Raw genomic sequence first — 144,179 nt, forward strand, 5'->3', positions numbered from 1 at the left:
TTGAAGGGAAGTGAAACGATGTAATCTTGTAAATTGGTTCATACTATTAAAACACAAGTCTCTTTATAAATTTTAAACTTGATTAATATAAATGTATTGCAGCTACTGTGCAATCGGAGATATAAGTTTAAATTGAAATTGGCCAAACTTTGTGATCAAATATTATGTGTATTCTATTTGCCTTTTTTTATATCTTTTTACTTTTGAACATAGTTATTGTTCTAATCTAACGGTCGTTCATACATACAAAAGTCTCTTGAGTCTTGATCTTCATCTTCTTTTAGATCTTTCCACTACAAAATAGTTGAGATTTAGCAACACTTGAAAACTATTACTAAATCAAGAAAAATGTTACTAATTAAATTTAGTAACATTTGAACAATTGTCAGGTAAAGCCTTGTTACTAAAGAGTTTTAGTTACATTTTAGAGTATTATTTGTAACATTCAAAAAGTGTCGCAAAATGTTACATTATTGTAACACTTTTTTTATCATCAGTAACAATAAAAAAATGATACATTTATCATTTTTGAGAATTTGTAAAAAGTGTTGCAAAATTGTCTAGCATAAAAATTGTGAATCAACCAAATTTGTCTTTCCTTTGATTTCATTTCATATTTGAATTAACCAATTTTAGAAGATCAAACTTCATTCAAATTTGAAACTCAAAATATGTTACAAACGTTTGAAACATTATTTCATAATGGAAATGAACTATGCAACACAACTTCAAGTACATACTAAGTAGTGCACATCTATGACCCCGCTAATTTTGTTCCTTCTTATTATGTTTTCATTTTTGCACTAAGTAGTGCACATCCATAGCCCCACTAAATTCTCAAGCATGCCATTGTTTAGCCTCCTAAGCTTTCATCACCACAACTTGACCACAAGGTTTTTTACTTTTTAAGAACCTGCAACAAATTTGAAAAATTATACAACTCAGCTCCATGGATATAACATGTATAAACCATAGAAAAAACCATAGATTTCAGCTTATTAAGCCAAAACCCAATAAAACTAGTAAAGAGACACAGGATAAAAACTAGAAATCCTCCTGAGCCTATAACCAGAAAATGCCACTTCTGATAGGAGCCCAAATCAGACCCTGCTACTAACTATCAATAAACATGCTGAAACATAGACAAACTTGTACTGATATCAATAACATCTAACCTCAGACAAACATACAATGGCAAAACAAAATATTATTGAACCAAAAAATCAAAATAATACTCAAAACTGAGCAACAGAAAAGAACACTCCAAAACCTAAGAATCCTTCAACCATTATAACAACAAACAGAAAGACATATCCCAGAGACTACCTAGTCTGAGATCAATAACCTCAGACTATTCAATTCCATATTGCATTGTATATTAAATTCCATAATACATATGAAGCAAGCACACACATAGATCAGAAAGTTGAATTACCTTCTGTTTTTTTTTTTCTTCCTATTGAACCATCAAGCAAGAGTTTCTCACTTCTCTGAATATACCATGCATTAAGCTTTAAGTTTCGTGGATATATGTATTTGAAAGTTGTGTGTCCAACCATAGCAGATGTGTCTTCTGATGTTTGATTTGTCATTTGAACTTCAAATGCAACAACCTGAAGATAGTAAAACACCAAGCTGACCACGTCAAGAAAAACAGATAGTTGGTCAGAAAAATGTTGACCAGAGCCATTTATACAGGAGTAGAATTCTAAACCATTTTAAAAATCATAAATGAACAAAATCACTATCGATTTCATCATCTTAATATATATACTTTTTGTTGAAATAAAATATTCATCTATACGGTAATTATCCAGAACCAGAACAAGGTAAAGCACTATGTTGAAAGACAAATTTCACATTTCATCAACCAAACAATCCAGATCCAAAAAAACAAAAAAAAAAAAAAACTAGGTTGAAACGGATCAAAACCACTAACAAAATCACAAAACGCCGAAAAACACATAAGCATTCAAAGTGGAAATTTAAAATGAAAGCAAAAGAGGGAAAGAAAAGTGGTACTAATATTTCACTATGTTCTAGAACATCTTGCAATTGGACCATGTTTAAAGATGGAAACAGAAAAGTGGTACTAATAACAAATAGAGTATGTTCACCTTGGTTTACAACTGTCTCCAAGCCAAGAAGTAGAATAAGCTCTGCAGGCCAATAACAAATAGAATCATAATGTGCTCGTTCGAAGAAGTAGACAACAGTACAAACTCAATGACAGCATCCTTAACTTGTTCTCAGCCTATGTTTGCATGTGCATTTGCATTATCTTAATTCTTCCTACCTGAATTGAAAGCTAGTTACAAAATACTATACAAACATAATACACCAAACATAGTAAGGGTTGTTTTCGTACTAGATCACCATGCACAAACAGTGTATGACTTTAAGTCACCAATACTCTTGATTAGAAGTTCACAAAAATGTAAAATATCTAACCTGTGAGAGCAGCATTCAGCAAGAGAACGCCCTGAAATTAAGTTAAAGTTGTAGTCAGAGAATATTTTTTGAAAAACAAAATCTACTACTTAAAGTCAAATGTTAAACCATCTGCACAAATTAGTGAATAACAGAAAAGGAAACATAAAATAAATGCGTTCACAAATGCGTTCCCTACCCCTGTATGCTCTAATTGCGAATGACTAGTCTGAAATCCGTCATTTTAGTATATTTTGTTATGGATTCTTGTTTACAAAAAATTGAGAGGCCATTCAAAGAAATCACTCTTTTTGCATAAAATAAATATTTTTAAGAATGAAATGTTTGGACAAGATTCTTTAAAGAATGATCACAATATCAAAATAACCAATTTCTATAGAAGCTTTAATCAATGGTTACCTGCAGAGCCCATTTTTCAAGATTGTCATGACGTAGAATCTTATAGCCAATATCATCCTTAACCTCCTTAAGTACATTCTTCAAAATGGATGGAAATCTGACTCCCTTGGGAGCCGAGAATGATAGCCCCATTGCTTCACCAGGTCCAGAATAAGGTTCCTAAAAGAACCAAAATCAAAATCAGTGAACTAAAAGAAAGAGAGTGAAAACTGAAATTCAAACAGAAATCCACAAACCTGGCCAAGGATCACAGCCTTAACAGAATGAAAAGGAGTAGTGTTAAAAGCATTGAAAATCAAATGCGGAGGAGGATATACAGAATCTTTGAAAGAAAAATACTCATTTCCGACGAACATGCAAAGAGCAGGGGCGTAAGGTTTCTGAAATTCACCAAGTAAAGCTTCCAAACTGAAATTCATAGAATTCTAACGCTGCATCTTCTTAAATGTTCACTATCATAGAGCAATTTTTTTGTTTAATCTTTTCTATTTCTTATGGCTAAGATATAGAAAACCACAGATAAATAGATCATACTGTACCGCTTTGTACTTGTTAGACCCACTAAGAAATTTTTCTGTTTCGGATTTATCTGCTTCTTCAGAACTCTTTCTCACATCAAACTGCAGAAAACTATTGGTTGGTTAATGGCTAAAGCTCTATATAACTACTATTTGGAACAAAATTATGAAATAACTTGCTCAATAGTTGAAATTTAATTCATAGTAACTTTTTTTTTTTTGTCAATGTGGAACATCGTGAGAAATTGAAGCACAATAAAAATCTAAAAAAAAAAAAAATGATATCATACCATGGAGTTTTCATTGCAAAACTTATCATAACTCTGGCTTCTTATACTTGTCTTATTGTTGTCAGTCAAGTCATTTCTCTTAATCAAATTCTTTCCTTACATTGTTAGATAGTTGGTTATAGCATTATTTGTTCCCATCCTCTCGACTCTCTCTGTGGTTTAGTGTGTCTGTGAGTTTGTGTGATATGTTAACTGATATCCGTTGATAAACCCGATAACCTATGACTAAGTTTGAACCGGGTTTATTTAAGATGAAATTGAGTTGGTCCAAAATATATGTACCAATATGTTTTAAGGGAATTTCTGGATATCGCGAGAGATTATGATGCGAAGATTTCACCACCGTATATATGCCAAATATTATTCTTAAATGATACACACGACACGACTTTCCTTGTTTTCCGGTTTGGATGACATTGAGTTGGTTATAAACCTTTACGGGGGAGCAGTTTGGGATAAAGTGTATCGGGACAAATAGCAATGCTCATTTTACTCTATTCATTTGACTATGAATTATTGAATAGATGAGATCAATGTTTATATGACTGCAAATGTGAATGTGTTACCTATGTTTGTCACTTTGTTGATACAATTTGCATAATTTTAACACAATTGTAATCGTATCTCATATAAGTTATATCATCAAAATGTTATAAGATATAATCATTACTCAGAAGGTTATAAAACATAGTCATGACTCAAAACCAATTCAAAAGGTATATAACATAGGTTTTCATTTACATAAACATTCATCAATCAAAAGGTATAAAAGAATACAAGGTTCTAAATTACATTGTGCCTATATATGAGCTGGTTGAAGATTGTTTCTTCTGTGAGCATGCTGCCTCCTAGATGTTGAATGTGCACCAAGTTGTGAATTGTTTTCCATTGTTTGAATCTGAGAAGCAGCAGATTGTGAAGTTGTTGCGGGTTGTTGTGTCTGAGATCCATAAAGTCAACTTCAAGATCCTAAGAACTTATCAACCTTAGCATTTGCTGTTCTTGACAAGAATTTCATGCAAATAGGTGGCTGCACTCCAGCAAGAGCAAGAAAAAAGCTAGGAAGTGACCAAATTCCATCTCCACAAATCAAACCGGACGCAACAGCTGATCCAAATGCATCAGCCTTAGCCCTATCAACCTTCTGCCAAATAAACAATATCAAGCTTCCAACACACATATCAATAGCAAAGTAGCTTCCAATGTAAAATGGTATAGCCATAGCCATAGGAACAGGAATAAAGTTGACGTATTTCTTTTCGGCCCAGTCGCGAACAGCATTAATAATCATGGCACCAATAAAAAACACGATGCAAAGTACGAGGCAGTTTTTGGGCAAAGCCGAGAATCCGTTCACACCTAGGATTGCAATGTTTCGATAAACAAGTGCGTACGGTGCAGGGTATGCTGTACCAGGTTGACCAAGAGTACCGAAAGCATTGTAGAATATCCAGAAAACACACGGCGATATAACACACCCCATGGCAGTTCCAATAACTTGGCTGACAAACATTGATTTCGGAGAAGCCAATGTCATGTAACCTGTTTTGAAGTCTTGCATGAGATCAGAAGCTGTTGAAACAATGTTCATCATGACACCACATGCTGCTAGACCGGCTAGGACACCACCGTTAGCTTCACCTGCCCAAGCACCAATAGCAAAGATGGCTAATTTTCCGTAAGTCCCTGCAAGGGACCAATCCGTTAGTCCACAACCATAGGCATTGCAAAAGGCTAGTGCAGGTGCAATGATGTAAATGCAAATGACGTGATACCACTTTAGCTGGTGGAAAATGTGGGGGATAGTAATGGTTGAGATTATTGCAATTATGACATAGCCTGCGATTGCGAACCATGATGGGATTTGATCTTTGAGGAACATCTCGGTTCGGCGCTTGTTGTCGAATGAAATTGTAGGTGGGAGAGGAGCATTTGGATCATCAGGTTGTGCTCTCTTATCTTTTTTCTTCCATTGTTTATACAAACCTAAAAGAGTTGTGCCAAGAACTTTCACAAAGTTGTATAGACCATCACCAAGGATCATTGCTATGGCTATGAAAACCTGTGATTTAAAAATAATACAATTAGAAAACTGCCAAAAGAATACATTATCAACCAGTCACATTCAAAAAGATCTATTGCATCAGAGTATGTCCAAATTCCAGTTTTGTACTTGTTTCAATCCAATTAACTGTATTTTAAGTTGATATCCATTGATAAACTACTATTTTTCTATACCAATTCCAAAGTATACTTACAAAAAGTGGAGTATTGTCAAAAATGTAGATTTTCGCCAACAATTTAAATAAATAAAAAATTGAAATGTAGAAAGACAACTTACTTTGTAAGCTTGAAGACCATGAAAGCTGCTTTGTTTGAGATCAGCAGGGAACCAATCTCCTTTTTTAGCACCAATGAGAGGCCACATGACACCCCATGAAAGAATTCCACCAATCAACAGCGAAATATTGATTATATATGGACATATCATCCCAACCCCCACATAGGTTGCAGAAAAATCAAAGTAGAACATGTTATGTACATTAAATAATAAAGGTTAGCTAAAAGAAAAGGAACTAAAATACATATTATTAATCTATTTTATCACATCAATATTATCTAAATAAGTTGGCAACTCATCATGCTATCACCATAATTAACATAGAGGTTTCAGTTTCGATCAGCTTTTATATTGTGTAGTTTATAATCCAAGTCACGTACTTGTGTTTATAGGCTTCCAGACCAAATGTGGGGAAGTTTGCAAATCCACAAGCATCACCAGCAGTGAAAAACCATTGGAAGAAACCCCACAAGAAGCTAAAGGAGAAGAACTTTCCAAGTGCTTGTACTTGCTTCTTTGCTAGTTTGGCACCTTCAGATGTATGGAAACTGTTGATTAGATGAGCTGTTGCGGTACCACTTGGATATGTCAATTTGAAGTCAACAATCATAATCTACAACAAGGAAACATTAAATTAAAACTAAATGTTTGGAGTCATTCCCATCCCATGTTTTAAAACTTGATTCAAATATCGCTGCAACGAGGTATCCACACTGCAAGAAAATTGACTTTTATTGACAGCGTAAAACCGTAGGTACATGTCATTTTCCGTAGGTATAGCACCAAAATACCTACACCTACTTATTACAAAAAAAAAAAAACACTTATGAATCTAGTCCAAGGCAACAACACCACTAGAGAATGCATAACATGGGACTCATATATACAAGGACACACATGCAGTTTCCCAGTGTCCTAGATTATGTTGGTGTGTGTCATGTCCAGTGGAAGGAAGTGTTTGGGCTTAATAGAGAATACACATAACCCAACTTGTATCAACCCAGTGATATTAATTTAATTAAGTCACATTCAAACAATTTAACTTGTAATTATTGACAAGTTAACATGCAAAGTTCTAGAATAGTTGGGTAACCTAGGGTTCTCCAGAATCTCATAGAAACAAAATTAACACAACACAACTCATATAATCTGCAATTCAAATTAACATAACACAACTAATAGATTCAAATTAACACAACAATTATTAAAATGAAGCAATAATCAAAATCTGAAGCAAAATTATTCAGAACCTTTTTTTTGGGGAAATTATTCAGAACCTTTTGTTTTTTTATTTTTATGTCTATAGCTACGTCAATGCATTTTCGGTGGGTATATCTTTTCAATACCTACGGTTTCAGTAGCTGTCACTATAAACCTCCGTAGGTATATGGCAGTTTTCTTGTAGAAAGTCATTAGTCAATTTTTTAAACTTGTAGAAAGTCATTAGTCAATTTTTTAAATATAGTTCATTCATAGAAAAGATATATGTCATGCAATGCAAGCAAATACTTCCTCCGTTCCTGTTTAACCGTCTTTTTGGTATTTTAATGGTACAATTTGTCAATTATACCCTTTGTCAATTACTCTTATTTTTTCAATAAAACTAATTAATGTTATCTATTTGGAAAACTAAAGTTTGTTTTTTTAAACAATTTGTTTTTTTTTTATTTTTTAAGAAAAAAACAGTTTTTTTTCTTGTTATCTTTAAATTTAAACAAAATTTTGTTACAAACAATGGTTCCAAGAACTGTTAAAAATCTATAAATAATATGAGTAACAAATTTTACAAATTTCAATTGCAAAGTAAAAGAACCATGAAAGATTCCATAAATTTTTAAAAGGAAGAAAAAGTAGAAGATTCATTGGAACTGCTGATGAGAGATGAAGAGGGAGAAATAGTTGAAAACTCATTTCATAAGATACAAGAACAAGAGCAAGATGACAATGAAGAAGAAGAAGTTGGAATCATTTTTATATTGACTTAAAATAATTATAAAAATGTGCACAATATTTAGAAAATTGATACTTGTTTGTTACGAGAGAAAGAGCGCGCAAAAAAAAAAGGAATTTGTTGGAGAAAAAGATAATAACTGACAATTGTTTGTTACGAGAGAAATATAACTAAATTTATTGGAAAGATAAAGTGTGTGCAAAATAATAGGAATTTATTGGTGGATTAAAATGAGGGTATAATAGAAGAAACTGTGCAAAAATACACATTGCTATTTTGGAGTTAATTTTCTAAAAAAAACATTTAAAAAGGAACGGAGGGAGTATATCAATGCAAAATTCAAATAATTAAAAAGGCCTATATTCTAGTGTTGAAGGTTACATTTTATTAAGGTAGGTGTAATAAGTTAGTGTACCTTTCGGAGTGGAACCACTGAAAAGAGACCAAGAAAGCTAACAACAAATAAAAATGCAATCATCCATCCTAAACCAAGACTCTTAACATCATTGGCAGTGTCAAATTCTGGAATTTGTTTTGCAATAGTTGGACTCATTCCAAACAAGTTGCTACAAAATCCACCTACACAAACAATAAGATTTATCAACGACAAACAAAGACACTGTATCAGAACTGCATTTAACTATTAGAGCATAAACTTGTTCACAAAACTATTAGGGCATATAATATTTATTCAACTCAGAGTCAAGTATTAAATTGAAGTAAAGTAACATCTACAACTAGGTAAGAATAACTACCGCTGAATGCAATTCCACTAGCGGCAACAACACAAGTCTGAATAACAGTATTCTCTTGTCTGGTAAAAGGTTGATTAAGCCAACCAGCTTTCTCAAGCAACTTGGTCCATGTCTTTACAAAGAAAAACCCTAACAAAGAAAAACCCTAACAACCCAGCAGAAACATTCAACGAAGGCATAATCCCAGTTGTGAGATTCAACTTCATCACGATGAACGTGAACATCACCGACAACATGAGACTCACAAATATTGCCCTAACGGTAACCTGTTTCTGCCACATTGGAACAGATGTTCCTTCAAACCCTTTTTCCACAGAAATCTCCTCACGTTGTTCATCTTTCGACACCGGCGCAACTGCGGAGGTGTCGTGACTTTCGATGTCGTAGGGTTCTCGAGACATTCTTTGACGATGAAAATATGAAAGAAAACAATGTGTTGTATTTTGATATTGTTGATGTTAAGGATGTTGAGCTGTGGAGAGTTGGAGTGGTTTATAGAGAAGGATTTGCTGACATGCAAAGAGTGAATTAATTTTGTGTGCTTGACTTGTATTACTGGTGTGTATATATATACACGATGCTAACATATCTTTAGATTGGTATTTCTGTTAAGAAAATCATGCTTAGTAGTATTCTGAAAGTTTGTTTCTTTAAATCTATCGGGAGTACTATAACAAACTATATTTTATCAACAAAAAAAAAAAACAACTAACTATATGTTTTAGTTTCCCTCAAAAAAAAATGTATGTTTTTTGTCCGTCTTTAGCGTAATAAAAAAAGTGGAAAGACATATGTGCCCGTCTTTTTGGTAGTTGGTGTAATGAAAAAACCATACCAAAGCCCCTATTCCTTTTTCCCTTTATTACTAGAGTCACATCCATCTGTTTTTTGTCTTTCTAATATGTATAAATTATGAATAGTCGTTTTTATAAAACTTTGATTTTGATAGAAACTATATGTGAGAGTACTTTTCCATCTTTTCATAATTCAAATATATATTATTTTAAATCAACTTTTGCATTTATTTGATGCTAACTTTTGGGGTAAAAATCTCAAATTCAAATTTTAAACTACACTATTATGCATATATCATTCAAGACTCTTTTATTCTCTCATAATTCTCTCCTTTCAATTTTCCTCATTTTACTCTAACTTTTTCTTATCTACATTTTTTTATCTTCTATGTTTTTCTAATATCAATTTTTTCTTCTCTATTTTACGTGAAAAATGTTATATTTTAAATAAAGAATCACACGGGTAGGGTAAGGAAATGAAATTATTTTCCTCTTACAAAGTTATGAGGATGAAGATCAAGCTTATAATTTTCTTTGTTCATTTGCCTTCATTATTTTTCCATTCATATCAACTTTAACAAATTGTAAATCTTATTTTTTTAGCCTTTTAAAGAATGTGGATTCTACGTCAAGCATATCAAACAAAATTAATATTTTGCTCTTCTATAATTTTACAATAAATATTAACTTTCAATTTTGCATTAATTTTTGTTTTTTTTAAATTATTTATAAAATATAATCATCAAAATTTAGAAATGAGAGAAGAAAATTTAGGGGAATGGGAGAAGAAAAAAAAAACTTGTCTTCTTTTTTATAGAGAAATAATGAATATATATATATATATATATATATATATATATATATATATAATAGGCATCAATAAAAGTAGAATATAAATGAAATAATTAAAAAAGTCCTAAACAAGGTAACATTCAACAACTAATTGTTAGGCTTGATAAATGAGACGTAAACAATTATTTTGTGTGTCTATATTCTTTGTTTGGGGTGTACAACAACAACAACAAAAACACCTTTATATTTATAAAGGTCGTGTACAAAGCTATTGAAACAGAAAAAAGATGACTATTATCACAGAGAGAGAGGAAAAAGAAACATGTATGATTGGTTTAAGATTTAGTGAGAAATGTAACAGCCCGATTTTTCGCTAGATTTATTTTATTATTTATTTATGTGTGTTGTGTGTGCTATTATGTGATTATTTGCATCTGTGTGTATTTTTGGTTGGGAATTGTAGAATTCGGTGTAGAAGGGTATTTTAGTCATTTTGGACTTAGGGGCATTTTGGTCATTTTGAGAGTAGGGGTAATTTTGTAATTTTGGATGAGAATTATTTTAGTGCTTAGTAAGAGTATTATTTTACCATGTTACTAGAGAGAGTGTAGTAATCATTTTATTTACCGGTAAGTGACCGTTAGTGTTGTAATTTACCGTTAAGTGAGTAGTGACATTTTGGGTGTTAGAATAGAAATGGGTTAGGCCCATTAAGATTTGAGAGATAAGCCCAATTGAATAGAGCACATATATAAACTCTAGATGTTGGTGGAAATTAGGTTTCACAACATTTCACATTTCATCTCATTTGGGAAGAGAAGAGATAGAAGCTTGAGAGTAGAACAAGATCAAGGGCTAGAGCTAGAGGAGGGGATTCATCATCTAGGAGCTAAATTGAGGCTTGAATTAAAGATTCTTGGTGTTAGAGGTAAGGGGGTTAGGCTTTAATCATAATCATTTAGTTTAATTCTACCCTAATTCTTTGCATAATTGTGGTTAAGTGCTTAATTTGATTTTGGTTGTAGAATTTCGTGCTTAATTTTGTTGACATGATTATATGCATGAATTGAATGTTAATTGTGTTGTTGTTGTTGAATTTGTATGTCAAAATGGGTAGATATGAACATGATATGTTTTTGTATGAAATTGATGATGAATGGAGTTGTGGTTGTTGAATTGTTGATGAATTCATGTTCAAATGTTGTTGTTGTTGTTTTAACATGTGTTGTTGATGAATTGATGCAATGGGTATCATTGAAATGATGAATTATGATGAGATTTTTTGTTGTTGTTCAAATTGGTGAAGTTTGTGTTAAGTTGTTCATGTGAAGGACCCAAATGAAATTTTGATATATGAGGTTGTTGACTGAGTTTTTGATGTTTTTGGATGAATGGGAATTGGTAGAATTTCTGTTTTCATATTGTGATTGTGTTAGTCGAGTTGTTTGGGAGAAAACGGGTTTTTCGTGTGAAATGTCGGTGTTTAAGCGGTTTTGCAAAGAAAATGATTATGTGAGGTTTGGGAGAAATGATTTTGGGATGGTTGAAACTTGAATTTATCTGTATATTATGATAGAGCTAAGTGTCAGGAGCGTATAGGCGAAAACGGCATCGAAAACGGAGTAACGGTTTGATTTTTATGGTCGAAAACGTGAAGGTTAAAAAAATCTGCTACTGTTCAGAAGCGCTACTGTTCAGAAGCATCGTTCAGAAGCGCTACTGTTCAGAAGCGAACCAGTTCAGAAGCGAACCAGTTCAGAAGCGAACCAGTTCAGAAGCGATTCTGATCAGAAGCTGACCCAGATCGGAAGCTGATCCTGATCAGAAGCTGATCCAGATCAGAAGCCAGCATTCCTGTTCTGTGTTCTTGCGTCTTTTTCTCACATTTCTGTTTTGATTTGGCTTTTGACGTAAACATGAAAGTTGTAGATAATTTTGTTAGCTTTCCAGAGGCTTTGGTTTGACTTGCAAATGATTTTTGGTTTGTGAGTTATGAGGAAAATACTCCAAGGTGGTCTTAGGAAAATTTTACGAAAAATCCGCATAACTATTTCTAAGTCGACCCAAACCTTATGGATTGCTTCTAAACTTCGAAACTTGAGTTTTATGAGTTCAATAAAGGTGTTTAATGGTATTTAAACTATGATGTGGTGAATCTAACTTGTTTTGATTTGAAAATGGAAATTTTTGTGAAAAGTGATAAAGGGAGACGAACTTTGTGATTTTTATGAATTCATCGTTTTTGGCCGATGAAATGCTTATGTAATCTCTACTGCACATATGTGTGACTTGAGAGGATACATGGCATAGGCTATTGAACTCGTTTACTTGGTTTTGGCTTAGGTGCTCAATTATTTTCATTGTTGTGAATTTTGAGAGACGAACTTGACTAAAGATGACTTTTGTGAATCAATTGATTGTGAATCCTTTATGGAGAGTTATTATATGTTGATTTATGTGGAGATGAGTGATGATGTGTATGTGTGACAACTATATGTTGATTGAATTGTGGATGTTGTTGGTGATTGTATATTTGTCAAGTGGTGGTGAATTGTTGTCGATGCATATATACTAATTGAATGGTGATGAACATATTTATGTTATGTTGTTTGTTGAACATGTTAAATGTTGATTGTTGGTGGTGAGTTTATACATGCTAGTTTTGATGTGATTAGTGATGAATGCGTGTATATACATATAGCCGTTGATCATAGCCGTTGATTATAGCCGTTGATTATAGCCGTTGAATTGTTGTGAACGTATGCATTGTGGATTGAGTCATATGTTCATGCATCATATGTCGTGTCGGATGTTATATCCATATTGCCGTTGACCGGATACTTGTATCCATATTGCCGTTGATTATAGCCGTTGATAATGATGTTTTTGTTGCATCATAAGGTGACGACCTTGGAGGAGTTTGGTACCACATGCATCTAGAAGAGTCTAGAGCATTATATGCATTTGAATAATTGATGAGTTGTGTCATAATTGAATATATGACTTGGTGAATTTGTGCATTGGTGAAATTTGGTGAATGTTGTGATTGTGAGGATTGGTGTATATGTACATTGGTGGATTTGTTGATGGTTGTGAATAATTGAATTATGCTCTATTTGCATGTCTTATTTGTTTGTGCTTATACACTTGGTGAATCTATTTGATGATAATTAATTTGATAATAATGAAGAAGTGAGAGTTGTATATGTATATGCATATGATGTGGTGATTTCCTTGATGATGATGATTACTTGCTTTTAATTTTGAAATGATGAACTGTAGTTGTTGAGTTAAGTATGCTAAGTGAAGAATGAGGTGATTAATCCTTTCATTGATTGTTATTGATAAATGATGAGCTTGTGTCGATGTCTTGATTTGAGATTGAATATGTCTGTTATGCTATGATAGCTTGAGATGCAAGTAATGGGGGATGTTAATCATATGATGCTAGTATTCTAGGAGGGGTGGTTATGTATATGTGATATGTATAAATTCTTGAATACCATGTTTTTATATGTGGATTATGATTAATGTAATACTTACCCCCAGTGGTTTCGACCGCCTACCTGTCTGTATGGATGGGTAGACGTTGTGCAGGACTAGACGCTTGGTGAGTTTGCTTGTTGGATGTTTGGACGACGGAAGCTTTCTCCGTTGTCGTGTCTGTGTCGTAGTATCTAGGCTCTGATTAGGCTTAGTGTCTATTTGTTGTTTTTGGATTCTGTTGCTAATGTCCACTTGTCGGACTCGGAGTATTTTCATATGAGGATATATTTGACCATGGCATGTATATGTTGAAGTTTATGATTTGAATTCCGCTGTGACCGTTGAAGTATTATATATATGCATGATGTTAGTTGGTTTTATTTGAGACGTAGCATCTATTTCTTGAATATTTGTTATATTCGCGTGTTTTATCGCTTTAATAGAAATAGGGTGTTACAAGTTGGTATCAGAGCCTGGTTAGTCTTGTCTAGACTAGTAGATTAGTGTTTTTTGAATTACCCTGTTAGTATGCGAATGGTAATGAGTTACCTTCGGTACTTGTTCTTGTGTTGTTGTGCTGTTGTTCTTATCTGTTGGTTGGTCTTGTCCAGACCAAAACCCGTTGATTTTCCTGTTTGTATGCGACATGTACGGAAGTACTGTCGGTACTTGTTGTGTTGTTTCGTTCTTTTAGGTGGGTTTGAGCGTAGTGGGGGAGTAGCAGGTTGTTTCAGGTTTGTTGGGTCTTGCAAGGGAAGGTATCTTTGGCTGCGGAGGCTCAGTTGGTTGTGGTTTGTGTTAAGGTTCATGTTGATTTTGAGTTGGATCTTGTGTGTCTTCCGTTGAAGCATATGGACGTTATTTTTGGTATGGATTGGATGTTGACTTTTGGTGTTAACATTAATTGTTTGACCAAGAGTGTAACGTTTTCTAAGTCGGTAGCTGAGGAAGGTAGAAGGTTCTTGACCGCGGAGCAAGTGAAGAAGTCTTTGGATGGTGAAGCTTGTGTATTCATGATGTTTGCTTCCTTGAAGGAGAGTAGTGAGAAAGGAGTTGGTGATTTGCCGGTAGTGCAAGAGTTTCCAGAAGTTTTTCCGGACGACATTACCGAGTTACCGCCGGAGAGGGAAGTTGAGTTTGCAATTGACTTGGTACCGGGAACGAGTCCTATTTCGATTGCGCCGTATCGGATGTCTGCATTAGAGTTGGGTGAGTTGAAGAAGCAGTTGGAAGAGTTACTTGAGAAGCAGTTTATCAGGCCAAGCGTTTCGCCGTGGGGAGCTCCTGTGTTGTTGGTTAAGAAGAAAGACGGAAGCATGAGGTTGTGTGTGGATTATCGGCAGTTGAACAAGGTGACAATCAAGAATCGGTATCCGCTTCCGAGAATTGATGACTTGATGGATCAGTTGGTTGGTGCGAAAGTGTTCAACAAAATTGATTTGAGATCAGGATATCATCAGATTAGAGTGAAGGCGGAAGATATATCCAAAACTGCGTTCAGAACGAGGTATGGACACTATGAGTATTCTGTGATGCCATTTGGAGTATCTAATGCGCCAGGTGTCTTCATGGAGTACATGAATAGAATATTTCATCCTTTTCTGGATCGTTTTGTGGTGGTGTTTATAGATGATATTTTGGTGTATTCTAAGTCCGAAGAAGAGCATGCCGAGCATTTGAGGATGGTGTTGGGAGTTTTGAAGGAGAATAAGTTGTTTGCTAAGTTGTCAAAGTGTGAGTTTTGGTTGCGGGAAGTGAGTTTCCTTGGTCATGTGATTTCTAAAGGTGGCATTGCGGTGGATCCGTCGAAGGTTGATGCAGTGTTGCAATGGGAATCACCTAAGTCTGTTTTTGAAGTTAGAAGCTTTCTTGGATTGGCAGGTTATTATCGGAGGTTCATTGAAGGATTCTCTAAGTTGGCGTTGCCATTGACGCAGTTGACTCGGAAAGGACAAGCTTATGTTTGGGATGCTAAGTGTGAGAAGAGTTTCCAAGAGTTGAAGAAGAGGTTGACATCGGCTCCGGTGTTGATTTTGCCGAATCCTAAGGAATCGTTTGTTGTGTATTGTGATGCTTCTAAGATGGGTCTTGGTGGTGTGCTTATGCAGAATCGTCAGGTGGTGGCTTATGCTTCAAGGCAGTTGAAAGTGCATGAGAGTAATTATCCGACTCACGATTTGGAATTAGCAGCCGTGGTGTATGTGTTAAAGATTTGGAGGCATTATCTGTATGGTTCTAAGTTTGAAGTGTTCAGTGATCATAAGAGTCTGAAGTATTTGTTTGACCAGAAGGAGTTGAATATGAGGCAGAGGAGATGGTTGGAGTATCTTAAAGATTTTGATTTCCAGTTGAGCTATCATCCTGGAAAGGCCAATGTTGTTGCTGATGCTTTGAGTAGGAAGTCGTTGCATATGTCTGCTTTGATGGTAAAAGAGTTGGAGTTGATTGAGCAGTTCCGAGATTTGAGTTTGGTTAGTGAATTGACACCGGATGGTGTGAGGTTGGGAATGTTGAAGTTGACAAGTAATATTCTGGAGGAGATCAAGAATGGTCAAAAGGAAGATTTGGAACTTGTTGATCGAGTGGTGTTGGTTAATCAAGGTAAGGGTGGAGACTTCAGGTTGGATGAGAACGGTGTTTTGATGTTTCGTGATCGTGTCTGTGTACCAAGTGTCCTTGAGCTTAAGAGACAGATTTTGGAAGAAGGTCACAGAAGTAGTTTGAGTATTCATCCAGGAGCGACTAAGATGTATTAGGATTTGAAGAGGTTGTTTTGGTGGCCTGGAATGAAGAAAGAGATCGCAGAGTTTGTGTATGCTTGTTTGGGTTGTCAGAAGTCTAAGATTGAACATCAGAAACCGTCGGGTTTGATGCAACCGTTGTTTGTGCCAGAGTGGAAGTGGGATAGTATATCAATGGACTTTGTTGGAGCGTTGCCGAAGACTGTTAAGGGTTTTGATTCTATTTGGGTGATCGTTGATCGGTTGACGAAGTCGGCACATTTTGTTCCTATTAAGACCGGTATGTCTGTGGCTAAGTTGGCTGAGGTCTACATTGAGCAGATTGTTAGATTGCACGGTGTTCCTTCTAGTATTGTGTCGGATCGGGATCCGAGGTTCACTTCTAAGTTTTGGGAGAGTTTGCAAGATGCTTTGGGAACTAAGTTGAGGTTGAGTTCTGCGTATCATCCCCAGACTGATGGTCAGACGGAGAGGACTATTCAGAGTTTGGAAGATTTGTTGAGAGCTTGTGTGTTGGAGCAAGGTGTCAGTTGGATTGAATGTTTACCGTTGATTGAGTTCACTTACAACAACAGTTTTCATTCTAGTATCGGAATGGCACCGTTTGAGGCTTTGTATGGTCGGAGGTGTAGAACTCCTTTGTGTTGGTATGAGTCAGGAGAGAGTGTTTTGTTGGGACCGGAAGTTGTGCAAGAGACGACTGAGAAGGTTAAGATGATTCAAGAGAAGATGAGAGCGTCTCAGAGTAGGCAGAAGAGTTATCATGATAAGAGGAGGAAGGATATTGAGTTTCAGGTTGGTGATCATGTGTTTTTGAGAGTGAATCCTGTAACCGGTGTTGGTCGTGCCTTGAAGTGTCGGAAGTTGACTCCTCGTTTTGTTGGACCGTTTGAGATTATTGAGAAGGTTGGGGTTGTAGCGTATCGGATTGCGTTACCGCCATCATTGTCGAATCTTCATGATGTGTTTCATGTATCTCAATTGAGGAAGTATGTGTATGATGCGTCTCATGTGATTCAAGTGGATGATTTGGAAGTAAGGGATAATTTGACCGTTGAGACTTGGCCGGTTAGGATTGAAGATCGTGAAGCGAAGCGTTTGCGTGGCAAGGAGGTCGTTTTGGTTAAAGTGATTTGGGTTGGACCAACCGGTGAGAGTGCCACTTGGGAATCGGAGAATAGGATGAGGGTTGCGTACCCGGAGTTGTTTCCTTCAGGTAATTTTCGAGGGCGAAAATTCTTTTTAGTGGGGGAGAGTTGTAACAGCCCGATTTTTCGCTAGATTTATTTTATTATTTATTTATGTGTGTTGTGTGTGCTATTATGTGATTATTTGCATCTGTGTGTATTTTTGGTTGGGAATTGTAGAATTCGGTGTAGAAGGGTATTTTAGTCATTTTGGACTTAGGGGCATTTTGGTCATTTTGAGAGTAGGGGTAATTTTGTAATTTTGGATGAGAATTATTTTAGTGCTTAGTAAGAGTATTATTTTACCATGTTACTAGAGAGAGTGTAGTAATCATTTTATTTACCGGTAAGTGACCGTTAGTGTTGTAATTTACCGTTAAGTGAGTAGTGACATTTTGGGTGTTAGAATAGAAATGGGTTAGGCCCATTAAGATTTGAGAGATAAGCCCAATTGAATAGAGCACATATATAAACTCTAGATGTTGGTGGAAATTAGGTTTCACAACATTTCACATTTCATCTCATTTGGGAAGAGAAGAGATAGAAGCTTGAGAGTAGAACAAGATCAAGGGCTAGAGCTAGAGGAGGGGATTCATCATCTAGGAGCTAAATTGAGGCTTGAATTAAAGATTCTTGGTGTTAGAGGTAAGGGGGTTAGGCTTTAATCATAATCATTTAGTTTAATTCTACCCTAATTCTTTGCATAATTGTGGTTAAGTGCTTAATTTGATTTTGGTTGTAGAATTTCGTGCTTAATTTTGTTGACATGATTATATGCATGAATTGAATGTTAATTGTGTTGTTGTTGTTGAATTTGTATGTCAAAATGGGTAGATATGAACATGATATGTTTTTGTATGAAATTGATGATGAATGGAGTTGTGGTTGTTGAATTGTTGATGAATTCATGTTCAAATGTTGTTGTTGTTGTTTTAACATGTGTTGTTGATGAATTGATGCAATGGGTATCATTGAAATGATGAATTATGATGAGATTTTTTGTTGTTGTTCAAATTGGTGAAGTTTGTGTTAAGTTGTTCATGTGAAGGACCCAAATGAAATTTTGATATATGAGGTTGTTGACTGAGTTTTTGATGTTTTTGGATGAATGGGAATTGGTAGAATTTCTGTTTTCATATTGTGATTGTGTTAGTCGAGTTGTTTGGGAGAAAACGGGTTTTTCGTGTGAAATGTCGGTGTTTAAGCGGTTTTGCAAAGAAAATGATTATGTGAGGTTTGGGAGAAATGATTTTGGGATGGTTGAAACTTGAATTTATCTGTATATTATGATAGAGCTAAGTGTCAGGAGCGTATAGGCGAAAACGGCATCGAAAACGGAGTAACGGTTTGATTTTTATGGTCGAAAACGTGAAGGTTAAAAAAATCTGCTACTGTTCAGAAGCGCTACTGTTCAGAAGCATCGTTCAGAAGCGCTACTGTTCAGAAGCGAACCAGTTCAGAAGCGAACCAGTTCAGAAGCGAACCAGTTCAGAAGCGATTCTGATCAGAAGCTGACCCAGATCGGAAGCTGATCCTGATCAGAAGCTGATCCAGATCAGAAGCCAGCATTCCTGTTCTGTGTTCTTGCGTCTTTTTCTCACATTTCTGTTTTGATTTGGCTTTTGACGTAAACATGAAAGTTGTAGATAATTTTGTTAGCTTTCCAGAGGCTTTGGTTTGACTTGCAAATGATTTTTGGTTTGTGAGTTATGAGGAAAATACTCCAAGGTGGTCTTAGGAAAATTTTACGAAAAATCCGCATAACTATTTCTAAGTCGACCCAAACCTTATGGATTGCTTCTAAACTTCGAAACTTGAGTTTTATGAGTTCAATAAAGGTGTTTAATGGTATTTAAACTATGATGTGGTGAATCTAACTTGTTTTGATTTGAAAATGGAAATTTTTGTGAAAAGTGATAAAGGGAGACGAACTTTGTGATTTTTATGAATTCATCGTTTTTGGCCGATGAAATGCTTATGTAATCTCTACTGCACATATGTGTGACTTGAGAGGATACATGGCATAGGCTATTGAACTCGTTTACTTGGTTTTGGCTTAGGTGCTCAATTATTTTCATTGTTGTGAATTTTGAGAGACGAACTTGACTAAAGATGACTTTTGTGAATCAATTGATTGTGAATCCTTTATGGAGAGTTATTATATGTTGATTTATGTGGAGATGAGTGATGATGTGTATGTGTGACAACTATATGTTGATTGAATTGTGGATGTTGTTGGTGATTGTATATTTGTCAAGTGGTGGTGAATTGTTGTCGATGCATATATACTAATTGAATGGTGATGAACATATTTATGTTATGTTGTTTGTTGAACATGTTAAATGTTGATTGTTGGTGGTGAGTTTATACATGCTAGTTTTGATGTGATTAGTGATGAATGCGTGTATATACATATAGCCGTTGATCATAGCCGTTGATTATAGCCGTTGATTATAGCCGTTGAATTGTTGTGAACGTATGCATTGTGGATTGAGTCATATGTTCATGCATCATATGTCGTGTCGGATGTTATATCCATATTGCCGTTGACCGGATACTTGTATCCATATTGCCGTTGATTATAGCCGTTGATAATGATGTTTTTGTTGCATCATAAGGTGACGACCTTGGAGGAGTTTGGTACCACATGCATCTAGAAGAGTCTAGAGCATTATATGCATTTGAATAATTGATGAGTTGTGTCATAATTGAATATATGACTTGGTGAATTTGTGCATTGGTGAAATTTGGTGAATGTTGTGATTGTGAGGATTGGTGTATATGTACATTGGTGGATTTGTTGATGGTTGTGAATAATTGAATTATGCTCTATTTTCATGTCTTATTTGTTTGTGCTTATACACTTGGTGAATCTATTTGATGATAATTAATTTGATAATAATGAAGAAGTGAGAGTTGTATATGTATATGCATATGATGTGGTGATTTCCTTGATGATGATGATTACTTGCTTTTAATTTTGAAATGATGAACTGTAGTTGTTGAGTTAAGTATGCTAAGTGAAGAATGAGGTGATTAATCCTTTCATTGATTGTTATTGATAAATGATGAGCTTGTGTCGATGTCTTGATTTGAGATTGAATATGTCTGTTATGCTATGATAGCTTGAGATGCAAGTAATGGGGGATGTTAATCATATGATGCTAGTATTCTAGGAGGGGTGGTTATGTATATGTGATATGTATAAATTCTTGAATACCATGTTTTTATATGTGGATTATGATTAATGTAATACTTACCCCCAGTGGTTTCGACCGCCTACCTGTCTGTATGGATGGGTAGACGTTGTGCAGGACTAGACGCTTGGTGAGTTTGCTTGTTGGATGTTTGGACGACGGAAGCTTTCTCCGTTGTCGTGTCTGTGTCGTAGTATCTAGGCTCTGATTAGGCTTAGTGTCTATTTGTTGTTTTTGGATTCTGTTGCTAATGTCCACTTGTCGGACTCGGAGTATTTTCATATGAGGATATATTTGACCATGGCATGTATATGTTGAAGTTTATGATTTGAATTCCGCTGTGACCGTTGAAGTATTATATATATGCATGATGTTAGTTGGTTTTATTTGAGACGTAGCATCTATTTCTTGAATATTTGTTATATTCGCGTGTTTTATCGCTTTAATAGAAATAGGGTGTTACAAGAAAAGTCTTCATAAATAATTGAGAACAAAATATCCAAAGAAAATCAATCAAACTCAAGAAAGGAGATGACAAAAAAATATCCAAAATAATAGAAATGGTTCCAAATAAATTTACATCATCAAAATTGTTGTAAAACTATAAAAATCTTTACAAATTGTGAGAACAACAAAAGGGAGTTGACGTAAAGATCTTCAAAAGATATAAATTTCAAATAAAGTTGAGATCCAAAATCAAAACATTGATTTATTGTTGTTGTTGTTGCTGCTTCATGTGAGAGGGAAGAGGAAGTAACACGATTTGTTGCATAGATTGTAAATAAAAAATTTCCAAAAAAGAGATTATGTACGCATGCAACAAGAGAATAAATCAGTTTCTTATTCAACATGGTTTCCAAAAATGCACAGTTGAATATGGTATGTGTGTTCTGGATCTGAGTGATACTGATATTACTTTGATATGCTTATACCTTGATAAATATAATTATTGGAAGCAACAAAAATGAGATTGAGAAATTCAAAAGAACAAAGCATTCTGAATGTGAAATGACTTACATAGGGAAAATTTCTTACTTTCTGGGACACTTATGCACCAGCAATTATATATTTGTGAGTTGCTTGAAAAATTTGACATGATTGATTGCAATACAGTAAAAAATCCATTAGAAACAAATGCAAAGCTTGATGAGTGCAACACGTAAGAGAAAGTTAAGCTACTATGTTCAAGCAAATTGTTGGAAAAGACATGGCATATGTTTTGCAATAATTAAGTATCATAAACAGATACATGAATGATCCTAGGAAGTCAAAAGAAGAAAAACTCTAGCTAACATGTTATTCTGATTCAGATTGGTGTAGAGATAGAAGTGAAAAGAGAAGCACTTTTGGCTATGTTTTCAAGTTCAACAATGATGTAATCTCCTGGTGCACCAATAAGAAACCAGTTGCAACCTTATCCTCTTGTAAAGCAAAGTATATTGCTGGTACATTTGTTTCTTGTCAAGCTGTTTGCGTTTGGCTTGATTCATTGATAAAAGAATTGAAGTGTGAAGTTCAGAAACCCCTAAAGCTGAAAATTTATAACAAGTCAGCTATCAATCTTACAAAGAATCCGATTGCACATGGTAGAAGCAAGCATATAGAGACTAGATTCTACTTCATCAGAGAGCTAGTGATGACTGATGGATTTACCAAGGCATTGAAGCTATACATATTTATTTATTTGTGGGACAAGTTATGTCTCATAAGCATGCATGATTACGGATTAAAGGGGGTGTATAAGATGATTAATCCATACCATGATTGTAGTTAGGTACAAAAACAGTCTTGGACTATGGTTAGTTAGTTTCTAATAACTTGTACCACAAGTCAAGTGTATTTAATAAGTTGTAATGTTCGCTTTTAACCAATCAATGAGAAATCTTTTTTAGGATGAGAGAGAATCTAGAGAGAGAAAGTGAGAGGGGAAAAGGGTCAAGTGGGGCAACAAGGGTTAACCAAAGAGATGGAAAGAACGTTCAGTCTAAGAAACGTACATCCTTCCACTATCTGGACAGCACCACTACTTCTTATTTCTTCACAAACTTTTCTGATGAGGTCAAAACTACGGCCCTGTGGACTCTGTTTGCTAGATTTGGAAATGTGGGTGAAGTTTTCATCCCCAACAAGCTCAACAAAAGTGGGAGAAGATTCGGTTTTGTCAAATTTAAAGATGTGAAGGATCCAGTGGCGTTAGAAGATAGGTTGGCTGAGATGAGGTGTGGTGGACGGTGTTTGAAAGTCAATCTGGCTCGGTTCAATAGAGATTCTCAGGCGGTGCCGGAGGTGAGCAGACCAGAGAGAAGGGCGGTGGTGACGAGCTCGGTGGTGGATAAAGATATTTCCTTCAAACAGGCTTTGGGTGCGGTGGCTAGGAGAGATGTTGATGGAGGAGAAGCGGTTCAGGAGTTGGTGGTGTATCCGGGAGAGGAGGCGCTACATCTTCTGGAGGGTTGCTGTGTTGGATATCTTCACTACCCGAGGGAGGCGGAATTGGTTCAAACCAGTTTTTTCATGCAGGGCTTTAAGGGAGTGAAAGTGTTCAGTATGGGAGATAATATGGTGTTGTTGAACTGTAATATGGAAGGAGGTATGGAGGCGGTCAGAAGCAGGAAGAAGGAGTGGTGGGATGCAAATTTTGCGTCAGTGAAACCTTGGTCTCCTCAGTTGGTGGGCAAGAAGAGAAGAGTGTGGGTTAAGCTCTGGGGAGTTCTGTAACGCCTGTCTTAACTATTTAATTAATTTGATGAAGTTTAGAATATATTTATAAATATATGCTTATATGATTTATGATTTGAGTAATTTATATGATTTATGATTTGAGTAAGTTATATGATTTATGAATGAATTATGTGGAGTATTTGATGTTGTGAAGTTGTTATGTTGGTGTGACTTATTTTATTATTAAATAAAATAAGATATTAGAAATAAAATAAAAATATTAGAAGTTGGGCTGTGAGGTGGAAAGAGTAAGTTTATAGGTGAGATGAGTAATAAGGGTAAATAAATAATACAGACATAAGTGGGAAACGTTTTTACGTGAAACGCTTTTGGAGAAAAGACAGAAGAGGAGAACCAGAGGGAGAGGCTATCGATTCTGCAATTACAAGGTAAGGGTGAGACTAATTTTCAATATTATTAAGGGTATAATTCTATAGGATGAATTTAGCATGATTAGATTAAGTTTTGGTGAGAATTGGGAATTAGGTTTAAGACCGAATTTGATGATTGATTCATGAAAAGATGTTAGGTTGATGTTAAATTAGTGTACAGAACTTAGATACACCATAAGATGATAATTAGATGTTGAATTGAGGATAGAATTAGGAGATTAAGTGAAAAGTTGGAATTTTTAGGTTTCTGGCCGTACTGACATTCATCGCTCGCACCTGCGAGCAAGAACACTCGCAACTGCGAGCTAGAACTCAGAACTCGCAACTGCGAGCAACACAACTCGCAACTGCGAGTGACCTGTGAGCTCGCAACTGCGAGCAGAATAACTCGCCACTGCGAGTAGATACGTAGGAACCCAGAATGCACACTTTGCTCGCCATTGCGAGTGAAGTTACTCGCCACTGCGAGTTAGGCTGTTAGTTGCCCAAAATTGTCCCGATGCGATCCTTTCGCACGTGTAGTCTTGAGATGACCTTAGAAGTAAGTTAGAGAGCTGTTTAGGATGCTTTCATAAGCTCCAGAAGTCTGTTATGGTGACTGAAATTAGAAGTGTTACTACATGAATACTATAATGATGTTTTGTGCTATTTATATTGATGTAATTAATTCTTTATGTGAACGTTAACACATTCCAGTGTTGTTAATTGTTGTATGTTGCTGCTGTTTTCTGTTGTCGACTGTAGTGTCTTGAGGTTGCATGAGTCGGTCTATGTTGTTGGAATTTAAGAAGTTGTCCATGATTATGAGTCGTATGAGTTGTACACGTCATTGCCTAAGTTGTTGGAAGTCGAGTTCATTGCATACTCATTAAAGTTGGGGGCTTTAGGCCCGGCAGCCTTTGTGCTCATTAAAGTTGGGGGCTTTAGGCCCGGCAGCCTTTGTGCTCACTAAAGTTGGGGGCTTTAGGCCCGGCAGCCTTTGTGCTCATTAAAGTTGGGGGCTTTAGGCCCGGCAGCCTTTGTGCTCACACGTTGAAGAGCCTATTATGCTCATTTGTTGTTGATTGGTACCACATGCATTTGCATATCAAGAAGTTTCAAGATGAGTCGTGTTGTTAAGTTGTTGTTGAGTTGATAGAGTTGCATGGTCAAGGATGAGTTGTGTCGTCAAGTTGAGTGTTAAGTTGATTATGATTTGTGGTGAAAATCAGTAATGGTAATGATGATTGTATTTGCTATGTAATGAGAAATATGCTAATTGTTAATTGTTGATATGTTATTAATGTTTAAGTTGTTAAATGCATTTTATTGGATTATATGCTTAATGTATTGATTATGAAATCTCACCCCTTCTGCGTATATGTTGCCTCGACCGTGGGTAATGTGCAGGTAATAAAGATTAGAGGCGTTCATGAGTGGACTCTCAGTTGGTGTCTAGGTGCTCTGATACGTAACGGGATGGGGGATTGCTTTTACTTCTATTCCTTACGTGTCTCTTTTATGAACTAATTTATGAGATTTTCCAATAAGGCCTGCGTGCCAAGACTCTTAGATGTTGAACTATTTTCCGCTGCAGTAGTTTAAGATTTTTCATGATGTTGAATTTGAAGGATAATTATGATTATCCATTTTATGATTTAAAAGAAGTATGTGACATTCCGTTGTGATCAAAATACTCTGATTTTAAATGAAATTTTTATGTTGGGAAAACGGGGTGTTACAATTGGTATCAGAGCAGGTCGGTCCGTCCGGCCAAGTAGTTGAGTCGCGTTGTGTCGTTTTACAGTTTTGTACTGTATTTAAGTTGTACTTATTGTTGATTGTTATGTAGAGAACCAATACCTGGTATGAACTGGTTGGAGTACAACCATGTTCATATTAATTGTTTAGTAAGTCGGTGTACTTTTCCTCCGCCGAAGAAGAAAGTGGAGCAGAATTTTTGTCTACTAAGCAGCTGAAGCAATTAGAACGCGATGGGATCTTGATGTTTTCCTTGATGGCATCCTTATCTTTGGAGAATCAAGCAGTGATTGATAAGTTGCAGGTGGTGTGTGATTTTCCTGAAGTTTTCCCTGATGAAATCCCTGATGTACCACCGGAAAGAGAAGTTGAATTTTCTATTGACCTTGTTCCGGGAACGAATCCTGTGTCTATGACACCTTACCATATGTCAGCTTCTGAGTTGGCTGAGTTGAAGAAACAGTTGGAGGATTTGCTAGATAAGAAGTTCATAAGACCAAGTGTTTCACCTTGGGGAGCGCCGGTATTGTTGGTTAAGAAGAAAGATGGAAGTATGAGGTTGTGCATTGATTACCGACAACTGAATAAAGTAACTATAAAGAATAGATATCCACTTCCTAGAATTGATGATTTGATGGACCAGCTGGTGGGTGCACGTGTGTTCAGCAAGATTGATTTAAGGTCGGGTTATCATCAGATTAAAGTAAAAGATGAAGATATGCAGAAGACGGCCTTTAGGACGCGATATGGTCATTATGAATATAAGGTGATGCCTTTTGGTGTGAGTAACGCGCCTGGCGTGTTTATGGAGTATATGAATCGCATTTTCCATGCATTTTTGGATCGCTTTGTAGTTGTGTTCATCGATGATATTTTGATTTACTCTAAGACAGAAGAAGAACATGCGGAACATTTGAAAATCGTTTTGCAAGTGCTGAAAGAGAAGAAGTTGTATGCTAAATTGTGTAAGTGTGAATTCTGGTTGAACGAGGTAAGTTTTCTGGGCCATGTTATTTCTGGTAGTGGTATTGCAGTCGATCCATCCAAAGTTGAAGCAGTATCACAATGGGAGACTCCTAGGTCAGTTACAGAGATTAGAAGCTTTTTGGGTTTGGCAGGATACTATCGAAGATTTATAGAAGGATTTTCTAAGTTGGCACTTCCGTTAACACAGTTGACGTGTAAAGGTAAAACCTTTGTGTGGGATGTTCATTGTGAGAACAGTTTTAATGAATTGAAGAAGCGTTTGACGACGGCTCCAGTTTTGATTTTGCCAAAACCTGATGAACCTTTTGCAGTGTATTGTGATGCGTCCAAATTGGGCTTAGGCGGTGTACTTATGCAAGATGGTAAAGTTGTTGCTTATGCATCAAGACAGTTGAGATCTCATGAACGAAACTATCCTACTCATGACCTTGAGTTAGCTGCAGTCGTATTTGTCCTTAAGATTTGGAGACATTACTTGTATGGTTCGAGATTTGAGGTGTTTAGTGATCACAAGAGCTTGAAGTATTTGTTTGATCAGAAAGAATTGAATATGCGACAGCGGCGGTGGCTCGAATTGTTGAAGGATTATGACTTTAGTTTGAATTACCATCCGGGTAAAGCTAATGTTGTTGCGGATGCCTTAAGTAGGAAGAGTTTACATATGTCTGCTATGATGGTGAAGGAATTTGAACTACTTGAACAGTTTAGAGATATGAGCTTAGTTTGTGAAATGTCGTCTCGGAGCGTTAAGTTAGGAATGCTGAAAATTGATAACGATTTCTTGAAAAGTATTAGAGATGCACAGAAGGTTGATGTTAAGTTTGTGGACTTGTTGGTTGCTAGTAATCAAACTGAAGATGGTGACTTTAAAGTCGATGATCAAGGTGTGTTGAGGTTCCGAGGTAGGATTTGTATTCCAGACAATGATGAGATAAAAAGGATGATTCTGGAAGAGAGTCATAGGAGTAGCTTGAGCATTCATCCGGGAGCTACAAAGATGTATCATGATTTAAAGAAGCTGTTTTGGTGGTCTGGATTGAAACGTGATGTAGCACAATTTGTGTACTCTTGTCTGATTTGTCAGAAGTCGAAGGTAGAGCATCAGAAACCTGCAGGATTGATGACACCGTTAGATGTACCAGAATGGAAATGGGATAGTATATCCATGGATTTTGTGACAAGTTTGCCGAATACTCCTAAGGGAAATGACGCTATTTGGGTGATTGTTGATAGATTGACGAAGTCGGCACATTTCCTTCCGATTAATATTAGTTTTCCTGTGGCTCAGTTGGCAGAGATTTATATTCGAGACATAGTGAAATTGCATGGTGTTCCTTCAAGCATCGTGTCAGATAGAGATCCAAGATTTACTTCTAGATTTTGGAAGAGTTTGCAAGAGGCTTTAGGCTCTAAGTTGAGATTGAGTTCGGCTTATCATCCTCAAACAGATGGTCAGTCGGAAAGAACGATTCAGTCACTCGAAGACTTGTTGAGAGTATGTGTGCTTGAGCAAGGTGGAGCTTGGGATAGTCATCTTCCGTTGATAGAGTTCACTTATAACAACAGCTATCATTCCAGTATTGGGATGGCACCTTTCGAGGCTTTGTATGGTCGGAGGTGTAGGACTCCGTTGTGTTGGTTTGAGACAGGTGAAAGTGTGGTTCTAGGACCAGAAATTGTTCAACAGACTACTGAGAAGGTGAAAATGATTCAAGAGAAGATGAAAGCGTCGCAGAGTCGACAGAAGAGTTACCATGATAAGCGTAAGAAAGACCTTGAGTTTCAAGAGGGAGACCATGTGTTCTTGAGAGTTACTCCAACGACCGGGGTTGGCCGTGCATTGAAGTCAAAGAAGTTGACTCCAAAGTTTATTGGTCCTTATCAGATATCAGAGAGAATTGGCACGGTGGCATACAGACTTGGCTTACCACCGCATTTATCAAATTTGCATGATGTGTTCCATGTGTCGCAATTGAGGAAGTATGTTCCAGACCCGTCCCATGTGATTCAGAGTGATGATGTGCAAGTTAGAGACAACCTTACGGTAGAGACCTTACCCTTGAGGATTGATGATCGCAAGATGAAGACGTTGAGAGGCAAGGATATTCCTCTAGTGAGAGTTGTTTGGAGTGGAACCACTGGTGAAAGCCTGACATGGGAGCTAGAGAGTAAGATGATGGGGTCTTATCCAGAGTTGTTTTCTTGAGGTAAATTTTCGAGGACGAAAATTCTATAAGTTGGGGAGAGTTGTAACGCCCGTCTTAACTATTTAATTAATTTGATGAAGTTTAGAATATATTTATAAATATATGCTTATATGATTTATGATTTGAGTAATTTATATGATTTATGATTTGAGTAAGTTATATGATTTATGAATGAATTATGTGGAGTATTTGATGTTGTGAAGTTGTTATGTTGGTGTGACTTATTTTATTATTAAATAAAATAAGATATTAGAAATAAAATAAAAATATTAGAAGTTGGGCTGTGAGGTGGAAAGAGTAAGTTTATAGGTGAGATGAGTAATAAGGGTAAATAAATAATACAGACATAAGTGGGAAACGTTTTTACGTGAAACGCTTTTGGAGAAAAGTCAGAAGAGGAGAACCAGAGGGAGAGGCTATCGATTCTGCAATTACAAGGTAAGGGTGAGACTAATTTTCAATATTATTAAGGGTATAATTCTATAGGATGAATTTAGCATGATTAGATTAAGTTTTGGTGAGAATTGGGAATTAGGTTTAAGACCGAATTTGATGATTGATTCATGAAAAGATGTTAGGTTGATGTTAAATTAGTGTACAGAACTTAGATACACCATAAGATGATAATTAGATGTTGAATTGAGGATAGAATTAGGAGATTAAGTGAAAAGTTGGAATTTTTAGGTTTCTGGCCGTACTGACATTCATCGCTCGCACCTGCGAGCAAGAACACTCGCAACTGCGAGCTAGAACTCAGAACTCGCAACTGCGAGCAACACAATTCGCAACTGCGAGTGACCTGTGAGCTCGCAACTGCGAGCAGAATAACTCGCCACTGCGAGTAGATACGTAGGAACCCAGAATGCACACTTTGCTCGCCATTGCGAGTGAAGTTACTCGCCACTGCGAGTTAGGCTGTTAGTTGCCCAAAATTGTCCCGATGCGATCCTTTCGCACGTGTAGTCTTGAGATGACCTTAGAAGTAAGTTAGAGAGCTGTTTAGGATGCTTTCATAAGCTCCAGAAGTCTGTTATGGTGACTGAAATTAGAAGTGTTACTACATGAATACTATAATGATGTTTTGTGCTATTTATATTGATGTAATTAATTCTTTATGTGAACGTTAACACATTCCAGTGTTGTTAATTGTTGTATGTTGCTGTTGTTTTCTGTTGTCGACTGTAGTGTCTTGAGGTTGCATGAGTCGGTCTATGTTGTTGGAATTTAAGAAGTTGTCCATGATTATGAGTCGTATGAGTTGTACACGTCATTGCCTAAGTTGTTGGAAGTCGAGTTCATTGCATACTCATTAAAGTTGGGGGCTTTAGGCCCGGCAGCCTTTGTGCTCATTAAAGTTGGGGGCTTTAGGCCCGGCAGCCTTTGTGCTCATTAAAGTTGGGGGCTTTAGGCCCGGCAGCCTTTGTGGTCATTAAAGTTGGGGGCTTTAGGCCCGGCAGCCTTTGTGCTCACACGTTGAAGAGCCTATTATGCTCATTTGTTGTTGATTGGTACCACATGCATTTGCATATCAAGAAGTTTCAAGATGAGTCGTGTTGTTAAGTTGTTGTTGAGTTGATAGAGTTGCATGGTCAAGGATGAGTTGTGTCGTCAAGTTGAGTGTTAAGTTGATTATGATTTGTGGTGAAAATCAGTAATGGTAATGATGATTGTATTTGCTATGTAATGAGAAATATGCTAATTGTTAATTGTTGATATGTTATTAATGTTTAAGTTGTTAAATGCATTTTATTGGATTATATGCTTAATGTATTGATTATGAAATCTCACCCCTTCTGCGTATATGTTGCCTCGACCGTGGGTAATGTGCAGGTAATAAAGATTAGAGGCGTTCATGAGTGGACTCTCAGTTGGTGTCTAGGTGCTCTGATACGTAACGGGATGGGGGATTGCTTTTACTTCTATTCCTTACGTGTCTCTATTATGAACTAATTTATGAGATTTTCCAATAAGGCCTGCGTGCCAAGACTCTTAGATGTTGAACTATTTTCCGCTGCAGTAGTTTAAGATTTTTCATGATGTTGAATTTGAAGGATAATTATGATTATCCATTTTATGATTTAAAAGAAGTATGTGACATTCCGTTGTGATCAAAATACTCTGATTTTAAATGAAATTTTTATGTTGGGAAAACGGGGTGTTACAAGTTCCTCTTCATGTTTGGGAGGAAAAGTGTTTCAAGCAGTTGGGGAATTTCTTGGGGGAGTTTGTTGATTTTGATGTGGCAACTGCTGAGAGGAAAAAGTTTGACGTTGCTAGGCTACTGATTTCTACAGATCAGTTTGCTTTTATCAATAGGAAAATCTGTCTGAATGTTATGGGAGGGAAGTTTGAGGTGTGGGTGGTGGAGGATTCTTCTCAGTCATATGGAGAGTTGTTGGAGGAAGAAGGGGTGTCGGAGGAGTCGGAGTTTAGGGGGGAAGAGGAGGCCTTGAGGCTGATCAGGTCGGAGGAAGGTAGAGGAGTACCGGAGGCTGGGTTTTCTTCCGGCGAAGATGACTCAGAAAACGATTCAGTAGATGGCCCTGAGGAGACTGGTGTAGGTGGGGTCCGCAAGAGTGAGGTGTCGATAGATGAGTGGGGGAGAAGAGGCCCTATTCTGTGTAGCCTTTTTGGTGTACAGGCTTGTGATGGTACTTTGGGGGATACAAGTGAAAAGTCTCCAGTACATGAGGTACAGCTGGCAAGGCTTGTAGAGGAAGTCTCTAATGTTGGAGTAGAGGTGCATAAGGTACAGGAGGCAGGTGAGGGTCCTCTGATTAACGCTAAAAGTGGGGCAGGCTATGTGGATTTTGAAATTGACATTGGGTTAGAGAAAATTTCCCATGACCCTGTCCCGCCTTGCCTAGACCCGAGAACCGAGCCTGAACCCAACTTGGCTTTGGTTCAAAACCCGGTTTGTTTGTCCAATGGGCCTGTTTTGTTTCGGCCTTTGGATGGTGGCAGCAGTTTTACTAAGCAGTCTGTACAAGAGAGAGGGGAGGCGGGTTTAGCTATCTCAAAAGGTAATATCATTCACAAGAAGCCGAAAAAGGGTGCTTTAGCGAAGGGTGCAGCTAGGTGTGTTTCTATGAAGGATATAGCATCCAAAGGAGGGAAACAGCGTGGTAAAGGAGGGGAAGAGGAAGGGAAGCAAAAGAAGAATAAAGGGAAGGCGGAGGCAGAGAATCTAGGGGAACCGTTGGTGGAAAGCACTACTTCTATGGGGTCCGGAGTAAATGTTTTGTTTGATGAAGATGGTACGGTGGTTCCGGAAACACCAATTACCTTGATGGGAGATATTCTAAGAAAAAAGGGGGAAGCGGAGCATTTATTAAAGGTGGCTAAAGATGATGGAATTACGTCCACTTTGGCGGATGGTAGAGTGGTGGATAGATTGGTGGTGTCGGAAGATATCGATGTGGCAAATAGAGTTGCTAGGGAGAGGATTGAAGGTAATTTATGATAGTGTTGTCTTTCAATGCTAGAGGGTTGGGGGGTGTGTTGAAGTGTAAGAAGATTAAGGAATTGGTGATAGGTCAAAAAGTTGATTTTTTGGCGATTCAAGAAACTAAAATGGAGATGATCTCGATTATGGTGTGCCGTAAGTTATGGGGTAATGATGATTTTGATTGGGTGTTCCTTCCTTCGGAGGGAAATAGTGGTGGTATTTTATCGATGTGGCGTAAATCCATGTCTAAGCTCAATTTTACTTTTGTGGGTGAGGGCCTTGTGGGTGTGTGTTTGGATTGGGGCCCGTTGATGAAAAGGTGTGTGGTGGTGAATGTTTATTCACGTTGCGATTTGTTGGGCAAACAACGGTTGTGGGAGAAACTTGAGTTGGTTAGGAGCTCTTTGAATGTTGGTGCTTGGTGTTTTATTGGTGATTTTAATTCGGTACTTCACACGGAAGAAAGAAGGGGGGTTAATGTGGTCACTAGTGTGGAAAATAGAAGAGAGATTGATCTTTTTAAAGAGGCGGTGGATTCTCTAGAGGTGGAAGATGTGAATCTTGTGGGGAGGAAGTACACGTGGTATAACTCTAATGGAATTGCTATGAGTAGAATTGATAGGGCGTTCATTTCGGAAGAATGGGGGGAGCTTTGGGGAAATGTGTTATTGTGGGCACTTCCTAGAGATGTCTCCGACCATTGTCCGTTGGTGTTAAAAGGTGATGTTGTCGATTGGGGACCTAAACCATTTCGGTTTAATAATCATTGGTTAGATAACCGGAAGTTTAAGGGGGTGGTGGAAGAGGCGTGGAGGAGGTTTGAGGGAATAGGGTGGATGGGTTTTGTGTTAAAATCTAAGTTGAAAGGGTTGAAGGAGGTTATTAAGGAGTGGAATAGGTTGGAGTATGGGAATGTGGATAGGCGCCTTTCTTTGTTAAGGGTGGATATTGAGGACCTCGATAGAAAAAGTGAACAAGGTTTGTTGTCTAACGAAGAGGTGGAGGAAAGAAAGCTCAAGTTTGGGGAACTTTGGAAGTTATGGAAAAGTAAAGAGTCTTTACTCTTCCAAAGGTCTAGATCGAAATGGCTTAAAGAGGGTGATGCGAATTCGAAATTCTTTCATTGTTGTGTCAAGAGTAGAGCTCATCGGAATGGGATTAATGCGTTGAAGGTGGGTAATGATTGGGTGTGGGGAGTGGATGACGTGAGGAGGGTGGTTGTTGACTACTTTAAATTGCAAGTGGCGAGTAATGAGTGGGAAAGACCGAAGTTGGATGGGGTGACTTTTGATACTATTTCCGAGGCGGATAATGTCTCACTTGTGGCTCCCTTTTCTATGGAAGAAATTGAGTTGGTGGTGAAGATGAGTGATGGTAATAAGAGCCCGGGGCCGGATGGGTTCAACTTTGCCTTTTTTAAGCAATTTTGGTATCTTATCAAGAATGAGGTAAGGATCTTTTTTGACCAATTCCATGGTAATGAAGTTCTTCCGCGGTGTCTCTTGTCGTATTTTGTTACTCTTATTCCTAAGGTGAAATGTCCTTTATCACTTAAAGAATACCGTCCGATATCTTTGTTGGGAAGTTGTTATAAGATTCTTGCTAAGGTGTTGGCCGGAAGGCTCTCTAAGGTAATGAACTCGGTTATATCCAAGTCTCAATCGGCTTTCTTAAAAGGTAGACATTTGGAGGATGGGGTGATGATCATTAATGAAGTGGTTGAAGAGGCTAGGTTGAGGAAACGGGAGTGTTTAATTCTTAAGGTGGATTTTGAGAAAGCCTATGATTCGGTAGAGTGGAGTTTCTTGGAGTATATGCTTCGGAGGACGGGTTTTGGGGGTAAGTGGATTGCTTGGATGAAGGCGTGTGTGTGTGGGGGAAGTATGTCGATTTTAGTGAATGGAAGTCCTACCGAAGAAATAGATATCAAAAGGGGTTTAAAGCAAGGTGACCCGTTGGCTCCTTTCCTTTTTCTTTTGGTAGCGGAAGGTTTTAGTGGGCTTATGGAAAATGCGGTAAACCGGAGTCTCTTCAAGGGGTTTGAGGTCAAGAGGGGAGGCACCGTTATTTCCCATCTTCAATTCGCGGATGATACCTTGTGTATTGGCGAAGCCTCGATTGAGAATCTTTGGACCCTTAAGGCTTTGTTAAGGGGGTTTGAGATGGTGTCGGGCCTAAAGGTGAATTTTCATAAGAGTTGCCTTATTGGTGTGAATATTTCGCCGGAGTTTCTAGGGATGGCATCTTCCTTTCTCAATTGTAAAGTGGGTACGGTTCCTTTTATGTACTTGGGTTTACCGGTGGGTGCCAATGCGAGGAAGTTGTCAACTTGGGAGCCGGTCTTGGAGCGGATTAGTGCTAAGCTTAATTCTTGGGGGAATAAATATATTAGTTTAGGAGGTCGCATTGTCCTTTTAAACTCGGTGCTTAATTCGATTCCTATTTTTTACCTTTCTTTTTTGAAGATGCCGGTCAAGGTGATTAAAAAGGTGGAAAGTATTCAAAGAAGATTCCTTTGGGGAGGTATTGGGGGTAGTAAGAAGATTTGTTGGGTAAAGTGGAGGAATGTTTGTCTACCTAGAGGTAAAGGAGGGCTTGGAGTGAGAGACATTAAAACGGTTAATATTAGTCTACTTGCTAAATGGAGATGGCGGCTCCTTGACGTTCAACCGGCATTGTGGAAAGAGGTTGTTGAGGATAAATATGGGCCTATGGTGAGTCTTAGAAGTAGGTTGGTGGGGGAGGTTTGGCCGACCTATGCTTCACGTTGGTGGAAGGACTTAATGGAGTTGGAGGCCCAAGGGGATCGGTGGTTTAATAAGGAGTTGTTGAGAATGGTGGGTGATGGATCAAATACATTTTTTTGGAAGGATCCATGGGTGTCCAATGTTACTTTAATGGAGGCTTATCCGCGGCTTTTTTCTTTAGCTAATTCTCAAGATGGGTCGGGGAGAGATTTCCTAGATAGTAACTTAGAGGGGGGAAGGTGGAGGTTTGATTGGCGGAGGGATTTGTTTGAGTGGGAAAAGGAGCTCTTAAGCTCGCTTGTCTTGCGGTTGGATAGGGTTGCGAGGGGGAATGGTGCGGATTCTTGGGTGTGGAAACCGGATAAGGATGGTATGTTTTCGGTTAAGTCATGTTTTTTACTTCTTCAGAAGCATAGTATTCCGGTGGGAGATTGGTCTTTGGAGGAGGAGGCGATGTTCCGGGAGATTTGGAGGAGTAAGGCGCCGGGAAAGGTGTTGGCTTTCTCGTGGTCCTTGTTACTTGATAGGATTCCGACTAAGGTTAATCTTGCTAAGAAAGGCCTCATGGGGACGGATGTGTCTAAGCGGTGTGTTTTTTGTGAGCGTGTTGATGAATCGGCGGCACACCTTTTCCTTCATTGTGATGTTATTTCTAAAGTTTGGCGGGAGTTGATGAGGTGGTTGAATTTTAACTTTATCACCCCACCGAATCTTTTCATTCATGCTTTTTGTTGGTCTAGAGAGGTGAGTCGCAAGATTTTTAGAAGAGGGGTTTGGTTGATTTGGCACGCGGCGATTTGGGTAGTTTGGAAGTCTAGAAACAATCGCATTTTTAATAATAAGATGATAGAGGTTGAGGAGATGGTGGAACAAGTAAAGGTGTTATCTTGGCAATGGAGTATGTCGCGATTGAATATAGCCACGTGCTTGTTCTATGAATGGTGTTGGAACCCTCGCTATTGTCTCGGTGGCTGACCTGGGCTGGTTTTTTGGTGGTGTGTTGGGCGTTGTTTTGTTGCTGGTTGGGGGATCCGGGCTGATGGTTTTGGGGCTGTTTGTTCTCTGTTTCTGTTTCGGCCGTCATTCCTGTGGGTTTGGAGGTGTGAATGGGGCAGCAGCTTTGGTTTTCTGTGGTTCTTGCTATCTGTGGACCTGCCTAATGTGTTTGGGGCTTGCTGTAGCGGGTGGGCAGTAGCTGGTGCAGCTGTGTTTTTTTTCTGCTTTGGTTTTGGCTGGGTCTTGTTTTGTGGTTGCAGTCCTCTTTCGTGGTGGGTTGGGTTTACTTTGTTGGTGGCAGCAGTTCCTTTTCTCGGGGGCTGTTTTATCTGTTGTTTGAGGCCTAGGTGGTGAGGCTGTTATATGCATGTCGCCTTGTAGCATGTATATTTCCGCATCATTATTTGGTGTGTTTGTGTTGGTTCTTTTTTGGGGGTTTTAAGGGGTTTTTGTTCGAGCCGGTAATTTGTAATGGCAACCGATTTCCCCTTGTTTTTTTTCCTCCCTAGCTTGTTAGTGCATCTCGCACGGGCTTATGGCTTAATAAATTTTTGCCGTTTCAAAAAAAAAAAAAAAACCAATCAATGAGAAATTGAATTATACTATACTTTTTCTTCTCTCGAAACTCTTCATTCTCTATTATTTATTCTATTCTTTCAAGCAAGCATTCATTCATTTGATTGCTTGCAAAGCAAGAAATCTATTCTTGTGCTAATACTAATTGTATTCAAAAGAAAGAAAGAAAGAAAGAAAGAAAGAAAGAAAGAAAGAAATGCAAATCCAACACTAGAAAACCATAAACAAAGCATCCTCCTAGAATCCTTTGAAAATTCCATCTTGGTTTTTTCCTAGTTTTTTTAATCACCAAAAACTAATTTCATTCTCAATTTCGGTACTCCATCAAACCTAGATTTGTTATGTTCACTTCATTAGCTTAAGCAAAGCACAAATTTTTCCGGACATAACCTCAATTTTTTTCACTCCAATTATGTATTTCACGGCATGACCTAAAGAACAACACTAGCCTGAGAGGCAATCAAGGCTCGGTCTTCATAGTATATTTGCAGAAGCTAAATCTCTACGATATAGATGAAACAAAGGTGAGTGATGAAATTTGACTACTATAGTCTGATGCAAGGGTTTTGATTAGCGATGTTTTTACTCTTGATAGGGTTTCAGTTGGGGATTTTGATTTTTCTTTTGCAGATATTTTAAGTTTATTGAAAATGATTTTGATTTGTTTGGGTTAATGAAGGTATTTTTTTTTACTTAATTTTTGTTTTTTTTTAATTTCTTGATTTATATTTGAAGACGATGAAGATTAATAGAGTTGTTTGTTTTGGATAGAAAAAAAAATTAGCATGTAAAAAGAATTGTCCATCTACACTACAAGAAAGCTCTCGAATTCCAAGGCACAAAACTCCTTGGAAATCATCAATATCTCCTCGGAATACCAATATTTTCCGAGGAACACATGTCCTGGAAAAATAGTTGGTTGCAATCCTATTACCGAGGAACTTTCCGAGGAACTTTTGTTTCCGAGGAAAAATGTCATTGGAATAATGATTTGACAGCTGCATTCCAGACTGACACATCTGAAAAGTTGTCACTGAAGTGACTAGCATTTCCGAGGAACTTTGTCCTCGGAATGTATTTAATTTTATAAAAAAAAAATTAAATTATTTTTTTGGTTACCAAAACTTTTGAATTTCAAATTTTTAAAAGACAGCCAATATTATTTTCAAATTTCAAAAAAGCGCTAATTTTATTTTCAAATTTCAAACAACATAATTTCAAATAACTCAACACTCAATCAACTTAATTTTACTAATTTTTCACACAGAAAAAAAAAAAAAACTAAATTTTCACTACTTTCACACTTGCAGGAACTTATTGTTCAGTTTTTCACAAATTTTGCATCAATTCCACAATACATAAAAATAAAAACATGATTAAACACTAAAAAGTTGAGGTTATTCTAGATTGAATACAATACAACATAGATAATGCACAAAATTGAACATAATTGGAACTAAATCAAAGAAGTTTGTAACAACAACATAGATAATGAACAAAATGGAAGAAGTGTTGACACCAATACATAATGAACAATGGAGATTATGTTTTTTTTACAACATATTATATATATGAAAAGAGCTTCCACAAAGATAGTAGGTAAAGAATACACATGGCTTTGATTCGATTGTAAACCCAAAACAGAGAAATGATTTTTCATTTTCAATGAGAAAATAATGAACAAACTTCAAAACACTACCATAATGATAAAGATGTAACAAAAATAAGGAGTTTCAATCTTAAATAACACTTGGCCTAAACTAAATTACAAAGGCTTATATTCAGTGCTTGCAATATAAAGTATCAAAATTTAATGAGTGGTGTTTTCGCAGATTGAACTCTACTTTTTTTGTTTTCGGTCCTGGAAACTTTCTCAGCAGACTTTCGGCCAGCAAAACAACACAGATCGAGCCTCCCCTAAAGAACAAAAACACAAACAAAACATGCGATTCTTGTTACCATGAAATCAAATAGGGAAAAATGGAATTTTGGGGAAAAGGGTTTTGTGGGTTCAGCAAAAAATCAAAAACGAAAATGGAAAATGTTAACTCACCTTGATTCTTTTTAGCTTCTATTGAAGGATTTAAGAAGAAAAAGATAAATGAAAAATTTCAATTGCTCAAAAATGGAGGTTTTGTGAGGTATGGGTGAGAGAGAGCATGGTGCGCAGTTGAGAGAGAAGATGGAGCACATGTTCAGTTTTTTCTTTCTTTTTCTTTCTAAGTTTCAATATTGTAAACTATGCAATATGCTATATAAAATCCTTGTTTAATACATTACAACGCTCATACACGCTTTGAAAAGAATTTAATAATGACAACATGTTTTCCGAGGAACATTTTCCTCGGTATTTAACTTGGAAAAGCGCGCCCCACTGATTTTGCAGGAGCGAGGAGCAGAGATTCTGACTTGTACATACCGAGGAAAAAGTTCCTCGGAAATCCTTAATTTTAGCGAGAAACCATTATTCCTCGGAAATTTTTGGTCGGAATACACAAGCTTTCTTGTAGTGCTAGACACTGCCACATCATTAGTGGTCAATGCCACATAGGCCAAGTAGACTCCAAAATGGGGTGGGGGACCAAAACTCATAAAAAATCACAATTGGGGGACCAAAATGTTAGTTCTTATAAATTGAGAGGATTAAAACTTTATTTTTTGGAAAATAAGGTGACCGAAATTGCACATAAGTCAATTTAATTTGTTATTTTTTTGTCAAAATGCACATTTCAAGAAATTGAAGCACAATTAAAATACAATGGAGTTTTCATCGCCAAACTTATCATAACTCTGGCTTCTTATACTTGTCTTATTGTTGTCAATCAAGTTAACTAATTCTCTTTATCAATTTTTTACCTTTCCTCTCAACTCTCTATTGTTTAATGTGGTTGTGAGTGTGTGTGATATTCCCCACTGATATCAAGTTAATGAACCTGATAACCTATGAGTAAGTTTGAATCATGTTTATTTAAGAGATGAAATTGAGTTGGTCCAAAATACATGTAACAATATTTTATTTTATTTTTGGTTTCAAGTGTCACAATACTCCCTCCGTTCCTTTTTAAGTGTCTTTTTAGAAAATTAACACAAAATAATAATGTGTATTTTTGCACATTTTCTTCCTACTATACCCTTATTTTAATCCACCAATAAACTCCTATTTTTTTGCACACACTTTATTTTTCCAATAAATTTAATATGTTATCTTTCCCTCATAACAAACAATTGTCAGTTATTATACCCTTATTATCTTTTTCTTCAACAAATTCTTATTATTATGTGCACTCTCTCATATTATAAATTTTACCTCTCTCAAATCTGTTCTTTTACTTTGCACTTGAAATTTTTAATAATTGTTACTCATCTTATTTATAGAATTTTAACTCTTCTTAGAATCATTGATTGTAACAAAATTTTGTTTAAATTTGAAGATAACAAGAAACAAACTTTGTTTTAAAAAAAAAAAAACAAACAAACTTTGTTTACAAAAATAAAACTTTAGTTTTTCAGATAGATAGCATTAATTAGTTTTATTGAAAAAGATAAGAGTAATTGACAAAGGGTATAATTGACAAATTGTACCCTTAAAATACCAAAAAGACAGTTAAATAGGAACAAAAATTTCACCGTAAAAAGACATTTAAAAAGGAACAGAGTGAGTATTTTTTAATGACTCTGCTACTACTAAAAATAAAATAGATTTAGTAATTAAATTTAAAAGATATATAATTAGTGTTATATATAAAATTGGCACATATAGTAAAAAAAAATTGAAAAGTTTCTGCACAAGTGGCATTTAGGGCTTTGATGTGGCAAATTTGACTCAGCAACATAAAAGGAAGCTTGATCTCCTTCATTTCATCCCAAAAATTAGAGTTTCTGGAACTTTATTGAATTGATGAGATCAATGTTTATATGACTATGAATTTGAATGTGTTACCTATGTTTTGTTTTTCACTTTGTTGATACAATTTGCATAATTTTAACACAATTGTAATCGTATCTCATAGAATGTATATCATCAAAACGTTAGTATAAGATATAATCATTACTCAAAAGGTTGAGACCAATTCAAAAGGTATATAATATAACATAGGTTCTTATTTATTTACATAAACATTCATCAAAAGGTAATTCGAAAGATATAAAAGAATACTAGCTAGGTTCTAAATTATATTGTGCCTATGAGCAAGTTGAAGCTTTTTTCTTCTGTGCAGCAGATGGCTGTGAAATGGTTTTAGCTTGTTTCCTCTGAACTGTTGAATGTATGTGAATTGTTTTCCATTGTTTGAATCAGAGAAGCAACAGATTGTGAAGTGGTTGCAGGTTGTTGTGTCTGAGATCCAATAAGTCAACTTCAAGATCCTAAGAACTTATCAACCTTAGCATTTGCTGCTCTTGACAAGAATTTCATGCAAATAGGTGGCTGCACTCCAGCAAGAGCAAGAAAAGATCTAGGAAGTGACCAAATTCCATCTCCACATATCAAACCGGACGCAACAGCTGATCCAAATGCATCAGCCTTAACCCTATCAACCTTCTGCCAAATAAACAATATCAAGCTTCCAACACACATATCAATAGCAAAGTAGCTTCCAATGTAAAATGGTATAGCCATAGCCATAGGAACAGGAATATAGTTGGCGTATTTCTTTCCGACATAGTCGCGAACACCATTAATAATCATGGCACCGGCGAAAAACTCGCCGCAAAGTATGATGCAGTTTTTCGGCAGAGCTGAGAATCCGTCCACACCTAGTATAGCCATGTTTCGATAAACGAGGGCGTTAGGTGCAGGGTATGGTGAACCAGGTTGAACAAGAGTACCGAAAGCGTTGTAGAATAGCCAGAAAACACATGGCGATATAACACATCCCATAGCAATTCCAATAACTTGGCTCACAAACATGGATTTCGGCGAAGCCATTGTCATGTAACCTGTTTTGAAGTCTTGCATAAGATCAGAAGCTGTTGCAACAATGTTCATCATGACACCACGTGCTGCTAAACCGGCTAGGACACCGCCGTTAGACGCACCTGCCCAAGCACCAATAGCGAAGATGGCTAATTTTCCGTAAGTCGATGCAAGGGACCAATCCGTTAGTCCACAACCATAGGCATTGCAAAAGGCTAGTGCAGGTGCTATGATGTAAATGCAAATGATGTAATACCACTTTAGCTGGTGGAAAATGAAGGGGATGGTAATGGTTGAGTTATTGCAATTGTGACATAGCCTGCAATTGCGAACCATGAGGGGATTTGATCTTTGAGGAACATCTCGGTTCTGCGCTTGTCGTCGAATGAAAGTGTAGGGGAGAGAGGAGCATTTGGATCATCGGATTTTGCTCTTGTGTCTTTTTTCTTCCATAATTGTTTATACAAACCTATAAGAGTTGTGCCAAGAACTTTCCCAAAGTTGTATAGACCATCACCAAGAATCATTGCTATGCCTATGAAAACCTGTAGTTTAGAGAGAATACAATTAGAAAACTACCAATAGAATACATTATCAACCGGTCACATTGAAAAAGATCTATTGCATCATAGTATTTCCAAATTCCAGTTTTGTACTTGTTTCAATCCAATTTACTGTGTTTTAAGTTGATATTCGTTGAGAAACTACTATTTTTCTATATCAATTCCAAAGTATACTTACAAAAAAGTGGAGTGTTGTCAAAAAAAAGTAGATTTTCTCCTACAATTTAAATAAATAAAAAATTGAAATGTAGAAAGAAATCTTACTTTGTAACCTTGAAGACCATGTAAGCTGCTTTGTTTGAGATCAGCAGGGAACCAATCTCCTTTTTTAGCACCAATGAGAGGCCACATGACACCCCATGAAAGAATTCCACCGATCAACAACGAAATATTGATTATATATGGACATATCATCCCAACCCCCACATAGGTTGCAGAAAAATCAAAGTAGAACCTGTTATGTACATTAAATAATAAATGTTAGCTAAAAGAAAAGGAACTAAAATACATATTAATCTATTTTATCACAGCAATATTATCTAAAAAAGTTACAAACTCATCATGCTATGTTATCACCATAATTGAGAACATAGAGGTTTCAGTTTCGGTCGGCTTTTAAGTAAGAGAGTTAATTCCATTTTAAATTCTTTCATTAATTAATAAAATAAAGGCAAGTCACGTACTTGTTTTGATGGGCTTCCAGACCAAATGTGGGGAAGTTTGCAAATCCACAATCATCACTAGCACTGAAAAACCATTGGAAGAAACCCCACAAAAAGCTAAAGGAGAAGAACTTTCCAAGTGCTTTTACTTGCTTCTTTGCTAGTTTGGCACCTTCTGATGTATGGAAACTGTTGATAAGATGAGCTGTTGCGGTACCACTTGGATATGTCAGTTTGAAGTCAACAATCATAATCTGCAACAAGGAAACATCAAATTAAAACTAAATGGCAATAACTAAAAGAGCTTTGAGTCATTCCCATCCCACGTTTTAAAAATCGATTCAAACATCGCAGCAGCGACGTTTCCAAGTCATGTTCAATTGTTTTAAATTGATTGAACAAGGACGGGTTAAATTGATTTTATTAAGGTATGACAAAGTATTGATTATTTGATAGTACTGTACCTTTCGGAGTGGAACCACTGAAAAGAGACCAAGAAAGCTAACAACAAATAGAAATGCAATCATCCATCCTAAACCAAGACTCTTAACATCATTGGCAGTGCCAGCTTGTTTTGCAATATTTGGACTCATTCCAAACAAGTAGCTACCAAACCCACCTGCACAAGCAAGCAAATCAAGTAAAAGATTTGTCAACAACAAATAAGGTCATTGTATCATATCACTGCAATTAATTAACTATTAGAGCATAAACTTGTTCTAAAAACTATTAGGGCATAAAATATTTATTCAACTCAGAGTCAAGTATTAAACTGAAGTGGTTAGAATAGTTACCGCTGAATGCAATTCCACGCTAGCAGCGACAACACAAGTCTGAATAACAGTATTCTCCTGTCTGGTAAAAGGCTGATTAAGCCAACCAGCTTTCTCAAGCAACTTGGTCCATGTCTTCACAAAGAAAATTCCTAACAACGCAGCAGAAACATTCAACGAAGGAATAATCCCAGTTGTGAGATTCAACTTCATCACGATGAACGTGAACATCACCGACAACATGAGACTCACAAATATTGCCCTAACCGTAACCTGTTTCTGCCACGTAGGAACAGATGTTCCTTCAAACCCTTTTTCCACATAGATCTCCTCAAGTTGTTCATCACTCAACACCGGTGCAACCGCAGCCATGCCGTGGCTTTCGACGTCATAGGGTTCTCGAGACATTCTTTGAAGATGAAAAAATGAAAGAAAACTGTGTGTTGTATTTTGACATGGTTAATGTAAAGGATGTTGAGCTGTGGGGAGTTGGATTGGTTTCTAGAGAACGATTTGCTAACATGCAAAAGAGTGAATTAAGTTTGTGTGCTTGACTTGTGATATTACTGGTGTATATATATATATTTATATATATAAATATATATACACGATGATAACATATCTTTAGATTGGTATTTCTGTTAAGAAAATCATGCTTAGTAGTATTCTGAAAGTTTGTTTCTTTAAATCCATCGGGAGTACTATAACAAACTATCTTTTGTCAACAAAAAACAAAAAAACAACTAACTATATCTTTTAGTTGCACTTTTTTGTTACGTTATTTTTTTTTTATTTTAAATTTAAATATCATAAAACAAATCAACTAATTAAATCAAAGAAAAAAATATAATTTCTATAATAATGTATTTATTCTACAATCTGCCTATAACAATAAATAAATAAAGGAAATAGAAAGAAAAAAAAAATGGGCTAATTTTTTCATTATATTTTAAAATTAAGTATGGACTTGCGTCTACATTTCGAGTTTAACATTCAAGTAACACAAAAGCATTTCATGAGAGACGTATAATCAGTGGAGTTGGTGTTCCCAGTCTGTAGTGGACAGACAGTTTTCCAAGGTAAGTCTAGCACAACGACAAGAGGAGTCCTGTGTTAGCCTTAACTAGGAATTCTCATCGGTCTTGTATGGGAATAAATTCTGGGGTTACTCCACTCGATTTTATTTCGTGAAATAAACTCAGACAATATTGATTATTCAACGGTAACTTTCTAACATAAATATGAAAGATATTTTGAGTATGATTATGTATAAGAATATGATTATGATTATGATAGTATTCAGATAGCGATTCTAGTTTTTTTTTCCCCGGTCGCTCAGTTTTGTAAATAAGAACAATATAAACCCTAAATGGATTGAGTCTAGAAACAGATGACGATCATAGGTTCCCTGAGACTGCCTACAACCTAGGATAGGTGGAACTCGCTGAGACATCTTGTCTCACCCCAATCCCTTTTATTTTTATTTCGGATCCACATGTGGCTCGCATGCAAGGCAGTTCGTGATGAAGTAAGCAGAAGAAGTTGGATAATTATGTTACTTGTCATGTATGAATTTTGTTAACGTAAGTGGGACTTTGTTGGATGCTTGAAACAAGTAATTTGTAAAAATTGTTCAAAAGAATTTTTTTAATTATTTTAATTTTAATGTGTCCAGTGCCAAGTTTAACGCATATGCTAAATATCCAAGATAAATTTAGTATGGTGTTACGGGATTGATCAAAATATGTTTATAGAAAATATGTTATGATAAGTCGTGTCCTTCAAGGCTCCCGATTATGTTGGATGGGATTTCTCCGAGAGGAGAATCTACACGACGATAAGACGAGTTCCAAGCTCCAGGCTGATCTGATAGGATTTTTGTTGGATTATGTATGGGAATATTTTGGGACTGGTCACCCCAATCATTCTGTAAAATCTACTCAAATAAATTGTGTGTTGCACCCTAACTGTATGTGTGTGTATATGTGTGTGTCTATATATATATATATATATATATATATATATATATTATCAAATTTGATCATAAGAATGTTACTTTGTTGGTGTCATATAAAGAAAATAGCCCATTTTGACTCTTTTGGGATGGCTTCTTCTCTTTCCCAAATTACTCTCAACATTAAATACAAATAGCACATATAACAAATAGATAGTAAATTCAAATATTTAAAAAAAAACTGTAACAAACTCAATCTTTATTGTCAACGATATATCAATTTTTTTCCTTATCATTTATCCTTTAAAAAGATAATTTATAGGAGTGAATTCAAAATAAAAAAATGTAACCAACACAATATGAATGTATGTCCAGTTTTTTCTTGCTTTAAAAAGTGTAACAAACAAGATCGAGTATATCTATATTGTATATAAATAAAATATAAGATTTTGTGCTGACTTTTTAATTATCTCAATTATACCCTAAAACAACTTTTTATATAATAATTATGGTTGTTAATGTCATTAAAAAGGATAAAAATTTAGGTTATATATTTTTTTTATATTGTTTGTGTTATTGAAATAGTTTAACAAGGTTAGTTTGGATTGTTATAATTTGAAAGCAAAAATCATTTATATTTATACTTTTTATCAAAATCAAAATTTTATAGAAAAATAACGTTCATAATTTTCAAACTTTAGCGTAATAAAAAAAGTGGAAAGACATACATGACCATCTTTTTGGTAGTTGGTATAATGGAAAAACCATACCAAAGCCCCTATTCCTCTTTCCCTTTATTACAAGAGTCACATCGATCTGTTTTTTGTCTTTCTAATTTGTATAAATTACGAATAGTAGTTTTTATAAAACTTTGATTTTGATACAAACTATATGTGAGAGTACTTTTCCATCTTTTCATAATTCAAATGTATATTATTTTTAATATATATTTGGGATCCTTGTCCGACATGTGATGGGTACTGGAAAGTATTTGGGATTACCTTCGATGATTGGTAGAGATAAGAGATCAGTTTTTTCGTTTATCAAGGATCGTATCTGGAAACGAATAAATGTGTGGATGGGACGAGCATTATCGAAGGCGGGTAAGGAAGTAATGATCAAATCTGTGTTACAATCTATTCCTTCATACATAATGAGTATTTATCTTCTGTCGAATTCAGTTATAGATGATATTGAGAAGATGATCAATGCGTTTTGGTGGGGAGGTAGGAGTAACAATCGTGGGATTAAATGGATGGCATGGGAACGTGTGGCATGCCCCAAAGAATTTGGTGGTATGGGGTTTAGGAATTTCAAAGCTTTTAATCTCGCCATGGTAGCTAAACAAGGATGGAGTTTTCTGTCTAAACCTGAATCTCTGGTTGCTAGAGTTTTTAAATCGAGGTATTTTCCCCGTTCATCATTTTTATCTGCTAAACTCGGTTATAACCCGAGCTTTGCTTGGCGGAGTATTTGGAATTCGCGTCAGTTACTTTTATATGGATGTAGATGGACAATAGGAAATGGGCAGCAGGTTAGCGTGATGAATGATCCATGGGTTCGAGGTGCCCAGGGAAGCTGTATTTAATCCCCACAAAGTCAAGGTGTTCATAGTTTGAGTGTGTCTGATTTGATAGCTACCGATGAACGGGTTTGGGATATTAATAAGATTGAATCTTTGTTTCCAGATGATATGATGCAGGATATTCTCGACACACCACTATTTGCAGAAGTTCAAAATGATAAAATAGCGTGGATAATGGAAAGAAATGGGAGGTATACCGTTAAGACTGGTTATAAACTAGCTATGATGGAGTTGCTACATACTGATCGATTCCATGTTGAAGGAGAATGGCATAGAATCTGGAAGGTGAATTCCTCTTATAAAGCTCGTAATCTGTTATGGAGGATTTGTAGAGAGTGTGTTCCGACGCGCCTTCGATTACAATCACGGCATGTACAATGTGAGATGATATGTCCCTAGTGTGAAACGGTTGTTGAGGATGATTGGCATGCTTTTGTGGGTTGTACGGTGGCGCGTGAGAGCTGGTATTGGGCAGGGCTTGCGACTGTACTGCAAGCGCGAGTTAGAACTGTGAGCAGTTTGGCAGACTTTGTTTTTGATATATGTCGTTCAGAAAGTCGAGACATTGCTGGTCGGGTGGCTTTACTTCTTTGGCAAATTTGGGCTGCACGTAATGATGTCATTTGGAATGACGTTCATCATACATCAACAAGCATTGGGAGGACAGCACTAGATGCATGGCAGCAATGGCAAGATGTTCATAAACAGCCTTCACCACTGGTTGTACAACACGAGCAGAGTAGAGTGCAAGGTAACAATTCAGTTTGGGAGAAACCGAGCGAGACGTGGTTGAAGTGCAATGTAGATGCCGCGTTCCATGATCATAACCATATTACATCTTTTGCGTGTTGTGTTAGAGACTCCCGTGAGTAATTTATTCGGGCTAAAACAAAATGGAAGCGGGCAAATATGACAGTTTTGGAGGGGGAGGCATTAGCCTTACTCGAGGCCCTTCACTTTGCTGATGCGAACAGATGGGACCGGGTTGTGTTCGAGTCCGACTCATCTACTCTAGTGCAAGCTTTATCTTCTCCGGGCCATGGTGATTCGGAATTCTATGCTATTGTTTCTAGTATTATTTATCAGTTATCTTTACATTCCAACTTCGAGGTGAAGTTTGTTAGGAGACAAGCGAACATGATTGCTCATAGCTTAGCTAGGGCGGCCTGTTCTTGGGCTAGTCACCGTATTTTTTATTCTTATCCTTCTTGTATTGAACATTGGTTGATTAATGATAATAGTTAACTTTGTTTCTGTCAAAAAAAAAATATATATATATATATATATATTATTTTAAATCAACTTTTGCATTTATTTGATGCTGACTTTTGCGGCAAAAATCTCAAATTCAAATTTTAAATTACACTATTATGTATATATCATTCAAGACACTTTTATTCTCTCATAGTTCTCTCCTTTCAATTTTCCTCATTTTACTCTAACGTTTTCTTATCTACATATTTAGATCTTCTATGTTTTTCTAATATCAATTGTTTCTTCTCTGTTTTACGTGAAAAATGTTATATTTTAAGTAAAGAATCACACGGGTAGGGTAAGGAAATGAAATTATTTTCCTCTTACAAAGGTATGAGGATGAAGATCAAGCTTATATTGTTCTTTGTTCATTTGCCTTCATTACTTTTCCATTAATATCAACTTTAACAAATTGTAAATCTTATTTTTTAGCCTTTTAAAGAATGTGGATTCTACGTTAAGCATATCAAACAACATTCATATTTTGCTCTTCCATAATTTTACAATAAATATTAATTACTTTTAATTTTTCATTAATTTTTGTTTTTTTAAAATTATTTATAAAATATAATCATCAAAATTTAGAAATGGGAAAAGAAAATTTAGGGGAATCGGAGAAGAAAAAAAACTTGTCTTCTTTTTTATAGAGAAAATAATGAATATATGTAATATAGGCATCTATAAAAGTAGAATATAAATGAAATAATGAAAAAAGTCATAAACAAGGTAACATTCAACAACTAATTGTTAGGCTTGATAAATGAGACGTAAACAATTATTTTGTGTGTCTTTATTCTTTGTTTGGGGTGTACAACAACAACAACCACAAAAACACCTTTACATTTATAAAGGGAGCTATGCTATTTTTCCCGACAAAAGACATCCCAAATTTATCCCAAATTATTTCCAGCCTTTGGATTGTCCGCTGCACACAAATCATGGGTGCTATGGTATTAAAAAGTGTAGCAGGTGTATTAAGGAAATCCTATCGTGATGCGTGTCGGGATAAACTTTGTCGCGATAAGTACTGTTTCCCTTATAAAGGTCGTGTACAAAGCTATTGAAACAGAAAAAAAAGATGACTATTATCACATAGAGAGAGGAAAAAAGAAACATGTATGATTGGTTTAAGTTTTAGTGAGAAAAGTCTTCATAAATAATTGAGAACAAAATATCCAAAGAAAATCAATCAAACTCAAGAAAGGAGATGACAAAAAAATATCCAAAATAATAGAAATGGTTCCAAATAAATTTACATCATCAAAATTGTTGTAAAACTATAAAAATCTTTACAAATTGTGAGAACAACAAAAGGGAGTTGACGTAAAGATCTTCAAAAGATATAAATTTCAAATAAAGTTGAGATCCAAAATCAAAACATTGATTTATTGTTGTTGTTGTTGCTGCTTCATGTGAGAGGGAAGAGGAAGTAACACGATTTGTTGCATAGATTGTAAATAAAAAATTTCCAAAAAAGAGATTATGTACGCATGCAACAAGAGAATAAATCAGTTTCTTATTCAACATGGTTTCCAAAAATGCACAGTTGAATATGGTATGTGTGTTCTGGATCTGAGTGATACTGATATTACTTTGATATGCTTGTACCTTGATAAATATAATTATTGGAAGCAACAAAAATGAGATTGAGAAATTCAAAAGAACAAAGCATTCTGAATGTGAAATGACTTACATAGGGAAAATTTCTTACTTTCTGGGACACTTATGCACCAGCAATTATATATTTGTGAGTTGCTTGAAAAATTTGACATGATTGATTGCAATACAGTAAAAAATCCATTAGAAACAAATGCAAAGCTTGATGAGTGCAAAAGTTAAGCTACTATGTTCAAGCAAATTGTTGGAAAAGACATGGCATATGTTTTGCAATAAGTATCATAAACAGATACATGAATGGTGTAGAGATAGAAGTGAAAAGAGAAGCACTTCTGGCTATGTTTTCAAGTTCAACAATGATGTAATCTCCTGGTGCACCAATAAGAAACCAGTTGCAACCTTATCCTCTTGTAAAGCAAAGTATATTGCTGGTACATTTGTTTCTTGTCAAGCTGTTTGGCTTGATTCATTGATAAAAGAATTGAAGTGTGAAGTTCAGAAACCCCTAAAGCTGAAAATTTATAACAAGTCAGCTATCAATCTTACAAAGAATCCTATTGCACATGGTAGAAGCAAAGCAAGAAATCTATTCTTGTGCTAATACTAATTGTATTCAAAAGAAAGAAAGAAAGAAAGAAAGAAAGAAAGAAAGAAAGAAAGAAATGCAAATCCAACACTAGAGAACCATAAACAAAGCATCCTCCTAGAATCCTTTGAAAATTCCATCTTGTTTTTTTCCTAGTTTTTTTAATCACCAAAAAATAATTTCATTCTCAATTTCGGTACTCCATCATACCTAGATTTTTTATGTTCACTTCATTAGCTTAAGCAAAGCACAAATTTTTTCCGGACATAACCTCAATTTTTTTCACTCCAACTATGTATTTCACGGCATGACCTAAAGGACAACACTAGCCTGAGAGGCAATCAAGGCTCGGTCTTCATAGTATATTTGCGGAAGCTAAATCTCTACGATATAGATGAAACAAAGTTGAGTGATGAAATTTGACTACTATAGTGTGATGCAAGGGTTTTGATTAGCGATGTTTTTACTCTTGATAGGGTTTCAGTTGGGGATTTTGATTTTTCTTTTGCAGATATTTTAAGTTTATTGAAAATGATTTTGATTTGTTTGGGTTAATGAAGGTATTTTTTTTTACTTAATTTTTGTTTTTTTTTTAATTTCTTGATTTATATTTGAAGACGATGAAGATTAATAGAGTTGTTTGTTTTGGATAGAAAAAAAAAATTAGCATGTAAAAAGAATTGTCCATCTAGACACTGGCACATCATTAGTGGTCAATGCCACATAGGCCAAGTAGACTCCAAAATGGGGTGGGGGACCAAAACTCATAAAAAATCACTAGGGGTGGGCAAAAATAACCAAAACCCAATTCGAACCGGTTAACCGAACCGAACCATATCAAAATTAACTGAACCATTTAACCAATTCTCGAACCGAACCATTATTTTGATAACAATTCACTAACCGAACTGAACCGTTAGTAACCACAATTATCCGAACCGAACCGAACCATTAACCATATCTATTTTAAAAATAGTTTATTTTAAAAAACAGCTTATTCAAAACAATTTGTTTTATGAAAACAACTTATTTTAAAAAAAAAACTTATTCAAAACAACTTATTTTAAAAAATAGCTTATTCAAAACAACTTATTTTATGAAACAACTTATTTTCTGAAAACAGCTTATTTTAAAAAAAAAAGCTTATCCAAAACTGTTTATTCCAAACAGCTTATTCAAAGCAACTTATTTTTTAAAAAAAAAGCTTATTCAAAACAACTTATTTTAAAAAACAGCTTATTTTATGCAAACAGATTATTTTAAAAAACAGCTTATTTTAAAAATAGCTTATTCAAAACAGCTTATTTTATGTCACAAGGCTGACTGATAGCCTAATTCTGAAATTTGTTATCTGCACGAGTAAAATCATGGTGCGGAATTCTTATCAGTGTTTAATTTTGTATTAATAGTTTTTGGGCTTAATACATCCCCAGGTCCCTTAACTTATTTTTTCTTCTCACTTCAGTCCCTTAACTATTAAACGTTTCAATTTGGTCCTTTATCTTCGTTTTCTTCATCGATTTGGTCCAATTTTATTAATTTTAAATCCCTAAAAAAGAAGACCGTTGGATCAAGCAAGTTCATCATATCTTACCGTGTACCACCAACACCTAAGTATCTGAAATTTAATTTTTAAAAATAATATAAATCCATTTATATTAATTTAGAAATAAAATATCTAAAAAATTGTAAAATTAATTTTCAAAATAAAAAAAATTCTAAAAAATTGGAAAATTAATTTTCAAAAATAAAAAAATTCTAAAAAATCTAAAAAATTGCAAAATTAATTTTAAAAAATAAAAAATTCTAAAAAATTTGTCAAAAAAGAAACACCTCCACCACGTTCCTCTTTATTTCCTTCTTTTACTCCTCTCTCTCCCGTGAAACATAACCAAAACCACCATAGAGAGAAGTTTTCTTTCTCTCCACCATTGTAGCCACTGTGCTACCCCTTCCAGAGGCTGTAGAGCTGCCATCCGAGGTCGTATGACCAAACCAAAACCACCATTAAATTCCTCTCTTCGTCCTCTTCAAAAACCACCCATTTATTTTCTAGATCTGTGAAATTTCAAAAACCCCAATCATCACCTTCTCTCTTGTTTTCGGCCACCGCGAGCTGCCATCGGAAAAACTAATCATCATCTTCTTCCTCTTAAAATCCTCATCAAAACCCCTATATTTATTTTGCGGCTTAAGCAGTTTTGTTGGCGACCACCGCACCGGAGTTCACCTCCACCGTGCCGGAAAAGTGTGTGAAAGAAGAAGTGAACGCAGAGGAAAACGAAAATTAACAACGCAGAGGGGTTCTCTGATTTCAGCAACACGGAGAGAGAGAGCAAAGTGAACGCAGAGGAAGGATTATCCGATTTGGGGGAGAGTGTGGATTGAGTTTGAACAACAATCTTTAGTGAACAAGAATTGAGGGTTGCAGTAGGAAACAATTCTTTCAATTTGTGGCAATTAGTTCTCTGACATAAATGGATTAATGAGGGTTTGGGGAAGATGAAAGCCTGAAATGTTTATGGGTTTTTCTACACTAATGTTGTGTTTGGATCTACGAAATATTATGTATGGAGATTGAATTCTTTTAAATGATTATGATTTTCTTTTTCCTGGGTATGATTGATTGATGAAGATGTATGAAGAAAATGGTGAAGAAGAGGAAGCAGGATGATGAAGAAAGAAAAACGTGAGAGACAAAAAGAGTTTTTTTTTTTTTTTTTTTTTTGAAAATGAGAAAATGGATTTTTTAGAATTTTTTTTATTTTTGAAAATTAATTTTCCAATTTTTTCAAATTTTTTAGAATTTTTTTATTTTTGAAAATTAATTTTATAATTTTTTAGATTTTTTTATTTTTAAATTAATATAAATGGATTTATATTATTTTTAAAAATTAAATTTCAGATACTTAGGTGTTGGTGGTACACGGTAAGATATGATGAACTTGCTTGATCCAACGGTCTTCTTTTTTAGGGATTTAAAATTAATAAAATTGGACCAAATCGATGAAAAAAACGAAGATAAAGGACCAAATTGAAACGTTTAATAGTTAAGGGACTGAAGTGAGAAGAAAAAATAAGTTAAAGGACCTGGGGATGTATTAAGCCTAGTTTTTGGAAACAAAGAAAGATTAATGGAATAGTCAGTACTGCAGTGAGGTAGAATGATTGCCATGACACCCTCACAACCACATTATTTTCCCTAACCAAGTTATTTTCCTACTTGCCATTCCCTTAGTTTCATTCATGCATTTGTTGTATTTCAAATAGTAAACCAACCAAGTATTGCAATCTACAACAAGGTTAAATAGGCTCTGATGGCCAAATAAAAAGGAATCAAATCATAATGTTTCGAATACCTTACAATTAAATTTAAAAGGGACAAAAAAGCACAATTAAATTTGCAAAAGGATAAAAAAAAAAAACATTTCGGTTCAAAATTTTGATTTTGGTTTGGTTCGGTTCGGTTAATAGATAAGCAAACGGTTAACCGAACCATAACTTTGGTTCAGTTCAGTAGTTCCAAACCTTAAACGGTTCGGTTCGGTTATTCCGAACCATTTCCACACTTTGGTTCGGTTCGGTTAATATGGTTAACCGAACCATGCCCACAGCCCTAAAAATCACAATTGGGGGACCAAAATGTTAGTTCTTATAAATTGAGAGGATTAAAACTTTATTTTTTGGAAAATAAGGTGACCAAAATTGCACATAAATCAATTTAATTTGTTATTTTTTTGTCAATCTGCACATTTCAAGAAATTGAAGCACAATTAAAATACAATGGAGTTTTCATCGCCAAACTTATCATAACTCTGGCTTCTTATACTTGTCTTATTGTTGTCAATCAAGTTAACTAATTCTCTTTATCAAATTTTTACCTTTCCTCTCAACTCTCTATTGTTTAATGTGGTTGTGAGTGTGTGTGATATGCCCCACTGATATCAAGTTAATGAACCTGATAACCTATGAGTAAGTTTGAATCATGTTTATTTAAGAGATGAAATTGAGTTGGTCCAAAATACATGTAACAATATATTATTTTATTTTTGGTTTCAAGTGTAACAATACTCCCTCCGTTCCTTTTTAAGTGTCTTTTTAGAAAATTATCACAAAATAATAATGTGTATTTTTGCACATTTTCTTCCTACTATACCTTTATTTTAATCCACCAATAAATTCCTATTTTTTTGCACACACTTTATTTTTCCAATAAATTTAATATGTTATATTTCCCTCATTACAAACAATTGTCAGTTATTATACCCTTATTATCTTTTTCTCCAACAAATTCTTATTATTATGTGCACTCTCTCATATTATAAATTTTTCTTCTCTCAAATCTGTTCTTTTACTTTGCACTTGAAATTTTTAATAATTGTTACTCATCTTATTTATAGAATTTTAACTCTTCTTAGAACCATTGATTGTAACAAAATTTTGTTTAAATTTGAAGATAACAAGAAACAAACTTTGTTTTAAAAAAAACAAACAAACAAACAAACTTTGTTTACAAAAATAAAACTTTAGTTTTCCAAATAGATGGCATTAATTAGTTTTATTGAAAAAGATAAGAGTAATTAACAAAGGGTATAATTGACAAATTGTACCCTTAAAATACCAAAAAGACAGTTAAATAGGAACAAAAATTTCACCGTAAAAAGACATTTAAAAAGGAACGGAGTGAGTATTTTTTAATGACTCTGCTACTACTAAAAATAAAATAGATTTAGTAATTAAATTTAAAAGATATATAATTAGTGTTATATATAAAATTGCCACATATAGTAAAAAAAATTGAAAAGTTTCTGCACAAGTGGCATTTAGGGCTTTGATGTGGCAAATTTGACTCAGCAACATAGAAGGAAGCTTGATCTCCTTCATTTCATCCCATAAATTAGAGTTTCTGGAACTTTATTGAATTGATGAGATCCATGTTTATATGACTATGAATTTGAATGTGTTACCTATGTTTTGTTTTTCACTTTGTTGATACAATTTGCATAATTTTAACACAATTGTAATCGTATCTCATAGAATGTATATCATCAAAACGTTAGTATAAGATATAATCATTACTCAAAAGGTTGAGACCAATTCAAAAGGTATATAATATAACATAGGTTCTTATTTATTTACATAAACATTCATCAAAAGGTAATTCGAAAGATATAAAAGAATACTGGCTAGGTTCTAAATTATATTGTGCCTATGAGCAAGTTGAAGCTTTTTTCTTCTGTGCAGCAGATGGTTGTGAAATGGTTTTAGCTTGTTTCCTCTGAACTGTTGAATGTATGTGAATTGTTTTCCATTGTTTGAATCAGAGAAGCAACAGATTGTGAAGTGGTTGCTGGTTGTTGTGTCTGAGATCCAATAAATCAACTTCAAGATCCTAAGAACTTATCAACCTTAGCATTTGCTGCTCTTGACAAGAATTTCATGCAAATAGGTGGCTGCACTCCAGCAAGAGCAAGAAAAGAGCTAGGAAGGGACCAAATTCCATCTCCACAAATCAAACCGGACGCAACAGCTGATCCAAATGCATCAGCCTTAGCCCTATCAACCTTCTGCCAAATAAACAATATCAAGCTTCCAACACACATATCAATAGCAAAGTAGTTTCCAATGTAAAATGGTATAGCCATAGCCATAGGAAGAGGAATAAAGTTGGCGTATTTCTTTCCGACATAGTCGCGAACAGCATTAATAATTATGGCACCGGCGAAAAACACGCCGCAAAGTATGATGCAGTTTTTAGGCAGAGCTGAGAATCCATCCACACCTAGTATAGCCATGTTTCGATAAACGAGGGCGTTAGGTGCAGGGTATGGTGAACCAGCTTGACCAAGAGTACCGAAAGCGTTGTAGAATAGCCAGAAAACACATGGCGATATAACACATCCCATAGCAGTTCCAATAACTTGGCTCACAAACATGGATTTCGGCGAAGCCATTGTCATGTAACCTGTTTTGAAGTCTTGCATAAGATCAGAAGCTGTTGCAACAATGTTCATCATGACACCACATGCTGCTAAACCGGCTAGGACACCGCCGTTAGACGCACCTGCCCAAGCGCCAATAGCGAAGATGGCTAATTTTCCGTAAGTCGATGCAAGGGACCAGTCCGTTATTCCACAACCATAGGCATTGCAAAAGGCTAGTGCGGGTGCAATGATGTAAATGCAAATGATGTAATACCACTTTAGCTGGTGGAAAATGAAGGGGATGGTAATGGTTGAGATTATTGCAATTGTGACATAGCCTGAAATTGCGAACCATGAAGGGATTTGATCTTTGAGGAACATCTCGGTTCTGCGCTTGTCGTCGAATGAAAGTGTAGGGGAGAGAGGAGCATTTGGATCATCGGATTGTGCTCTTATGTCTTTTTTCTTCCATTGTTTATACAAACCTATAAGAGTTGTGCCAAGAACTTTCAAAAAGTTGTATAGACCATCACCAAGAATCATTGCAATGCATATGAAAACCTGTAGTTTAGAGAGAATACAATTAGAAAACTACCAAAAGAATGCATTATCAACCGGTCACATTGAAAAAGATCTATTGCATCATAGTATTTCCAAATTCCAGTTTTGTACTTGTTTCAATCCAATTAACTGTGTTTTAAGTTGATATTCATTGAGAAACTACTATTTTTCTATATCAATTCCAAAGTATACTTACAAAAAAAGTGGAGTGTTGTCAAAAAAAGTAGATTTTCTCCTACAATTTAAATAAATAAAAAATTGAAATGTAGAAAGAAATCTTACTTTGTAACCTTGAAGACCATGTAAGCTGCTTTGTTTGAGATCAGCAGGGAACCAATCTCCTTTTTTAGCACCAATGAGAGGCCACATGACACCCCATGAAAGAATTCCACCGATCAACAACGAAATATTGATTATATATGGACATATCATCCCAACGCCCACATAGGTAGCAGAAAAATCAAAGTAGAACCTGTTATGTACATTAAATAATAAATGTTAGCTAAAAGAAAAGGAACTAAAATACATATTAATCTATTTTATCACAGCAATATTATCTAAAAAAGTTACAAACTCATCATGCTATGCTATCACCATAATTGAGAACATAGAGGTTTCAGTTTCGGTCGGCTTTTAAGTAAGAGAGTTAATTCCATTTTAAATTCTTTCATTAATTAATAAAATAAAGGCAAGTCACGTACTTGTTTTGATAGGCTTCCAGACCAAATGTGGGGAAGTTTGCAAATCCACAATCATCACTAGCACTGAAAAACCATTGGAAGAAACCCCACAAAAAGCTAAAGGAGAAGAACTTTCCAAGTGCTTTTACTTGCTTCTTTGCTAGTTTGGCACCTTCTGATGTATGGAAACTGTTGATAAGATGAGCTGTTGCGGTACCACTTGGATATGTCAGTTTGAAGTCAACAATCATAATCTGCAACAAGGAAACATCAAATTAAAACTAAATGGCAATAACTAAAAGAGCTTTGAGTCATTCCCATTCCACGTTTTAAAAATCGATTCAAACATCACAGCAGCGACGTTTCCAAGTCATGTTCAATTGTTTTAAATTGATTGAACAAGGACGGGTTAAATTGATTTTATTAAGGTATGACAAAGTAATGATTATTTGATAGTACTGTACCTTTCGGAGTGGAACCACTGAAAAGAGACCAAGAAAGCTAACAACAAATAGAAATGCAATCATCCATCCTAAACCAAGACTCTTAACATCATTGGCAGTGCCAGCTTGTTTTGCAATATTTGGACTCATTCCAAACAAGTAGCTACCAAACCCACATACACAAGCAAGCAAATCAAGTAAAGGATTTGGCAACAACAAATAAGGTCATTGTATCAGATCACTGCAATTAATCTGCAACAAATAATCCCAGTTGTGAGATTCAACTTCATCACGATGAACGTGAACATCACCGACAACATGAGACTCACAAATATTGCCCTAACCGTAACCTGTTTCTGCCACGTAGGAACAGATGTTCCTTCAAACCCTTTTTCACAGAGATCTCCTCAAGTTGTTCATCATTCAACACCGGTGCAACCGCAGCCATGCCGTGGCTTTCGACGTCATAGGGTTCTCGAGACATTCTTTGAAGATAAAAATATGAAAGAAAACTGTGTGTTGTATTTTGATATGGTTAACGTAAAGGATGTTGAGCTGTGGAGAGTTGGAGTGGTTTATAGAGAACGATTTGCTAACATGCAAAAGAGTGAATTAAGTTTGTGTGCTTGACTTGTGATATTACTGGTGTGTCTATATATACAGGATGCTAACATATCTTTAGATTGGTATTTCTGTTAAGAAAATCATGCTTAGTATTTTGAAAGTTTGTTTCTTTACATCTATCGGGAGTACTGTAACAAACTATCTTTTGTCAACAAAAAACAAAAAAACAACTAACGATATCTTTTAGTTGCACTTTTTTGTTACGTTTTTTTTCTTTTAAATTTAAATATCATAAAACAAATCAAACTAATTAAATCAAAGAAAAAAAATATAATTTCTATAATAATGTATTTATTCTATAATCTGCCTATAACAATAAATAAAGGAAATAGAAAGAAAAAAAATGGGCTAATTTTTTCATTATATTTTTAAATTAAGTATGGACTTGCATCTATATTTCGAGTTTAACATTCAAGTAACACAAAAGCATTTCGTGAGAGACATATAGGGCCCGTTTGTCACGGATTAAAATAAAAGTAAAGCATTTCGTGAGAGACATATAGGGCCCGTTTGTTACGGATTAAAATAAAAGTGATTTTCTCTTTTTCTTTTGGCTTAATTGGACATTTGGTCCCTAAATAATTATGCGTTTACATTTTGGTCCCATAAATTGTAAAACTCACATTTTGGTCCCCTTGGTTTTGCTCCGTCAATCAAAAATGCCCTGACTGTTACTTTTAACCCTCAAATGTCTATTGTGGACCAACTTTAATAGTGATCCACCATAGATCCTATTAATTATTCTAATTTAAACCGTTTGATTTTGTTTAAAAGGAGAGCCATTGAATTACGCATTTGTATTTTATCTTACGGTGAGTCAACAACACCTAATTAATTCTCCCTTTCTTCATCTTCTTCCTCATTATTCTCCATCATCTTCATACCATTTTCACTAACATTCATAAAAAAAATTACAGAAAAATATAAAAACCCATAATTTCTTCCTCTCTTTACAAAACATACTCCTCCTCGTGATTCTTCCTTCAAAACACAATCTGCGTAAAGGAATTAGAGGAAAAAAAAGAAGAAGAGGAAACTATGTGTAAGAATATCCAGATCTTGAAAAAACAGGTCCTCAAAACCTCAAAACCGTGAAAGAGAAAAAGAAAAAAAAATTGGAAATTGTGGGTCGTGAAAACCCAGATCCCATTCTTTCTCTAATTTTTCCCCTATTCTTATCTTTTTTTTCCCAATTCTTTCTTCCTCTCACCTCCTCAAAATCCAGATCCAATTTTTTTCCCAATTCTCTCACAACAGTAAAACTAGTGTTAACATCCTTTGATTGGAATGAAATTGAATGAAATGGGTTGTTGTTGTAGTGATGAATCGATGGCTATAGTGATGGTTACAATGATAAAATGAGCTGTTGTTTTTGTAGTGACGAATCAAATTTTGCATTACTCCTGGGTATGAATGTTGTCTGTATGTTGTTTTTTTTTTTATGGAGTTTTTTTATTTTGTTGAATTTTTTTTATTTTGCTGGAGTGTAGTGATGAGATGGTGGTGGTGAATTTTCTTGAAGATTGTTGTAATTTTTGTGTTATGTTATGTTTCTTTGGATTTGTATGTTGGAAGAAAAAAACAATTCTAGAAAAATTGTTTATTGATTGAGGAAGAAGAGAGAAGATGATGAAAAATGAAAAAAAATTAGGTGCTGACAGTTCACTATAGGTATAATGGACATGCAATCAAACAGTTAAAATTATATCAAAAATTTTAGACATTAAAAAACTAACGGATGGGACCATTTTGACCGACGGAGCAAAATCAAGGGGACCAAAATGTGAGTTTTACAATTTATGGGACTAAAATGTAAACGCATAATTATTTAGGGGATGGTAATGGTTGAGATTATTGCAATTGTGACATAGCCTGAAATTGCGAACCATGAAGGGATTTGATCTTTGAGGAACATCTCGGTTCTGCGCTTGTCGTCGAATGAAAGTGTAGGGGAGAGAGGAGCATTTGGATCATCGGATTGTGCTCTTATGTCTTTTTTCTTCCATTGTTTATACAAACCTATAAGAGTTGTGCCAAGAACTTTCAAAAAGTTGTATAGACCATCACCAAGAATCATTGCTATGCATATGAAAACCTGTAGTTTAGAGAGAATACAATTAGAAAACTACCAAAAGAATGCATTATCAACCGGTCACATTGGAAAAGATCTATTGCATCATAGTATTTCCAAATTCCAGTTTTGTACTTGTTTCAATCCAGTTAACTGTGTTTTAAGTTGATATTCATTGAGAAACTACTATTTTTCTATATCATTTCCAAAGTATACATACAAAAAAGTGGAGTGTTGTCAAAAAAAGTAGATTTTCTCCTACAATTTAAATAAATAAAAAATTGAAATGTAGAAAGAAATCTTACTTTGTAACCTTGAAGACCATGTAAGCTGCTTTGTTTGAGATCAGCAGGGAACCAATCTCCTTTTTTAGCACCAATGAGAGGCCACATGACACCCCATGAAAGAATTCCACCGATCAACAACGAAATATTGATTATATATGGACATATCATCCCAACGCCCACATAGGTAGCAGAAAAATCAAAGTAGAACCTGTTATGTACATTAAATAATAAATGTTAGCTAAAAGAAAAGGAACTAAAATACATATTAATCTATTTTATCACAGCAATATTATCTAAAAAAGTTACAAACTCATCATGCTATGCTATCACCATAATTGAGAACATAGAGGTTTCAATTTCGGTCGGCTTTTAAGTAAGAGAGTTAATTCCATTTTAAATTCTTTCATTAATTAATAAAATAAAGGCAAGTCACGTACTTGTTTTGATAGGCTTCCAGACCAAATGTGGGGAAGTTTGCAAATCCACAATCATCACTAGCACTGAAAAACCATTGGAAGAAACCCCACAAAAAGCTAAAGGAGAAGAACTTTCCAAGTGCTTTTACTTGCTTCTTTGCTAGTTTGGCACCTTCTGATGTATGGAAACTGTTGATAAGATGAGCTGTTGCGGTACCACTTGGATATGTCAGTTTGAAGTCAACAATCATAATCTGCAACAAGGAAACATCAAATTAAAACTAAATGGCAATAACTAAAAGAGCTTTGAGTCATTCCCATTCCACGTTTTAAAAATCGATTCAAACATCGCAGCAGCGACGTTTCCAAGTCATGTTCAATTGTTTTAAATTGATTGAACAAGGACAGGTTAAATTGATTTTATTAAGGTATGACAAAGTAATGATTATTTGATAGTACTGTACCTTTCGGAGTGGAACCACTGAAAAGAGACCAAGAAAGCTAACAACAAATAGAAATGCAATCATCCATCCTAAACCAAGACTCTTAACATCATTGGCAGTGCCAGCTTGTTTTGCAATATTTGGACTCATTCCAAACAAGTAGCTACCAAACCCACCTACACAAGCAAGCAAATCAAGTAAAAGATTTGTCAACAACAAATAAGGTCATTGTATCATATCACTGCAATTAATTAACTATTAGAGCATAAACTTGTTCTAAAAACTATTAGGGCATAAAATATTTATTCAACTCAGAGTCAAGTATTAAATTGAAGTGGTTAGAATAGTTACCGCTGAATGCAATTCCACTAGCAGCAACAACACAAGTCTGAATAACAGTATTCTCCTGTCTGGTAAAAGGTTGATTAAGCCAACCAGCTTTCTCAAGCAACTTGGTCCATGTTTTCACAAAGAAAAACCCTAACAACCCAGCAGAAACATTCAACGAAGGAATAATCCCAGTTGTGAGATTCAACTTCATCACGATGAACGTGAACATCACCGACAACATGAGACTCACAAATATTGCCCTAACCGTAACCTGTTTCTGCCACGTAGGAACAGATGTTCCTTCAAACCCTTTTTCCACAGAGATCTCCTCAAGTTGTTCGTCATTCAACACCGGTGCAACCGCAGCCATGCCGTGGCTTTCGACGTCATAGGGTTCTCGAGACATTCTTTGAAGATGAAAAAAATGAAAGAAAACTGTGTGTTGTATTTTGATATGGTTAATGTAAAGGATTTTGAGCTGTGGGGAGTTGAAGTGGTTTCTAGAGAACGATTTGCTAACATGCAAAAGAGTGAATTAAGTTTGTGTGCTTGACTTGTTGTTGTATCACTGGTGTGTATATATACACGATGCTAACATATCTTTAGATTGGTATTTCTGTTAAGAAAATCATGCTTAGTATTTTGAAAGGTTGTTTCCATCGGGAGTACTATAACAAACTATCTTTTGTCAACAAAAAACAAAAAAACAACTAACTATATCTTTTAGTTGCACTTTTTTGTTACGTTATTTTTTTTTTATTTTAAATTTAAATATCATAAAACAAATCAAACTAATTAAATCAAAGAAAAAAAAATATAATTTCTATAATAATGTATTTATTCTATAATCTGCCTATAACAATAAATAAAGGAAATAGAAAGAAAAAAAAATGGGCTAATTTTTTCATTATATTTTAAAATTAAGTATGGACTTGCGTCTACATTTCGAGTTTAACATTCAAGTAACACAAAAGCATTTCATGAGAGACATATAGGGCCCGTTTGTTACGGATTAAAATAAAAGTGATTTTGACATAAAATAATTTAGAGATTATATTTTAGAGATTTTGTGAAAAATCAGAATCTATTTTGCGTTTGTTTACCGTAATAAAAATCACTTTTTTTAAACAAATAATCTAGTTGGAGTGGTTTATAGAGAAGGATTTGCTGACATGCAAAAGAATGAATTAAGTTTGTGTGCTTTACTTGTGTGTATATATACACGATGCTAACATATCTTTTCTGTTAAGAAAATCATGCTTAGTAGTATTCTGAAAGTTTGTTTCTTTAAATCTATCGGGAGTACTATAACAAACTATATTTTATCAACAAAAAAAAAAACTAACTATATGTTTTAGTTTCCCTAAAAAAAAAATGTATGTATTTTGTCCGTCTTTAGCGTAATAAAAAAAGTGGAAAGACATATGTGCCCGTCGTTTTGGTAATTGGTATAATGAAAAAACCATACCAAAGTCTCAATTCCTTTTTCCCTTTATTACTAGAGTCACATCCATCTGTCTTATGTCTTTCTAATCTGTATAAATTATGAATAGTCGTTTTTATAAAACTTTGATTTTGATAGAAACTATTTTTTTTTTTTTTGACAAGTTGATAGAAACTATATGTGAGAGTACTTTTCCATCTTTTCATAATTCAAATATATATTATTTTAAATCAACTTTTGCATTTATTTGATGCTAACTTTTGGGGGTAAAAATCTCAAATTCAAATTTTAAATTACACTATTATGTATATATCATTCAAGACTCTTTTATTCTCTCATAATTCTCTTCTTTCAATTTTCCTCATTTTACTCTAACTTTTTCTTATCTAAATTTTTTTATCTTCTATGTTTTTCTAATATCAATTTTTTCTTCTCTGTTTTACGTGAAAAATGTTATATTTTAAATAAAGAATCACACGGGTAGGGTAAGGAAATGAAATTATTTTCCTCTTACAAAGGTATGAGGATGAAGATCAAGCTTATATTGTTCTTTTTTCATTTGCCTTCATTATTTTTCCATTCATATCAACTTTAACAAATTGTAAATCTTATTTTTTAGCCTTTTAAAGAATGTGGATTCTACGTCAAGCATATCAAACAACATTCATATTTTGCTCTTCCATAATTTTACAATAAATATTAACTTTTAATTTTGCATTAATTTTTGTTTTTTTTTAAATTATTTATAAAATATAATCATCAAAATTTAGAAATGGGAAAAGAAAATTTAGGGGAATCGGAGAAAAAAAAACTTGTCTTCTTTTTTATAGAGAAAATAATGAATATATGTAATATAGGCATCTATAAAAGTAGAATATAAATGAAATAATGAAAAAAGTCATAAACAAGGTAACATTCAACAACTAATTGTTAGGCTTGATAAATGAGACGTAAACAATTATTTTGTGTGTCTTTATTCTATGTTTGGGGTGTACAAACAACAACAACCACAAAAACACCTTTACATTTATAAAGGTCGTGTACAAAGCTATTGAAACAGAAAGAAAGAAAAGAAAAAAAAAGATGACTATTATCACATGGAGAGAGGAAAAAAGAAACATGTATGATTGGTTTAAGTTTTAGTGAGAAAAGTCTTCATAAATAATTAATAACAAAATATCCAAAGAAAATCAAACAAACTCAACAAAGGAGATGACAAAAAAATATCCAAAATAATAGAAACGGTTCCAAATAAATTTACATCATCAAAATTGTTCTAAAACTATAAAAAAATCTTTACAAATTGTGAGAACAACAAAAGGGAGTTGACGTAAAGATCTTCAAAAGATATAAATTTCAAATAAAGTTGAGATCCAAAATCAAAACATTGATTTATTGTTGTTGTTGCTGCTTCATGTGAGAGGGAAGAGGAAGTAACACGATTTGTTGCATAGATTGTAAATAAAAAATTTCCAAAAAAGAGATTATGTACGCATGCAACAAGAGAATGAATCAGTTTCTTATTCAACATGGTTTCCAAAAATGCACAGTTGAATATGGTATGTGTGTTCTGGATCTGAGTGATACTGATATCACTTTGATATGCTTGTACCTTGATAAATATAATTATTGGAAGCAACAAAAATGAGATTGAGAGATTCAAAAGAACAAAGCATTCTGAATTTGAAATGACTTACCTAGGGAAAATTTCTTACTTCCTGGGACACTTATGCACCAGCAATTATATATTTGTGAGTTGCTTGAAAAATTTGACATGATTGATTGTAGTACAGTAAAATTTGACATGATTACTGATTAAAGGGGGTGTATAAGATGATTAATCCATATCATGTTTGTAGTTAGGTACAAAAACAGTTTTAGACTATGGTTAGTTAGTTTCTAATAACTTGTACCACAAGTCAAGTGTATTTAATAAGTTGTAATGTTCGCTTTTAACCAATCAATGAGAAATTGAATTATAACATACTTTTTCTTCTCTCGAACCTCTTCATTCTCTATTATTTATTCTATTCTTTCAAGCAAGCATTCATTCATTTGATTGCTTGCAAAGTAAGAAATCTATTGTTGTGTTAATACTAATAGTATTCAAAAGAAAGAAAGAAAGAAATGCAAATCCAACACTAGAAAACCATAAACAAAGCATCCTCCTAGAATCCTTTGAAAATTCCGTCTAATTTTTTTCCTAGTTTTTTTAATCACCAAAAAATAATTTCGTTCTCAATTCCGGTACTCCATCAAACCTAGATTTGTTATGTTCACTTCATTAGCTTAAGCAAATCACAAATTTTTCCGGACATAACCTCAATTTTTTTCACTCCAACTATGTATTTCACGGCATGACCTAAAGTACAACACTAGCCTGAAAGGTAATCAAGGCTCGGTCTTCATCGTATATTTGCAGAAGCTAAATCTCTACGATATAGATGAAACAAAGGTGAGTGATGAAATTTGACTACTATAGTGTGATGCAAGGGTTTTGATTAGCGATGTATTTACTCTTGATAGGGTTTCAGTTGGGGATGTTCTTTTGAAGATATTTTAAGTTTATTGAAAATGATTTTGATTTGTTTGGGTTAATGAAGGTATTTTTTTTACTTAATTTTTGTTTTTTTTAAAATTTATATTTGAAGACGATGAAGATTAATAGAGTTGTTTGTTTTGGATAGAAAAAAAAATTTGCATGTAAAAAGAATTGTCCATCTAGGCGCTGCCACATCATTAGTGGTCAATGCCACATAGGCCAAGTAGACTCCAAAATGGGGTGGGGGACCAAAACTCATAAAAAATCACAATTGGGGGACCAAAATGTTAGTTCTTATAAATTGAGAGGATTAAAACTTTATTTTTTGGAAAATAAGGTGACCGAAATTGCACATAAGTCAATTTAATTTGTTATTTTTTTTAGTCAATCTGCACATTTCAAGAAATTGAAGCACAATTAAAATACAATGGAGTTTTCATCGCCAAACTTATCATAACTCTGGCTTCTTATACTTGTCTTATTGTTGTCAATCAAGTTAACTAATTCTCTTTATCAAATTCTTACCTTTCCTCTCAACTCTCTATTGTTTAACGTGGTTGTGAGTGTGTGTGATATGCCCCACTGATATCAAGTTAATGAACCTGATAACCTATGAGTAAGTTTGAATCAGGTTTATTTAAGAGATGAAATTGAGTTGGTCCAAAATACATGTAACAATATTTTATTTTATTTTTGGTTTCAAGTGTAACAATACTCTCTCCGTTCCTTTTTAAGTGTCTTTTTAGAAAATTAACACCAAAATAGCAATGTGTATTTTTGCACATTTTCTTCCTACTATACCTTTATTTTAATCCATCAATAAATTCCTATTTTTTGCACACACTTTATTTTTAATAATTGCTACTCATCTTATTTATAGAATTTTAACTCTTCTTAGAACCATTGATTGTAACAAAATTTTGATTAAATTTGAAGATAACAAGAAACAAACTTTGTTTTAAAAAAAAACAAACAAACAAACTTTGTTTACAAAAATAAAACTTTAGTTTTCAAAATAGATAGCATTAGTTAGTTTTATTGAAAAAGATAAGAGTAATTGACAAAGGGTATAATTGACAAATCGTACCCTTAAAATACCAAAAAGAAAGTTAAATAGGAACAAAAATTTCACCCTAAAAAGACACTTAAAAAGGAACGGAATATTTTTTAATGACTCTGCTACTACTAAAAATAAAATAGATTTAGTAATTAAATTTAAAAGATATATAATTAGTGTTATATATAAAATTGCCACATAGTAGAAAAAATTGATAAGTTTCTGCACAAGTGGCATTTAGGGCTTTGATGTGGCAAATTTGACTCAGCAACATAAAAGGAAGCTTGATCTCCTTCATTTCATCCCAAAAATTAGAGTTTCTGGAACTTTATTGAATTGATGAGATCAATGTTTATATGATTATGAATTTGAATGTGTTACCTATGTTTTGTTTTTCACTTTGTTGATACAATTTGCATAATTTTCACACAATTGTAATCGTATCTCATAGAATGTATATCATCAAAACGTTAGTATAAGATATAATCATTACTCAAAAGGTTGAGACCAATTCAAAAGGTATATAATATAACATAGGTTCTTATTTATTTACATAAACATTCATCAAAAGGTAATTCGAAAGATATAAAAGAATACTAGCTAGGTTCTAAATTATATTGTGCCTATGAGCAAGTTGAAGCTTTTTTCTTCTGTGCAGCAGATGGTTGTGAAATGGTTTTAGCTTGTTTCCTCTGAACTGTTGAATGTATGTGAATTGTTTTCCATTGTTTGAATCAGAGAAGCAACAGATTGTGAAGTGGTTGCTGGTTGTTGTGTCTGAGATCCAATAAGTCAACTTCAAGATCCTAAGAACTTATCAACCTTAGCATTTGCTGCTCTTGACAAGAATTTCATGCAAATAGGTGGCTGCACTCCAGCAAGAGCAAGAAAAGAGCTAGGAAGGGACCAAATTCCATCTCCACAAATCAAACCGGACGCAACAGCTGATCCAAATGCATCAGCCTTAGCCCTATCAACCTTCTGCCAAATAAACAATATCAAGCTTCCAACACACATATCAATAGCAAAGTAGTTTCCAATGTAAAATGGTATAGCCATAGCCATAGGAAGAGGAATAAAGTTGGCGTATTTCTTTCCGACATAGTCGCGAACAGCATTAATAATTATGGCACCGGCGAAAAACACGCCGCAAAGTATGATGCAGTTTTTAGGCAGAGCTGAGAATCCGTCCACACCTAGTATAGCCATGTTTCGATAAACGAGGGCGTTAGGTGCAGGGTATGGTGAACCAGCTTGACCAAGAGTACCGAAAGCGTTGTAGAATAGCCAGAAAACACATGGCGATATAACACATCCAATAGCAGTTCCAATAACTTGGCTCACAAACATGGATTTCGGCGAAGCCATTGTCATGTAACCTGTTTTGAAGTCTTGCATAAGATCAGAAGCTGTTGCAACAATGTTCATCATGACACCACATGCTGCTAAACCGGCTAGGACACCGCCGTTAGACGCACCTGCCCAAGCACCAATAGCGAAGATGGCTAATTTTCCGTAAGTCGATGCAAGGGACCAGTCCGTTATTCCACAACCATAGGCATTGCAAAAGGCTAGTGCGGGTGCAATGATGTAAATGCAAATGATGTAATACCACTTTAGCTGGTGGAAAATGAAGGGGATGGTAATGGTTGAGATTATTGCAATTGTGACATAGCCTGAAATTGCGAACCATGAAGGGATTTGATCTTTGAGGAACATCTCGGTTCTGCGCTTGTCGTCGAATGAAAGTGTAGGGGAGAGAGGAGCATTTGGATCATCGGATTGTGCTCTTATGTCTTTTTTCTTCCATTGTTTATACAAACCTATAAGAGTTGTGCCAAGAACTTTCAAAAAGTTGTATAGACCATCACCAAGAATCATTGCTATGCATATGAAAACCTGTAGTTTAGAGAGAATACAATTAGAAAACTACCAAAAGAATGCATTATCAACCGGTCACATTGGAAAAGATCTATTGCATCATAGTATTTCCAAATTCCAGTTTTGTACTTGTTTCAATCCAATTAACTGTGTTTTGAGTTGATATTCATTGAGAAACTACTATTTTTCTATATCATTTCCAAAGTATACTTACAAAAAAGTGGAGTGTTGTCAAAAAAAGTAGATTTTCTCCTACAATTTAAATAAATAAAAAATTGAAATGTAGAAAGAAATCTTACTTTGTAACCTTGAAGACCATGTAAGCTGCTTTGTTTGAGATCAGCAGGGAACCAATCTCCTTTTTTAGCACCAATGAGAGGCCACATGACACCCCATGAAAGAATTCCACCGATCAACAACGAAATATTGATTATATATGGACATATCATCCCAACGCCCACATAGGTAGCAGAAAAATCAAAGTAGAACCTGTTATGTACATTAAATAATAAATGTTAGCTAAAAGAAAAGGAACTAAAATACATATTAATCTATTTTATCACAGCAATATTATCTAAAAAAGTTACAAACTCATCATGCTATGCTATCACCATAATTGAGAACATAGAGGTTTCAATTTCGGTCGGCTTTTAAGTAAGAGAGTTAATTCCATTTTAAATTCTTTCATTAATTAATAAAATAAAGGCAAGTCACGTACTTGTTTTGATAGGCTTCCAGACCAAATGTGGGGAAGTTTGCAAATCCACAATCATCACTAGCACTGAAAAACCATTGGAAGAAACCCCACAAAAAGCTAAAGGAGAAGAACTTTCCAAGTGCTTTTACTTGCTTCTTTGCTAGTTTGGCACCTTCTGATGTATGGAAACTGTTGATAAGATGAGCTGTTGCGGTACCACTTGGATATGTCAGTTTGAAGTCAACAATCATAATCTGCAACAAGGAAACATCAAATTAAAACTAAATGGCAATAACTAAAAGAGCTTTGAGTCATTCCCATTCCACGTAAAATCGATTCAAACATCGCAGCAGCGACGTTTCCAAGTCATGTTCAATTGTTTTAAATTGATTGAACAAGGACAGGTTAAATTGATTTTATTAAGGTATGACAAAGTAATGATTATTTGATAGTACTGTACCTTTCGGAGTGGAACCACTGAAAAGAGACCAAGAAAGCTAACAACAAATAGAAATGCAAGCATCCATCCTAAACCAAGACTCTTAACATCATTGGCAGTGCCAGCTTGTTTTGCAATATTTGGACTCATTCCAAACAAGTAGCTACCAAACCCACCTACACAAGCAAGCAAATCAAGTAAAAGATTTGTCAACAACAAATAAGGTCATTGTATCATATCACTGCAATTAATTAACTATTAGAGCATAAACTTGTTCTAAAAACTATTAGGGCATAAAATATTTATTCAACTCAGAGTCAAGTATTAAATTGAAGTGGTTAGAATAGTTACCGCTGAATGCAATTCCACTAGCAGCAACAACACAAGTCTGAATAACAGTATTCTCCTGTCTGGTAAAAGGTTGATTAAGCCAACCAGCTTTCTCAAGCAACTTGGTCCATGTTTTCACAAAGAAAAACCCTAACAACCCAGCAGAAACATTCAACGAAGGAATAATCCCAGTTGTGAGATTCAACTTCATCACGATGAACGTGAACATCACCGACAACATGAGACTCACAAATATTGCCCTAACCGTAACCTGTTTCTGCCACGTAGGAACAGATGTTCCTTCAAACCCTTTTTCCACAGAGATCTCCTCAAGTTGTTCGTCATTCAACACCGGTGCAACCGCAGCCATGCCGTGGCTTTCGACGTCATAGGGTTCTCGAGACATTCTTTGAAGATGAAAAAAATGAAAGAAAACTGTGTGTTGTATTTTGATATGGTTAATGTAAAGGATTTTGAGCTGTGGGGAGTTGAAGTGGTTTCTAGAGAACGATTTGCTAACATGCAAAAGAGTGAATTAAGTTTGTGTGCTTGACTTGTTGTTGTATCACTGGTGTGTATATATACACGATGCTAACATATCTTTAGATTGGTATTTCTGTTAAGAAAATCATGCTTAGTATTTTGAAAGGTTGTTTCTTTAAATCCATCGGGAGTACTATAACAAACTATCTTTTGTCAACAAAAAACAAAAAAACAACTAACTATATCTTTTAGTTGCACTTTTTTGTTACGTTATTTTTTTTTTATTTTAAATTTAAATATCATAAAACAAATCAAACTAATTAAATCAAAGAAAAAAAAATATAATTTCTATAATAATGTATTTATTCTATAATCTGCCTATAACAATAAATAAAGGAAATAGAAAGAAAAAAAAATGGGCTAATTTTTTCATTATATTTTAAAATTAAGTATGGACTTGCGTCTACATTTCGAGTTTAACATTCAAGTAACACAAAAGCATTTCATGAGAGACATATAGGGCCCGTTTGTTACGGATTAAAATAAAAGTGATTTTGACATAAAATAATTTAGAGATTATATTTTAGAGATTTTGTGAAAAATCAGAATCTATTTTGCGTTTGTTTACCGTAATAAAAATCACTTTTTTTAAACAAATAATCTAGTTGGAGTGGTTTATAGAGAAGGATTTGCTGACATGCAAAAGAATGAATTAAGTTTGTGTGCTTTACTTGTGTGTATATATACACGATGCTAACATATCTTTAGATTGGTATTTCTGTTAAGAAAATCATGCTTAGTAGTATTCTGAAAGTTTGTTTCTTTAAATCTATCGGGAGTACTATAACAAACTATATTTTATCAACAAAAAAAAAAAAAAAAACTAACTATATGTTTTAGTTTCCCTCAAAAAAAAATGTATGTTTTTTGTCCGTCTTTAGCGTAATAAAAAAAGTGGAAAGACATATGTGCCCGTCGTTTTGGTAATTGGTATAATGAAAAAACCATACCAAAGTCTCAATTCCTTTTTCCCTTTATTACTAGAGTCACATCCATCTGTCTTATGTCTTTCTAATCTGTAGAAATTATGAATAGTCGTTTTTATAAAACTTTGATTTTGATAGAAACTATTTTTTTTTTTTGACAAGTTGATAGAAACTATATGTGAGAGTACTTTTCCATCTTTTCATAATTCAAATATATATTATTTTAAATCAACTTTTGCATTTATTTGATGCTAACTTTTGGGGGTAAAAATCTCAAATTCAAATTTTAAATTACACTATTATGTATATATCATTCAAGACTCTTTTATTCTCTCATAATTCTCTTCTTTCAATTTTCCTCATTTTACTCTAACTTTTTCTTATCTAAATTTTTTTATCTTCTATGTTTTTCTAATATCAATTTTTTCTTCTCTGTTTTACGTGAAAAATGTTATATTTTAAATAAAGAATCACACGGGTAGGGTAAGGAAATGAAATTATTTTCCTCTTACAAAGGTATGAGGATGAAGATCAAGCTTATATTGTTCTTTTTTCATTTGCCTTCATTATTTTTCCATTCATATCAACTTTAACAAATTGTAAATCTTATTTTTTAGCCTTTTAAAGAATGTGGATTCTACGTCAAGCATATCAAACAACATTCATATTTTGCTCTTCCATAATTTTACAATAAATATTAACTTTTAATTTTGCATTAATTTTTGTTTTTTTTAAATTATTTATAAAATATAATCATCAAAATTTAGAAATGGGAAAAGAAAATTTAGGGGAATCGGAGAAAAAAAAAATTGTCTTCTTTTTTATAGAGAAAATAATGAATATATGTAATATAGGCATCTATAAAAGTAGAATATAAATGAAATAATGAAAAAAGTCATAAACAAGGTAACATTCAACAACTAATTGTTAGGCTTGATAAATGAGACGTAAACAATTATTTTGTGTGTCTTTATTCTATGTTTGGGGTGTACAAACAACAACAACCACAAAAACACCTTTACATTTATAAAGGTCGTGTACAAAGCTATTGAAACAGAAAGAAAGAAAAGAAAAAAAAAAGATGACTATTATCACATGGAGAGAGGAAAAAAGAAACATGTATGATTGGTTTAAGTTTTAGTGAGAAAAGTCTTCATAAATAATTAATAACAAAATATCCAAAGAAAATCAAACAAACTCAACAAAGGAGATGACAAAAAAATATCCAAAATAATAGAAACGGTTCCAAATAAATTTACATCATCAAAATTGTTCTAAAACTATAAAAAATCTTTACAAATTGTGAGAACAACAAAAGGGAGTTGACGTAAAGATCTTCAAAAGATATAAATTTCAAATAAAGTTGAGATCCAAAATCAAAACATTGATTTATTGTTGTTGTTGCTGCTTCATGTGAGAGGGAAGAGGAAGTAACACGATTTGTTGCATAGATTGTAAATAAAAAATTTCCAAAAAAGAGATTATGTACGCATGCAACAAGAGAATAAATCAGTTTCTTATTCAACATGGTTTCCAAAAATGCACAGTTGAATATGGTATGTGTGTTCTGGATCTGAGTGATACTGATATCACTTTGATATGCTTGTACCTTGATAAATATAATTATTGGAAGCAACAAAAATGAGATTGAGAAATTCAAAAGAACAAAGCATTCTGAATTTGAAATGACTTACCTAGGGAAAATTTCTTACTTCCTGGGACACTTATGCACCAGCAATTATATATTTGTGAGTTGCTTGAAAAATTTGACATGATTGATTGCAGTACAGTAAAATTTGACATGATTACTGATTAAAGGGGGTGTATAAGATGATTAATCCATATCATGTTTGTAGTTAGGTACAAAAACAGTTTTAGACTATGGTTAGTTAGTTTCTAATAACTTGTACCACAAGTCAAGTGTATTTAATAAGTTGTAATGTTCGCTTTTAACCAATCAATGAGAAATTGAATTATAACATACTTTTTCTTCTCTCGAACCTCTTCATTCTCTATTATTTATTCTATTCTTTCAAGCAAGCATTCATTCATTTGATTGCTTGCAAAGTAAGAAATCTATTGTTGTGTTAATACTAATAGTATTCAAAAGAAAGAAAGAAAGAAATGCAAATCCAACACTAGAAAACCATAAACAAAGCATCCTCCTAGAATCCTTTGAAAATTCCGTCTAATTTTTTTCCTAGTTTTTTTAATCACCAAAAAATAATTTCGTTCTCAATTCCGGTACTCCATCAAACCTAGATTTGTTATGTTCACTTCATTAGCTTAAGCAAATCACAAATTTTTCCGGACATAACCTCAATTTTTTTCACTCCAACTATGTATTTCACGGCATGACCTAAAGTACAACACTAGCCTGAAAGGCAATCAAAGCTCGGTCTTCATCGTATATTTGCAGAAGCTAAATCTCTACGATATAGATGAAACAAAGGTGAGTGATGAAATTTGACTACTATAGTGTGATGCAAGGGTTTTGATTAGCGATGTATTTACTCTTGATAGGGTTTCAGTTGGGGATGTTGATTTTTCTTTTGAAGATATTTTAAGTTTATTGAAAATGATTTTGATTTGTTTGGGTTAATGAAGGTATTTTTTTTACTTAATTTTTGTTTTTTTTAAAATTTCTTGATTTATATTTGAAGACGATGAAGATTAATAGAGTTGTTTGTTTTGGATAGAAAAAAAAAATTGCATGTAAAAAGAATTGTCCATCTAGGCGCTGCCACATCATTAGTGGTCAATGCCACATAGGCCAAGTAGACTCCAAAATGGGGTGGGGGACCAAAACTCATAAAAAATCACAATTGGGGGACCAAAATGTTAGTTCTTATAAATTGAGAGGATTAAAACTTTATTTTTTGGAAAATAAGGTGACCGAAATTGCACATAAGTCAATTTAATTTGTTATTTTTTTTAGTCAATCTGCACATTTCAAGAAATTGAAGCACAATTAAAATACAATGGAGTTTTCATCGCCAAACTTATCATAACTCTGGCTTCTTATACTTGTCTTATTGTTGTCAATCAAGTTAACTAATTCTCTTTATCAAATTCTTACCTTTCCTCTCAACTCTCTATTGTTTAACGTGGTTGTGAGTGTGTGTGATATGCCCCACTGATATCAAGTTAATGAACCTGATAACCTATGAGTAAGTTTGAATCAGGTTTATTTAAGAGATGAAATTGAGTTGGTCCAAAATACATGTAACAATATTTTATTTTATTTTTGGTTTCAAGTGTAACAATACTCTCTCCGTTCCTTTTTAAGTGTCTTTTTAGAAAATTAACACCAAAATAGCAATGTGTATTTTTGCACATTTTCTTCCTACTATACCCTTATTTTAATCCATCAATAAATTCCTATTTTTTGCACACACTTTATTTTTAATAATTGCTACTCATCTTATTTATAGAATTTTAACTTTCTTAGAACCATTGATTGTAACAAAATTTTGATTAAATTTGAAGATAACAAGAAACAAACTTTGTTTTAAAAAAAAAACAAACAAACAAACTTTGTTTACAAAAATAAAACTTTAGTTTTCAAAATAGATGGCATTAGTTAGTTTTATTGAAAAAGATAAGAGTAATTGACAAAGGGTATAATTGACAAATCGTACCCTTAAAATACCAAAAAGAAAGTTAAATAGGAACAAAAATTTCACCCTAAAAAGACACTTAAAAAGGAACGGAATATTTTTTAATGACTCTGCTACTACGTACTAAAAATAAAATAGATTTAGTAATTAAATTTAAAAGATATATAATTAGTGTTATATATAAAATTGCCACATAGTAGAAAAAATTGATAAGTTTCTGCACAAGTGGCATTTAGGGCTTTGATGTGGCAAATTTGACTCAGCAACATAAAAGGAAGCTTGATCTCCTTCATTTCATCCCAAAAATTAGAGTTTCTGGAACTTTATTGAATTGATGAGATCAATGTTTATATGATTATGAATTTGAATGTGTTACCTATGTTTTGTTTTTCACTTTGTTGATACAATTTGCATAATTTTCACACAATTGTAATCGTATCTCATAGAATGTATATCATCAAAACGTTAGTATAAGATATAATTGTAATCGTATCTCATTGAATGTATATCATCAAAACGTTAGTATAAGATATAATCATTACTCAAAAGGTTGAGACCAATTCAAAAGGTATATAATATAACATAGGTTCTTATTTATTTACATAAACATTCATCAAAAGGTAATTCGAAAGATATAAAAGAATACTAGCTAGGTTCTAAATTATATTGTGCCTATGAGCAAGTTGAAGCTTTTTTCTTCTGTGCAGCAGATGGTTGTGAAATGGTTTTAGCTTGTTTCCTCTGAACTGTTGAATGTATGTGAATTGTTTTCCATTGTTTGAATCAGAGAAGCAACAGATTGTAAAGTGGTTGCTGGTTGTTGTGTCTGAGATCCAATAAGTCAACTTCAAGATCCTAAGAACTTATCAACCTTAGCATTTGCTGCTCTTGACAAGAATTTCATGCAAATAGGTGGCTGCACTCCAGCAAGAGCAAGAAAAGAGCTAGGAAGTGACCAAATTCCATCTCCACAAATCAAACCGGACGCAACAGCTGATCCAAATGCATCAACCTTAGCCCTATCAACCTTTTGCCAAATAAACAATATCAAGCTTCCAACACACATATCAATAGCAAAGTAGCTTCCAATGTAAAATGGTATAGCCATAGCCATAGGAACAGGAATATAGTTGGCGTATTTCTTTCCGACATAGTCGCGAACACCATTAATAATCATGGCACCGGCGAAAAACACGCCGCAAAGTATGATGCAGTTTTTCGGCAGAGCTGAGAATCCGTCCACACCTAGTATAGCCATGTTTCGATAAACGAGGGCGTTAGGTGCAGGGTATGGTGAACCAGGTTGACCAAGAGTACCGAAAGCGTTGTAGAATAGCCAGAAAACACATGGCGATATAACACATCCCATAGCAGTTCCAATAACTTGGCTCACAAACATGGATTTCGGCGAAGCCATTGTCATGTAACCTGTTTTGAAGTCTTGCATAAGATCAGAAGCTGTTGCAACAATGTTCATCATGACACCACATGCTGCTAAACCGGCTAGGACACCGCCGTTAGACGCACCTGCCCAAGCACCAATAGCGAAGATGGCTAATTTTCCGTAAGTCGATGCAAGGGACCAGTCCGTTAGTCCACAACCATAGGCATTGCAAAAGGCTAGTGCGGGTGCAATGATGTAAATGCAAATGATGTAATACCACTTTAGCTGGTGGAAAATGAAGGGGATGGTAATGGTTGAGATTATTGCAATTGTGACATAGCCTGAAATTGCGAACCATGAAGGGATTTGATCTTTGAGGAACATCTCGGTTCTGCGCTTGTCGTCGAATGAAAGTGTAGGGGAGAGAGGAGCATTTGGATCATCGGATTGTGCTCTTATGTCTTTTTTCTTCCATTGTTTATACAAACCTATAAGAGTTGTGCCAAGAACTTTCAAAAAGTTGTATAGACCATCACCAAGAATCATTGCAATGCATATGAAAACCTGTAGTTTAGAGAGAATACAATTAGAAAACTACCAAAAGAATGCATTATCAACCGGTCACATTGAAAAAGATCTATTGCATCATAGTATTTCCAAATTCCAGTTTTGTACTTGTTTCAATCCAATTAACTGTGTTTTAAGTTGATATTCATTGAGAAACTACTATTTTTCTATATCAATTCCAAAGTATACTTACAAAAAAAGTGGAGTGTTGTCAAAAAAAGTAGATTTTCTCCTACAATTTAAATAAATAAAAAATTGAAATGTAGAAAGAAATCTTACTTTGTAACCTTGAAGACCATGTAAGCTGCTTTGTTTGAGATCAGCAGGGAACCAATCTCCTTTTTTAGCACCAATGAGAGGCCACATGACACCCCATGAAAGAATTCCACCGATCAACAACGAAATATTGATTATATATGGACATATCATCCCAACGCCCACATAGGTAGCAGAAAAATCAAAGTAGAACCTGTTATGTACATTAAATAATAAATGTTAGCTAAAAGAAAAGGAACTAAAATACATATTAATCTATTTTATCACAGCAATATTATCTAAAAAAGTTACAAACTCATCATGCTATGCTATCACCATAATTGAGAACATAGAGGTTTCAGTTTCGGTCGGCTTTTAAGTAAGAGAGTTAATTCCATTTTAAATTCTTTCATTAATTAATAAAATAAAGGCAAGTCACGTACTTGTTTTGATAGGCTTCCAGACCAAATGTGGGGAAGTTTGCAAATCCACAATCATCACTAGCACTGAAAAACCATTGGAAGAAACCCCACAAAAAGCTAAAGGAGAAGAACTTTCCAAGTGCTTTTACTTGCTTCTTTGCTAGTTTGGCACCTTCTGATGTATGGAAACTGTTGATAAGATGAGCTGTTGCGGTACCACTTGGATATGTCAGTTTGAAGTCAACAATCATAATCTGCAACAAGGAAACATCAAATTAAAACTAAATGGCAATAACTAAAAGAGCTTTGAGTCATTCCCATTCCACGTTTTAAAAATCGATTCAAACATCACAGCAGCGACGTTTCCAAGTCATGTTCAATTGTTTTAAATTGATTGAACAAGGACGGGTTAAATTGATTTTATTAAGGTATGACAAAGTAATGATTATTTGATAGTACTGTACCTTTCGGAGTGGAACCACTGAAAAGAGACCAAGAAAGCTAACAACAAATAGAAATGCAATCATCCATCCTAAACCAAGACTCTTAACATCATTGGCAGTGCCAGCTTGTTTTGCAATATTTGGACTCATTCCAAACAAGTAGCTACCAAACCCACATACACAAGCAAGCAAATCAAGTAAAGGATTTGGCAACAACAAATAAGGTCATTGTATCAGATCACTGCAATTAATCTGCAACAAATAATCCCAGTTGTGAGATTCAACTTCATCACGATGAACGTGAACATCACCGACAACATGAGACTCACAAATATTGCCCTAACCGTAACCTGTTTCTGCCACGTAGGAACAGATGTTCCTTCAAACCCTTTTTCACAGAGATCTCCTCAAGTTGTTCATCATTCAACACCGGTGCAACCGCAGCCATGCCGTGGCTTTCGACGTCATAGGGTTCTCGAGACATTCTTTGAAGATAAAAATATGAAAGAAAACTGTGTGTTGTATTTTGATATGGTTAACGTAAAGGATGTTGAGCTGTGGAGAGTTGGAGTGGTTTATAGAGAACGATTTGCTAACATGCAAAAGAGTGAATTAAGTTTGTGTGCTTGACTTGTGATATTACTGGTGTGTCTATATATACAGGATGCTAACATATCTTTAGATTGGTATTTCTGTTAAGAAAATCATGCTTAGTATTTTGAAAGTTTGTTTCTTTACATCTATCGGGAGTACTGTAACAAACTATCTTTTGTCAACAAAAAACAAAAAAACAACTAACGATATCTTTTAGTTGCACTTTTTTGTTACGTTTTTTTTCTTTTAAATTTAAATATCATAAAACAAATCAAACTAATTAAATCAAAGAAAAAAAATATAATTTCTATAATAATGTATTTATTCTATAATCTGCCTATAACAATAAATAAAGGAAATAGAAAGAAAAAAAATGGGCTAATTTTTTCATTATATTTTTAAATTAAGTATGGACTTGCATCTATATTTCGAGTTTAACATTCAAGTAACACAAAAGCATTTCGTGAGAGACATATAGGGCCCGTTTGTCACGGATTAAAATAAAAGTAAAGCATTTCGTGAGAGACATATAGGGCCCGTTTGTTACGGATTAAAATAAAAGTGATTTTCTCTTTTTCTTTTGGCTTAATTGGACATTTGGTCCCTAAATAATTATGCGTTTACATTTTGGTCCCATAAATTGTAAAACTCACATTTTGGTCCCCTTGGTTTTGCTCCGTCAATCAAAAATGCCCTGACTGTTACTTTTAACCCTCAAATGTCTATTGTGGACCAACTTTAATAGTGATCCACCATAGATCCTATTAATTATTCTAATTTAAACCGTTTGATTTTGTTTAAAAGGAGAGCCATTGAATTACGCATTTGTATTTTATCTTACGGTGAGTCAACAACACCTAATTAATTCTCCCTTTCTTCATCTTCTTCCTCATTATTCTCCATCATCTTCATACCATTTTCACTAACATTCATAAAAAAAATTACAGAAAAATATAAAAACCCATAATTTCTTCCTCTCTTTACAAAACATACTCCTCCTCGTGATTCTTCCTTCAAAACACAATCTGCGTAAAGGAATTAGAGGAAAAAAAAGAAGAAGAGGAAACTATGTGTAAGAATATCCAGATCTTGAAAAAACAGGTCCTCAAAACCTCAAAACCGTGAAAGAGAAAAAGAAAAAAAAATTGGAAATTGTGGGTCGTGAAAACCCAGATCCCATTCTTTCTCTAATTTTTCCCCTATTCTTATCTTTTTTTTCCCAATTCTTTCTTCCTCTCACCTCCTCAAAATCCAGATCCAATTTTTTTCCCAATTCTCTCACAACAGTAAAACTAGTGTTAACATCCTTTGATTGGAATGAAATTGAATGAAATGGGTTGTTGTTGTAGTGATGAATCGATGGCTATAGTGATGGTTACAATGATAAAATGAGCTGTTGTTTTTGTAGTGACGAATCAAATTTTGCATTACTCCTGGGTATGAATGTTGTCTGTATGTTGTTTTTTTTTTTATGGAGTTTTTTTATTTTGTTGAATTTTTTTTATTTTGCTGGAGTGTAGTGATGAGATGGTGGTGGTGAATTTTCTTGAAGATTGTTGTAATTTTTGTGTTATGTTATGTTTCTTTGGATTTGTATGTTGGAAGAAAAAAACAATTCTAGAAAAATTGTTTATTGATTGAGGAAGAAGAGAGAAGATGATGAAAAATGAAAAAAAATTAGGTGCTGACAGTTCACTATAGGTATAATGGACATGCAATCAAACAGTTAAAATTATATCAAAAATTTTAGACATTAAAAAACTAACGGATGGGACCATTTTGACCGACGGAGCAAAATCAAGGGGACCAAAATGTGAGTTTTACAATTTATGGGACTAAAATGTAAACGCATAATTATTTAGGGGACCAAATATCCAATTAAGCCTTTTTTTTTATACCTCTTGAACATCCGAAGTAGTGCTTGGCGGTCTTTAAGCAACATTCTAGCAACCCGCCGCAAGCTAACAAAAGAAGGAGTATGAATATGAGGTTTGTGAACAAGTTTTTGAGTTTGCTGACAATCATTAACTCTTTTTTGTTTTTTATGAATGGCAAAATATATATATATATATATATATATATATACGATGAATTGCTGTGATACCAAACATACACTATTTTTTTTTTTTTTACACACCAAACATATCCATGAATAATAATAATTTATAAACTATTTATTGGAGCATATTCGTAATTAACGAATCCCGCGTGCAAAATCCCCAAAATTTCTTGGGGGAGGCCCTTATGATGGACTAAACATGGCCGAATATTTGGGGGACAAAATTTGACCCGTCGGTGGCCGCGCACTTGGGGGAAAATTGAGGTTTTGAGCGTGTCGGTCGAAAAATCAAAATAAATCGAGGCGTTGTCGGTTTTCAACGAAACTTGGGAGAATAAGAAGAATTGATGGAGGTGAGCTGTTGGAAGGAAGAATCAATGGAGGTGAGAACAATGAAGCAAAGGGGAGAACAAAGAACACGTGAAGTGTGAATAAGAGCTATTCTTTGTTGTTATTATTATGTTTGAAGGAAATTATTATTATTATATTATTATTATTATTATTTGCGAGTGACAATATTTTATGCAGCTGCTTGTGCTACCTATTTTTGTCTATGAACAAGAATTGCAATGAGAGAGACGAAGAACCAATACATGAAATAGAGAGAGAATTGCAGGATTGTATATTATTAAATGTGGAAGATGATAGAGAAAGAGAAATAGCAATAATGACACACAGAAAATTACATGTTTGTCCTTGAGTTTTCATATTTTCAAAATAATAAAAATTGGGTTTTTAGTCCAAGTGAAAAGGTGTTAAGTGCTAAAATAGACCTTCATAAAATGAAGTGGGTCTATTGTAGCAAACCCCATATATATATATATATATATATATATATATATATATATATATATATATATATATATATGTGTGTGTGTGGTTTGCTACAATAGATCCACCCTTTTTCATGAAGGTCTATTTTAGCAAGATGCACCTTTTACTATAGACAAAAAAATACCCTTATGTTGTTTTTTGAGAAAGACAAATCTAAAGGATAAAATTGTAAATTGATTATTAAACATTTATTTTTATTTATGATTTCTTGATTTTGGGTCCCACTCTCTCTCTTCTCTCTTACGTTTCTTTTCAAATCAACTAACAACAATTTCTTCTCTCTCTTCTCTGTTCATAGTTCACGCCTATCAGCATCACTGTGAACAATTACTGCCACCACGAGCACAGCCGACCACCGCGCACGATTCTTTTTCTTCTCTCCGTGAACAATTGTTACTTACAAATTTTCCCTAATATTTTTCTCTCATAACCCATATACTTTCTTTCTCTCTGTGCAAGACATCCACTCTCCTCACTCTCTCTCTTTTCTTACACCAGTGTGCTTATAGTCTTAATTAGATCTCTCTTTTTTTTGTTGGAGGGAGAAAAAAAACAAAAAATTGTTGCAGGTTGATTTATGAAGAAACGTAAGAGAGAAGAGATAGTGGGACCCAAAATCAGGAAATCATAAATAAAAATTAATATTTAATCATCAATTTACAATTTTATCCTTCAGATTTGTCTTTCTCAAAAAACAACATAAGGGTATTTTTTGTCTATAGTAAAAGGTGCATCTTGCTAAAATAGACCTTCATGAAAAAGGGTAGGTCTATTGTAGCAAATCCCTATATATATATATATATGAAGATAAAAAGATAGAATGTGCAAGAAACACCACAAGGTCATCCTAAGATGCCCCAAACACCGAAAGAATAAAAACACCCCCAGAATATCCCGAAGCCCAAACAAACGAGCTAAGAGGAAAATCAGAAAAGAAGCACACACGCCCAAAAAGATGACAATCATTAACTCTATCCTTTCTTTCTTGAGAAAAGTTTAATCCAACGTCTCCCAAGTGATGATACTTGATCCATTCAAAACTCCATGGACCCGAAATAGAAGACTGCCTACGATTTTTAGGACAAGAAGCAACCTTTTTGGATTTCACTTTACTCGGCTCAACATTACTAATCCACTGGGGCACTTTATTAGGCGGAACTGATTGCACACATTAGAGTCATCCGAAACAGCTACTGTATCATGCACAACATCAAGAGTAGGAGTAGGAGCTGAATCATGCGCTACTGAACCAATCTAATAGAAAAACCGTAAACCGAATCAATCTAAACCAAAATCGCCAAAAAGAGCATTTGGTTTGGATGTATTCAAATAATTTTTTTACTCAACCGCATGGTTTGATTCGGTTTGTGGTTTTTATTTTGCTAACAGAACCAAACCAAACTGCAACATAAGAAAAAAATTAATTAAACTTATGTCATCTAGACCAATATTCATAGAAATTCAATGAAAACTTTTATAAGATGACATTTTTTTTTCTCTTGTTAAGTTTCTTTTTTGCTTTTTATTTAAAAAATGTATTTATGCATTATATGAACTTTTTGAGAATGATAAAATAAGTATTTTATATTTCTTACAGAATATGATTACTTTTTGCCCACATTTTTTATTTCTTATAAATTGGATGAAATATAAAACATTGTTGGAAATATATTGTGTTTTAGCTTTGTTAACTTGATTTTAATGGTGGAAACAAAAAATTGTATTGTCTCAAAAAATCACACAAATCGAACCAATTCAAGTCGTATTTGTTTGGTTGGTTTGATTTGTTGGGTCGGATGACTTTTTAAAAACTAACCGAACAAAACCGAACCACATAACTTTTTTATATCACGGTTAGGATGACTTTTAAGTTCAAAACTAAACCGCATCGTGAACACCCTTAATTCATCGATATTGTAAAATAAGATATAATTTAGGACAAACGAATTTGGCTAGAATGACATGTAGTAATTTGAAATGAAGTGAATACTATTCTCCTCACCATAAATAGAGAGTGTGAAGGACGTGAAATGAGTGTAAAAACGCGTAAATTTCGGCGGTTTTGTTGCGGCGGGTGTAGAAAACTGCCACTATAAACAGTCTATTGCGGCGGTTTTCCTGGACGCCACTATATACCGTGTATTACGGCGGTTTTAGCCGCCACTGTATACAATGTTTTATTCAACAACACACATTGTATATTATGGCAGTTTGACCAGCCGGTATTTACAATTTCATTTTTCCAGCTTTGGCGCACTTACATTTAACTTTCCCTCTTCTCCCCTTTTTTTTTAGAAAAATCCCTCCATCCTTTTTTTTTGAATAACTCCTTTTATTTTTTTTATCCCTTATTTCTTTTCTTCCATTCACATAACCTTGCTTCTACCAGAACCCATCGAAACCTCCTTCTCTAAATCAAAACCGTTTTCTCCAAATCGAAACTTTCCTTCTTCCCAGCTTGACTGAATTGAACACTTCCTTCTCCAAATCCTTTTTTCTACCGTCGAACCCTTCCAAACGGTATAATGCATCCAAACCGACTAGCCCATCGAAACCCTTTCGCTGAAATCCATCGAAACCATTTGAAATTCTTCCCTCTCCATTGAATCATCTCAAACCATCGATTTGCATATGTTCTTGAAGGTGAAATTCAGATTCGTATTGTTTTTGTTTTGTTAGCTAATTACTTATTGCTGAAACCCTTGATTAATTATTCACAGATAGCTAAATTTAACTAAATCTTTGTTCTTGAAGGTGGGAATTCAGGTTCTCGAAGACACGCTCATCATTGCTGACTAAAGATTTGGACTGGTAAATTACTAAATCTATTTTCTTTATGATTTTTTGTTAGTCATATGAACTGTTTAAAGATTTGGGTATTTTGGGTTTTTGTTATTGATATTTGTGTAAGCTATTATAGAGAGCTTATTGAAATAAGCATAATATAAATCATGAGTATATTACAAATCATGAGATTTAGGTCAGACCTTGTTCCTTCTTATTGTGGTTCTTGTTTCTTTGTTCATTATTTTGTTTTTTAACTATGAATAGAAAATATTATGTATGATATGCATATTGTTCAAGGTTTAGATCTACAATACCCTGTTCACATGTTATGTCGTTTTCCCCCAAATTCAGCCAAATTAATTATGAATGATTGAAGATCGAATTTCCTAGTTGGGGTTATCGTTGGATTTGTTTGTGTTGGATAAATTTATGTTTTTATTGCAATTAATTTTTTTATGTCTGTTTAAGCAATGGAAAGAAGTCAAAACTGTGCATAATCTGAATCACTCTACAGGGGCTATTTCGGGTGCACAAGAGTGTTTGGAGAGGCTGGGCTTCATATGGCTGAAATGCAACCTTGATAAGGAATTTCTTAGAGCTGGATGTTGTGTTTTCGATGTTGTGGGTGTGTCTGTGTTGGCCCAAAGTATGTGGAAACATGCTCAGTTGACAGTTCTTGAAGGTATATTGATGATATAATTGAGTAGTTTCTATGATTGTACATTCAATCTAATATGTTGTTACTTAATCTTATTTTTACAGGAAATAAGCATATGATGTGATGATACTTTGTCGAAGGAGATGTGTGTTCTGGTTGTACTTTGATTGTACAAGAAATAAGCATGTGATGTGTAATCTCATGGTTTACAGTTAAGCATTTAAACTAGTACACTTAATCTAATACTTTGATTGGCATATCTCATAGCTTGTCTGAGTCTTTCTTTGTGCTGATAGAATATCCAAATAATTTTCAGGTAAGTAGAAGGTGTTGGAGTATATGAAGCTCTGGACACATTGAAGCAACTCTTCCTTTCTCATAGAGTTATGCCTCTTAGCAATCTGAAGCAGATTTGAGGAACAGACAATAGAAATCAAAATAAAGGTAAAATATACATCAAAGTATGGTTATTGCTAAAAGTTATCGATATTTATTCAATTTGTTCAGTGTTTATCAAACCAGTTCATGAGAAATGGATGCTAGATACGACACTAGCAATTTTTCCTTTATGCATATACAAATTCTTTTTAATTACGTTCTTTGTCGTAGTCTATTCTTCTTTCCATTTTTTCATCCCCTTAGGTAGTGCATGTAACGATATAACTATGGTTGACATTATGAAAACTAATGCGAGATTATTGTGTGGCCTTTCGTCTTATTGAGATTATTATTTCATGGGACATGTTGAAGACATAACTATGGTTGACATTATGAAAACTAATGCGAGATTATTATAACGATATAACTTGTGAAGTTTTAAATTTTGACCAAAATTATTATGGCACTTTTAGGTGACTGAGTTGTGTGACTTAGGGCCTTATTAGCTTACTTTGATTTGCTTTTATGCATCCATGTATTTGATTTGACGATTGAGCCTAACTATTATGTATCATTTTTGCCTTATGGTAACAGATTTTACCTTATGGAATTGAAACTTGGATTAGAGATGGTTGTGGTTGGTAGGGAATTGAAACTTGGATTAGAGATCCTGAGAGGTACTAAGCTCCAATACTCATTCTTCTCACTTCCTTCCTCTTGATTTGTTTCATGTTAAAGCTGGTGGATTTTGTGACATGTTCTCTTTATCCTCTAAGCTCTCAAATTTAGAATTTTGGTCTTTATTCTTCCCTTTTCTAATTGCTAATATAAGTTTTTGGACTCCTATGGCTCTTAAAATGGAAATTTGTATTCCAAAAATCCTTATGGTGCTTACTATTACTCTAAGGGATTTAATGTGGCAGCAATTGTGGTTCTATTTGTTGGTTCACTAAGGGATTTATACAGCTTGTTCATGAAATTGTTCATGTGAATCATTTGTGGAATCAACTTGGTTCACTAAGACATTACATTGTACTCCCTCATCTTATATAATGATTCACTTCATATTTGTCATTAAATGATTAGTTGGAATGATAAATAGGAATGTTTGCATGATTATGTTTTTTTGTGATATGCTTTTATAAGGTAGTTAAATACGCTTGACATATCTAACTAGGTACTCTGGTTTCTTGTCTTATCTCTTGAACCTTGTAAATGGTATATTTTTTCTTTTAGTAAAAATCATCCTTGCTTCTTAACCTAAAAAGCATTTTAGGAGCATATAAGTCTTTATGAGCAATGTCATGTACTGATGGCAGTTCCTGTTCTGGTTTAATAGTTGGTGTTTTTCTGTTCTTATCGTTTTGTTTTTCAGTTAAGTGTAATGTATCACAATCTATGTAGTTTTGTTTCAGTACTTTGGGAGAGTTGCTGATAGAAAGACAAGGGATCAATAGGGGATTGTTTTTGAAACTCAGGTTCCTCCTGCGCTTCCTCTTTTAATGCTTTTTTATCAAGTTCTATTGTTTTGTGACTTACCATTATGTGAACCTTATTTGATCTATGTGTACGTGTGTGTGTGTGCATGTATCAGAGAAGTTCAAGAAGAGCATAACATTAAGGGCATAAGGATGACCATACATATGTAGAAGAGATCAGAGATAAACTATACAACATAATTGAAGAGCTTAAGTTTACTTTATAAACATTCATGGTTGCTGGACTATTACACATTGTAATATTACAATTTATGCACAAAAATTATTTATCTTACTATTAATAATTGCTATTTAGGTGAATTATTCAGATTTTTTTTTTGTTAAAAAAATGACTATTACGGCGGTTCAAACTGCCACTATGTTCAGATTTTTTTTTCCTTAAAAATGGGCACTACGGCGGTTCAAACTGCCACTATGCTCAAATTTTTTTCTTCTGAAAAAGTGTATATTGTGGCGGTTTTAACCGCCGGTTTAACCATACGTGTATTACGGCAGTTAGCATGGCGGTCCTTCTTAAACCGCCGCTTTAAACTTTGTGGCAGACAAAATTTCGGCAGTTTGGAAACCGCCAGAAAAGTGCATAGCGGCGGCTAAAAGTGCCAGAACATCCAAATTTTAGCCGCCGGTAAATACACATTTTTTTGTAGTGGTTTTCCCACACTATAATTTATTAATGTTCTTTTATCAAAGAAAAATAATTTAATGCTTTAAAAAAATATGTGAAATAAATAATGGTAATTTTGTAAAGAAATAATTAATGTTATTGACAGCTATAAAAGAGACTTATTATATTATAATAAGACAAAGGTAGCGTCTTTCCTTTCAATCACATTTTTTTTGTTTACATCTTTCAATCACATTTTATCAAACAATAAATTTCGAATCTGAGATTTTATATATTTATTTATGGAATACAAAGTTCAATTTCATTCGGACCACTATAATGTTGTTCTACCACCGTCTCTAAACATTGAAAAACTTCAAACATACATGCAACTGCTTTTTGTTTAACAAAGATAAACCCAATTGTTAGGAAAACAATTGAATACAAAAAATGGTAACCAAGCATTACCCACTTGTTTTATTCATGTTTCTTAACTAGAGAGATTTTCATAGACTTAGCTAACTGAAGGTATAGTCTTTAAGTAGCTTTCCTTATGAGAGGGTATTCAGCTCCATTGGTGTTAGGTAGCTTATGTGCTCCTTTAACAGCCACCAATAATATTATCTAGCATAAGACATTTCACAAATATAAGAGAGAAAATAAAATATATCAAATATCTCAGTTCACAAGTGATAAGAATAAACACAGACAATTATGTAGCCTTTGTGAATACCTCAATGATTTTTCCATTTTGACGAAAAAGTTATTTTGAAATTATAAGTCAACATCAAGTTCCTAATCCAACCAAAATGTGAGATACACCTTAACATCAATATGTTTCCTAATGAAGTAATATTGAACCATGTGCTTTCACATGCAGACATCTAACATGTCCCTAAAAAATGAACATTCCCCATATAGTAATGCTTTCGTGAATGAAAATGCTTACCCCTCACGTGTAATTGAGGATTATTTTTAAGATATGACCATGAAACATGTGGAAGATAATGAAGTATTGTACAAGTAAATTAAGGTTATCATAGGATCTTAGTGTAATAGTCATAGGATATGTTAGATCAATTTATAAATCTTAAATTAGTATGATTGAAAGACTCGGATGATGGTATAAAAAAAAGGCAAATGATAGATACAATGACAAATTTTATCAAGAAAATTTTAAGACAGTGTATTTGCTAACACCTTTCCTTAATTACACACCATTACCTCCTTTGATTTCCGGTAAATAACAAATTTAATTGGTTGAGACCTTTTCTTGATCAATTCTTGATAAAATCTTTCTAGATAAATAGCAATGCTCATAAAAAAAATGATCCAATGCGTTCATAAGTAATTGGACATAAGTAAAATCCATTGGTATCACATTAGATCATGAAAATGGACTGACTTTTTGTCTTTGTAAGCATTCAACTGATTCATGGGAATGACATCTCCCTATTTATAGCAGCTTTGGATCGATTCACATGTAATTACGGATTCATGAACCGTTTCATAATGTGTAAAAATGTAAATGAATAAATTCACTGAAATAGTGAATCAATTTATGACAACCTTAAATGACTATGAATCAATTCATATGGGTCTGCTTGGATCGATTCATGCAAATTCAATCCATTTTTGAAAAAGTTCTTTCATATAGCATTGAACTTTTGTCCGTATTGTCTTATCGAATTGAATTTCTAGCATACTACTCACTTTTGAGGGATTTGTCCACTTACCGGTTAACTAGGCATTCCAACAAAGTTGGCACCCCATATCAGCCCCGATCCTATACCATCTGCTCGAAAATTTATTAAAAAAGGAAAAAGCTTTACAACAGGGGAACCAAACCAAAACCTTCGAAAAAGGACAAAAATAAAAAGAATAAAATGCAAGAGAGCTAAGGAAATAAAATTACTTGACTATCTCTAAAATCCTCCCTAAGAAACAAGGGTAAAAAATCCCGCCAAATAATTATCATGATACCGCGGCCGAGGAGATTGTATGTACAAGCATTCCTTCATTTAGGCGGAGGAGAGGGAGCACCCTTAGAACGTGTTCCGTAAGATTCTTTGTTTAGTTCTTTCCTCTGCTTCTTTGTTAAATAAGGTGTGAAAGGTACATTAGGATCATCTGTTTCTTTCACCAAGACATACCTAAGCAGATCAAGGTCTTTTTGAAGTACCGGGAAAATTTGTGTGTTTGCTCTTTTATTCGGAGCCGATGCTTTTATTGCATCTTGAGACTTATGTTGCTGATCAACAGGTTCCAAAATAAATGGAACAACATTGCCATCTGTTTCAACCAACCTCAAAGTGACGTCAACAAAATGATCAATTACGTTAGTTAAAGGGAAGTGAAACGATGTAATCTTGCAAATTGGTTCATACTATTAAAACACAAGTTGTACTTTATAAATTATAAACTTGATTAATATAAAGGTATTGCAGCCACTGTGCAATCGGAGACATAAATGTAAACTGTAATTGGCCAAACTTTGTGATCAAATATTATGTGTATTCTATTTGCCTTTTTTATATCTTTTTACTTTTGAACATAGTTATTGTTCTAATCTAACGGTCGTTCATACATACAAAAGTCTCTTGAGTCTTGATCTTCATCTTCTTTTAGATCTTTCCACTACAACATAGTTGAGATTTAGTAACACTTGAAAACTATTACTAAATCAAGAAAAATGTTACTAATTAAATTTAGTAACATTTGAACAATTGTTAGGTAAAGCCCTTGTTACTAATGAGTTTTAGTTACATTTTAGAGTATTATTTGTAACATTCAAAAAGTGTTGCAAAATGTTACATTATTGTAACACTTTTTGTATCATCGGTAACAATAAAGAAAAACAGCAATGCTATGCAGTACGGGATATATATGTACGGGATTTGACGAAACGGAAAAAAGCACTAACCATACAAGGGTAAAGTTGTCATATAAAAATGGATTGAGGATAAAACTGTAATAATAAAGCCACAGTAAGTGCATTCGTTGTTTTTCATTAAAATGGTTCCGTACTATTAATCATTTTCCAAAAAAAATGCTACATTTATCATTTTTGAGAATTTGTAAAAAGTGTTGCAAAATTGTCTAGCATAAAAAATTGTGAATCAGCCAAATTTGTCTTTCCTTTGATTTCATTTCATATTTGAATTAACCAATATTAGAAGATCAAACTTCATTCAAATTTGAAACTCAAAATATGTTACAAACGTTTGAAACATTATTTCATAATAGAAATGAACTATGCAACACAACTTCAATTACATACTAAGTAGTGCACATTTATGACCCCACTAATTTTGTTCCTTCTTATTATGTTTTCATTTTTGCACTAAGTAGTGCATGTAACACCCTATTTCTATTAAGCGGTAAAACGCGTGAATACATCAGAAATATTCTAGAAATAGATGCTACGTCTCAAAATAAAACCAACTAATATCATGCATATACATAATATTTCAACGGTCACAGCGGAATTCAAATCATAAACTTCAACATATACATGCCATGGTCAAATATATCCTCCTACGAAAATACTCCAAGTCCGACAAGTGGACAATAGCAACAACATAGCAACAGAATCCAAAAACAACAAATAGACGCTAAGCCTAATCAGAGCCTAGATACTACGACACTGACACGACAACGGAGAAAGCTCCCGTCGTCCAAACATCAACAAGCAAACTCACCAAGCGTCTAGTCCTGCACAACGTCTACCCATCCATACAGACAGGTAGGCGGTCGAAACCACTGGGGGGTAAGTATTACATTAAACATAACCAACATATAAAAACATAGCATTCAAGGATTCATACATATCACATATACATAACCATCCTTCCTAGAATACTAGAATCACATGATTAATATCCCCCATTACTCGTACCTCAAGCTATCATAGCATAACAGACATATTCAATCTCTAATCAAGACATCGACAAGAGTTCATCATTATCAACATCAACCGATTAAAATTTTACTCACCTCATTACTCATCTAGCATGCTTAACTCAACAAGCACAATTCATCGTTTCAAAATTATAAGCAAGTAATCATCATTATCAAATAAATCACCACAACATATGTATATACATATACAATTCTCATCTCATCATTATTATCAAAGTATTTATCATCAAATAGGTTCACCAAGTGTATAAGCTCAAACAAGTGAGACATGCAATTAGAACATAGTTCAATTATTCACAACCGTCAACAAAATCCACCAATGTACATATGCACCAATCCACACAATCACAACATTAACCAAATTTCACCAATACACAAATTCATCATGTCACATATTCAATTATGTCACAACTCATCAACCATTAAATTCCAAATGTCACAAGTATGTATTCATCAAACACACTTATCATCAACAATCACCATTCAAATACAACAACAAGATAACATTTCAATATGCAATGTGCCTACACTCGACACATATATGCATGTGGTACCAGATCAACAACAGTCATTAGATGCCAACTGAACATCTATGTAAGAGTACACCTCCTCTTACAACAACTATGTAAAAGTACACCTCCTTTTACATTTCAACAACAACAACAACATGGTATGATGCATGGACATATAGCAATGACTCGATAATGCACAACTCCAACATAACAACTATCAACAACAATGTAAAAGTACACCTCCCTTTACATTTCAACAACTCAACAACATTGCATTATAAAGAATCATGCCCATGCATTCAACAATCACATCTCACATAAAATTCATCAACATTCATCAACATCGATTTACAATTCATTTCCATTTACATCACATAAATCAAGTAAAATGGAATAACACAACAATTTATGATAAACATCATTCTCAACCTTCCACAATCATTCAAACATGATTATTTAATCATATGTGACCATTCACAAAAGATTCATAAGACTTTAGTTCATCAAGGTTCATTTCTACTAAGTTCGTCTCCAAAAGTCACCATTTAAAAATAATAGAAGTTATGAACCAAAACCAATTCTACAAGCTCAATTGCATATGCCATGTATTCTCACAAGTCACTTATAGGTTCAGTAGAGGTTACATAAGCATTTCATCGGCTAAATATGAGGAATTCACAAAAATCACGTAGTTCGTCTCACTTTCTCACTTTTCACAAAAATTTTCATTTTCAAAGCAAAACAAGCTCAAACTTGATGAAACCAATCACAACCATTTTTAGAAATCATATAAACAATATACAACTCTAATCCCACTTCAATTTCCGGAGAAAACGAGTTTTTGGAAAAATTAACGTTTGGACCGTTTCGGTAAAAGTTAGACGATTTTCGTAAATTCAAGTCCAAACCAACTCAAATCATGTTCCAGTAGGATTAAAGGTGTAAACAGATGTTAATTAAGTCCAAAGAAACATTTTAGAAGTATTGGATTGGTCCCCCAAAGCTCAAAACAATCAAAACAGAAAACTATTTCTGGGCAATTTCGCTATTAGCGAAATCTGGGCTATTAGCGAAATTACCAGACAATTTCGCTATTAGCGCCATTCTTGCGAAATTTCTCAGAAGTTTCGGGTTTTTACACCATTTTTGCCCAAAATCCCAATTTTCAAACCCCCAACTCCCAAATCAACTTCCAGAAAGTGTTTATGGGTCAAAACAGGTTCAATACACTTAAACAAACATGATTCAAGCATTAAGAACAACAACATAGCTCATTTCATCAAATTCACAAAATTCTTTCAAAACACCAACATAACCACAAATCTCCTCATGAATCCATAAACAACGATTCCAGTTACACAATTTTGATTCTAACAGCTCAACAATCATCAACAACAACTAATGAACACAAATTCATGCACAATTCAACATCACAACCTCATTTTTCATCAAAATTGCTCAAGAACACAATATACCCACAAATGCACATTTCAACATGTTAATTCACATACTAACATGCAATTATCATACAATTCATGTTCTCAATCATAACAACAACAATTATGCACGAATTCAGAGCAATTAGATTCAATTTATCAATTTCATAAAAATGGGTTTAAATGAAAAATGATGAAATTATGATCAAAAACTAACCCCCTTACCTCTAACACCAAGAATCTTTAATTCAAGCCTCAATTTAGCTCGTAGATGATGAATGCCCTCTTCTAGCTCTAGCCCTTGTTCTTGTTCTTCTCTCTAGCTTCTATCTTTTATCTTCCCAAATGAAATGAAATGTGAAATGTTGTGAAACCTAATTTTCACCAACAACTAGAGTTTATATATGTGCTCTATTCAATTGGGCTTATCTCTTAACCTTAATGGGCCTAACCCATTTCTATTCTAACACCCAAAATGTCACTACTCACTTAATGGTAAATTACAACACTAACGGTCACTTACCGGTAAATAAAATGATTACTACACTCTCTCTAGTAACTTGGTAAAATAATACTCTTACTAAGCACTAAAATAATTCTCATCCAAAATTACAAAATTACCCCTACTCTCAAAATAACCAAAATGCCCCTAAGTCCAAAATGACTAAAATACCCTTCTACACCGAATTCTACAATTCCCAACCAAAAATACACACAGATGCAAATAATCACACAATAGCACACACAACACACATAAATAAATAATAAAATAAATCTAGCGAAAATCGGGCTGTTACAACTCTCCCCCACTAAAAAGAATTTTCGCCCTCGAAAATTACCTGAAGGAAACAACTCTGGATACGCAACCCTCATCCTACTCTCTGATTCCCAAGTGGCACTCTCACCGGTTGGTCCAACCCAAATCACTTTAACCAAAACGACCTCCTTGCAACGCAAACGCTTCACTTCACGATCCTCAATCCTAACCGGTCAAGTCTCAACGGTCAAATTATCTCTTACTTCCAAATCATCCACTTGAATCACATGGGACGCATCATACACATACTTCCTCAACTGAGACACATGAAACACATCATGAAGATTCGACAAAGATGGCGGTAACGCAATCCGATACGCTACAACCCCAACCTTCTCAACAATCTCAAAAGGTCCAACAAAACGAGGAGTCAACTTCCGACACTTCAAAGCACGTCCAACACCAGTTACAGGATTCACTCTCAAAAACACATGATCACCAACCTGAAACTCGATGTCCTTCCTCCTCTTATCGTGATAACTCTTTTGTCTACTCTGAGACGCTCTCATCTTCTCTTGAATCATCTTAACCTTCTTGGTCGTCTCTTGCACGACTTCCGGTCCTAACAAAGCACTTTCTCCTGACTCATACCAACACAAAGGAGTTCTACACCTCCGACCATACAAAGCCTCAAACGATGTCATCCCGATACTAGAATGAAAACTGTTATTGTAAGTAAATTCAATGAACGGTAAACATTCAATCCAGCTGACACCTTGCTCCAACACACAAGCTCTCAACAAATCTTCCAAACTCTGAATAGTCCTCTCCGTCTGACCATCAGTCTGGGGATGATACGCAGAACTCAACCTCAACTTAGTTCCCAAAGCATCTTGCAAACTCTCCCAAAACTTAGAAGTAAACCTCGGATCCCGATCCGACACAATACTAGAAGGAACACCATGCAATCTAACAATCTGCTCAATGTAGATCTCAGCCAACTTAGCCACAGACATACCGGTCTTAATAGGAACAAAATGTGCCGACTTCGTCAACCGATCAACAATCACCTAAATAGAATCAAAACCCTTAGCAGTTTTCGGCAAAGCTCCAACAAAGTCCATTGATATACTATCCCACTTCCACTCTGGCACGAACAACGGTTGCATCAAACCTGACGGCTTCTGATGTTCAATCTTAGACTTCTAACAAACCAAACAAGCATACACAAACTCTGCAATATCCTTCTTCATTCCAGGCCACCAAAACAACCTCTTCAAATCCTGATACATCTTAGTCGCTCCGGGATGAATACTCAAACTACTTCTGTGACCTTCTTCCAAAATCTGCCTCTTAAGCTCAAGAACACTTGGCACACAAACACGATCACGAAACATCAAAACACCGTTCTCATCCAACCTGAAATCTCCACCCTTACCTTGGTTAACCAACACCACGCGATCAACCAGTTCCAAATCTTCCTTCTGACCATTCTTGATCTCCTCCAGAATATTTCTTGTCAACTTCAACATTCCCAACCTCACACCATCCGGTGTCAATTCACTAACCAAACTCAAATCTCGAAACTGCTCAATCAACTCTAACTCTTTCACCATCAAAGCAGACATATGCAACGACTTCCTACTCAAGCATCAACAACAACATTGGCCTTTCCAGGATGATAACTCAACTGGAAATCAAAATCCTTAAGATACTCCAACCATCTCCTCTGCCTCATATTCAACTCCTTCTGGTCAAACAAATACTTCAAACTCTTATGATCACTGAACACTTCTAACTTAGAACCGTACAGATAATGCCTCCAAATCTTCAACACATACACAACGGCCACTAATTCCAAATCATGAGTCGGATAGTTCTTCTCATGCACTTTCAACTGCCTCGAAGCATAAGCCACAACCTGACGATTCTGCATAAGCACACCACCAAGACCCATCTTAGAAGCATCACAATACACAACAAACGATTCCTTCGGATTCGGCAAAATCAACAATGGAGCTGACTTCAACCTCTTCTTCAACTCTTGGAAACTCTTCTCACACTTAGCATCCCAAACATAAGCTTGCCCTTTCCGAATCAACTGCGTCAATGACAACGCCAACTTAGAGAATCCCTCAATGAACCTCCGATAATAACCTGCCAATCCAAGAAAGCTTCTAACTTCAAAAACAGACTTAGGTGATTCCTACTGCAACACTGCATCAACCTTCGACGGATCCACGGCAATACCACCTTTAGAAATCACATGACCAAGGAAACTCACTTCCCGCAACCAAAACTCACACTTGGATAACTTAGCAAACAACTTCTTCTCTTTCACATCTCCCAACACAATCCTCAAATGCTCGGCATGCTCCTCTTCAGACTTAGAATACACCAAAATATCATCTATAAACACCACTACAAAACGATCCAGAAAAGGATGAAATATTATATTCATGTACTCTATGAAGACACCTGGCGCATTAGATACTCCAAATGGCATCACAGAATACTCATAGTGTCCATACCTCGTTCTAAACGCAGTTTTGGATATATCTTCCGCCTTTACTCTAATCTGATGATATCCTGACCTCAAATCAATCTTACTGAACACTTCTGCACCAACCAACCGATCCATCAAATCGTCAATTCTCGGAAGCGGATACTGATTCTTGATTGTCACCTTGTTCAATTGCCGATAATCCACGCACAATCTCATGCTACCATCCTTCTTCTTAACCAACAACACAGGAGCTCCCCACGGCGAAACACTTGGCCTGATAAACTGTTTCTCAAGCAACTCTTCCAACTGCTTCTTCAACTCACCCAACTCTAATGCAGACATCCAATATGGCGCAATCGAAATAGGACTCTTTCCAGGTACCAAATCAATTGCAAACTCAACTTCCCTCTCCGGCGGTAACTCGGTAATGTCGTCCGGAAAAACTTCTGGAAACTCTTGCACTACAGGCAAATCACCAACTCTTTTCTCACTACTCTCCTTCAAAGAAGCAAACATCATGAATACACTAGCTTCACCATCCAAAGACTTCTTCACTTGCTCCGCGGTCAAGAACCTTCTACCTTCCCTTGCAAGACCCAACAAACCTGAAACAACCTGCTACTCCCCCACTACGCTCAAACCCACCTAAAAGAACGAAACAACACAACAAGTACCGACAGTACTTCCGTACATGTCGCATACAAACAGGAAAATCAACGGGTTTTGGTCTGGACAAGACCGACCACGGCTCTGATACCAACTTGTAACACCCTATTTCTATTAAGCGGTAAAACGCGTGAATACATCAGAAATATTCTAGAAATAGATGCTACGTCTCAAAATAAAACCAACTAATATCATGCATATACATAATATTTCAACGGTCACAGCGGAATTCAAATCATAAACTTCAACATATACATGACATGGTCAAATATGTCCTCATATGAAAATACTCCAAGTCCGACAAGTGGACAATAGCAACAACATTGCAACAGAATCCAAAAACAACAAATAGACGCTAAGCCTAATCAGAGCCTAGATACTACGACACTGACACGACATCGGAGAAAGCTCCCGTCGTCCAAACATCAACAAGCAAACTCACCAAGCGTCTAGTCCTGCACAACGTCTACCTATCCATCCAGACAGGTAGGCGGTCGAAACCACTGGGGGTAAGTATTACATTAATCATAATCAACATATAAAAACATAGCATTCAAGGATTCATACATATCACATATACATAATCATCCCTCCTAGAATACTAGAATCACATGATTAATATCCCCCATTACTCGTACCTCAAGCTATCATAGCATAACAGACATATTCAATCTCTAATCAAGACATCGACAAGAGTTCATCATTATCAACATCAACTGATTAAAATTTTACTCACCTCATTACTCATCTAGCATGCTTAACTCAACAAGCATAATTCATCGTTTCAAAATTATAAGCAAGTAATCATCATTATCAAATAAATCACCACAACATATGTATATACATATACAATTCTCATCTCATCATTATTATCAAAGTATCTATCATCAAATAGGTTCACCAAGTGTATAAGCTCAAACAAGTGAGACATGCAATTAGAACATAGTTCAATTATTCACAACCGTCAACAAAATCCACCAATGTACATATACACCAATCCACACAATCACAACATTAACCAAATTTCACCAATACACAAATTCATCAAGTCACATATTCAATTATGTCACAACTCATCAACCATTAAAATCCAAATGTCACAAGTATGTATTCATCAAACACACTTATCATCAACAATCACCATTCAAATACAACAACAAGATAACATTTCAATATGCAATGCGCCTACACTCGACACATATATGCATGTGGTACCAGATCAACAACAGTCATTAGATGCCAACTGAACATCTATGTAAGAGTACACCTCCTCTTACATGTAAGAGTACACCTCTTCTTACAACAACTATGTAAAAGTACACCTCCTTTTACATTTCAACAACAACAACAACATGGTATGATGCATGGACATATAGCAATGACTCGATAATGCACAACTCCAACATAACAACTATCAACAACAATGTAAAAGTACACCTCCCTTTACATTTCAACAACTCAACAACATTGCATTATCAAGAATCATGCCCATGCATTCAACAATCACATCTCACATAAAATTCATCAACATTCATCAACATCGATTTACAATTCATTTCCATTTACATCACATAAATCAAGTAAAATGGAATAACACAACAATTTATGATAAACATCATTCTCAACCTTCCACAATCATTCAAACACAATTATTTAATCATATGTGACCATTCACAAAAGATTCATAAGGCTTTAGTTCATCAAGGTTCATTTCTACTAAGTTCGTCTCCAAAAGTCACCATTTAAAAATAATAGAAGTTATGAACCAAAACCAATTCTACAAGCTCAATTGCCTATGCCATGTATTCTCACAAGTCACTTATAGGTGCAGTAGATGTTACATAAGCATTTCATCGGCTAAATACGAGGAATTCACAAAAATCACGTAGTTCGTCTCACTTTCTCACTTTTCACAAAAATTCTCATTTTCAAAGCAAAACAAGTTCAAACTTGATGAAACCAATCACAACCATTTTTAGAAATCACATAAACAATATACAACTCTAATCCCACTTCAATTTCCGGAGAAAACGAGTTTTTGGAAAAATTGACGTTTGGACCGTTTCGGTAAAAGTTAGACGATTTTCGTAAATTCAAGTCCAAACCAACTCAAATCATGTTCCAGTAGGATTAAAGGTGTAAACAGGTGTTAATTAAGTCCAAAGAAACATTTTAGAAGTATTGGATTGGTCCCCCCACAGCTCAAAACAATCAAAATAGAAAACTGTTTCTGGGCAATTTCGCTATTAGCGAAATTCCCAGACAATTTCGCTATTAGCGCCGTTCTTGCGAAATTTCTCAGAAGTTTCGGGTTTTTACACCATTTTTGCCCAAAATCCCAATTTTCAAACCCCCAACTCCCAAATCAACTTCCAGAAAGTGTTTATGGGTCAAAACAGGTTCAATACACTTAAACAAACATGATTCAAGCATTAAGAACAACAACATAGCTCATTTCATCAAATTCACAAAATTCTTTCAAAACACCAACATAACCACAAATCTCCTCATGAATCCATAAACAACGATTCCAGTTACACAATTTTGATTCTAACAGTTCAACAATCATCAACAACAACTAATGAACACAAATTCATGCACAATTCAACATCACAACCTCATTTTTCATCAAAATTGCTCAAGAACACAATATACCCACAAATGCACATTTCAACATGTTAATTCACATACTAACATGCAATTATCATACAATTCATGTTCTCAATCATAACAACAACAATTATGCATGAATTCACAGCAATTAGATTCAATTTATCAATTTCATAAAAATGGGTTTAAATGAAAAATGATGAAATTATGATCAAAAACTAACCCCCTTACCTCTAACACCAAGAATCTTTAATTCAAGCCTCAATTTAGCTCCTAGATGATGAATCCCCTCTTCTAGCTCTAGCCCTTGTTCATGTTCTTCTCTCTAGCTTCTATCTCTTCTCTTCCCAAATGAAATGAAATGTGAAATGTTGTGAAACCTAATTTTCACCAACAACTAGAGTTTATATATGTGCTCTATTCAATTGGGCTTATCTCTTAACCTTAATGGTCCTAACCCATTTCTATTCTAACACCCAAAATGTCACTACTCAGTTAATGGTAAATTACAACACTAACGGTCACTTACCGGTAAATAAAATGATTACTACACTCTCTCTAGTAACTTGGTAAAATAATACTCTTACTAAGCACTAAAATAATTCTCATCCAAAATTACAAAATTACAAAATTACCCCCACTCTCAAAATGACCAAAATGCCCCTAAGTCCAAAATGACTAAAATACCCTTCTACACCGAATTCTACAATTCCCAACCAAAAATACACACAGATGCAAATAATCACATAATAGCACACACAACACACATAAATAAATAATAAAATAAATCTAGCGAAAATCGGGCTGTTACAGTGCACATCCATAGCCCCACTAAATTCTCAAGCATGCCCATTGTTTAGCCTCCTAAGCTTTCATCACCACAACTTGACCACAAGGTTTTTTACTTTTGAAGAACCTGCAAAAAATTTGAAAAAAACCATAGATTTCAGCTTATTAAGCCAAAACCCCAATAAAACTAGTAAAGAGACGCAAGATAAAAACTAGAAATCCTCCTGAGCCTATGACCAGAAAATGCCACTCCTGATATGAGCCCAAATCAGACCCTGCTACTAACTATCAATAAACAGGCAGAAACATAGACAAACTTGCACTAATATCAATAACCTCTAACTTCAGACAAACATACAATGGCAAAACAAAATATTATTGAACCAAAAAATCAAAATAATACTCAAAACTAAGCAACAGAAAAGAACACTCCAAAACCTAAGAATCCTTCAACCATTATAACAACAAACAGAAAGACATATCCCAGAGACATACTCAAAACATAATACACCAAACATAGTAAGGGTCGTTTTCGTACTAGATCACCATGCACAAACAGTGTATGACCTTAAGTCACCAATAATCTTGATTAGAAGCTCACAAATTGGAGGGAGAAGAGAGAAACCGCACAGGAAGCATCGACTGTGAGATTTGGTGTAAAGAATGAATGGTGCGAGCTCTCCTTTTATAGGGAGAGTTTGTAACAAAAAACGAGTGACTTGGGGATTAAGTTTGGAAGTCTCTGGATACGCGTTTTGGATCGGGTCGAATCGTAACAAATTTATTTGTTACGCGTAGCTCTTACGGATAATGATTAAATTAATTAATTTAACATTTTCAAGTGACAAAAAATATATATATCATAAAATATATATATCATTTTTTAACCCACGACCCACGCTCGGTCGGACGGCGGCATCATCGCGCGTGATATATATACCCACGACCCACGCCCGGTCGGACGGCGGCGTCGTCGCTTAACCCACGACCCACGCTCGGTCGGACGGCGGCATCGTCGCGCGTGATATATATACCCACGACCCACGCCCGGTCGGACGGCGCCGTCGTCGCGCATGATATATATTGTAAGCGTTCACCCGTTCACAAAATTGGGTACCCCAAGGGCACACCCTTGGAGGTCACTTTGCCCATATATAAACACTTACTAGTTGGGGTGACCCTCCAATGTGGGACATTTTTAAGTCACACCCACACACTAGTTCTTTCATAGTGTTTTTCTTTCCAATTTTCTTCACTAGAATGACTAATGTTCCAACATATATGTACCAATACTAGTTTGAGACCCGTGCCCTGCACGGGAAATCTTTTCCCAAAAATTATTTTGTATATATTAAAGAATATATATTTTTTAAAATATTTCATGTGGTACTTATTATAAGAAAAAATTAAAAAAAAATTGTGGTCTTATTTATAAGAAAATGTCACATCTTTTAAGGTATAGTTATTGCTTAAAAGACATTTTTATCCTTTATTTAATGATTCTCTTTTTAATCTCAGTGGGTGTATTTTTTTATGAGGGTATATTAGTAAAAATATCTAAAAAGTTACATTAATTAATGATTATATTGGTTTTGATGATTTTGTTTTTGTTTCTTATATTAAGGACCAGAAGAGGTACATAAATAATACCTTGAAATTCTAGAAAAAAATGGAACATTACAATTAAAGAAGTCTTATTTTCATTTTGTCATTTTGAGTTCACCTAGAAGGTTTAGACATTTTGTCCCCTTCTTCTTTGTGTTACTATAAAAATAGATCAAACACTATTTATTTTTTGACTCAAAAACTCAACCTTCTGATAAGTGCATATATGAATGGAAAAATTAAAGCTAACCGAAAATACGATTTTTTTTTTAAAAATAATTTTGAAATAAAATCAAATTTTAAATAATTGTAACGGTAACTCATGTCATTGATAAAAAGGAGAACTATGATTGTAGTCTAGCGAACCCACGTACATTAATCGCGGGCGCAAACCAGCGAACCCATGTACGAAAATGAAACCATATAGCAAGAAAGGTTACGTGTGATTGATTCAAGTACCAACCAGGGTCTAAAAATGGAAAATGATAAACCACGAATTTTGTTATAAAAAGAAAATCAAACATGAATTATTTCAAATAGTAAGAAATTAATGTTAGTAGAAAAAAATACAAACAATCAATTATCCCAGTAATAAATTGGTTCGATGGTAAGTTTGGTTCATGTCTCTTGTTGAAAATATTTTGTTTTGGAGGGGAGAATATGCACCATTAAATTCAAACAATGCAGATCAACTCTACATAATACATGCATGCATAACATAACAACCAAGTTAATTAAACCCTAATAAGTCCTAACAAATAAATGAAAAATCATTAACTATAGGCACACTCAAATGAACCCGTTTACGAATATTAAACCATATATCATGAAAGTTTATGCGTGGCCCATTAAAGCATTAAACCGGGTCTAAAACTGAAAAATGAACCGATCATCAACATAAAAACAGTCCACATACCATCAACTACATGAATCAGGTTGAAAATTAAATGTAGAATGAATTTGTTAAGTTAAATTTTTATTAAGCGATAAATAAGTAATAACTATTTCTAAAAAAGGTAATAAGATGCTCCATATAGTGCAATATTGAAGCAACACAATTGCATAGGTGGCAAATGAACATTTTTTACTCCAGTCATATATTATAAATAATAAAAAGCTATGCTTCCTCCCTTTGCAAAAAAAAAAAAATGCATAACAGATGTCCTATTACAACAAAAAAGTTAAGAAATTGTGAAAATAGTGTTTTGACATGAAAATTGAAAATTTGAGATCATGGAGATTGTTTTGAGAGTCTAAAGATTTATCCTTTTTTTTTCATTTTCAAACTTCAATTTTAAAGTAGAAAATGCAAGTTTTCTCCTACCACAAACTTATCAGTTTTAGTTGATTATTTATATAGTTTATTTTAATAATGTAATCATATCTTGTCTTTTATTTTAAAAACATGTATTATCATTTTTTTCCCAATCAAAATAGAAACTGTTATTGTTAGAGAATGTCTTGGGGATTTCAGTGTAAAAAAATTTCTTTGATCTTGGAACCCTATTTTTTCCAAGAAAAAATAGGAAAGAATGAAAACTATTTAGTACAAAAATTTACAAATAAGATTTAGTATGATATGCCAATATATGATGAGATATTAGGAAAATGAATAAAATAAATAAGCTACTTATGATTTTTTATGGAACAATGAAATAACTTATTTTGTTAATAAAGTGAAATATAATAGCTTATGAGTGATATACATCATATTAATTTTTTTGTTGAAGATACATATATTATTATTGAGTTTTTCTATCATATAAAAATTTATTCATGTTAGATGTTCAAAATCATATGTTTGTATTTGAACTTATACATTTTATATTAAATATATAATTATTTAATAAATAATTCTTGTTTTCAATAAAAAAGTTGTTACTTTAATTGCTTTAACATGTGAAATATTGCAAATATTAAACAAACCCGTTATTAATCAAAGAAAAAAAATTAGAAAAACAATAATTAACTTTTTATGATTTGTTTTTAATAAATAAATAAGTTTTTTCTGATAAAAATAATAATATAACAATTATTGCAGAATAAAAAGAGAATATGAAAACATTTTGAAGAAAAAGTGATCAAATGTTATTCTTGCATTTTGTTATCATATTGATTTGTAAGAATTATCATTCTTCGTCCGTCAATCCAAACATCACAGCACGATGTAGCCACAACGACACGGTGGTGTGATGAGTGGTTTCGGCCCTCCACATCACCCCTTTGCCAGATCTACTAGTGACTTCTGTTCTGGTGGGTTTGGTTTGTTAGAGGTTCTCGCCTGCTGCCTTGCAAACTCCGGCGACCCACAACGCCGCAGCTATCGGTAGAAGGTATGTTTCCTCTCAAAAACCCGCAAGGGTCGGTTTCCTTTGGAGTCACCGCTTTTCAGGCGGCGTGGTTTGATCACGTTCGATTGGGTTTGCTCTTCTCTTAGCTCTCTCTGTGGTTCGTGAGGTTGTGGGTTTTAAGCTTTGCAGACGGCGACGCCGTTCCTCGCTGGTTCTGTTGTGCAGAAGCTTTGGATCTAATATGTCGGGAAGTTATTGATTTTGTTTAAAATCTAGGTCATCGATCTGGATCTGGTTGGACTGATATGGCTGGTTTGGTGCTACAGTTCTTAGTTCTATTCCAGACAACCGTCACTGTTATGCTAGTGTGGTTCGCGGTGTGCGGGGTCAGTTGGGCTCGAAATGGCTGAAAATGCTTGCTGTGATTTGTTGCAGGGGCTGTTGGTACATGAATTTTTGTCCGTGTTGGCGGTAGATTCAGACACCATCCCTAGAAAAGATAGGCTCATGCTTGTCTCTGATTAATTGGTTTGTTCAATTTGTTGAGTAGACATGGCAGATTAGACGTTTCCTCTCCGACGATCAAGCTTCAGTTCGGATTCCCAACCTACCGTCGTCGTCGTCATCCTCAAGATTGTCTTCGTTCTTCAAGGTCTGATAAGGGACGCACTGTTGTGTTGATCCAGATGTATCTGGATGGTGGTTGTGAATTCATCACCACGTCGGAAGGAGGATCTTATTTGGCTATGTCCATTAACCGCGGTCTAGACCTCTACCTAAGAGGCTGTTATAATCCATTTGTGTTGTTTTTAATTTTCATATCACCCATTTGGGTAGACCTCCATTTTATGGATAAACTGATTAGGTTTATGTCCCCCAGTTTTTTTTATGTATTTTTTTTCCTTTTTTTTAATAATATACTTATGGGCATCTGGCAAAATATTAGAGTTGAGTACCAATTTAGTTGGGAGTCACTCTATTTTTTTGTCATTTGTTCTGGCCTTATCAAAAAAAAAATTATCATTTTCCTAAACGAAATACCGAATAAATAATTAAACATAATTTTGAAAACAAAAACACTAAATTTTAAAAAGAGACTAATTGATAAAAAGTGTGTGCTTTTTCACATTAGAGTTTTACATATATATAGGAAAAATGGACCACTCTCATCGGTGCCCCCGTTTGATTTTTCAAAATAGCATCAATTTCGGAAATAAAAAGCATTTAATTTACAAATAAATGACGATCATCAGCCAATTCTTGCATTAATATATCTTTTAAATTGCATTAACATATGATTATTTTTTTTAAGTAACATATGAAATTATGCATGTTGTATATTATTATGCCTATATACACCATATTTCAAAGTTTCTAAATTACTAATATTAGTTGGTGATATATAATCCTTTTTATTAGTGAATATCTCCATAATTTTTTTGATAAAATATTAATATTGAAAAAACCACCGATGAATTGATCCGAATGTTGAGAGATTTGTGTAAGAAAAAATATCATCTCAGACCTATCCTGTGTAATTTATAGATTCTTCAACGAAGATTAGTCACTTTTAAATGACAGTAGAAACTTTCTGCCTATAACATGGAAACCAAAAGAAAAATGGTAATTCAAAACCATTTTTTTTGTTGACTGCATGTGCTATTGATATATTTCAAGCTCAACTAACTTTTTTTTTTTTGTTGGTTTGCACATTATATTTCAACGGATATCTCATACTTAAACTTATAATGAGAATAGTGTGATATGTAATGACATTTTTAAATTTTTAATAGTATGTTTATATTATTTATTATTGATTATCTACATTTGTCAAAAAAGTTATTGATTAATTACAAACAATTGTAACTTTTAATTTGCTCTCAAAAAAAAAAAAACTGTAACTTTTAATTCAAACGACTACAACCAAAGTTCCTATTTGTAGATAGAATATTTTGAAGAAAAAAATACACGTGTCAATTAATTCAAACGACAGCAACCAAAGTTCCTATATATGCAACAATGCGAAATATAATAAGAAGAAAAAAAATAAATACATGTGGCAAACCCTATGGAAACACACAAAATAGCTTTTAAGTGAATTGATAAGTAATTCTTATATCAATTAACTTTTTCTTTGATTCTATACATATAAGGATAATTCGTACAAAATTAAGCTCATGATACATAAATGAATAGTAACGTATCCACAAATATATAATGGTATATCCATGCACATGAGGTTAGGAAAAAACCAATACATCTAATATTTAGTTTCATAACACATCAAAAAATTATGGCATATCAAAGTATAAGAATATGATAGCTAGTTTCACCCTTATGCATGGTAAAAGGAGAGAAACCCTTTGCTTGAAAATCCCATACAAAAAAAAAAAATTCTCCATACATTGCTGAGTATATTTTGATACTTTTAAAAGCTTGCATCAAATCAATGATATTAGTATACTTCTGAAAAAGAGAAGAAAGAAACGATGTGGTGGAAAGTGCCTGCAAAATTAGCCTATTTATAGGACCTTTAGAGATGTAGTTTTGTTAAGTCAATTTTTTTTTTTTTTGTAGTAATTAGATTTTAATGAAAATGAATATGCTTTAAAATCACATCATGTGACAATTTCAAGTCAACACAATTCTCTCTCTATAATATTCTGCTACACAACTTCTGAAAAAGAGAAGGAAGAAATGGTGTGGTGGAAAGTGCCTGCAAAATTAGCCTATTTATAGGACCATCAGAGATGTAGTTTTGTTAAGTCAATTTTTTCTTTTTTGTAGTAATTAGATTTTAATGAAAATGAATATGGTTTAAAATCACATCATGTGACAATTTCAAGTCAACACAATTCTCTCTCTATAACATTCTGCTACACAATTTTATAATAATTTTTACTAATATTTTGCTGCATTTTTTTTCTTTAGAGTCATTTTCACCAATATTTTACTAAGTGTGTTTCTAATAATTTTTACTGATATTTTTCAACATGTTTTTTGTTATTCATTTTCACTAATAATTGGATTCATTCTAATTAATATTTTACTACTAATATTCTCTCCTTAATTTTTTGTTGTACACTATTCTTCTACACGTTTATTTGTAGGGTAATTTTTTTGTTCAAGTGACCCTCATTGATTGTTAACTATTTTTTCAAAGGATTATCAAGCATTCTTAGAATTACTATTTTTTGTTTCATCAAATAAAAAATATTAACAAATTTAAATGACAATAGAGAAAAGTCAAATGGGAAATTTAATCTTGCAAATTCACATTTGCCTTATATAATTAGAGTCATGAAAATTGGGAATTTTAATCATCATTTGCCAAGTGGCACAATGCATATGTGGAGCGCCTAATAGAAAAGAAGCATTTAATATAGGTAAAACATTTGCAATTGTATATAATATAGATATAGATAGATATAGATATAGATATAGATATAGATAGATAGATTTTTTAAGGTAATTGCTGGATTTCGCGAGAGATTATGATGCGAAAATTGCACCACCGTATATATGCCAAATATTATTCTTAAATGATACACACGACACGACTTTCCTTCTTTTCCGGCTTGGATGAAATTGAGTTGGTTAGAAACCTTTTCGGAAGTAACCAAGTTGCTTGGGCTCCAGTGGCAAGGAGCTCCTTCCAAGGACGTACCCGGGGAATACCGGGTTCGATTCCCAGGGGGAACAACACTTGGCCAGTGCGCATGCCTCTACGCACGAGCCGGATTAGTTGTCCACCTTTGGTGGGTCAGAAACCGGTGCGAAAGCCAAAAAAAAAAAAAGAAACCTTTTCGGAAGCAGTTCAGGATAAAGTGTACCGGGACAAATAGCAATGCTCATTTCTTAGAAACCTTTTGGTCTCTTAACTAGTTTTCGTTCCGTTTCAACTTCTTAATCATAACTATGTTGCTCACGATGGTCTCTATTAGTTTTAATGAAAAACATATTAGTGAAATAAAATGGTTCTGAATCGATATCAATCAGTCAGACTTGGGCGATGGAAAAACATATAAGTGGAATAAAATGACGATTTCACACATAAAATCATGGATTTAGTGAGTACTTATGAAGTTTAATTATGGAAGAATGGTAGTAGTCAGTCTTCAATGTAGTATTTGAAAAAAATGGCAAGTCTCTCAACAAGTAGGATTTAGGGCTTTGATGTGGTAAATTTGACTCAACAATGTTATTGAATTGATGAGATCAATGTTTAAATGACTACGAATTTGATGTGTTACCTATGTTTGTCACTTTGTTGATACAATCTTCATAATTTTAACACAATTGTAATCGTATCTCATATAAGTTATATCATCAAAATGTTATAAGATATAATCATTACTCAGAAGGTTATAAAACATAGTCATGACTCAAAACCAATTCAAAAGGTATATAACATAGGTTTTCATTTACATAAACATTCATCAATCAAAAGGTATAAAAGAATACAAGGTTCTAAATTACATTGTGCCTATATATGAGCTGGTTGAAGATTGTTTCTTCTGTGAGCTTGCTGCCGCCTAGCTGTTGAATGTGCACCAAGTTGTGAATTGTTTTCCATTGTTTGAATCTGATAAGCAGCAGATTGTGAAGTGGTTGCGGGTTGTTGTGTCTGAGATCCAATAAGTCAACTTCAAGATCCTAAGAACTTATCAACCTTAGCATTAGCTGCTCTTGACAAGAATTTCATGCAAATAGGTGGCTGCACTCCAGCAAGAGCAAGAAAAGAGCTAGGAAGGGACCAAATTCCATCTCCACAAATCAAACCGGACGCAACAGCTGATCCAAATGCATCAGCCTTAGCCCTATCAACCTTCTGCCAAATAAACAATATCAAGCTTCCAACACACATATCAATAGCAAAGTAGTTTCCAATGTAAAATGGTATAGCCATAGCCATAGGAACAGGAATAAAGTTGGCGTATTTCTTTCCGACATAGTCGCGAACAGCATTAATAATTATGGCACCGGCGAAAAACACGCCGCAAAGTATGATGCAGTTTTTCGGCAGAGCTGAGAATCCGTCCACGCCTAGTATAGCCATGTTTCGATAAACGAGGGCGTTAGGTGCAGGGTATGGTGAACCAGGTTGACCAAGAGTACCGAAAGCGTTGTAGAATAGCCAGAAAACACATGGCGATATAACACATCCCATAGCAGTTCCAATAACTTGGCTCACAAACATGGATTTCGGCGAAGCCATTGTCATGTAACCTGTTTTGAAGTCTTGCATAAGATCAGAAGCTGTTGCAACAATGTTCATCATGACACCACATGCTGCTAAACCGGCTAGGACACCGCCGTTAGACGCACCTGCCCAAGCACCAATAGCGAAGATGGCTAATTTTCCGTAAGTCGATGCAAGGGACCAATCCGTTATATAGTCCACAACCATAGGCATTGCAAAAGGCTAGTGCGGGTGCAATGATGTAAATGCAAATGATGTAATACCACTTTAGCTGGTGGAAAATGAAGGGGATGGTAATGGTTGAGATTATTGCAATTGTGACATAGCCTGCAATTGCGAACCATGAGGGGATTTGATCTTTGAGGAACATCTCGGTTCTGCGCTTGTCGTCGAATGAAAGTGTAGGGGAGAGAGGAGCATTTGGATCATCGGATTGTGCTCTTATGTCTTTTTTCTTCCATTGTTTATACAAACCTATAAGAGTTGTGCCAAGAACTTTCAAAAAGTTGTATAGACCATCACCAAGAATCATTGCTATGCCTATGAAAACCAGTAGTTTAGAGAGAATACAATTAGAAAACTACCAAAAGAATACATTATCAACCGGTCACATTGAAAAAGATCTATTGCATCATAGTATTTACAAATTCCAGTTTTGTACTTGTTTCATTGAGAAACTACTATTTTTCTATATCAATTCCAAAGTATACTTACAAAAAAGTGGAGTGTTGTCAAAAAAAGTAGATTTTCTCCTACAATTTAAATAAATAAAAAATTGAAATGTAGAAAGAAATCTTACTTTGTAACCTTGAAGACCATGTAAGCTGCTTTGTTTGAGATCAGCAGGGAACCAATCTCCTTTTTTAGCACCAATGAGAGGCCACATGACACCCCATGAAAGAATTCCACCGATCAACAACGAAATATTGGTTATATATGAACATATCATCCCAACCCCCACATAGGTAGCAGAAAAATCAAAGTAGAACCTGTTATGTACATTAAATAATAAATGTTAGCTAAAAGAAAAGGAACTAAAATACATATTAATCTATTTTATCACAGCAATATTATCTAAAAAAAGTTACAAACTCATCATGCTATGCTATCACCATAATTGAGAACATAGAGGTTTCAGTTTCGGTCGGCTTTTATATTCTATAGTTTATAATCCAAGTAAGAGAGTTAATTCCATTTTAAAATCTTTCATTAATTAATAAAATAAAGGCAAGTCACGTATTTGTTTTGATAGGCTTCAAGACCAAATGTGGGGAAGTTTGCAAATCCACAATCATCACTAGCACTGAAAAACCATTGGAAGAAACCCCACAAAAAGCTAAAGGAGAAGAACATATCCAAGTGCTTTTACTTGCACTGAATCAGATGTATGGAAACTGTTGATAAGATGAGCTGTTGCGGTACCACTTGGATATGTCAGTTTGAAGTCAACAAACATAATCTGCAACAAGGAAATCAAATTAAAACTAAATGGCAATAACTAAAAGAGCTTTGAGTCATTCCCATCCCACGTTTTAAAAATCGATTCAAACATCGCAGCAGCGACGTTTCCAAGTCATGTTCAATTGTTTTAAATTGATTGAACAAGGACGGGTTAAATTGATTTTATTAAGGTATGACAAAGTATTGATTATTTGATAGTACTGTACCTTTCGGAGTGGAACCACTGAAAAGAGACCAAGAAAGCTAACAACAAATAGAAATGCAATCATCCATCCTAAACCAAGACTCTTAACATCATTGGCAGTGCCAGCTTGTTTTGCAATATTTGGACTCATTCCAAACAAGTAGCTACCAAACCCACCTACACAAGCAAGCAAATCAAGTAAAAGATTTGTCAACAACAAATAAGGTCATTGTATCAGATCACTGCAATTAATTAACTATTAGAGCATAAACTTGTTCTAAACACTATTAGGGCATAAAATATTTATTCAACTCAGAGTCAAGTATTAAAATGAAGTGGTTAAGAATAGTTACCGCTGAATGCAATTCCACTAGCAGCAACAACACAAGTCTGAATAACAGTATTCTCCTGTCTGGTAAAAGGTTGATTAAGCCAACCAGCTTTCTCAAGCAACTTGGTCCATGTCTTCACAAAGAAAAACCCTAACAATCCGGCAGAAACATTCAACGAAGGAATAATCCCAGTTGTGAGATTCAACTTCATCACGATGAACGTGAACATCACCGACAACATGAGACTCACAAATACTGCCCTAACGGTAACCTGTTTCTGCAACGTTGGAACAGATGTTCCTTCAAACCCTTTTTCCACAGAGATCTCCTCAAGTTGTTCATCATTCAACACCAGTGCAACCGCAGCCATGCCGTGGCTTTCGACGTCATAGGGTTCTCGAGACATTCTTTGAAGATGAAAAAATGAAAGAAAACTGTGTGTTGTATTTTGATATGGTTTATGTAAAGGATTTTGAGCTGTGGGGAGTTGGAGTGGTTTCTAGAGAACGAATTGCTAACATGCAAAAGAGTGAATTAAGTTTGTGTGCTTGACTTGTGATATTACATGCAAAAGAGTGAATTAAGTTTGTGTGCTTGACTTGTGATATTACTGGTGTATATATATAGGAAAATGCTACTTCTCAAGAAAAATAGCTTCAAGAATTGTTCAAGACACAGTTGACAAATTTTAATTGGATGATTTATTTGTCCACTTCCTATTTTTCAGCCACACCTCCTTGAATTGTGGCAAATAGTGCATTGTGATTGGCTATTCTTTATTCTTGAAGAATTCTTGATTTATTTTTCTAGAGATATAACATTGCTCATATATATATATATATACACGATGCTAACATATCTTTAGATTGGTATTTCTGTTAAGAAAATCATGCTTAGTATTTTGAAAGGTTGTTTCTTTAAATCCATCGGGAGTACTATAACAAACTATCTTTTGTCAACAAAAACAAAAAAACAACTAACTATATCTTTTAGTTGCACTTTTTTGTTACGTTATTTTTTTTATTTTAAATTTAAATATCATAAAACAAATCAAACTAATTAAATCAAAGAAAAAAAATATAATTTCTATAATAATGTATTTATTCTATAATCTGCCTATAACAATAAATAAAGGAAATAGAAAGAAAAAAAATGGGCTAATTTTTTCATTATATTTTAAAATTAAGTATGGACTTGCGTCTACATTTCGAGTTTAACATTCAAGTAACACAAAAGCATTTCATGAGAGACGTATAATCAGTGGAGTTGATGTTCCCAGTCAGTAGTGGACAGGCAGTTTTCCAAGTGAACCGTCATAATATTCCTAAAGGCTTAGAAGCCCTCCAGAGAGGCTCTAAGGCCTCCAGAAAGGCTCTAAGGCCTCCAGAAAGGCTTTAAGGCCTCTAAAAGGGCTCAGGCGCCCTCAGGAAGGGCTCCTGAGACCTTGGCGCGCTCGCCTTAAGGCACCGCCCTTCCAAGCTTCAAGAAATCTCTAGAAACCGCCTAAAATACAAGAATACCCATGTTGCTTGGAAACCAAGCAACCAAAACCCAAGTCCATAGCAGGCTATAAATACCACTCTTGAGAGCATTCTCAAGGCAATCATCAGCCTAAACCCTAGAAAACGATTCTTAACCCTAGAATCCCTTACCGTAAAACGATTCTTAACCCTAGAATCCCCTACCGTACTTTTTTCAAGTACAATTGGCGCCGTCTGTGGGAAAAGGTAAAACTAACCTAGACCACACTCATAAACCTAAAAACTTCCCGGCAACCTCGGAAAGATGGTGGCCGGCGAAGACCAAATCACCGTAGACATCAATTTTTCCATAGGAGAATCGGAGGACTAAAGCTGCCCTGAAGCGGTCAATTTTTTCCAATCGGTATCAACAAGCAAGTTCTCGCACTCAAGTTTGTTTTTTAATCGCCCGAATAACCCAGGTTATATCAAATTCAATTCCGTTCACTTTTTCCAATGATATTAGCGATACATAAGTCTCATGAAAATCGATCGCGATTATTAATTCTTTGTTAATTTTCATGTTCCTAAATTGTGGCTCTTTGACTTGTCTGAATGTTGTGTGGTCAGTAATTGAATATTAGTGGCTTACACGTACACGTTGTTTTTATGTATGCACATGTTGATGTTAATTGATGCACATAGCATGTCATTTTAGCCTCATAGATCCATCATATTTTATGGATAAACTCACAAGCTTATCCATGATGCACTTATGGAATTATAACAATCCTATATACACCATGTACGGTTCTTTGATCATATATTTTACTATATGTTTTTGGGACCAGTAAACTAACACTTCCATTACATTAATATATTCTTTCTTTAATGTTTCCTACATGATTTTATGAAATAGTTTAACTAGCTGTTTGTCCACACAAAGGTGTATAGACTTATACTTTACTTTAATCCTGGATTTTAATATGCTTTTCCAATTTCCCGATTCAGCTGAATATAGATTATTTGACAAATATATTTAATTCGGAATATCAATTGTAAACATATAATTTTGTGAGGACTTCATGCTACAGACTATTGATTATGAAAGCTTCACTATGTTTCTTGTTTTGCTTTGTTTTCTGAACATGTCGTCCCCATTCAACAACCCCATCGTCAATGATGCCACCAAGAAATCGTATCAAACTCATCTTTGGAAGCATTGACAACCATGTGCACAATTATTCATATGCCAATCTGTGCTTGAAGTATTGCTCGAGGGATGTATAGATGTGCTGCTGGAGTTTTTTAACAGTGGCTTTTGAAATCCGGTTGATCAGCACCCATCTCTGGTGATGCCTCTGGAATTGGAGAAATCTACAAAACAAGGTCGGAAGACTTCAACAAAAAGCGACGCCAAGGGCGAGTTTAAACAAAAAGAAGAACTCGCCAAATAACGCGCCAAAATGAAATGTAGAAAGCAATGATCCCACCATTTAGAGCTTGAAGATGAAACACGGAGTGCTACTACAATATCCACGGGAATCTACAAATCAACTAGGCGCCCTAAACCTCAACATCCTTGAGAGGCTCTGGCGGGGCTCGACTTCAACGGAATCTACAAATATACGACCACCCTAAACGTCAACCCTTAAAGGGCTCTGGCGGGGTTCGACTAATTAAGTCGCCAACAAGTTAAACATTATGCGACCACCCTAAACGTCAACCCTCAAAGGGCTCTGGCGGGGTTCGACTAATTAAGTCGCCAACAAGTTAAACCTTATGCGACCACCCTAAACGTCAACCCTCAAAGGGCTCTCGCGGGGTTCGACTAATTAAGTCGCCAACAAGTTAAACATTATGCGACCACCCTAAACGTTAAACGTCAATCCTTAAAGGGCTCTGGCGGGGTTCGACTAATTAAGTCGCCAACAAGTTAAACATTATGCGATCACCCTAAACGTCAACCGTTAAAGAGCTCTGGCGGGGTTCGACTATAAAAATCGCCAAATTATCATAAATCTGCGATCGCCCTGAAACGTCAACCTTATAAAGGCTCTGGCGGGGTTCGACATCAACGGAATCTACAAATCTACATAGGCGCCCTGAAACGTCAACCTTATAAAGGCTCTAGCGGGGTTCGACATCAACGGAATTTACAAATCTACATAGGCGCCCTAAACGTCAAACTTGATAAAGGCTCTGGCGGGGTGAAAATCTACAAATCGACACGTCGCCCTAAAGGTTGATAAAGGCTCTGGCGGGGTGGAAAATCTACAAATCGACTCCATGAGAAAAACAAGATAATGGAAAAATAAAGTCTCAAAGTCGCCAAAAAAATGAAGATCAACCAAGCCGACAAAAAGTCGCCGGAATATCAAACGCCAAATGTTGAGAATCTGAGCTGACACAGTCACTGGAGCATATAAGAAAACAAGCACGACAATTCAAATCATTGAAAATCGCCGAAGCATCAAAAGTAATAAAATCATTTATGTAAAATCTCCAAAACGAATTCAGCAAGCAAAACCAACGCAAATTTAACGAGGAATCGCCATAAAGAAGTCAACTCGTCACGACGATACAAACCACTTCGCCTTGTCCCAAGACTCGTGCTTGGGGGGCTGTGAGTGGTCGACCTATAAAACAATTCGAATATATATTCCCTGGGGTCTTTGAAGAAAACGTAAAATCACCCTAGGAGGACTCTCCAAGTTCGGACGACAACGCCCAAAGGCACATACGTACTAAAAACAAAGCATTAAGAATTCAAACACTTCTCCTTGTTCCAAGACTCGTGCTTCGGGAGTTGTGGACCATCAGAATAACTTCACAGGGATTAGAGAACCCTCATACGAAATACCTATCTAAAACAATACAAAGAGTCGAAGATAACGCCAAAAGTACAGACTACATCACGTCGCCTTCTGGCGTTTTTGAACCTGAGATATAGTGACTATACAAACTTGCTTTAGCCACTTCGCTATGGTGCTTACAAACTGATTGCAAATGGAGCATTCAAAGATTGACCCACCCGTTTACAAACCATCTCGCCTTGTCCCAAGACTCATGCTTGGTGGGCTACAGGAACCGGTAGTGCGTAATACATGCACCCTTGGGGGCTATTAAAACATTTTGAGACCATCCGGGGAGGGTATCTTAAACACGGATCATATACATACCCTCGGGGGTCCCAGTACATTTCAGGATCGCCCCAGGAGAATCGTCGAAAATAACAGCAAGTGTAATCTAAAATTTTAAAGAAAGCCAATCACTTCGCCTTGTCCCAAGACTCGTGCTTGGGGGGCTGTGAACTGCCAAAACCTTCCTAAAGACCTAATGACTTCCAGAAGGTCCAATCTCATGCTGTCATCACTTCGCCTTGTCCCAAGACTTGTGCTTGGGGGGCTGTGAACCGTCATAATATTCCTAAAGGCTTAGAAGCCCTCCAGAGAGGCTCTAACGCCTCCAGAAAGGCTTTAAGGCCACTAAAAGGGCTCAGGCGCCCTCAGGAAGGGCTCTTGAGACCTTGGGGCGCTCGTCTTAAGGCACCGCCCTTCCAAGCTTCTAGAAGTCTCTAGAAACCGCCTAAAATACAAGAATACCCCTCTTACTTGGGAACCAAGCAACCAAAACCCAAGCCCATAGCAGGCTATAAATACCACTCTTGAGAGCATTCTCAAGGCATCTAATCATCAATCTAAACCCTAGAAAACGATTCTTAACCCTAGAATCTCTTACCGTACTTTTTGCAAGTACACCAAGGTAAGTCTTGCACAACGACAAGAGGAGTCCGGTGTTAGCCTTAACTAGGAATTTTCATCGGTCTTGTATGGGAATAAATTCTGGGGTTACTCCACTCGGGTTTATTTCGTGAAATGAACTCAGACAATATTGATTATTCAACGGTAACTTTCTAACATAAATATGAAAGATATTCTGAGTATGATTATGTATAAGAATATGATTATGATTATGATAGTATTCAGATAGTGATTCTAGTTTTTTCCCCCGGTCGCTCAGTTTTGTAAATAAGAACAATATAAACCCTAAATGGATTGAGTCTAGAAACAGATGACGATCATAGGTTCCATGAGACCGCCTACAACCTAGGATAGGTGGAACTCACTGAGACATCTTGTCTCACCCCAATCCCTTTTATTTTTATTTCGGATCCACATGTGACTCGCATGCAAGGCAGTTCGTGATGAAGTAAGCAGAAGAAGTTGGATAATTATGTTACTTGTCATGTATGAATTTTGTTAACGTAAGTGGGACTTTGTTGGATGCTTGAAACAAGTAATTTGTAAAAATTGTTCAAAAGAATTTTTTTAATTATTTTAATTTTAATGTGTTCAGTGCCAAGTTTAACGCATATGCTAAATATCCAAGATAAATTTAGTATGGTGTTACGGGATTGATCAAAATATGTTTATAGAAAATATGTTATGATAAGTCGTGTCCTTCAAGGCTCCCGATTATGCTGGATGGGATTTCTCCTAGAGGAGAATCTACACGACGATAAGACGAGTTCCAAGCTCCACGCTGATCTGATAGGATTTTAATTGGATTATGTATGGGAATATTTTGGGACTGGTCACCCCAATCATTTTGTAAAATCTACTCAAATAAATTGTGTGTTGCACCCTAACTGTGTGTGTGTGTGTGTGTGTGTGTGTGTGTGTGTGTGTGTGTGTGTCTATATATATATATATCAAATTTGATCATAAGAATGTTACTTTGTTGGTGTCATATAAAGAAAATAGCCCATTTTGACTCTTTTGGGCTGGCTTCTTCTCTTTCCCAAATTACTCTCAACATTAAATACAAATAGCACATATAACAAATAGATAGTAAATTCAAATATTTAAAAAAATTGTAACAAACTCGATCTTTATTGTCAACGATATATCAATTTTTTTTCCTTATCATTTATCCTTTAAAAAGATAATTGATAGGAGTGAATTCAAAATAAAAAAATGTAACCAACACAATATGAATGTATGTCCAGTTTTTTCTTGCTTTAAAAAGTGTAACAAACAAGATCGAGTACATCTATACTATATATAAATAAAATATAAGATTGTGCTGACTTTTTCATTATCTCAATTATACCCTAAAACAACTTTTTATATAATAATTATGGTTGTTAATGTCATTAAAAAAGATAAAAATTTAGGTTATATTTTTTTTTATATTGTTGGTGTTATTGAAATAGTTTAACAAGGTTAGTTTGGATTGTTATAATTTGAAAGCAAAAATCATTCATATTTATACTTTTTATCAAAATCAAAATTTTATAGAAAAATAACGTTCATAATTTTCAAACTTTAGCGTAACAAAAAAAGTGGAAAGACATACATGACCATCTTTTTGGTAGTTGGTATAATGAAAAAACCATACCAAAGCCCCTATTCCTTTTTCCCTTTATTACAAGAGTCACATCCATCTGTTTTTTGTCTTTCTAATTTGTATAAATTACGAATAGTAGTTTTTATAAAACTTTGATTTTGATACAAACTATATGTGACAGTACTTTTCCATCTTTTCATAATTCAAATATATATTATTTTTAATATATATTTGGGATCCTTGTCCGACATGTGATGGGTACTGGAAAGTATTTGGGATTACCTTCAATGATTGGTAGATATAAGAGATCAGTTTTTTCGTTTATCAAGGATCGTATCTGGAAACGAATAAATGTGTGGAGGGGACGAGCATTATCGAAGGCGGGTAAGGAAGTTATGATCAAATCTGTGTTACAATCTATTCCTTCATACATAATGAGTATTTATCTTCTGCCGAATTTAGTTATAGATGATATTGAGAAGATGATCAATGCGTTTTGGTGGGGAGGTAGGAGTAACAATCGTCGGATTAAATGGATGGCATGGGAACGTGTGGCATGCCCCAAAGAATTTGGTGGTATGGGGTTTAGGAATTACAAAGCTTTTAATCTCGCCATGGTAGCTAAACAAGGATGGAGTTTTTTGTCTAAACCTGAATCTCTGGTTGCTAGAGTTTTTAAATCGAGGTATTTTCCCCGTTCATCATTTTTATCTGCTAAACTCGGTTATAACCCGAGCTTTGCTTGGCGGAGTATTTGGAATTCGCGTCAGTTACTTTTATATGGATGTAGATGGACAATAGGAAATGGGCAGCATGTTAGCGTGATGAATGATCCATGGGTTCGAGGTGCCCAGGGAAGCTGGATTCAATCCCCACAAAGCCAAGGTGTTCATAGTTTGAGTGTGTCTGATTTGATAGCTACCGAGGAACGGGTTTGGGATATTAATAAGATTGAATCTTTGTTTCCAGATGATATGGTGCAGGCTATTCTCGACACACCACTATTTGCGGAAGTTCAAAATGATAAAATAGCGTGGATAATGGAACGAAATGGGAGGTATACTGTTAAGACCTGGTTATAAACTAGCTATGGTGGAGTTGCTACATACTAATCGATTCCATGTTGAAGGAGAATGACATAGAATCTGGAAGGTGAATTCCCCTCATAAAGCTCGTAATCTGTTATGGAGGATTTGTAGAAAGTGTGTTCCGACGCGCCTTCGATTACAATCACGACATGTACAATGTGAGATGATATGTCCCTGGTGTGAAACGGTTGTTGAGGATGATTGGCATGCTTTTGTGGGTTGTACGGTGGCGCGTGAGAGTTGGTATTGGGCAAGGCTTGCGACTGTGCTGCAACCGCGAGTTGGAACTGTGAGCAGTTTGGCAGACTTTGTTTTTGATATATTTCGTTCAGAAAGTCGAGACATTGCTGGTCGGGTGGCTTTACTTCTTTGGCAAATTTGGGCTGCACGTAATGATGTCATTTGGAATGACGCTCACCATACATCAACGAGCATTGGGAGGACAGCACTAGATGCATGGCAGCAATGGCAAGATGTTCATAAACAGCCTTCACCACTGGTTGTACAACACGAGCAGAGTAGAGTGCAAGGTAACAATTTAGTTTGGGAAAAACCGAGCGAGACGTGGTTGAAGTGCAATGTAGATGTCGCGTTCCATGATCGTAACCATATTACATCTTTTGCGTGTTGTGTTAGAGACTCCCGCGGGCAATTTATTCTGGCTAAAACAAAATGGAAGCGGGCAAATATGACAGTTTTGGAGGGGGAGGCATTAGCCTTACTCGAGGCCCTTCACTTTGCTGATGCGAACAGATGGGACCGGGTTGTGTTCGAGTCTGACTCATCTACTCTAGTGCAAGCTTTATCTTCTCCGGGCCATGGTGATTCGGAATTCTATGCTATTGTTTCTAGTATTATTTATCAGTTATCTTTACATTCCAACATCGAGGTGAAGTTTGTTAGGAGACAAGCGAACATGATTGCTCATAGCTTAGCTAGGGCGGCCTGTTCTTGGGCTAGTCACCGTATTTTTTATTCTTATCCTTCTTGTATTGAACATTGGTTGATTAATGATAATAGTTAACTTTGTTTCTGTCAATATATATATATATATATATATATATATATATATATATATATATATATATATTATTTTAAATCAACTTTTGCATTTATTTGATGCTAACTTTTGCGGCAAAAATCTCAAATTCAAATTTTAAATTACACTATTATGTATATATCATTCAAGACACTTTTATTCTCTCATAGTTCTCTCCTTTCAATTTTCCTCATTTTACTCTAACGTTTTCTTATCTACATATTTAGATCTTCTATGTTTTTCTAATATCAATTTTTTCTTCTCTATTTTACGTGAAAAATGTTATATTTTAAGTAAAGAATCACACGGGTAGGGTAAGGAAATGAAATTATTTTCCTCTTACAAAGGTATGAGGATGAAGATCAAGCTTATATTGTTCTTTGTTCATTTGCCTTCATTATTTTTCCATTCATATCAACTTTAACAAATTGTAAATCTTATTTTTTAGCCTTTTAAAGAATGTGGATTCTACGTCAAGCATATCAAACAACATTCATATTTTGCTCTTCCATAATTTTACAATAAATATTAACTTTTAATTTTGCATTAATTTTTGTTTTTTTAAAATTATTTATAAAATATAGGGCCCGTTTGTTACGGATTAAAATAAAAGTGATTTTGACATAAAATAATTTAGAGATTATATTTTGGGCCCGTTTGTTACCGATTAAAATAAAAGTGATTTTGATATAAAATAATTTAGAGATTATATTTTAGAGTTTATATGAAAAATCAGAATCTATTTTGTGTTTGTTTACTGTAATAAAAATCACTTTTTTAAAACAAATAATCTAGTTTGTTTGGATACAACTATATAAAAGGGATTTTTTTGTTACAAAATTAGTTCAATCTCTTAAATTATATCTTCTCTCTCCTCTAAAAAAATCTATTTTATTTTAAGCTGCTCCTAACAGCTTCTCATTTGAAGCTGTTTTTAGATTATTTTTAAATTCTGATTTTTTTTTAAATTTGTAACAAACGGATACAATACTCTTAAAAGTGATTAATTTTTTTAAAATAAGTGATTTTTTTCTTAAAAAAGCTATAACAAACGGGCTCATAATCATCAAAATTTAGAAATGGGAAAAGAAAATTTAGGGGAATGGGAGAAGAAAAAAAACTTGTCTTCTTTTTTATAGAGAAAATAATGAATATATATAATATAGGCATGTATAAAAGTAGAATATAAATGAAATAATTAAAAAAAAGTCATAAACAAGGTAACATTCAACAACTAATTGTTAGGCTTGATAAATGAGACGTAAACAATTATTTTGTGTACAACAACAACAACCACAAAAACACATTTACATTTATAAAGGTCGTGTACAAAGCTATTGAAACAGAAAAACGATGACTATTATCACATAGAGAGAGGAAAAAAATAAAACATGTATGATTGGTTTAAGATTTAGTGAGAAAAGTATTCATAAATAATTAAGAACAAAATATCCAAAGAAAATCAAACAAACTCAACAAAGGAGATGACAAAAAAATATCAAAAATAATAGAAACGGTTCCAAATAAATTTACATCATCAAAATTGTTCTAAAACTATAAAAATCTTTACAGATTGTGAGAAAAACAAAAGGGAGTTGACATAAAGATCTTCAAAAGATATAAATATCAAATAAAGTTGATATCCAAAATCAAAACATTGATTTATTGTTGTTGTTGATGCTTCATGTGAGAGGGAAGAGGAAGTAACACGATTTGTTGCATAGATTTAAATAAAAAATGTCCAAAAAAGAGATTATGTGAGCATGGAACAAGAAACAAGTTTCTTATTCAACTTGGTTTGAAAAGATGCACAGTTGAATATGGTATGTGTGTGCTGGATCTGAGTGATACTGATATCACTTTGATATGCTTGTATCTTGATGACCTTATTTTTTTTATTTGAATCAGCAAAATTTTATTAAAAACCAGGTCTCTGCACAAGACGAACAGAGACTGGTGTTACAGAAAGTACAAACTAAGGCGCCGTATATAGACGGAACACCTGAAAACAAACACCAACAACCCCTGCCATCAACACCCATAAGGACAACACACACCAAAATAAACCTCCCCTAAAACTGACACCTATACTAACCGACCACTAAAAAACGACATCCATAACACTCGTCGCCACTACCCACCTCAAGAGAACACCCTTGTAAAAGAGAACCCGGTCCTCATCACCAACACTGTGCCACCTCCGAAGAACTCCTTCTCTAAAGATCATTCAGCTTCCACCACAGCGCAACCTCTGGTCCACCGAAGGAACACCTAAAAAGCCCAAAACCAAACTAGAACCAGAGAACTGACTCCCGATCTCGAATCAAAAGCGATCGGCCCACCAGACTTCAGAACCAAATCAGAGGGACACCCCTTACCCCCGGTCTAAAAGAGAAACACTGTAGTCAACCAAACAATAATGCCTCTAGACGCCAACTCCCGATCTCGAAGCAAAATGACCGGCCCATCAGAATCTAGCACACAATAAGTAAGACGGACAACGTGACTTGCGGTGGAGAAAACATCAATCAAATAGGAAAAAGAGCTTCACTCGAAGGACACACACCCTCAAAATACCCTAAACTCAAACAAGAGCTAGTGACAACGAGTATGGACCCGAATAAAAGAGGCAGCCTCCAATAGAAATCGCCCACAACAACCACCCACCTCCTCACCTAAGCAACACCAACCACCACACCACATTAACACCCCCACCACCACCACTCATCACCACCACCACCAAAAAACCTCCACCACTGGAAGCAACAAAAATGAGAATGAGAAATTCAAAAGAACAAAGCATTCTGAATTTGAGATGACTTACCCCTAAAGCTGAAAATTTATAACAGGTCAGCTATCAATCTTACAAAGAGTCCTATTGCACATGGTAGAAGCAAGCAAATAGAGACTAAATTCTACTTCATGAGAGAGCTAGTGATGAAAAGGAATGATGGAAGTCATCTATTGTCCCATTGAATTTGAATTGACTGATGGATTTACCAAGGCATTGAAGCTATACAGATTTATTTACTTGTGGGAAAAGTTATGTCTCATAAGCATGCAGGATTACGGATTAAAAGGGGTGTATAAGATGATTAATCCATATCATAATCGTATCTCATATAAGTTATATCATCAAAACGTTAGTATAAGATATAACCATTACTCAAAAGGTTGAGACCAATTCAAAAGGTATATATAATATAACATAGGTTCTTATTTACATAAACATTCATCAAAAGGTAATTCAAAAGATATAAAAGAATACTAGCTAGGTTCTAAATTATATTGTGCCTATGAGCAAGTTGAAGCTTTTTTCTTCTGTGCAGCAGATGGTTGTGAAATGGTTTTAGCTTGTTTCCTCTGAGCTGTTGAATGTATGTGAAATGTTTTCCATTGTTTGAATCTGAGAAGCAACAGATTGTGGCGGGTTATTGTGTCTGAGATCCAATAAGTCAACTTCAAGATCCTAAGAACTTATCAACCTTAGCATTTGCTGCTCATGACAAGAATTTCATGCAAATAGGTGGCTGCACTCCAGCAAGAGCAAGAAAAGAGTTTGGAAGTGACCAAATTCCATCTCCACATATCAAACCAGAAGCAACAGCTGATCCAAATGCATCAGCCTTAGCCCTATCAACCTTCTGCCATATAAACAATATCAAGCTTCCAACACACATATCAATAGCAAAGTTGCTTCCAATGTAAAATGGTATAGCCATAGCCATAGGAACAGGAATAAACTTGTAGTATTTCTTTCCAACCAAGTCGCGAACAAAATTAATAAATATGGCACCGAAGAAAAACACGATGCAGAGTACGAGGCAGTTTTTCGGCAGAGCCGAGAATCCGTCCACACCTAGTATTGCAATGTTTCGGAAAACAAGTGCGTACGGTGCAGGGTATGCTGTACCAGGTTGACCAAGAGTACCAAAAGCGTTGTAGAATAGCCAGAAAACACACGGCGATATAACACATCCCATGGCAGTTCCAATAACTTGGCTCACAATAATTGATCTCGGAGAAGCCAATGTCATGTAACCTGTTTTGAAGTCTTGCATGAGATCAGAAGCTGTTTCAACAATGTTCATCATGACACCACATGCTGCTAAACCGGCTAGGACACCGCCGTTAGCTGCACCTGCCCAAGCACCAATAGCAAAGATGGCTAATTTTCCGTAAGTCGATGCAAGGGACCAATCTGTTAGTCCACAACCATAGGCATTGCAAAAGGCTAATGCGGGTGCAATGATGTAAATGCAAATGATGTAATACCACTTTAACTGGTGGAAAATGTGGGGGATAGTAATGATTGAGATTATTGCAATTATGACATAGCATGCGATTGCGAACCATGAGGGGATTTGATTTTTGAGGAACATCTCGGTTTTGCGCTTGTCGTCGAATGAAATTGTAGGTGGGAGAGGAGCATTTGGATCATCAGGTTGTGCTCTTATGTCTTTTTTCTTCCATTGTTTTTTCAAACCTAAAAGAGTTGTGCCAAGAACTTTCTCAAAGTTGTATAGACCATCACCAAGAATCATTGCTATGCCTATGAAAACCTGTGATTTAAAAAGAATACAATTAGAAAACTACCAAAAGAATACATTATCAACTAGTCAGATTGAAAAAGATCTATTGCATCAGAGTATGTCCAAATTCCAGTTTTGTACTTGTTTTCAATCCAATTAACTGTGTTTTAAGTTGATATCCATTGAGAAACTACTATTTTTCTATACCAATTCCAAAGTATACTTACAAAAAGTGGAGTATTGTCAAAAATGTAGATTTTCTCCTACAATTTAAATAAATAAAAAATTGAAATGTAGAAAGACAACTTACTTTGTAACCTTGAAGACCATGTAAGCTGCTTTGTTTGAGATCAGAAGGGAACCAATCTCCTTTTTTAGCACCAATGAGAGGCCACATGACACCCCATGAAAGAATTCCACCAATCAACAGCGAAATATTGATTATATATGGACATATCATCCCAACCCCCACATAGCTAGCAGAAAAATCAAAGTAGAACCTGTTATGTACATTAAATAATAAATGTTAGATAAAAGAAAAGGAACTAAAATACATATTAATCTATTTTATCAAAGCAATATTATCTAAAAAAGTTGGCAACTCATCATGCTATCACCATAATTGAGAACATAGAGGTTTCAGTTTCGGTCAGCTTTTATATTGTGTAGTTTATAATCCAAGCAACAGAGATAATTTTTTATTTTCTATTTTTAAATTCTCTCATTAATAAAATAAAGGCGATTTACGTACATCTTTTGATTGGCTTCGAGACCAAATGTGGGGAAGTTTGTAAATCCACAAGCATCACCGGCAGTGAAAAACCATTGGAAGAAGCCCCACAAGAAGCTAAAGGAGAAGAACTTTCCAAGTGCTTGTACTTGCTTCTCTGCTAGTTTGGCACCTTCAGATGTATGGAAACTGTTAATTAGATGAGCTGTTGCAGTACCACTTGGATATGTCAATCCGAAGTCAACAATCATAATCTGCAACAGGGAAACATTAAATTAAAACTAAATGTTTGGACTCATTCCCATCCCATGTTTTAAAAATCGATTCAAACATCGCTGCAACGAGGTATCCAACTCATGAGTCAATTTTTTAAATATAGTAGTTCATTCATATGAAAGATATATGTCATGCAAGCAAATATTTCAATGCAAAATCAAATAATTAAAAAGGCCTATATTCTAGTGTTGAAGGTTACATTTTATTAAGGTATGATGTAATAAGTTAGTGTACCTTTCGGAGTGGAACCACTGAAAAGAGACCAAGAAAGCTAACAACAAATAGAAATGCAATCATCCATCCTAAACCAAGACTCTTAACATCATTGGCAGTGCCAGCTTCTGGAATTTGTTTTGCAATAGTTGGACTCATTGCAAACATGTAGCTACCAAACCCACCTACACAAGCAAGCAAATCAAGTAAAAGATTTGTCAACAACAAATAAGGTCATTGTATCATATCACTGCAATTAATTAACTATTAGAGCATAAACTTGTTCTAATAACTATTAGGGCATAAAATATTTATTCAACTCAGAGTCAAGTATTAAATTGAAATGGTTAGAATAGTTACCGCTGAATGCAATTCCACTAGCAGCAACAACACAAGTCTGAATAACAGTATTCTCCTGTCTGGTAAAAGGTTGATTAAGCCAACCAGCTTTCTCAAGCAACTTGGTCCATGTCTTCACAAAGAAAAACCCTAACAATCCGGCAAAAACATTCAACGAAGGAATAATCCCAGTTGTGAGATTCAACTTCATCACGATGAACGTGAACATCACCGACAACATGAGACTCACAAATACTGCCCTAACGGTAACCTGTTTCTGCAACGTTGGAACAGATGTTCCTTCAAACCCTTTTTCCACAGAGATCTCCTCAAGTTGTTCATCATTCAACACCAGTGCAACCGCAGCCATGCCGTGGCTTTCGACGTCATAGGGTTCTCGAGACATTCTTTGAAGATGAAAAAATGAAAGAAAACTGTGTGTTGTATTTTGATATGGTTAATGTAAAGGATTTTGAGCTGTGGGGAGTTGGAGTGGTTTCTAGAGAACGATTTGCTAACATGCAAAAGAGTGAATTAAGTTTGTGTGCTTGACTTGTGATATTACTGGTGTGTGTATATATATATATATACACACACACACACACACGATGCTAACATATCTTTAGATTGGTATTTCTGTTAAGAAAATCATGCTTAGTATTTTGAAAGGTTGTTTCTTTAAATCCATCGGGAGTACTGTAACAAACTATCTTTTGTCAACGAAAAACAAAAAAACAACTAACTATATCTTTTAGTTGCACTTTTTTGTTAGGTTATTTTTTTTTATTTTAAATTTAAATATCATAAAACAAATCAAACTAATTAAATCAAAGAAAAAAAATATAATTTCTATAATAATGTATTTATTCTATAATCTGCCTATAACAATAAATAAAGGAAACAGAAAGAAAAAAAATGGGCTAATTTTTTCATTATATTTTAAAATTAAGTATGGACTTGCGTCTACATTTCGAGTTTAACATTCAAGTAAGGGTCCGTTTGTTACGGATTAAAATAAAAGTGATTTTGACATAAAATAATTTAGGGTCCGTTTGGTTCGAGTGTTTTGGAAGGGAGGGGAGATTTTTAATTTGAAGTGTTTGGTTCAATTTTTAGAAGGGGAGGGGAGGGGAGGGGAGGTGAGCAAGTTTTATTGCACTGCCAAAATCATGCTTAGATTAATTTAGAATCTCTATATTATCCTTATAACAATATTTATTATTATTAGGTTATATGTTGTATTATCTTGTAACAACTTTTATGATTACAGGTTATACTATCCTTGTAACAAATTTTATTTCATATTATTAACAACTTTTTCATGTAACAAATTTTTTTACTACTTGTAACAACCCTATTACTAATTCATTATTCCATCATCTACATGATGTTATTATCGATTACATCGTTATTGTTTCGTTGCTTTATTATCCTTATTTAATTAAGTTTAAGGGTAAAACAGTAAAATAATTTTAAAATCCCTCCCCTCCCCTTGCGAACCAAACACATTTTTAATTAAAATATCTCCCCTCCCCTCCCCTCCCCTCCGTTAAAACCCCTCCCCTCCCCTTCCCTCCCCTCCCCTCCTAATTCTCGAACCAAACGGACCCATATTTTAGAGATTTTATGAAAAATCAGAATCTATTTTGTGTTTGTTTATAATAATAAAAATCACTTTTTATAAACAAATAATTTCGTTTGTTTGGATAGAACTATATAAAAGGGATTTTTTGTTACAAAATTAGTTCAATCTTTTAAAACATATTTTCTCTCTCCTCTAAAAAAATCTATTTTTTGAGAAGCTGCTCTTAACAGCTTCTCATTTGAAGCTGTTTTTAGATTTTTTTTAGATTCTGATTTTTTTAAAAAGCTGTAACAAACGGATGCAAAACTCTTAAAAGTGATTATTTTAAAAAAAAATGATTTTTTTTCTTAAAAAAGCTATAACAAAGGGGCTCTAACACAAAAGCATTTCATGAGAGACATATAGGGCCCGTTTGTTACGGATTAAAATAAAAGTGATTTTGATGACATAAAAGCCAGTTTGTTATAGCTTTTTTAAGAAAAAAATCACTTTTTTAAAAAAAATAATCACTTTTAAGAGTTTTGCATCCGTTTGTTACAGATTTTTAAAAAAATCAGAATCTAAAAAAAATCTAAAAACAGCTTCAAATGAGAAGCTGTTAAGAGCAGCTTCTCAAAAATAGATTTTTTTTAGAGAAGAGAGAAAATATGGATCTAAAGATTGAACTAATTTTGTAACAAAAAATCCCTTTTATATAGCTGTATCCAAACAAACTAGATTATTTGTTTAAAAAAAAATGATTTTCATTACGGTAAACAAACGCAAAATAGATTCTGATTTTTCATAAAATCTCTAAAAAATAATCTCTAAATTATTTTATGTCAAAATCACTTTTATTTTAATCCGTAACAAACGGACCCTAATTTAGAGATTATATTTTAGAGATTTTGTGAAAAATCAGAATCTATTTTGCGTTTGTTTACCGTAATAAAAATAACTTTTTATAAACTAATAATCTAGTTTGTTTGGATACAACTATATAAAAGGGATTTTTTTGTTACAAAATTAGTTCAATCTCTTAAATCATATTTTCTCTCTCCTCTAAAAAAAATCTATTTTTTGAGAAGCTGCTCGTAACAGCTTCTCATTTGAAACTGTTTTCAGATTTTTTTTAAATTCTGATTTTTTTTAAAAATTTGTAACAAACGGATGCAAAACTCTTAAAAGTGATTATTTTTTTAAAAAAAGTGATTTTTTTTCTTATAAAAGCTATAACAAACGGGCTCATAATCGGTGGAGTTGATGTTCAAGAGAAGAACATATACTATTAAAGACATATAACCATTATATTTAGTTTAACGCATACTTTTGAGTTTTTTCATTGAACATCAACGATATATCTAGGTTCAAGACATATAACCACTTAAACATATTTTTCATTATATTGTTGATGTTATTACAAAAGCTAAAAAGTTTATACTATTTAAAAGTCACAAACATCTATACATATTATACATATTTTTTTTGGTGGTGACTGGGATTCGAACCTCAGACCTTGCATATATTATACATTGTCCATACCAACTGAGTTAAGCTCACGAGGACATATTATACATATGATTTTTATCAAAATCAAAATTTCATAAAAAAAATATAAAATAAAAAATCATTTAAAAGTTACGCACGTTAGTGCATTAAAAAATGCATACCGACAGAAATGGAGTGCATGTCTGAAAGTTTGTGTTTACAGGGAGAGATGAAATACAACAGAAAATATGGATGGATAGATACACATTATTGCCGCCATTTCGACATTTCTGTTAGTCTATATACAACATATCTGTTAAGAGTATTCTAGATTATTTAAAATAAAAAAACATAATTAATATATGTTTCAAAATTGTTCTCTCTTGTGAGTCATCTAAAACATCTATACATTTTTTTTTTGTAGGGATTGAGATTTGAGATTTTTTTTGTAGGGATTGAGATTTGAGATAAATAGAGTATTTTGATTGTTGTTTGCATATGAAATTTTGGATGTTTATTTGGATTTTATTTCAACCGTTGCTTTTTGGATTATGGTATGGAACATGAAATTTGAATGGAATATGTCATGTATGGATGTTTAAAAGTCATAGTTTGTAGGTAATTAAAAAAATATTTTCTTTGTAAAAAAAAAAAAAATCAATGGTTACCAGCGAATATTCGTGAGTATCTAAATACCCGTGGATTATCCGTATAGAGATACATGCACGGGTATGGGGACGGGCACGGGTACCATATTTGTTCAATGGGGCAGGGATGGATATCATACTACATGTGCCCATAGATACCCATTGACATCCCTATCCAGGACCAAGCATCAGAAGAGTTCGAAGTCACCTTTCCTTCCACCGCCTGCAACAACTCTTCCAACAACATAAACTCCTCCATCGACAACTCCCTCTTCCACCTAAAAATGCACTCCCACCTGTCTCCCACCCAATACCCCATATTTGCGACCCTAATACCCTATCACCCCATTGATCATAAACCTGAAAAAGAGGAGGGAACCTAGTTCTCAGAGACGACCCCTCCACCCACGGATCGAACCAAAACGAATTTGTGATATCGTTCCCCACTTTCAAAACAACATTTTCAGCAAACCAGTCTGATCGTGAACCCTCCTTAGCACCCAACATGGACGCATCCTCCGACCACAAAGTGGACCCCCTTAAGAGTGGTGAATTTGGACATACCAACTTAACATTAAACATCCAAATAAACACTTTTTAACTAAATTTGATGAAATATGATCATGGTACATATATTTTGAGTTAAATGACTAATTTGTAACCAAAAAAAATTAATGGACTAATTTATTATAAACAACTAACTTAAATGACCGTATTTGACATTTTTTTACTAATAACTTATTGACCCTTTAAAAAAACTAGATTGATTTTTAATAGTTCGGAAACTATTTATCATATTTTGATGAAGATTGTTGTTGAAACTTTAGGTTTGGCTGAAAAACACAAGTAAAAGACGAAAATAAAAACCACAAAGAATAAACTTTTTTTCTGGTACAAACCAATAAACTTTATTTAATATTACTGTACTACAAAATTAAATTGTTCCTGCAATCATATCTTTATCATTAAATGTTGCACGTGATTTATACTTAATCGAATAATCATAGGTTTGATCTCTAAAAAACAATGAAACTGAATCATAGATAAAATTAAAGGGAAATAGTTGAAAACAAAAATTAAATTTCAACAAAAATTAACCCTAAATATGTTATTAATCCCTACATTTTGCTTCACTTTAAATAATAGTCCTTACATTTCAAAAAATGTTTTTAAAATCCTTACGTTTTACTTCCGTTAATACAATTGGTCTCTGCCGTCTATTTCATGTCTATTAACAGAGTGCTGACATGGCATAAGGATGGAGCCTATTTTGTAAAAAAAAAAAGACAAAATCAAAATTGTAAAATTTATTATAATGGACCAATAAAAGACCTTCATCTTTCTCATCTTCCTTCTAAATTCATAATCTCAGTGAATTTCTTCCAAAAACTATAAACCTATCAAAATAATAATCCAAAAACAAACCAGAACCTAGAAGCAATATTAACAACACTAATCTCAGTGAATTTCTTCCTTCTATTCAACAACAACAGAAAAACTGCCGTAAAAAAAAAAAATTAGACAAAGCTAGATCTGAAAAATAGATGCACACTAAACATTCAGCAGCCGCAGCACAAAAACCGTGAAACCGACCAGCAAGCAAATTGCAGCAACAAGATAGGGCTGAAAAATAGATGCACATAAACAGTGTTAATTTTTTGAAATGTTTCACTATGAAGCACGGACACTCCTCGGATTAGGCGTAATATTTATGTTCATAAACAGTGTTAGTTTATGTTCATTGAAACTAACAAGTGTTAGTTTATGTTCATTGAAACTAACAAGAAAAAAAACTGCAGCAACAACACAGGGCTGACAGCCACAAACAAACTAACAGCAACCGCGACAGATAGCGGTGACGGCGGTGCTCCGGTTAGAGGCCAAAATTGGGGTTCTTCAAATTTGTGTTGTTTGGAATTACAAATCCCTAATTTCTGAAAGAGTGGATGATGATGATTCTGGGACGATTGCAGTACACAGGAAGAGAAAAGAGTGGGGGTCGTGATTCGTGAATAATGAACGCCTATGAAAGCGCATGGTGGAAAAATGATGAAGACGGGTCAGATTCAATGAACCGGGTCAAATAGAGCCATTTGGCCCAAACCCGGTTTTAATTTTGACAAGAAAAATAAAATAAAATAAAAATAATGCCACATCAGCATTCTGTTTACTTATTATGCAAAAAAAGACGGTAGGAACCAATTGTATTAACGGAAGTAAAAAGTAGGGATTTTAAAAACATTTATTGAAATGTAGGAACTATTATTCAAAGTGGAGCAAAATGTATGGACTAATAACATATTTAACCCTTAAATTTTTGGGGGCAATCACCCCATTCTTTATGAGTGGGTTCACCGCGGTCTTCTTTTTAATAATTATGTAAAAGGTCTTTCTTACAACGAGTCTTGACAGAACAGGAAAGTTGTTGTCATGTGAATGAAAGACTACATTTAAGTCTTGAAAACAGCATCTAGTGTAAAAAAACATGATAAGGTAAGATACACTAAATAGTGCGACTCCATCCCAATACGTATGCGGAAGCTTTCATGCACCGAACCGTCCTTTTGAAGGTCTTCCTTTCCAACCATATTTTTTCAAACCATAAGATCTGAACTCCATGTTTTTATTAAAGGGATCTGAGATCAATTTCATTTGGACCAATATAATGTTGGCCTAGAAGTGTCTCTAAACATTTAAAACAAAAATAACAACCAAGCATTACCCACTTGTTTTATTCATGTTTCTTAACTAGAGAGATTTTCATAGACTTAGCTAACTGAAGGTAGTCTTTAAGTAGCTTTGCATCTGAGAGGGTGTCATTCTCTTTCTGTGGGGTCCATAACACCTCACCAGCCTGTAAGATTCAAGGTTATAGTAATAATACTATGAATTGAAGATATGACACATGAAAAGAATGTCTATTTTAACTTACTAATAAATATTTGCTGGAGATAAGGGATTTAAGCTTTGGTAAGACTTCCTTTAAATCTTCAGCTCCATTGATATCAGGTAGCTTATGTGCTCCTTTAACAGCTACTAATAATATTATCTAGCATAAGACATTTCTCAGATATAAGAAAGAAAATGAAATATATCAAACAGTAAAGATATTTGAACACCATTAAGTTGTCCGTCAACGTATAACTCTACCACTCTTCTACTTTTTTTTTAATAGTTTTTTTTATCTCGATTTGCATGCAAGGCTTGCAATTGAAGAGATCCACTCTGGTTGGATACGGTGAGTGTACACGACAATGTTTTTGCGTTGTCAAAATATCGCCACTCCACACAAAATACTATGGTTGAAAACGATGGAAATTTTAAAATTGAGAATGAAACTGTGAAAGTTTATGCCAACGCAAAAATTAAATCAAATTTATGTAAACCACAGATAAATAGATCATACCGTACCACTATGTACTTGTTGTCAGACCCATCGAGAAGTTTCTCTGTTTCGAATTTCTCTGCTTCTTCAGAACTCTTTCTCACATCAAACTGCAGAAAACTATTAGTTGGTTAATGGCTAAAGCTCTATAACTACTATTTGGAACAAAATTATGAAATAATTTGCTCAATAGTTGAAATTTAATTTGATAGTAACTTTTTTTTTGTCGATGTGCATATTCCAAGAAATTGAAGCACAATTAAAATCTCTATAAAAATTATATCATACCGTGGAGTTTTCATTGCCAAGCTTATCATAACTCTGGCTTCTTATAATTGTTTTATGGTTGTCGGTCAAGTTAACTAATGTCTCTTCGTCAAATTTTGCCCTTTCTTCGTTTGATAGTTGGTTATAGCATTTTTCTCCATCGTCCTTGCTTCGTTTAAGATCCACCTGACAAAGATATTGTTCATCAAGTGTGACCCTTTTAACACCTATAGGCTATAACTGATATTGCACATTGCCCTAATTGGGAGAAGGAATGAACTTACAGATGAGTATCCTGCTACACAGTAACCATGATGTTGATCCAGAGTTTGCATTGTCTCTGTCACAAAAGTTCAAGCAGCAAGAAGAATATCAAATACAAAGGCCTTGTAGAATAAAATAAAGTTCATTGTTAGCTAGATTATAGAACAAAACATTATTACTTGAGGCTTTTTTTTCAAAAGGCCAAAGAAACTTATATTAAAACACTTGTGCATTTGTTTTAGATATCTCTCAAAGCATTAATCAATTTACTGCATAATTATGCAGAATTACACAAAGGGGCAAACCAACAAACTGATTGCAAATTATAATATATTTCATCCCCTCTCTAGTCACACGTTTCCACATTCCTCCCATGCACATCCTAACACGGCACGAATGCAACTTCAATGCAGGTACCGTGCTGCATAATTATGCAGAGTGAAAAGCCAAAACAAGCCACCAACGTAAGACTGTAACATAATGAACTCCACCACTTCTTTAACCTCAGTTCTTCACAAGACAATCAATCCAAACAAGCTGCCAAAATTCACACCAAGGTCCATCCATTGAACACAAAACTGCACAAACCCCCATCTATGATATCATTGAGACATCCTTTCTTGCATTATAAACACCCCACCCAACATAAAAGAGAAGCAACCAGCCCTTCTACCACCTCCACATCCCATTAAAAAGCGATTTACATCGATTGAACTGCCAAGTGGCCTGCAAAACTAAAAGCCCCAGCTGCAAGAAAACTGTTCCAACATACTGCTTCCCTTCTCTCCAAAAGCGAGCCCTTGGAAATCTAAGAACGTTACAATCAAGACTGCAGCAGGTACGATTCTGTCCAGTACCAATTTGGGTGGGCTAGTTTAGCTTCTTCAAAAAAAAATCAAGACTGCAGCCGATGCAAACTAAGCTAGACCCCCCAAGTCCGAAACAAGCTAACAGATTAACCATGACAAAGAGTATTTGAAACTAGGTGCTTTCGAACTCAACCATTTCCAAGCCAACAGTTAGGAACTCGAAAATTTTATCCACTAATAAAGATTTTGCACGGAAAATACCTTGATTGCTTTCTCTCCATATGGACCAAATACAAGCAAACAACATCAGTTGAAACTTTTATTTTACGACTCTCCCACCCTGAATCACGCCTGAGACACAATTTAAGTTATTCCTCCCTCTTTGTGAAACACCCATCAACTTTGCAATTTCATAACACACTAAAAACCGCTCATTCAAAAAACAAATGATTTACGGATTCTTCCATGCCACATTCACCGATACAACTTTGATCATCCTTTCCTATGATCACTTGGTTAGCAAAGTTCACTTTGGAATGAATTCTATTGAGTGTTAACCACCTAGCAAAAGCTGCTAGCTTCAACGGGACCAAATTATGCCATACCAACGTATTCAAATCCTTCACAGACCTACAAGTCGCCTTCCTTAACAAAAGATAGGCTGACTTAACAGTGTACTTCCCTACTTTATCTTCCTTCCACACCACTCTACTGAATTTTCGCTAAGCCTCATCCAACTCTACTATAGGATCCTTGCAAAATTCTATTTTCCATTGAAACAGCTTTCTCCTCCACCTCAACTACCACCCCCACTTTCTTTCTACCCATAAATTAAGATATTTGTGTCTTTGTTGATTGATAACGACAACAATTTACTAAATCAATTTTGTAAGCTATTGATTGAGACTATTTGACATTAAATAATAATAATAGTAGTCAGAACAACAACAACCATTTTCACAAGTTCAACATACAATACAAGATTATAACACAAGATATTACTGCATACGTTCTTAAATATAGGACTACATTTGTTTACTAAATTACCGGAATTCAGAAAGCTTGTAGTAGTATTAAATTTGCTTATAATGTGTATTGCTTTCCAAGTTCACCCTTCAGTTTATAAGAGATGATTAATGTAGTTGAAAATTTGAATGAGTCTCTAAAATGTGTAAACTCTTCAAAATTGTGTGTAAATTATGTGTGTCCATAATGAGATCACACACCCTGTATTTATAATGGTTTTACAATAAATGTATTGAACGCTTAATGAGTAAGCACTAGCCTAGGAAGTTGTATACCTTTTTTTTTTTTTGTTAACCCGGCAAAGTAAAGCCTGACCAAGAATTGTTCCCACCAGGAAGTTGTATACTCTAGTTGTAATAACAATCAATCTAGGAAGTTGTACAATTAAATGAATATTTAAAGATTTTTAATTTTAAGTTATGTAGTAAAAGACAAGTAAATTTCTAAGAGTGTCATATATTTAGGATATACTATAAAAATATTAGAATCAACTCACCTTTCAATAAATTGCAGACACCTTCTCGAGAGGATGTATTAGCAGCTTCTGCAATCCTAGCTAGATCCCTTTGTATTGTACATCCCACCTCACCCAACATTCCAACCTTAAACAACAGGCACAAAAACATTTACATATATCTTACATTTACTACCTATGAATGACTAACACATATATCGAACACACGTCAAAACTGATAACGATTTAGAAAATTTGAATTAATTGAATGTAATCAAATGTGATGATGTCATGTCAGACACCACACATGCTTTCTATCAGAGGTGTCTGTATCGATGAAGCACAGACACAGACACGAACATGAAACTCTGACACCGACACTTCCACACCGGTAATAAATGGGAAAATTGAATTTTATTTTAACTTAATCACATGTGCTCGTGTCGTGTTGGTGCAATGGTGTTAGACAGACACCAACACGTGTTAGACATCAAACACATGTTAGACATCAAACACGTCTTTGATCAAAGGTATCGGTGTTACAAAGGTTACAATTAGTAATAGTAATTGAAGAATGAACAGAACAATAGTGTTTATGTTAAAAACCTGAAGCTTGAGTACAGTAACTGAATTCCTATTCCCATTAGCATCTTTATTCCAAAATCCAACAAAAAAGATACCAAATGCAAATACCATGAAGAACACCAAGGGCCCATTTCCACCCTTTGCAACCTCATCATCACCATCATGATGAGGAGGGGAATCATACGTATGATGATGATGTTCATTTACACGTTCAGAATCTGAGTCACTTGTGAATGAATCAGAGGAGGAAGAATCTGAATCGAAGAAGCTTCCTCCCGCAACACCTCCTGAAGAGGCTGAAACTGAATTAAGGTTCCATGTTAATGATAACAACGCAATTAGTAACAAAGCAATAACACTTTGAACATGTTTTCTTGAAAAAACCATTTGTGGAATCAAATTGAGTATTTTTAATCAACTTAATGATTGTAGAAGAAATTGGTGTGATGTTACATCAAAATTCATATGATTTGGAAGAAAATTGTGTCATATTAGGTTGAGATATGAATTTGGCGGAGATTGAGGATCTTAAAACTTTTTTCCTTTCCAGTCATTAATTTATTTTAATTTTTTTTAGGAAAAGTCATTTTAAATCTTTATACAAAACTGCATACAAAACTTTAAATTATATTTAGTGTATTGGTTTTTTCTCTCTTTGAAAATTTAAAGAAAGATTTAAATGCGAAATTGGTTTCAATAGTGTTTCATACAAAGTTATTTTAACAATTTCATCCTTTTAGTAAGACTTTTTTTGGATGATAAAATTTTAAGAAATGCTTAAAATGATAAGTTATTTTGAATAATTTCTCTTAAAAATCATTTTTGACATATATCTTTTTGAAAAATATGTGAGTTTTATAATTTTAAATCTCTAACAATGAATATCTATATTAATGGATGTTAAAATTACTCTTTTAATTTATAAGAAATGAGTTTCAAATAATTTTTAATATTTTTTAGTAAATTTTCATAAAATAAAATAAAAACTTTTCTTTTTGTGAAAAGCATAAAAATACAAAGAAAAATCATATTTTTTAAATTTATAATAAACAAGCTCATAGACTCACAACTAATACTTGTACTACTATTTCCCTTTCAATATAAATAATCATGATATCATATAAGAATAAAGGAATAAGTAAGTCATTTGAAGGTGTTATAGTAGTCACTTAGATTTATTCTCACTACTATAACACCTTGTCCGCAGCTCAGTGCAAAGAACAAACCTTCCATTAGTGTTTTGCAATTTAAATGTCACTCACTTTGTGGACCTCAATTTCACAAGGTTTAAAATATGTACTCACTCCAGACATTAACAAATATAAATCCAACTGCTATTTTTTACAAAGATCAATTCAATTGCTACGAAAAAAAATGAATACAAAAATGATAACCAAGCATCACCCACTTGTTTATTCATATTTCATAGACTTAGCTAGCTGAGGGTAATCTTTAAGTAGTTTTCCATCTGAAAGGGTTTCATCCTCTCTCTGTGGGGTCCATAGTACCTCACCAGCCTGAAAGAATTCCAAGGTTATACAGTTATACACTTATACTGTTGAAGAAATTAATGACACTATGATTAACATATGAATTATGAAATGAATGTCTCTTTTAGCTTACTAATAAATTTTTGCTGGAGAGAAGGGATGTAAGTTTTTGCAAAGCTTCCTTTAAATATTCAGCTCCCTTCATGTTAGGTAGCTTATGTGCTCCTTTAGTAGCTACCAATATTGTTACCTAACATAAGACATCTCAAATATAAGAAGAAAGTAATCTATCCAAATTTACAGTAAGATATCAAAATGCCACAGGTTACAAGTGATAAGAATAGACAGAAATTAAGACAGTTATGTAGCCATTATGAATATCCCAAGGACTCTTCCACTTGGACCAAAAAGATGTTGTAAAATATAAGTTAACATCAAGATCCCAATCCAAACAAAATATGAGGCAATATTGAACCATATGGTTTTCTAATTGGTAGTATTTATCCAAGGAACCTACACTACTGCTTTCAAATGTAGACTTTTTCTCATGACTTGTCCCTTAACAATGAACCATACGCTATATGAATGCTTCACTCATTCATGTGTTGCAGAAAATATTGCATGAATAGCATATGTGAATGCTACATATTACAATTGTTAGATTTTCTGGTTAATGTTGTATATGGGTATCTGTTCATTAGTATATTCATTTTCTGCTAAGGGTTAGTTTGCTCATTACAAATAAGATAGTAAATCTTCACTTTATGTTTTTTAAGAATAGAGTTGGGAAAAATGTAGACTCCCTTCTTAGTATCATGAGACCATTTGGACAACATGGCTGTCTTTTAAATGTTAAATATGGTCAAAGTATTAAAGGTTTAAATCTACTAAAAAACAACTAAAATGGCAAGCTAAATTGATGTTGTCAATGTCAAATCTTCCACTTGCAACATTGCATTGTTAAAACTTGGATGATCCATTATTGAGGAAACAAGGATAAAATACTATGGTGTTGGGACGCATAGAATTCTACTAATCAAGTGATATAGTCTTGAAAACAATGGAATTTTCTATGCATGTTTGGTATCTGCCGGAACCACTGTGAGCCAACATGATTTTCACAAAACTACATAGTGTAGCTTTTGCAAAATTACGATTACTTGCCCTCTGATACCAAATATAGAATCGGTAGTGAAAGTTTATGCCAACTCAAAAAAACAAATCAAATTTATGAAACCCAAAGAAAAGTAAATTATATCATACCACTATGTACTTGTTGTCGAACCCACTGCGAAGTTTCTTTTTTTCAAATTTCTCGGTTTCTTCAGAACTCTTTTCTACATCAATCTGCAGAAAGCCAGAAGTTGGTTAATGATTAAAACTCTATAAGTATTATTTGAAACAAAATTAACAAATAACTTGTCCAATAGTTGAAAACTTAAAATTGATGTTAATAACTTTTTTTGTCAATGTGCATATTCTAGAAACAAATCTTCTGCCGTGAAAAGTTTCTGCGGTGAAATCTGCCACTCATTTGTTTCTGTCGGATGATATCAAAGCCATTAAAAGAGAATTGAAGGGTGAGGATTTCCACCCAGTAAAAACCTCGCCAGAGATGATCTGTTCCCGCATATTACTAGAAATTGAAGCATGTTCTATAGAGTTTAATGGTCATACACTGTCATTGTAAAACAGTTTTACGGTGACATTCAATGAGAGGTTAACATTTTTCCATGAGTTTCAAAATAACCATCCAGAAGGGGGTGTAATATGGCAAAGTAGTGGATTCTCATTGAATATAAGTATAAAACTATTTTACACTGTAAGTACCTGCCCTTTAATTGCTTTTATAAAATATCTTTAAAAATTAAATCATACTGTGGAATATTCATTGCTAAACCGATCATAACTCTGGCTTCTTATACGTGTCTTATTGTTGTTGCTCAAGTTAACTAATGTCTCCATCAAATTTTTCCCTTTCTTCAATTGATAGTTGGTTATAGCATGTTTCTCCACCCTCCTGGCTCCTTTTAAGATCCACCTGCAAAGTTTGTTCATCAAGGGTAACCCCTTTAACACCTATAGGGGCTATAACTCAAATTGCACTTTGGCCTAATTAGGAGAAGGAATGAACTTACAGATGAATATCCTGCTATACAGTAACGATGATGTTTCTCTAAAGTTTGTATTGTCTCTGTTAAGAAAGGCCAACAACAAGAAGTATATCAATTAAGAGAGATTGCAGTGGTATTAAATTTACTTACAATTGGTAATTGTAATTAAATCCAAACCGAACCCGAGACGAATTCAGAATTGGTATAAAGTTATTGACCCATCACACAAGCTAGGGAGTTACACTAAAGACATAGAAGCCAAAAACACTAAACAAACTAGCTACAAAACAGAAACTGCCCAAAACAACCTAGGGACACTACAATGCACCAAAGCTGCAGACCAGAAGCACATAACTCTACATCTGAACATCAACTCTAGCAGTAGGCCACATCAGAATCCTAAATCTTTCATTTTACACCATAAAAAAGGCAGCAGGAGACAGGTTGCAAAAACTGCCAACCGAAGATACTACCACATAACCAAAACTGAAACTGTCCTGCACTAACAACCTGCTACACTAAAAAACTAGAGAAAACAAAAGACATCCTGCATCCGAAAAACAATATAGAAACTCAGACGGAAACCAGCACTTCAAGCAAAACACACGGAATCATAAGCTTTGTGTCAGCATCAACAGGACACAATCAACCAGAAAAACAACTATGCAAACAGCAGGCCTCCCACAGACTGACAGCAGCGACCAGAAAACTCTTCGCCAAGGACTCCAACCAAAACACACCTCCTCACCCACTCCCTACCTGTCCAAACAGTTAATAGGATCCCACCTCCACTCATAGAGAAGGCAGTGAGAAATCTTCCCTCTACTCAAACCCATCTCCATGACAAAAGTTTAATCTCATTCACTACTTCTTCCGGTATTTTTCCTTCATTTGGAAATACAATCCCATTTCTTGTCTTCCAAATCATCTAAAGTATAGTACGCCAAATTAACCATATCCCCTTCCTTTATTTCTTACCCCTACCCACCCCACCTCGACAATCTATATCAAAGTGTTTGTTATTGATTACATAAAGAGGTGTAAAATAATTTGAGCTATGTTAGTCAAGTAATTAATCCTGCCTATGTCAGCCTTGCATTGCATAGCCGGTCTCAAGTCCGGGTAAAAGGAGAGGTTGTGTTAAGCCTCAACAACCGACATATAACTTTGTCAAAACTCTATAGCCGACCCCACTTAGTGGGATAAGCCTTGGTTGTTGTATGTTAGTCAAGTAATTTGAATGGTCTTATAAAATAGACAAAGAAATTTCTCCCAACAGACATATACTTATGGACAGAAGCAGAGGTAGCATAAAAATATGAATTTAAGTTATATACACTTGTACAAAAGTTCTACACATGCATCAAATGGCGTGTTGCCACATTATTTAATGAGTTAAAAACACATGACTTCTCATGCCTCGTTAACTGATTTGGAAACACATGATTGGATGCATGTGTAAAACTTGTTGTGTATATAAATAAATTAAACTCTAAAAATATTAGAAGCAACTCACTCACCTTTCAATAAACAGCTCACACCTTCCTTAGACGATGTATTAGCAGCTTCGGCAATCCTAGTTAGATCCCTTTGTATTGTGCATCCCATCCCATCCAAGATTCCAACCTTAGACAACAGACACACAAACATCTACAATGTCTTAGATATATTACACTGTCATTGCATATGAATTAAATCAAAATATTAATTTGAAACTAAAGCTACTATTAGTAATTGAAGAATGAGCACAAACAACTAAAAATGTTTTTGTTAACAAACCTGAAGCTTAAGCACAGTAACTGTATTCTCATGGATTTGTTTACAAAGACTTATAGCCAAAATGACACCAAGTGCAAGTACCAAGAAGAAAAACAAGAACCATGTTTCAGTTTCATCACTTGCAACCTTACCATCAGCGGTACCATTCCCATGATGTTGTGCCCTTACATGTCGAGAACTTGAATACCTTGTGGATGAGGAAGAATCTGAACTGAAGAAACTTGAGGATGAGGATGAGGAAGAAGAATCTGAATTGAAGAAACTTCCTCCCATGACACCTCCTGAAGAGGCTAAAACTGAGTTCAGGTTCCATGTTAATGATAAAAACACAAGCAGTGACAGCGCAATAACACTCGTAACATGTTTTCTTGACAAACCCATTTTGATAATAGGGCAGAACCGAACAAGGAGAGTTGTGTAATCAAAGATCAAGAATAGAAGAAGACTTGGAAACAAATTGAATCGTATACTGTTTCTATTTAGAGGAATTGAACCGTATACTTACTCACTAAGAAAAATTGTGAGAAAGATATTTGCTTAAATTATAATATTTCTAATCTATATCTGTACTGTACTGTTATGAATATAATAAGTGGATGTCCACCAACCCTTGTACTTATCTCTTTAGTGACACCATA

The 144,179-nt window shown here is 34.5% G+C and overlaps 8 protein-coding genes, 4 long non-coding RNA genes and 4 pseudogenes across 17 annotated transcripts; 4 read left to right on the plus strand and 12 right to left on the minus strand.

The window, feature by feature from the left end:
* Window positions 1-1,235: 1,235 nt before the first annotated feature.
* Window positions 1,236-3,269, minus strand: LOC146939459 (uracil-DNA glycosylase, mitochondrial-like). The gene is made up of 5 exons (XM_085749775.1): window positions 3,087-3,269; window positions 2,851-3,009; window positions 2,452-2,482; window positions 1,436-1,708; window positions 1,236-1,279 (listed from the first exon to the last, which is right to left on the minus strand). Exons 1-5 carry the CDS (start codon window positions 3,267-3,269, stop codon window positions 1,236-1,238), a joined length of 690 nt encoding a protein of 229 aa, XP_085605901.1.
* Window positions 3,270-4,500: 1,231 nt separating this feature from the next.
* On the minus strand, window positions 4,501-8,529 carry LOC146939460 (putative metal-nicotianamine transporter YSL7). Of its 2 annotated transcripts, none has more exons than XM_085757932.1 (4): window positions 8,366-8,529; window positions 6,387-6,612; window positions 6,000-6,196; window positions 4,501-5,720 (listed from the first exon to the last, which is right to left on the minus strand). In XM_085757932.1, the coding sequence occupies exons 1-4, from the start codon at window positions 8,501-8,503 to the stop codon at window positions 4,620-4,622; spliced, it is 1,662 nt and encodes a 553-aa protein (XP_085614058.1). In that variant the 5' UTR covers window positions 8,504-8,529; the 3' UTR covers window positions 4,501-4,619. The 2 variants fall into 2 exon arrangements, with proteins under 2 accessions (XP_085614058.1, XP_085614057.1); XM_085757931.1 differs by having other exon boundaries at window positions 6,000-6,189; window positions 6,380-6,612.
* A 2,553-nt stretch (window positions 8,530-11,082) lies between these two features.
* On the plus strand, window positions 11,083-14,160 carry LOC146939461 (uncharacterized). Its single transcript, XR_015033450.1, has 2 exons — window positions 11,083-11,219; window positions 13,878-14,160. It is a non-coding gene; the product is annotated as an uncharacterized LOC146939461 (long non-coding RNA).
* Window positions 14,161-18,213: 4,053 nt separating this feature from the next.
* On the plus strand, window positions 18,214-21,291 carry LOC146939462 (uncharacterized). The gene is made up of 2 exons (XR_015033451.1): window positions 18,214-18,350; window positions 21,009-21,291. It is a non-coding gene; the product is annotated as an uncharacterized LOC146939462 (long non-coding RNA).
* Window positions 21,292-38,390: 17,099 nt separating this feature from the next.
* LOC146939463 (uncharacterized) lies at window positions 38,391-39,229 on the minus strand. The gene is made up of 2 exons (XR_015033452.1): window positions 38,770-39,229; window positions 38,391-38,633 (listed from the first exon to the last, which is right to left on the minus strand). It is a non-coding gene; the product is annotated as an uncharacterized LOC146939463 (long non-coding RNA).
* A 1,535-nt stretch (window positions 39,230-40,764) lies between these two features.
* LOC146939464 (putative metal-nicotianamine transporter YSL7 pseudogene) lies at window positions 40,765-42,648 on the minus strand (annotated as a pseudogene). 2 transcript variants are annotated; one of them, XR_015033455.1, is made up of 2 exons: window positions 42,459-42,648; window positions 40,765-42,176 (listed from the first exon to the last, which is right to left on the minus strand). The product of XR_015033455.1 is annotated as a putative metal-nicotianamine transporter YSL7 pseudogene, transcript variant X2 (transcript). The 2 variants fall into 2 exon arrangements; XR_015033453.1 differs by lacking the exon at window positions 42,459-42,648 and having other exon boundaries at window positions 40,942-41,935.
* On the minus strand, window positions 42,145-44,037 carry LOC146939465 (putative metal-nicotianamine transporter YSL7). Its single transcript, XM_085749776.1, has 5 exons — window positions 43,686-44,037; window positions 43,321-43,475; window positions 42,878-43,110; window positions 42,467-42,648; window positions 42,145-42,176 (listed from the first exon to the last, which is right to left on the minus strand). The coding sequence occupies exons 1-5, from the start codon at window positions 44,035-44,037 to the stop codon at window positions 42,145-42,147; spliced, it is 954 nt and encodes a 317-aa protein (XP_085605902.1).
* Window positions 44,038-46,556: 2,519 nt separating this feature from the next.
* Window positions 46,557-48,413, plus strand: LOC146939466 (uncharacterized; annotated as a pseudogene).
* A 7,596-nt stretch (window positions 48,414-56,009) lies between these two features.
* On the minus strand, window positions 56,010-62,907 carry LOC146939467 (putative metal-nicotianamine transporter YSL7). 2 transcript variants are annotated; one of them, XM_085757933.1, is made up of 5 exons: window positions 62,426-62,907; window positions 62,096-62,250; window positions 61,653-61,885; window positions 61,234-61,423; window positions 56,010-57,110 (listed from the first exon to the last, which is right to left on the minus strand). In XM_085757933.1, exons 1-5 carry the CDS (start codon window positions 62,808-62,810, stop codon window positions 56,010-56,012), a joined length of 2,064 nt encoding a protein of 687 aa, XP_085614059.1. In that variant the 5' UTR covers window positions 62,811-62,907. The 2 variants fall into 2 exon arrangements, with proteins under 2 accessions (XP_085614059.1, XP_085614060.1); XM_085757934.1 differs by lacking the exons at window positions 61,234-61,423; window positions 61,653-61,885; window positions 62,096-62,250; window positions 62,426-62,907 and adding exons at window positions 57,393-57,582; window positions 57,812-58,044; window positions 58,255-58,398.
* Window positions 62,908-67,936: 5,029 nt separating this feature from the next.
* LOC146939468 (putative metal-nicotianamine transporter YSL7) lies at window positions 67,937-71,297 on the minus strand. Its single transcript, XM_085757935.1, has 5 exons — window positions 70,816-71,297; window positions 70,486-70,640; window positions 70,047-70,279; window positions 69,628-69,817; window positions 67,937-69,346 (listed from the first exon to the last, which is right to left on the minus strand). The coding sequence occupies exons 1-5, from the start codon at window positions 71,198-71,200 to the stop codon at window positions 68,246-68,248; spliced, it is 2,064 nt and encodes a 687-aa protein (XP_085614061.1). The 5' UTR covers window positions 71,201-71,297; the 3' UTR covers window positions 67,937-68,245.
* A 5,433-nt stretch (window positions 71,298-76,730) lies between these two features.
* Window positions 76,731-79,119, minus strand: LOC146939469 (putative metal-nicotianamine transporter YSL7). The gene is made up of 4 exons (XM_085757936.1): window positions 78,976-79,119; window positions 78,533-78,765; window positions 78,114-78,303; window positions 76,731-77,831 (listed from the first exon to the last, which is right to left on the minus strand). The coding sequence occupies exons 1-4, from the start codon at window positions 79,102-79,104 to the stop codon at window positions 76,731-76,733; spliced, it is 1,653 nt and encodes a 550-aa protein (XP_085614062.1). The 5' UTR covers window positions 79,105-79,119.
* A 5,686-nt stretch (window positions 79,120-84,805) lies between these two features.
* On the plus strand, window positions 84,806-88,044 carry LOC146939470 (uncharacterized). The gene is made up of 8 exons (XR_015031663.1): window positions 84,806-85,084; window positions 85,196-85,252; window positions 85,743-85,910; window positions 85,991-86,097; window positions 86,203-86,330; window positions 86,859-86,941; window positions 87,680-87,742; window positions 87,859-88,044. It is a non-coding gene; the product is annotated as an uncharacterized LOC146939470 (long non-coding RNA).
* A 21,999-nt stretch (window positions 88,045-110,043) lies between these two features.
* Window positions 110,044-111,103, minus strand: LOC146939471 (putative metal-nicotianamine transporter YSL7 pseudogene; annotated as a pseudogene).
* A 13,722-nt stretch (window positions 111,104-124,825) lies between these two features.
* LOC146939472 (putative metal-nicotianamine transporter YSL7) lies at window positions 124,826-128,075 on the minus strand. Its single transcript, XM_085749777.1, has 5 exons — window positions 127,691-128,075; window positions 127,352-127,515; window positions 126,863-127,095; window positions 126,422-126,611; window positions 124,826-126,141 (listed from the first exon to the last, which is right to left on the minus strand). Exons 1-5 carry the CDS (start codon window positions 128,073-128,075, stop codon window positions 125,080-125,082), a joined length of 2,034 nt encoding a protein of 677 aa, XP_085605903.1. The 3' UTR covers window positions 124,826-125,079.
* A 5,594-nt stretch (window positions 128,076-133,669) lies between these two features.
* Window positions 133,670-138,661, minus strand: LOC146939473 (FLUCTUATING-LIGHT-ACCLIMATION protein 1, chloroplastic-like). The gene is made up of 7 exons (XM_085753100.1): window positions 138,180-138,661; window positions 137,616-137,721; window positions 135,305-135,360; window positions 135,042-135,206; window positions 134,780-134,863; window positions 134,301-134,417; window positions 133,670-134,222 (listed from the first exon to the last, which is right to left on the minus strand). The coding sequence occupies exons 1-7, from the start codon at window positions 138,543-138,545 to the stop codon at window positions 134,100-134,102; spliced, it is 1,017 nt and encodes a 338-aa protein (XP_085609226.1). The 5' UTR covers window positions 138,546-138,661; the 3' UTR covers window positions 133,670-134,099.
* A 709-nt stretch (window positions 138,662-139,370) lies between these two features.
* LOC146939474 (FLUCTUATING-LIGHT-ACCLIMATION protein 1, chloroplastic-like) lies at window positions 139,371-143,989 on the minus strand (annotated as a pseudogene). The gene is made up of 7 exons (XR_015031664.1): window positions 143,542-143,989; window positions 143,283-143,388; window positions 141,787-141,842; window positions 141,527-141,689; window positions 140,912-140,995; window positions 139,782-139,898; window positions 139,371-139,675 (listed from the first exon to the last, which is right to left on the minus strand). The product of XR_015031664.1 is annotated as an FLUCTUATING-LIGHT-ACCLIMATION protein 1, chloroplastic-like (transcript).
* Between the last annotated feature and the right edge of the window lie 190 nt (window positions 143,990-144,179).

This window comes from Medicago sativa, chromosome 3 (genome assembly GCF_051527215.1).
Source record: "Medicago sativa cultivar Bolivia chromosome 3, Bolivia_mono, whole genome shotgun sequence".
Taxonomy (NCBI): Eukaryota; Viridiplantae; Streptophyta; class Magnoliopsida; order Fabales; family Fabaceae; genus Medicago; species Medicago sativa.

Bases quoted from the DNA above. Each gene is read 5' to 3' on its own strand.
- LOC146939459 (XM_085749775.1), bottom strand. From the start codon at position 3,269: ATGAATTTCAGTTTGGAAGCTTTACTTGGTGAATTTCAGAAACCTTAC. The intron at 3,010-3,086 runs GTTTGTGGATTT...TGGTTCTTTTAG, and splicing joins AGGCTGTGATCCTTGGCCAG to GAACCTTATTCTGGACCTGG. The intron at 1,709-2,451 runs GTTAGATATTTT...AAAATGGTTTAG, and splicing joins GCTGAATGCTGCTCTCACAG to AATTCTACTCCTGTATAAAT.
- LOC146939460 (XM_085757932.1), bottom strand. From the start codon at position 8,503: ATGAGTCCAACTATTGCAAAACAAATTCCAGAATTTGACACTGCCAAT. The intron at 6,613-8,365 runs GTACACTAACTT...TCCTTGTTGTAG, and splicing joins CAGTGGTTCCACTCCGAAAG to ATTATGATTGTTGACTTCAA. The intron at 6,197-6,386 runs AACACAAGTACG...TATTTAATGTAC, and splicing joins ATTTGGTCTGGAAGCCTATA to ATAACATGTTCTACTTTGAT.
- LOC146939465 (XM_085749776.1), bottom strand. From the start codon at position 44,037: ATGTCTCGAGAACCCTATGACGTCGAAAGCCACGGCATGGCTGCGGTT. The intron at 43,111-43,320 runs GTACAGTACTAT...TCCTTGTTGCAG, and splicing joins CAGTGGTTCCACTCCGAAAG to ATTATGATTGTTGACTTCAA. The intron at 42,177-42,466 runs GTTACAAAGTAA...TCTAAACTACAG, and splicing joins CAGCTTACATGGTCTTCAAG to GTTTTCATAGGCATAGCAAT.
- LOC146939467 (XM_085757933.1), bottom strand. From the start codon at position 62,810: ATGTCTCGAGAACCCTATGACGTCGAAAGCCACGGCATGGCTGCGGTT. The intron at 61,886-62,095 runs GTACAGTACTAT...TCCTTGTTGCAG, and splicing joins CAGTGGTTCCACTCCGAAAG to ATTATGATTGTTGACTTCAA. The intron at 61,424-61,652 runs GTACGTGACTTG...TGTACATAACAG, and splicing joins CTGGAAGCCTATCAAAACAA to GTTCTACTTTGATTTTTCTG.
- LOC146939468 (XM_085757935.1), bottom strand. From the start codon at position 71,200: ATGTCTCGAGAACCCTATGACGTCGAAAGCCACGGCATGGCTGCGGTT. The intron at 70,641-70,815 runs GTAACTATTCTA...TTGCTTGTGTAG, and splicing joins TAGTGGAATTGCATTCAGCG to GTGGGTTTGGTAGCTACTTG. The intron at 69,347-69,627 runs GTAAGATTTCTT...TCTAAACTACAG, and splicing joins ATGGTCTTCAAGGTTACAAA to GTTTTCATATGCATAGCAAT.
- LOC146939469 (XM_085757936.1), bottom strand. From the start codon at position 79,104: ATGAGTCCAAATATTGCAAAACAAGCTGGCACTGCCAATGATGTTAAG. The intron at 78,304-78,532 runs GTACGTGACTTG...TGTACATAACAG, and splicing joins CTGGAAGCCTATCAAAACAA to GTTCTACTTTGATTTTTCTG. The intron at 77,832-78,113 runs GTAAGATTTCTT...TCTAAACTACAG, and splicing joins ATGGTCTTCAAGGTTACAAA to GTTTTCATATGCATTGCAAT.
- LOC146939472 (XM_085749777.1), bottom strand. From the start codon at position 128,075: ATGTCTCGAGAACCCTATGACGTCGAAAGCCACGGCATGGCTGCGGTT. The intron at 127,516-127,690 runs GTAACTATTCTA...TTGCTTGTGTAG, and splicing joins TAGTGGAATTGCATTCAGCG to GTGGGTTTGGTAGCTACATG. The intron at 126,612-126,862 runs GTACGTAAATCG...TGTACATAACAG, and splicing joins CTCGAAGCCAATCAAAAGAT to GTTCTACTTTGATTTTTCTG.
- LOC146939473 (XM_085753100.1), bottom strand. From the start codon at position 138,545: ATGGTTTTTTCAAGAAAACATGTTCAAAGTGTTATTGCTTTGTTACTA. The intron at 135,207-135,304 runs GTAAGTTCATTC...TATCTTTGTCAG, and splicing joins GTGTAGCAGGATACTCATCT to GTGGATCTTAAACGAAGCAA. The intron at 134,864-135,041 runs GTATGATATAAT...AGTTTTCTGCAG, and splicing joins TTGGCAATGAAAACTCCACG to TTTGATGTGAGAAAGAGTTC.